Source organism: Lactuca virosa, chromosome 3, assembly GCF_052849685.1.
Source record: "Lactuca virosa cultivar CGN04683 chromosome 3, Lactuca_virosa_CGN04683_v6, whole genome shotgun sequence".
Lineage (NCBI taxonomy): Eukaryota > Viridiplantae > Streptophyta > Magnoliopsida > Asterales > Asteraceae > Lactuca > Lactuca virosa.
In genome coordinates, this window is record NC_136428.1 from 73,881,053 (window position 1) to 74,025,231 (window position 144,179).

At 38.9% G+C, this 144,179-nt stretch overlaps 2 protein-coding genes and 2 long non-coding RNA genes across 29 annotated transcripts; all 4 read left to right on the forward strand.

Annotated features, from left to right (window-relative positions):
* The first annotated feature begins 10,838 nt into the window (after window positions 1–10,838).
* LOC145163249 (uncharacterized) lies at window positions 10,839–12,406 on the forward strand. Its single transcript, XR_013739676.1, has 3 exons — window positions 10,839–10,919; window positions 11,758–11,823; window positions 12,340–12,406. It is a non-coding gene; the product is annotated as an uncharacterized LOC145163249 (long non-coding RNA).
* Window positions 12,407–13,041: 635 nt separating this feature from the next.
* Window positions 13,042–99,125, forward strand: LOC145165963 (uncharacterized). 26 transcript variants are annotated; one of them, XR_013740264.1, is made up of 7 exons: window positions 13,042–13,323; window positions 13,442–13,687; window positions 13,813–14,471; window positions 15,012–15,136; window positions 15,215–15,300; window positions 59,534–59,648; window positions 99,089–99,125. It is a non-coding gene; the product is annotated as an uncharacterized LOC145165963 (long non-coding RNA). The 26 variants fall into 26 exon arrangements; XR_013740263.1 differs by lacking the exon at window positions 99,089–99,125 and adding an exon at window positions 67,410–67,516; XR_013740262.1 differs by lacking the exon at window positions 99,089–99,125 and adding an exon at window positions 64,600–64,775.
* Window positions 99,126–99,196: 71 nt separating this feature from the next.
* LOC145165962 (small ribosomal subunit protein uS3z-like) lies at window positions 99,197–100,943 on the forward strand. Its single transcript, XM_079084884.1, has 6 exons — window positions 99,197–99,346; window positions 99,429–99,576; window positions 99,916–100,087; window positions 100,208–100,262; window positions 100,344–100,475; window positions 100,574–100,943. The coding sequence occupies exons 1-6, from the start codon at window positions 99,317–99,319 to the stop codon at window positions 100,775–100,777; spliced, it is 741 nt and encodes a 246-aa protein (XP_078941010.1). The 5' UTR covers window positions 99,197–99,316; the 3' UTR covers window positions 100,778–100,943.
* A 2,180-nt stretch (window positions 100,944–103,123) lies between these two features.
* On the forward strand, window positions 103,124–105,909 carry TAF15 (TBP-associated factor 15). The gene is made up of 8 exons (XM_079084887.1): window positions 103,124–103,254; window positions 103,754–103,923; window positions 104,043–104,419; window positions 104,543–104,734; window positions 104,977–105,060; window positions 105,135–105,216; window positions 105,313–105,439; window positions 105,588–105,909. The coding sequence occupies exons 2-8, from the start codon at window positions 103,804–103,806 to the stop codon at window positions 105,779–105,781; spliced, it is 1,176 nt and encodes a 391-aa protein (XP_078941013.1). The 5' UTR covers window positions 103,124–103,254; window positions 103,754–103,803; the 3' UTR covers window positions 105,782–105,909.
* The last annotated feature ends 38,270 nt before the right edge of the window (window positions 105,910–144,179 follow it).

A 144,179-nucleotide genomic window follows, 5' to 3' on the forward strand; every position in this document is an offset into this window, starting at 1 on the left:
AAAACCCTTACTTTCTAGACATGCATTTCCAATGCATGTCTTTGACTCTGTTAGGTAAAAATGAGGGTTTTTGGCCAAATCTCCCATTCATGATGCTAAAACTCGATATTACTCTAGATCTAAAGTATCAAAGGCCCAAAATGGCATGGAGATTCATATAGTTGCAAACTTTATTAGATTTCACCACCCAATAATCAAGAACATGAAGATTAATGGACAAAATAGCTAGATCTACTCACATAAAGCAAAAAGGGTCGATTTTTTAGGACTTACAAGAGTCCAAGAGGTTGCTAGAACAAGGGTGATAGCTTGCTTGCAGATTCTAGGCTCACTCTTATTCTTCTTCATTTCTTCAATGGCTTCAAAAAGCACCAAGACAATGCTCAAACAAATAAGGAAAAGATTAGGGTTTTAAAAATATCTTAAGGGATGATGAGGCCGAGGGTGAGAAAACCCTAGCCTCCTCCTTCCTTTAAATGAGGAGAAAAGCCTGTAAATAGGGTTTTTTCATTTGCCAGCTGCCATGTCGTGACCATATGCTGCCACGTCGCGATGACCTTAAATGAGCCCGTAATTTTCTTGAAGCACCACGTCGTGGCGCCTTCCCCCATGTTGTAACGACCTTAAATGCCTAATATTACTAAATTACCTCGGGATATGGATGTTACATAGCAGAAGAAAACCAAGGCGTTGATGCCCATTGGACTAGTGGAATCGGAAGTTGGAAGTACGCCACGCTTCTGAATTGGATAATAGATTGGCTAAGGGATCGGACCCCCCAGCTGGAACTTTGTTGATGAGTGACGCCGCCACTAGTACCTGGTGTTCCGCGACCACCACCTCTTCCATATCGACCTCCTTTGTTCGAGTTTTGAGAGCTACGTGCAAGGCTTGAAGATCAAGGCTGATGTTCAGTGTTGAGACGGTTGGCGAGGAGGAGGGAGTGAGATGAGAAGGTTGAATGAGTCGATTTTGTTCCTTGTTCATGGAGTTTTTTTCAAGTGTGAGCATGGACCTCATCTCCAATAATCTCGAGAATGGATTTTGATGTCGAATAGTGGTCACAATATGTGCATACTTTTTAGAGAAGCCATTAATTGTATATATGACAAGGTTTCATTCTGGAACCGATGACCCAATGTTGGCAATTAAATCTCCATCGGAGATGGACATAATCTGGTTGCAATATTCCATCATAGACGTATCCCCAATGGTTATGCTACATAACTCATCATTGAGTTCCATTGCTTTAGTCTCCTAAATTTCAAGGAAAAGGTCTTCAATGGTGTTCATACGTCGGTAACATTGGAGTCAGTTGTTAGGATGGATTGAAGAACTGATTGAGTGAGGGTTCCACAGAGCCACTATTTAACAATATTATCAACCATTTCCCATTCCTGGTCCTCAGATTCTGGTGCTTTACCTGTGAGATGATCATAAATGGAATATCCAAGACAATGAGTCTTGAACAATTCCTTCCAAGCATCATAGTTAATCCGTCGAGATCAAGCAGAAGGGGCACATACGATTTTATTTTGTGATCCCATAGATTTTGTCATTAGGTTTAGTTTTAGAAGAACCTACTTCACCTGTCATGATGATGATGATTATCGAACAAAATGAGAAGAAGAACAGAAAGCATCGATGAGTGTTGGATGTCGGGAATACAACAAAACAAGATAAGCACTTCGGACAAAACGATAAATGATTTCAGTAACACTCGCATAATAAAACTACTGAAAAAATGCAAATGAAACTTAACACAATATTTAATGTGGTTCGGTCTAATATGACCTACATCCACGGGCGAACGAGAGAAAGAGATGATTTTATTTAACTCTACAGAAATTACAATCATACAAGGCTAAACTGCACTTGTAATCTGATCACTCACTGTATGATATCACTCGTATTTTTTATTGCCAAAAATAAGGCTCTCCACAAAAATATACCTCACTCTTTCTTATTTGTGTATTACTCTATGTTTTCGTTGTGTTGCGCTCAGTGTTTCTACTTACAACACACATATATTTATACATATGGTGTAAGCCTTAACTATAATTCACTCTAATGTGAAAGTTAATAGCTACCATTTGACTTTTGTAAATTGTCTGCCAAAGGAAGAAAATTGCCTCCTCGAAAGTATGCGTAGGTTGAAATAATTCACATGCATTTAATTTTAGTTTTTCTTCGGTCGAAAAAAATTTTCTTCTTCACACAAGTGTTGGTGATAGTGATGTTCAACAATTCAATTGAATTGTTAATTGCCAAGTTACATTTATGGTCCTTTAGCTCTTAGGAACTTGTAAATTTGTTCATGAATCCATAAATGTTAACAATCTCCCACTTGGAGGCTTGAACAACTTATTCATTCTCTGCCATCCAAAACTTTGCAACATTCCTTAATCTCTCTCTCTCTCTCTCTCTCTCTCTCGTTCTCTGCCGTGCCCTTTTCTAAAACTTATGAAAGGCTAGTTGAATCCATTCAAAGCTTAAACTTCTCAGTGGTAACCACCTTGGTGAACATATTTGTTGGATTCTTCGTTCCAAGGATTGTATTTAGATTTAGAGTTCCAACATTAATTAACTCTCGAATGAAATGGTATCTCATCTGAATGTGTTTCGTTTTACAATAAAACATTGTATTCTTTGCCAAGTAAACTACACTTTGGTTGTCACACTGCAGTACACAATCCTCCTGCTGCATTCCAAGTTCCGATAAAAAGTTATTCAACCATATAAGCTCTTTGGCTGCTTCTACAATAGCCATATACTCTACTTATGTGATTTATAGAGCAACACTCTTTTGTAATATGGACATCCAACCGATTGATATACCTCCAATCGTGAACACATAACCTGTTGTGCTCTTTTCTTGAATCCACATATTCACCTAAATCAACATCGACAAACCTTCTAAGATCACACCCTTTCTTCTGAAACATAGGGCACCCTCACATGTTCCTTTCAAGTAGCGTAACAACCACTTTACTCCCTCACAATGCTCTCTTCCTGAATTTGACATGAACCTGCTCACAACTCCCACTACATGAGCAATGTCTGTTCTGGTAACTTTGTTTCTAGATATGCTCAAGCCTAATATATGCTTAGCAGCCCCTAGGTCCTTCATCTTGAACTCTCTGGACAACTTCTTTTTTAGATTGTTGATATCCTTCATGTCGGTCCCAACGATCAACATGTCATCAACATAGAATAATAGGATGATGTATGAGGAGTTGAATGTTTTCAAGTAACAATAGTGATCCATCTCACATCTGTTGTACCCACTCCTTTACATGAAGCTATCAAACTTCAAGTACCACTATCTCGGAGCTTGCTTCAATCCATACATATTTTTTTTAGTTTGCACGCCAGATTTTCCTTACCAACTAAGGGAAAACCCTCTAGTTGTGCCATGTAGCTGTCTTCTTTCAGGTCACCATGGAGAAAAGTTGTCTTTACATTTAGCTGCTCTAGATGGAAATCTTCAGAGGATAAAGTACCCAAGACCATTCTGATTGTATATATATATATATACAACTGGAGAGAATATCTCATTGTAATAAACTCCTTTCTTATGTTGAAACCCTTTGACCACTAACCTTGCCTTGTATTGTTTGGTGTCATCAATCTCATCTTTGACCCAAAACACTCATTTATTCTGCAATGCTTTCTTTCCTGCCAGGAGCTTGACCAAGGACCAAATATGGTTCTTGTCAAGTGAGTTGAACTCATCTTCCATAGCCTTCTTCCACTGTATGGAATCATTCATCATTATGACCTATGGATAAGAATTGGGTTCACCATTCTCAGTAAACAACAAGTAATTAGCTGAAGGAGAATACCTGACTGGAGGCTTCGTACTCTAGTGGATCTACGGATAATAGGAGTTTCAGTTTCTGCATCATCTATAATCTCATCCTCTGAACTATTATCCACTGTGCTCCCACTATCTCCATATACATCAGAGCTCCCACAGCTTCCTGAACTTTCACCTATCTTTAGAGTGCTGACAGTTTTTATGATGTCGTCATCTAAGATTTCTTCTAACTCAACTTGATCTTTCTTTTCTGGTTTCCTATCACTTATGGAGCTCTTTGCAAGTTCATCCGTGTATAGAGCACTCTCGTTGAACACCCCATTCGGGCTTCTGAGAACCTTCTTATTCTGGTTATTCCAGAAATGGTATCCCATGTCATCTAAACCGTAACCTATAATGTGCACTTCCTTTCCTTTGCCTCTAGCTTGTCTCTCTCCGAGTCTTTAACTTTGACATACGATACACAACCAAATACATTCAAGTGTTTGAGCGAAATCTCCCAAACTTGCCGTTCCTTTTTTGGAATCTTGAACCCTATGGGGACTGAGGGTCCTCTGTTGATTAAATATGCAGTTGTGTTGACTGAATATGCCCATAATATCTTAGGTAAACACGCATGAAACCTCATGCTTTTAGCCTTCTCGTTCAATGTTCGTTCATCCTCTTAGCTACCCCATTCTGATGAGGTGTCTCTAGAATCGTCTTCTGCATTCTGATTCCTTGGTCAGCACAGTAATCAACAAATTCTTTGCTACTGTATTCGCCCTCATTGTCTGTTCTGAAACACTTGATTTTCAAGTTCGTTTCATTCTCTACAATAGCTTTCCATTTCTTGAATGTGCTGAAAACTTCAGACTTATGCTTCAAGAAATAAACCCAAACCTTCCTTGTGCAGTCTTCAATCAAAGTAACAAAATATCGAGATCCTCCCACTGAAGAAATTGAAGTGGGACCATAAACATCTGAATGAATTAACTCCAAATTCCCGTACTTAGGAGGATGACATATCTTTGTGAAAGTAACCTTCTTCTGTGTACCAATAACACATGGCTCATAGAAATCAACGGTCATTGTCTTCAGACCAGGTATTCTTCCTTTGGAGACTAGCATCTTCATTCCTTTCTCACTCATATGCCCACTTCTTTGGTGCCACATAGTGGATGCCCCAACTTCTTCAACAGTGTGTGCTTCAGCGTCAGAAACTTCCACCATATAAAGTGTACCCCACTTCTAACCTCTAGCAACAACTAAATTTCCATTTGTCACCTTCCACTGATGATCACCAAATGTAACATGGTGACCTTCATCATCAAGCTGCCCAACTGATATTAACATCCTCTTCAAGTCTGGAATGAACTTGACATTCTTCAAAGTCCATTTCGTACCCAAATTTGTCTTGAGGACCACATCCCCAACACCAGTAGTATATAGACTCTTGTTTTATGCTAACCTCACATTCCCTTTGTATTTCCAAAAATTATGCATTACGTCTCTTGAATGACTAGCTTGGAACGACGCACCAGAATCCATGATCCATGATTTTGTTGAGTTTTCGACACAACAAGTAAGCGCATCATCTTTAGAATCTGCTGCCATATTTACTTCCTTCTTGAATTTATCTGCCAAAGGCTTTGGGCACTGATTTCTAAAATGACCTTTTTCTTTGCGGTTGTAACAGGTAATATCCTTCATGTTCTTCGACTGACCTCTTTTTCTTGACTTTGATCTTCCTCTGCCACCACCTCCTTTGTTGGAACCTCTTCCTCTATCTTCAGTACATAGAAGACTACTGGAAGTTTCGCCGACACTCCGTGTACGTATATCTTCGCTAATGATTAAATCGCGAATACATTCGAATGATAGCTTAGCACCTACGACTGAACTGCTAACTACCGTCACTGTACCAGACCAACTATCGGGTAACGATGATAATAGTAGCAACGCCATGACTTCATCTTCATATCCAATATCAACCAAAATCAACCTAGAGATGATTGAATTGAATTCGTTAACATGATCAGTCACCGAGCTACCCTCATTCAGATTCACCAACTGTCGGATCAAGAAAACCTGATTTTCCGCCAAAGGTTTTTCGTATATATTGGACAAAGCATTTATCAGATTATAGGTGGTCCTTACACTGACAATATTGTAAGCTACATTCTTTGCCAATGATAACCTTATCACTGCAAGTGCCTGCCAATCTAATAAGTCCCACTCCTCCTTCTTCATCGCTTCGGGTTTGTCTTTGGACAAACGTTGGTGTAACTTCTTTTGGTAGAGATAATCTTCAATTTTCATTCTCCAGAAACCGAAATCTTGACCATCGAATTTTTCGATCTTAACTTTCCCTTCTTTGGCCATAACTCTAATACTAGTTTGTTGGGAATACAATAAAACAAGTTAAGCACTTTGGACAAAACGATAAATGATTTCGGTAACACTCGCAGAATAAAACTACTGAAAAATTGCAAATGAAATTGAACACGATATTTAACGTGGTTCGATCTAATATGACCTACATCCATGGACGCACTAGAGAGAGAGAGAGGGAGAAAGAGAGATGATTTTATTTAACACTAAAGAAATTACAATCATACAAGGCTAAACTGCACTTGTAATCTGATAACTTACTGTAAGATATCACTCGTATTTTTGACTGCCAAAAATAAGGCTCTCCACAAAAATAATACCTCACTCTTTCTTATTTGTGTATTACTCTATGTTTCCATAGTGTTGCGCTCTGTGTTTCTACTTACAACACACATATATTTATACACATGTTGTGAGCCTTAACTGTAATTCACTCTAATGTGAAAATGAATAGCCACCATTTGACTTTTGTAAGTTGAAATAATTCACATGCATTTAATTTTACTTTTTCTTCGGCCGAAACCAATTTTCTTCTTCACAAGAGTGTTGGTAATAGTGACATTCAACAATCCAATTGAATTGTTAATTGCCAAGTTATTTTTATGGTCCTTTAGCTTTTAGGAACTTGTCAATGTGTTCATGACTCCATAAATCTAAACATTGGAGGGAAGGAAAGACTGACGAAGAAAATATGTCGTAGGTATTAGGATCGACTAGGGTTGTCAAGAGATCTCTGATACTGTAACGCCTGGTTCTTGGTATGCATTTAATTACAATTTATACACTTTTGTAGAGCTACCCGATGAGTTGGGAGCCCCAACCTCGTTGAGTAGAAACCAGAATGGACGCGGGATTTTAAGTCACCTACTCGACGAGTTGAGAGCCTTGACTCGACAAGTAGGGCTGCCAGGATGAAACCCTAATCTCGGGGTTTTGCACCCTATTTAAGCATCCTAATCCCCACTTGCTGGCCTCATTTTCAGCCTTCAAGTCCCAAACCCTAGTTTCAGAAACCCTAAAACTTTTGTGAGCTTGTGAGCCATTTTTTAGTGATCTTTGTGTGTTTTTGAAGCTTGTGGAAGAAGAAGAAGCTAGAGCATTCAAGGAGAAGATAGGGTAGCTCCCGAATCAAACAGTACCAAAGCTGATATACCGTTCACTAAGAACGATCCTATAACCAAAACACATGACATAAGCAATAATCAAAATAAGTAAAGAGATAAGGAGAAGATACATACCCGTCACCACATGGGGCAGTGATCGACTGCGAGCAACAACTAGTGAGGGTTCGGACTCCTAGAGGTGGAGGGTTAGTGATTCAGGGCGAGGGGCCGCAGGGTGGACTGACCCTATGTTCAGCAGGGAGAGCGAGGCGCTACCTTCAGCAGGGTTGTGCAGGTTATGTCGCTTATGTCATGGATACCCAAGATAAGGGTAAGGCGACAGTGGATGATGTACTGATCGTGCGAGAGTACCCGGACGTATTCCCGGAGGATTTACCTGGGATACCTCCGGAGAAACATGTCGAGTTCAGGATTGACCTAGTCCCTAGTGCGGCTCCGATACTCAAGGCACCTTATCGGTTTGCTCCTCCCGAGATGCAGGAGTTGTCTACGCAGCTGCAAGAGCTGCTAGACAAGGGATTTATCAGGCCGAGTAGTTCGCCTTGGGGAGCCCTGATCCTGTTTGTAAGGAAGAAGGACAGGTCACATCGGATGTGCATAGACTACCGGGAGCTAAATAAGGTAACGGTGAAGAACCGTTATCCTCTCCCGAGGATTGATGACTTGTTTGATCAGCTACAGGGTGCATCTTGGTTCTCCAAGATTAATCTGCGATCGGGTTATCACCAGATGCGAGTCAGAGACGAGGATGTGTATAAGACAACTTTTAGGACTCGTTATGGCCACTATGAGTTCGTGGTGATGCCGTTTGGGCTCACCAATGCTCCTGCCGCGTTCATGGATCTCATGAATCGCGTATGAAGACCGATGCTGGATCGGTCTGTGATAGTTTTCATAGATGATATCTTAGTTTACTCCAAGACTCGGGAGCAGCATGAGGAGCACCTGAGGGAGGTGTGGGAGACATTGAGGAGGGAGATACTTTTCGCAAATTTCTCCAAGTGTGAGTTTTGGTTGCGCGAGGTGCAGTTTCTGGGGCACCTTGTCAACCAGAAGGGTATTCTGGTCGATCCGGTCAAGATAGAGGCCGTGATGCAGTGGGAGGTTCCAAGGTCTCCAACTGAGATTTGGAGTTTTCTTGGTCTAGCGGGTTACTATCGGAGATTCATTCAGGATTTCTCCTCCGTTCCGTTAACCCGACTGACCAAGAAATCGGTGACATTCTGTTGGGGGCCTAAGCAGCAGGCAGCCTTCGAGACTCTCAGATAGCGGTTATGCAAGGCACCGATTCTGACTTTTCCAGAGGGCGTCGACGACTTCGTGGTTTACTGTGACGCTTCTATCACGGGCATGGGTGCGGTTTTGATGCAGCGAGGTCACGTGATAACTTACGCTTCGAGGCAGTTGAAGCCTCACGAGGCGAACTATCTGATGCATGATTTAGAGCTAGGGACTGTGGTTTTTGCCCTCAAGATTTGGCGACATTACCTCTATGGGGTTCGTTGTACCATTTACACGAACCACAAGAGCTTGAGGTATCTCATGGACCAGCTGAATCTGAACATGAGGCGGCATCGGTGGTTAGATGTGGTAAAGGACTATGACTGTGAGATCCTTTACCACTCGGGCAAGGCCAATGTGGTGGCCGATGCTCTGAGCCGCAAGGCAGTAGCGGCCCCGATTTGAGACAGATGTATGAGGATGACAGTGATTACTCCATTGCTAGAGCAGATCCGAGAGGCGCAGGTTGAGGGCCTGAAGGAGGAGCGCCGGAAGAGCGAGTGCATCATAGGCCTGGTGCCCTCATTTGATTATGACATTCGTGGGTTCTTGACCCTGCATGGGAGGGTTTGGGTTTTGTACTGGGGCGGAGTGCGACAGGTTCTGATGGATGAGGCCCACAAGTCGAGGTTCTCCATCCATCCCGGGGCAACGAAGATTTATCGGGATCTTCGCCCTGATTATTGGTGGCCCTGCATGAAGCGGGACGTAGCATGGTATGTGGAGCGGTGCTTACCTATAGGAAGGTCAAGGCCGAGCACCAGCGACCCCACGACAAGATGCAGCCGATGGATATTCCCGTGTGGAAATGGGAGGATATCACCATGGATTTTATCACCAAGCTTCCCAGGACCGCATGTGGAGTAGATTCGATATGGGTCATTGTGGATCAGTTGACCAAGAGCGCCCATTTTATCCTGATCCAAGAGAGTATATCGACTGAGAAGCTGGCCGAGATCTACGTACGTGAGGTAGTGGCATGTCATGGAGTGCCCGTTTCGGTGGTGTAAGACCAGGATGTCTGTTTCACTTCCAGATTTTGGAAGCGGTTTCATGACGAGATGGGTACTCGTCTCCACTTCAGTACCGTTTTCCACCCTCAGACGGATGGAAAGAGTGAGAGGAAGATTCAGACTCTCAAGGACATGCTATGCGCATGTGTTTTGGATTTCGGTGGCAGTTGGGATACGTATCTTCTGTTAGCGGAATTTTCGTATAACAACAGTTACCACGCCAGTATAGACCGACCTCCCTTCGAGATGATCTACGGGAGGAAGTGTAGGACCCCTATCTGTTGGGGTGAGGTCGGTCAGAAAGTCATGGGGAGTACTGAAGTAGTACTCAAGACTACTGAGAGGATCCAACAGGTTTGGAGCAGGCTCTAGACTGCGCAGAGTCGGCAGAAAAGCTATGCCGACAAGCGCCGTTCAGACTTGGAGTTTCAGGTGGGGGACATGGTCCTCCTGAAGGTGTCACCCTGGAAAGGTGTCATCCAGTTTAGGAAGCAGGGCAAGCTGGGCCCCAGATACATCGGTCCGTTCAGGGTGTTGGCTCGGGTAGGTCCGGTTGCTTACTGTTTAGATATTCCAGAAGAGCTCAGCCAGATCCACATCACTTTCCATGTTTCTCAGCTGCAGAAGTGCTTAGTGGATGACTCAGTGATCGTGTCTATTGAGGATATTCAGGTTGATGACAGCCTGAATTACATCAAGAGACCAGTAGCTATTCTCGACAAGAAGACGAAGGAGCTGAGGAACAAGAGGGTTAAGCTGGTGAAGGTGCAGTGGCAGCACCGCAAGGGTTCAGAATGGACTTAGGAGCCTGAGGAGGAGATGAGGGAGCACTACTCGGAGCTGTTTCCCGGCGCAGCAGACTTCGAGGACGAAGTCTAAGACAAGTGGGGGAGAATTGTAACGCCTGGTTCCTAGTACGCATTTAATTACAATTTATTCACTTTTATAGAGATACTCTACGAGTTGGGATCCCCAAACTCGTCGAGTAGAAACCAGAATGGACGCGGGATTTTACATCACCTACTCGACGAGTTGAGAGCCTCGACTCAACGAGTAGGGCTGCCAGGATGAAATCCTAATCTCAGAGTTTTGCACCCTATTTAACCATCCTAATCTCCACTTGTTGGCCTCATTTCCAGCCTCCAAGTCCCAAACCCTAGTTTCAAAAACCCTAACGCATTTGTGAGCCTGTGAGCCATTTTTGAGTGATCTTGGTGTGTTCTTGAAGCTCGTGGAAGAAGAAGAAGCTAAGGATTCAAGGAGAAGATAGCAGATCCAGAGATTTCCTTCCATTCCCATCATTTTCTGGTAATCAAGCCTCTAACTTTCCTAGTAGTTTCTTAGATCTCCTTATTTTCACTTTATTGGGTTTTTGGTCTAAGAAGCTTGATCCTTGGGATATGGATGTCCCAAGCAAGTACACCTTCAGATCTGGAATCATTAAGGGTTGTTATGGCATAAAGGTGCAAACTTTATGCCATTCGAGCCCCCATGCAAGCTCTAAGATGTCATCTTGGCCTTTTAAGCCCCAAAAGGCCATGCATGCATGGAGAAAAAGGCAGAAGCTTTACGTGTTCAAATGGTGTCTAAGGCCCAGATCTCTATTTGTATGCCTTAATATGGAGTGTGGATGACTTGTAGACCAAGATATAAGTTCTAGAGAGTTAGGGTTTGAACCAAACCCGTCAAATGAGGGTATTAACAGGTAAAGTTGGAAAGTTTATCCTTAAATGGACATTTTCAGTGGGTATGAAAAGCAAGAAGTTTATATCTGAAGTGTAAGGGCTCAATCCGTTATAATTGCCCAAATAGACAGGGGAACTCGACGAGTTGAGACAAGTTGTCCTGATTCTGGATTTGGTAGAACTCGATGGGTCTGAGGATGACTCGACGAGTTGACTCGCTTAATCGCAACTATGAATAGCCAGGGAACTCGGCGAGTCAGGGGGATGACTCGGCGAGCTGGATCGCGATTTCAGAGTTTTTGAGTTATAGAACTCGGCGAGTTGATAGGCCAACTCGGCAAGTTAAGTCAATCCCGAACGTTGACTTTGACCAGAATGTTGACCTTGACCAGGGGTAAAATGGTCATTTTACCCTAAGAAAGATTTTAGATATTGACCATGTGATATTGTGGTAATGATAGATGGAGAGTCGCAGAAGCAGCCGATAGAGATTTCCTCACCGAGAGATTCAGCACTCAGCTTGTGAGGTGAGTCTTCTCCTATAGGAACGGGTCTAAGGCACCAATGCCGCCCTGTTTATGTATATTAGTGTATGCCGGACTTCGGCCCGATGTCGGGGCTAGAGCGATGTAGATTATATATTTCCGGACTTCGGTCCGATGTCGGGGCAAGCTCGGGGAATGTTTGTATGCTTGATGTCTTCGTGATTTGTTTATATGTTTCGGGCTTCGGTTCGATGTCGGGGCAAGCCCGTGGAATGTTAGCTTATATGTTATGTGTTATGTGTTCCGGAATTCGGTCTGATGTCGGGGCAAGCCCGAAGAATGTTTATATGTTTATGATTATGTGTTTATGTTATATGCTTGTGATATGTTATATGTATACCGGACTTCGGCCCGATGCCAGATTCGCCCGATGTCGGGCGGGGCCCGATGTAGTGGGCAAGGCCCAATGTACGCTATTATGTGATTATATGTATGATATATGGTAGTTTGCGGAGACTCACTAAGCTTCGTGCTTACAGTTTTCAGTTTTGGTTTCAGGTACTTCCTGTAGCAAGGGGAAGAGCTCAGGATGATTGTTGTGCACACACTATTTATTTAGACTGGGATGTTTATACTCTGATATATTCAACTGATGTTATGATATTTTGAGATACATGACTTATGGTTTTTATATGATAAATGATATTATGGTTTTATTAATGATTTAAAAATGAAAATTCTGGACTGTAATTTTAAGATGTTTCAGATATCATGATTGGATCAATATTTTCCCATAACTTGGCTAGATGTCTTTCCATACATATAAATACATACAATGTACAAGTACGCTAAAGAGTAGATATAATCGGCTGCATAAGTACATACAATATACAATACATACATGGGCTGCATACATACATATGGGCTACTAGATATAATGAGCTAAACACTAATAAAACATTGCACTATATAAAATACAATATACAAGTATGCTAACACAAGAAAATGATGTTAATAAGTTTTATTTATATATAGGGCAAATTACACGGATGGTCCCTGTGGTTTAGGGTAATCTGCGTGTTTCGTCCCGAACAATTTTTTTTAATTCGGAACGTCCCTACTTTATATTTTTGTTGCACACTTGGTCCCTATCTGTCTAAAAATACTATTTTGCCCTTATAAGGATTTTTTAGTTTTTTCATTTATTAAAAAAAATAATAATTAAATTTATGGTCCACCCTATTTACATATTCACCTCGTTCCTATACCCCCTGTGAAAACCCCAATACTACGTCCCGCGAGATCTTCCTCATCTTCTTTTCTTCTCCGCCGGCAACTCTTCACCACCATAATACTCCCGGCATCGGTAAACTGATCCCCACCCAATCTCTTTCCTGCTCTAACATGACATCCTCATATCACATCCTTCTTTCCCTGGCAACCCTCCGCCTCTGACGATTCATGGTATGTAGAGCCAAAGAAAACAGAGATGATTGTTCCGGTGGAACAACAACTGTTGTCTCTCCAAATTACTAGTTTCAAGTGAGTAAACATTTTAACCCATAACCACCGATTAGATCATTAAAAGATTTAATTTACAGACCTGCAAATTAAAAAAACAAAGATTTAAAGGACTCAATTTGCTAATCTGAAGACTCAGTTTATGCACAGAGATGAATTACAGGTGATAACTATGTCGGCAATTTTGGGCATCAGGAAACATCTCTTTTAAGCATTTCATCAAACACCTTTTGTGCAACTCAAGTGGACTCCATTTTTTCAGCACCTTTCGTGTTTTGTCTACAACGCATTAATATGTTTCGAAGAAGAAAATATCGCTCAACGTTTGAAGGACAACGACGCTCTGGATCGACACACTTGTTTGGAAGACGCTCTGGTTTCTTAGGTATGAGTTTCCTAAATTTTTGGTTCTAATTTTGCTATACCAGTGTTCAATAAAACCTGCAAATCTTGGAGCCCACCTGGTTGTCTTTTTCCTAATTTCATTTTCATATTTATTGCATATTGCAGAGACATGTCTATGGTGCATTGCCGACTGGTGCTTTCCTTTAAAATATTGGAAGAGGCGATGTGCTTGGTTAAAACTTAAATATGGCAAAATCAGCATCACTTGCAGGAGAGGGAGCTTCCGTGAAGCTTCCTGTAGTACTATTATTGGTGTCTTACGTCCATTGCCACTTTTCTTGAAATTTACCAAAGGTTATCAACCTGTAAATCCATCACCATTCCTGTGAAAAAAGAATAATGGCTGTGCTATGTATGGTCCTCGTCCCAAGAACTGGTATCATCAAGAAGAAAAAGGCATAATACTTTGAAAAATTGGAGATTGGAGAAGAACAGGAGGCGTGACATAATAGAGAGGGCTTGATTTGGCTCTATTCATTCAGTGTAACAACTACAAGGTTCGATTATCATCAATTCTTTTGCACATCAAGTTTAAGTTCCTAATCAATTTTGTGTCTTCCCTTAGCCCATGCTTGGCTTGTAAACTCACCTAACTTTAACTTCTGTTTTCTTGCGAGATGGAGCTCTTTGTTAACGACTATGGCTGAACCTGTTGATGTTGTTAATTTAGTCGTCCATGACCTGTTCTACGAAAGTAATGAACGCCACAACTTTTTTCGAAGCTAATTCCACCCATGTCAAGTGATATCCCTGTATATCAACGAGTACGTGTTTGATGTTTCTTGTTGTTTTCCTCTTTATTTTTATAACTTGTTCATCTTTATCTCCATACGTGACTGGAATACTCTTTATTTTTATGTTTACTATTTCCCTTGAATCTGATCTTAGGCTAACTTTTCACCAACTTGGATGCAAATCCATAAAAAAACATCCATTTGAAGAGCCCTTTTATGGTTTTCTGTTTTCATCCAAGGATTAAGTGCAATAATCTTTAAAACTTATCTCTCTTATAACTGTTAGTAAATTTATTTAATAAACTGAAGTAGTGAAGTCATTTCTGGATAAGTGAAGTTACTCAATAGACATGCCTCTATATTTTTAGTGTTTTGTGAAAGGCTTGATTGACATCATTTGGAGTCATTTATAGCCAAAAGTTTAATATTGTGTTTAATTTGGTGCAAAAGCTTACTAGCATTCCATTTGTCAAGGTTTGTTGGCATAGCCTCACTCATTACAGTCATTGTTTTTGAACTTGTTAATATGAAGATATAAAACTTATTTTGTGTGTGTTAATAAATCAGCAGAAGCCCTACCTTAATGGTATTGAGAAGCTTATAGAGGATGTGATGTTGGTCTTTCCGGCTATTGATACTTTTGAGGAGTATATTAAGGACCTTATGGAGAGGGACAATCATATGTTTCCTTGAAAGTACTTCTGTATTTGTACTTTATTCTCTTTGAACTATCTTCAAAGTCTTTGACATGGATCTTAAAATTAATTGTGTAGGTACTCTATGATGCATTTTCCAAATATCAGACTTACCAACAGTCACATTACAAGGTGATATTTATCATGAAGGAGAAGAGTTTGAGGTAACACACCCTTTTATCTTCACCATTTACTAATGTTCTTAGAGAATGATGCCAACATATTGATATATATATATATATATATATATATATATATATATATATATATATATATATATATATATTATGTTCAAGGTGATCTATATAGCTAACTAAATCGCTAAGCTAAAACAAGATAAGGCAAAGCTAATTCATCTCTAAAGGTACTAATGCCAATTGCCAAGCAAAATACTACTGCACCAAAAAATTTAACAGACTAAATCGAAATTAAACCAACCCCCTGCACTATTGAACATAACATAGCAAAAACCCATAACAGCAGCCACTGCTACAGGTAATAAGAGCAAAATTAGTTAATTTGTTGTAATTAGTGTTGATAATAACCATTAGCAAAAGAAAATTTATGACTTATTAATTTTGACATGCACAAAATTTCTTTTAAATTGCAATATTACACCCTAATGGTGAATTACAGGGAGCACTCTTCCACTTACCAACGTAAATAAGAAGATGGTACACATATAGCTTTAAAAGACATATATTACCATTAATAGGCATACATTAATATATGTGATTCGTGTTTTACATATTGAAAATAATTTTGTAAAGGTATACGAATATTATGTCTACTAAAAAGTAATGTCATGGGTGGGAACAAAATCAGAAAACATCACAGATGGAAGAAAAAACCGAAAAAAAAGACAGTGTAATAATTGAACAAATGGGTTTGCAAGTCTGTACAAAAAAAGAAAAAAAAATGGTATGAAAGTGTAATTTAACATAGAGACAACATATGTAATTTAGTCTACTATGAACCGGGATGAATAGTGCCTTCACCATTCATCTCCTATTTATCCCACCTCATGCTGAAGCAAGAGGCCTGAGTCACCTCTCTTTTCTTTTAAATGTGACACCTGCAGTTCCATTCCAATCATCTGCTCTAATTTCTAATTACTGCTAACATTTCCATCTTTTCTTTATCAATTACCCCTTCTTCCTTTTTCTCTCTTTATCAATTCCTCTTTCTGAAACAATAATCACCATATGCAAAAACCAAACCCAACATAAAAATCGGTCTTTTTAAACACAAAAAAGCAAACTGGCGTTTTTTGAAAATGGTTCGGTTGTTAGGATTTTTAGTTTTTGGTTTGTCATAGGGTTTTTTTGCACAACCTAACCCAATTCATTTTTTGCAATATATATATATATATATTAAATTTAGTTAAATTTGACTGATTTTTGAATTTTGAAGGGTCTTGTTTTTTTTTTTTTTTTTGCTTTTTCCACGTTCGGTCTGTTTCATGTTAATGGGAATGTGGGACTACTTTTCACCAAAATACAATGTTCATATCTTTCTTAATTCAAAAACTCAATCAACCTCTTTCTTTTCCTTTTTTTTTCTTTTATATTTTTTTGATTAATTAATTACATAACTTGGTAGAAAGACAACCTTAGTTTTTTTTTTTATTATTAATTTTTTTTTTATTTTTTTTATGTCGGTTTCATATTCTAATTGTGAAGTTTTTTTGTATATTTATAATTTTATTTATTTATTTTAGCATTCTACAGAAATTAACAAATAAATAGATTTTTTCTTGCAGATTGCATATGCTTGGTAAAGTATTATTATTATTATTATTATTATTATTATTTTGTAAATATGGTCCGTAGATTGCCCACGTTTTACCTTTTAAAAAACATATAACACCTTAGTTACATTATTAGGTTAAATACATTTATAAACTTAGGTTAATCTAATAACACATCAACCCCTTTGATAGCTTATTGGCACCTACTAATATCACTTAATCTGATCGAGATAACGATAAAAAAATTATGTTGTTGTTTTATTTTGAAAAGTCTATTTTTGAAGACTAAATTGTAGCCATCTTTTGTAGTTTTTGATTCTACCATAAACAGTTTTAGCTGTTTGTTGGATCCGTACATAGTGAGAGGCAATGTTGTAAAACTCCCCGAGTTGGCCGATTACTCCTCCGAGTATTCGCTACTCGGTCCCTTACCGAGGCGAGTTACAGAATCCCGAGTACTCCCTGATCGACCCTTTACTGAACTGAACAATGTTGTAAAATTCGGTCAACTCGGTGATTAATATGTATAATATACTTAATGATTTATTATTTAACACACTCACATATGATTATTACTACATATATATCTTAAATTTTCAGTAATTATTCACGAAGTTAAACCATTATGTGTTTTTCAGTTTTTGTATATTCACATTTATCTAATTTTGTTATATATTTCAATCAACTTATGATTTTGACATATATAATATCCCTAAAAATATTTCTACATGAATTACCAAATCCGAGTACTCCACGAATACTCCCGAGTACTCGCTACTCGGTAGTCGGTCGAACAGGTACCGAATAACGAGTTCTACAACCTTGGTGAGAGGTCAAAAGCAAACATTCTTCCACCTTATATATGAAGTACAAACACACAATAATGCTTTCCACCAGCTTAGTTGATGTATCATTGCCAATAGTTAGGATAAGTATAGTAGTGCTAGCTAACCCTACAACTAAAGACTCCAACTATGAAAAGGAAAGTGAATAAAAACTGAATCTAAGGAAGGTGAGTCAAAGCTCAACACTTCAGCGAATGTAACAGTGTCTAAGAAGGTCTATTAAACCGTTATTTTTCTGATTTCGGCTTTTTGGATCGATTAACTCACATAGTTTACACTTCGTATCGTCGATCTTTCATTGATTTCCATTTGCGTAGGTTCGAGCAACAATACCGCTTAAAATTGAAATAAAAATATTCTTGACCCTTGGTAATTACAATCAGAACCGGTTTGAATATTTGACAAAAAAAGCTTCATGATTTGGGTCAAAATCCAAATAAATAAGTCTTTTGTTTTAAAGAGAAAATATGTTGATCTTCCACCTCCACCATTGGTTACTGGATTTTCCTGGCGCAATTGTTCGGTCCACTATTTTTCTACTTCGTAGGCACTCAATTTGTCGGACTTAAACCTTGAAAATGAATCAAAACTGAAAACCATCAAACATCGTGAAACTGGGATTATCAGACCAATGAAAATTCCAAGTGATTACAATATCATAATTTTTTTTAACCGGAAAATACAAATAAATAAGTTACTCCTAAACAAACACCTAATTCCACATATGTCCACAACGGGACTTGAACCCTCAAGCTCAAAGAGGGAGGACACCACCTGATACCTCAAAGAGGGATTACAATAACATAATCATTACCAATATCCAATAGTAATTTGACCATAAATCTGTGTTATTTTATTCAAATGCGGATTTACCAAAAGATTTCAAGTTATAAGTATGTAGCTTACAAAAGTAACTAAAGAAGCTAAACCCAAAAGTAATATTAGTGGATCGTTGGAAACGATAAATTGTGGATGACTAGATTTTACCATAATCCAATAGTTTGTTACAAGTTTCTGTAGATTATTTTTAGAAAATCTATCTTGTGGACGTCTACCCTTAAGGAGATTGTCATTTGACGGTTTATATTTTAACGCTTAAGGCTATGTTTGACGAGCCACAGCTAGCTGAAAAGCTAGCTTATTTTTCGAGTTTTTTTAAGTTGTCGTGTTTGGTAAGCCAAAAAGCTAGCTTTTAAAAAGCTACTTGGAGTAGCTTTTTAGGAGCTTTTTTTCAAACTTCCCAAATATACCCTTAATTAATTATAGAAAACTTATTTTGGAAAATGCCATTTTATGTAATTTTATATCTTCGAGCTAGCTTATCAGCTAGTTTTTACCAAACACTCTATTTTATCGGCTAGCTTATCAGCTAGCAGCTAGCTTATCAGCTAGCAGCTAGCTTTTTAACCATCAGCTAGCTTTTCAGCTACCAACTAGCTTTTCAGCTAGGGCGCCAAACGCAACCTAAGTTTTCTTAACAACAGAATCTTTATTGTGATAAAGTTAAAAGTTAATACATGCGATACTAAGATTCCTATAATGATGTATGATCCACTATTGACAAACCCACCACGAATTTGAGCAAAAATACTCACATTAACGTCGATAACGAAGAAGGCAAAACCAGAAATAGTGACCAAAGATGTTTGTACTCATAGGAAGCCAAACAAGGCAATATATTTGATAATATTATGCTTAGAAAGGCTGTGTTTACCAACTTTGCTACTTGATCAACTGGGTTGTACATAGGGACAGTCTTATCCAAGGAAAAGCACACTACATAATTTATAACCATTAGACCTCCTACATGGAAGTATTACTCGGTTGGCCACTAAAACCTTTTGCTTTTCCATCCAATCCAAATTTGAGCACAAATGATCATAATGGCCATTGATGTAAATACTTCAGTCGGGATCGTATTAGCATACCCCTTAGCTACTTCTTTAAGATTTATTATGAAGAAAAATTCCCCCAACTATGTTAACATATCATCAATGATCTTCTTAGAACATCCATCAGCTATGATCTTGAGTTGCTTGATCAAGGTGGTAACAAGTATCACAAAATATAGTGTTCATGATCTTGAGTTGCTTGATCAAGGACTGGTTGGCTATTTTGCCCACCATGACTGGGAGAGCCCTGTCAGCTGAACTTCCACCACTAACGTCGTAGAAGTCCCGACACATGCCGTAGGGAGGACGCAATCCTTGTTGTTGACTCCAATGGTGGAGGTGACTTCCCCAGACGGGAGTTGGTCCCTGAAAGTTTCTCCTAACTGCGGGAGGTTGAGCGACTGGTGGGTTGATTACTTCTGGTTCTGAGTCTGTCCCAGAGTCATCCTCTTCCTCCTCTTCCATGGGTTCCTCATCCTCTTCGGGGTCCTCTACTACCCATCCTCCATTGCCCTGATTTGGGTAGTAGGGATCCCATGGTGGGTGGAATCCAGCCATTGTGTCTGTACGAGAATAGAGTTAAGAATTGACTATTATCTAAAGCACATACGGAAGTATCAAAGTTTTAACTTGTTGCAATTACCAAATACTGCTATAGTATTCTAAATGTTACGTTTGATTCAAATAGATCATGTTTTTGGTAATTTTTGACTTGTTGCTCACTACGACTATTCCTCGACATACATTACTCCGATCTCGGATAAATATAGTTGATCAGGCTATATTCGTCCCAAATCCGATTACATATTCCGAGGCCTAGTCGTAGTGTCCAACTTGTCCTATTACTTCTTGTATAGTTCTAACTATGAAAATGACTCTTTGTATGCATGTATTTGTGCTTTTATGACCCAAATAATTTAAGCTCCATGAAACGCGGTGTAGGTGTAAAAATGTTTTGTCAGAGAGTTTTAGTCCCCATGCATTTATAGTTTGTATATCCTATGTGGTTCGATATATTTAGTTCACTATAAACAAAGCTCTGATACCAATCTGTCACACCCCCAAACCAGAACGGCGGAATCGTTCGAGGGCGGATGACTTCATGTAGTATCGTAACAGTTGAATACATAGTAAAGAAAGTAAACCAACCATCATATATATAATTTAAAAGTTACATCGTTGAATAGTACTTGTTTCAAAACAAATTACAATATGATGATAAAATGAGTTTTAAACTGACGCCTTAGCGTCACTTCTCCAAAAGCTGAAGTTACCTGTATTACTGAATTCCTGAGAAATACAAGTAGATTTGAAAGAGTAGATCAGCATTTAAGCTGGTGAGTTCATAAGTATTTAATGTAAATGTTTGTATAAATCTGAATGAATTGTTTGTATATGTTTGAAAACTCCTAGAAAATCCTATATTTCCTACTAGTATAAAAGTAGTCTTCTGCCAAGACCCAACTGATTTGAATGTTTGCTTTTAGAAATCCAATGTTTTTCCATAAATATGTGGTAGTTTAAAAGTTCCAAAACTGAAATGCAAAAGTGTTTTTCATGCCTAGGGTAGTAGATTTATGTATGTATAAAATCACTAAGGCATTTGATAACCCCGTAAATCAACGTGCTTTTAATACTCCATGTGAGTTTTATAACCATGCTATTGACACAGACTGCCTGTAACAACGTTCTTCAGGCGTTGGAATGTTATGACGATTGTCACCCCAGACTTGCCAGTCTAACTGCAGCTAACAGTTTAGGTGCGGGATTGTCAATCCCGTATAGATCTATACACAAGAATCACGCTCTCCCTACAAGAGATTATGACATATAATACAGGACTTTAACTGCATTCTTGAAAGTACGTGAAGTTAAATGTCTCACAAAACTTAGTATCAAATAGATTTACGTATGAAAAGTCCATTTGCTCTTGTATATGAAAGTATTCCCTTGATGTAGTATTTATAGTATGTGAAATCTCATGAATATCTAGTAAACTATACCTATTGTAGTTTTTCCAAAAGTGTGATTTGTTTGTATGATAAACCCTAGTGTAGTGTCGACTTTGTATGTAAAGTATAATGTTTGTAATAACATTATTTAACATTTATACTTGAAATATAAATGAAGTGTTTCATATTTACTTAACACCATGTTTTATTCCAAAAGACAAGCGTTATCGTGATATGTTGTATGAGAATATTGTCGTATGATAGTTATAAATCACATATGATTGATTATAACAAAAGTAATATGAAAGATTTATGTTATTCACACGAGGATAATCGTGCGTTTACTTGTATTCCCCCCCCCCCCCCCTTAAAAGTGTATAAAAGCATTTAAAAACGTAGTTATAGGGGTATGAACTCACTTGATTGAAGTGGTTGCTTTGAAGTAGTCGAGAGAAGAATCGAGCAGAACTTTGACTAGAGAGAGTTGAAATCTCAGGATTCTCGGGGATCTCGGGAGTGTAGAACTTCCTTCGGGACTCGAGTATGAAAACCAGGGCTTCGGGAAGGCTTCTCGAGGTAATCACGCAGAGTAACGACACTTAGATGGAAAGAGATGAGCACCAAACCCGGCACCCTTAAGCTTCTATTTATAGGGGCTGATTTGGGGTCTCACGTCGTGAGTTTTGGATTCTCACGTCGTGAGGCTTAGTCAGCATGATCCTCTTCGACGATTTGACGTGGCTGACACTCTGGAACCCATCAGTCACGAGCTCACGTCGTGACATGGTTCCCTCACGTCGTGAGGCTGAGTCAGCCTCGGGTTTTGTGTCTCGAACTTGTAAAATCCGTAACTTTCGCGTACGAGCTCCGATTTCGACGTTCTTTATATGCACGCGTAGGTGTGAAAAGGCTCTACAACTCTCGTTTAGACTCCGTCGGCTAATTTTGACTTTATTTTTATTATATTAATTTTAACAGGCCGGACCTGGAAAAGTTCGTTTAAATTCCTTAGCTCCTTCATCCGGTGTCCATTTTCGTAAGACTTTTTACTGTGGTATTCCTATTGTCGGGGTCTTCAACTTTCGTTTAGGTTGTTTCGGTCAAAAGTCTCTCGATCTCTAGTTCGAGTTTTTAGCTGTCTACTGCTATGTCCGAAACTTCGAAAAATCATAACTTCCTCATACGAAGTCCGATTTGGGCGTTCTTTTTATGTATGTTCACGGTTTAACGATATCTACGACTTTCATTTAGATACCTAAGGCTAAAAGTTATTGTATTGAAACTTCGCGTTTTACGTTTAACACTATTGACGGTTTTGCTGTGTATCTTAGGTTGGTCATAACTTCTTCGTTATAACCCGGATTTTAGTGTTCTTTATATTTCTGAAAACCTTGACATGATAACTATCTTTTTAGGCAACCCAATAGAGACTTTTGAACATTCTATTTTTGAAGCAAATTTCATTATATCAGAAGAGATTACAATTCTTGACTTTTTAGGTCATTAAATTGATTCGAGATATCGGGTTGTCACAAATATCGTTCTCGTTCCATATCGTTGATTGTGCTCGTTAACTGGGTGCTCGTGTTCGTTCCTTTTCGTTTATTGAAAAATAAGCCATTTTAGTCAAGAGAAAAAGTGTCAAGTTATAATTTGTATAAATTTATAACTGCAGGTTATGACACGCTTTTTCTGTTTTATGACATATATAACATTACTTATGTTCTTGGAGGTTTTACGACAGTAGTTTATGACATGCAAATATTTTTGTCATGAAAACTCTGCTTTCGTATATTTTCCTTGATAAAATTATTTACATTAAATATTTATAAATAATCACAAATAGTTTGTTAATCTGGTTAAAAGTCATGAGTAGGACATAGCATTCCAAGATAACCCTTGTATTTATGTTCGGCCAAAAATGATCTAAAATATTAATATTTCCATACTTTAATCATTTTCCAAAATATTTTGTCCAACAACTTGTTTAAGCAAATATTAAAATAAATCCTTATAGTTGTTGTTCTAAAATTTCGTGACTTATACTTGGTAACATACTAGTTCTTGACTCCAAACGTGATTTGTGAGATATAATCCAAACTCTTGAGACTTAACCAAAATCTTGAGTTTTTGGACTATTTACAAGAGTTTTCATACTTAAACACATGTAAGATGGCATGCATACACAATAAGCAACTAAATCATGATTTATACAAGACTTTGACTTGTATTCTCCCCCAAAAACAATATTAATCTCGAAAAAGTATGGGTATGAAGCTCGCCTTGAGTTAGTTTTGTGGGTGATTTGATGAAGTATTAAGGAGCTTCCAAGTTCCAACACTTGAAAGGTTCTTTGAACTTTAGAATATCCTAAGAATAACTTTATGTGTAAATATAATGAAATCTTAGGAATAATGTGGAGAATAATTAGTCAAAGAAGATGAAACACTTACAAAAATTTGGGAATTTTCCTTGAAGGAGTGGGACTTGAAGCTTGAAGGAGTTGAGAGTACTCTTAGAAGTTTACTGGATGTGAAAGTGAGAAGTAGAATTATGGGGAGGAAAGGAGGGAGTTCACGTATTCAAGAAGGAGGGGATAAGGGTGACATGACACTTGCTTGGAGGACTGGTGTACAATGCTTGGTTACCCATGGATATTTTGTGTTTAACTGGGATTGCATGGGAAATGAAGAATTTGCATCACATCATAAAGTCAACCCTTATCTTCTTAGAATCCCTTAAAAATCTTGGGTATTATTTTATATAAATATGTTTAAAATAATCAATTTTGGCATAAATTGGGGGTTTAAGGGGTCTAAAATATGAAAAACACGAGTTTGGAGGAATTCCCGACGTCAAAATGCCTCAAAATGAAGAAAAAGTCCGAAATGGACGAAAATCCGGAGTAGAGGCTTGTTCCTGCGAGGGTGCGAAGTACTTAGAGAAGTTCTGGAGCCTCTCAGCAAATATCCGGAGTCATTCCCAAGATTCCGGAGTCAACAGGCAAGTTCCGAAGCTGCAAGCGAAGTCCGGAGGTCCGGACCAGAGATGCGAAGGCTAGCTAGAACTTCCGAAGTAGTCTTAAGCGAGGTCTTCCGAAGCGAGGCTTATTCCGGAGTCACTCTTCCGGACTTGCGAGATTGTCCGAAGCAAGAGGAGTTCCGAAGTGACTAGGGTATTACGGCCAAGAGGGTTCCGGACCAAGAGGGTCCTTTTGGGTTTTCTCCTTCGATTTTGGGCTGTTTTCGACTGAGGAAGGTACATAGAGAGATTTGGGAGAGATTTCACATACTTGGAGAGATTTGGGAGAGATTTCACATACTTGGAGAGATTTGGAAGAGATTTCATATACTTGGAGAGATTTGGGAGAGATTTCACATACTTGGAGAGATTTGGGAGAGATTTCACATACTTGGAGAGATTTGGGAGATATTTCATATACTTGGAGAGATTTGAGAGAGATTTGAGATACATGGAGAGATTTGCATTATATCTTTTCATGGTCCATTAGGAACCATGAAGTATACTTCTAATGTGTTAGCATGAGTCTCACCATAGTTATTGCTTACATGAGGACGAAATTTCCTAGCCAAAATGCTAGTTGTGACATCATCCCCCGTTAGAAGGAATTTCGTCCCGAAATTCTTTCGATAGATAGGGTCCTGAATATGGGAATAGGTGAAGGTTCTTTTGATCTATCTGATCATTGCGTTCCAAAGTGAATACCGGCTCACGCCTAGCGTTCCCTTGAACCTTCACCATCGGGATGCAGCTTGTTTTGTGTGCTTAACTATTTTATCCATAGTCTCGATAGACTGATCAACTATTAGGAGGTTCTATCTCACCTTAATCTTGTCTAGTTAAACTGAGAGGGTTTTGTCCGATAGACACTTCCTAGGTTCGACACATGGAACACAAGGTGTACATCACTAAGCTTGGAGGGTAGTTGGAGTTTGTAGGCTACTGGACCGATCCGTGCGAGGATCTCAAATGGTCTGATGCATCGGGGATTTAGTTTACCTTTCCTTTCAAATCGTGTCATCCTTCCCCGAGGGAAAATCTTTAGTAATACCCTGATCCCTTACTTGGGATCCCAAGGCTTTAACCTGCTATCTGTATAGCTCTATTGTCGGCCTTACGATGTTTGGAGTCGTGTTCGAGTTTGACTATCCTTTTTGTGGTTTCTCGAATAGTCTTGGGTCTAGGGAGTGTGTTATTGGACGTTTGTCCTCTTGTCAGTTGGGTGTCTCTCACCTCAGCCCAACAGAGGATGATCTGCACTTCCGGCCACGCAGGGCCTCAAAGGATGCAACTTCTATGCTCGAGTGGTAGTTGTTGTTATATGAGTACTCAACTTCTATGAGTTATCGGGCCTATCTTGGCGAGGCCTTTTGAATATTCTTCCAGGGATCGAGATCTTGGTGTCCTAGAAGTAGAGTTTTCTGAGCCCTAAGAGTTGGTACTATGGTCACCAAGGTTGAGTTCGTGTGATGTAGTTGACCTTATGAGTCTTAGGTCATTTTGGGAGTTTTCTTTCTATGGTTTTCCGAGCTAATGGTAGGTTGGCCTCTGCAAGTTCTTTGATGTGGGTTGCACATGTCTCCGATTCGGGGTAGGGAGTATCGATCCTTGAGGATGGGTTTGTTTGGCTTATTCGGAGTCGGTGGTGCCTATGGTAGTTTCGTCTTTCTTCCTTATGAGTTAGATAGGTGCTTCCTGTTGTTAGGGACTGGGTCTTATGTTTCCTTTATCTATTGGGTCGATCTTGTGATCCGACACTATCTGTTCTTGTGACCGTGCTAAGTAGTATCGGGCGTTTGGTTATTGGGGTGGTTTCAGGAGTCGGGGTGACTCTATCTCCGCTTAGCACTTGGTTGAGGTTTCCAAAGGGATTCTTGGGAATCTCTGGAGGAAGGTTGGAAGCCTTTCGGATTCCCTTGATACCTTTTGCTTCTTGATTTTCCATCTTTATTGGGGCTAGGGAAGGGTGTGGTATTTCTTACACCAGGACTTAGGTGTCTGGTTGCGAGGGATTTGTCGTTACCGGCTGAAAGAGTTTCGTTACCCGGTGGAGTAGGACGAAAGTCTATTTGTAGTGCTCGGGGTTTGTAAGATGAGGATCAAGCCTGTCCGTGCCAATTAATGGCATTGGACTTCTTGTTGTTACGTCGGTTTGAGGAGTATTGGTTGCCAGGAACGACAGGGTGTTCTATGTTCATGTTCTTATTGTTGCTAGTTTTGTTTTCGTTGTTACCATTGGGTCTATCTTGTTTCTGCTTGTTAGGTGTTCCAATGCTCGTGTTCTTATCGTTGCCAGTTTCGTTTTCGTTGTTACCATTGAGTCTATCTCGTTTCTGCTTGTTAGGTGTTCTAATGTTCGTGTTCTTATCGTTGCCAGTTTCGTTTTCGTTGTTACCATTGAGTCTATCTCGTTTCTGCTTGCTAGGTGTTTCCGGCGACACGAGGGTGCTGTTATAAGGCAAGGGAATTCGTAATCTGAATTCTGCCAGGTCCTTCCACTATAGATGGATGTGACCTAACCGTACATACTTAGGATTTTTAGAGATGGTTGACTGCGGGGTTCTGTCCTAATCGCTATTCAGCCCAAGGACAGAAAAATAAGGCGGAATCGCACGCCCTTAGTTTGCGGAATCCTAACTATATATGATACTAACGCTCATATGGGACCATCATGGTCCATTCGTAAGGATCCCTAGCTTCCCGTGATTTATAGGATTTGTTCTAACGAGAAAATAGTTTTTGGATTATGTTTTTTTTTAATTGACAAAAACTTTTTGTGATAATTCGATGCCTAAAGTTTGTCGTGGAACGTACCAAAAACTGCAGTAGGGTTCCTTGTCGCCTCTTCCTGTCTAGTTGTCGACTCCTTCGTTAATCATCTCTGTTGGACATTCTCTCTTGAAATGTCCTGTTGCACCGCACTTGTGACAAACGGGACTTACTTCTGGGTTGAGGGTTGGAGTGACGCATGGGGCCGGGGCCTTACAGTAGGGGGAGGTGTGTCCCATCTTGTTGCATCTTCTGCAACGAAATTTCCGGCAGGCTCCCCAATGATGGTATTTGCACTTGTTGCAGGTTGGATTGTTCCCAAGATATGATTGTCTCGATGTGGAAGGAGTAGGGTTAGTAGGGGTAGGGACTGATCCCGCTTGTTGTCTTTTAGTAAGCCTCTGAGTCGAACTACCTCCCTTTTCGTTTCCGAACTTTCGTTTCTTGAGCTTAGGTTTAGGTTTTCGGGTGCATTGGCGAGTTGTTCTTCGTTGGTTTCCCCGATTGTAGTTACGGTTGGATTTATCGATACTGCTTCCATTTTCGTTCGCGCTGTTGGCGTTGAAGTATGCCATGGCGGCTGCTACGGTGGCTTGGAAAGTGGTGGAGTCTATTCGTAGGACCGGTGCACTGTCGAGGTACTAGTTATCTTCATGGGAAGACATGACTCTGTTGCACACGAAAAGTGAGCTCGTAAGTACCCGTAGTTGATTTCAAGTGAGTTTACTCATATAATCTTAACATACTGTTTTTAATTGTGTCAACCTACATCCCCATGATGCAGTTATGGTATTGAGTGGAAACATATATTGCATGACGTTAAGTCTGTCAAAATAGCACATAGTTAGCAGATTTGGTTGTATGGATTCTTGGAGGGCGTATTCCGCTTGGTTTACTACTACTGGTTGCGATTAAAGGCATTATGAACCTAAGGCGAGTGGTGCGGTGATTCTCTTTTATCGACATGGCGCACAAGGTGCTTGGCCTTTTTACTCCTATCCTGAGTGCTCTTTTTGTGTTCTTTACACTGCTAAGGCTGCCCTAGCCTTGATTACAATGAGTTGTGGTCTCTAAATGACCACCTCATCTTTCAAGGGGGTGTAGATGGTCTGCATAGTTTTCTGGTTCTACTTGTGGGTTTCGCAAAGCATTTGGAATGGTGTTCTTGTTACTTGTAGAGGATCGGATTTACATTGTTGCGTACTGTGTTTTGCTTACGGTTTCCATTATTCCATGACAGAGAGTTGGAAACCGGGAGTCAATTTGGGTTACTCGTGGCCCATACGGATGTCATGCTTGATTTGTGAGGGTGTTGGCTATCGGAGTTCGGTGCACGTCGATTGTGGATCGGGGTGTCTTTCGTGAAGGTGCGCCCTAAATTGGATAAGAGTCAATTTCTCAACTTGTTTTTGCGTGGGTATCGTTTTGTTTCTAGGTATGTCTATTCCAGGAGTACCTATATGGGGTGTTTATGTATTTAGGAAGAGAAAGGTGAAAGGGTCTTCTGCCAATAGGAATAAGCTTGCTATGAGTTCCCTCGGCGCTTTCATCATTGTTTGGCCCTTAGTCGAAATCCTCCCTTTCACAATTTATCTCTTGGTATTCCTTAGGATTCACTTCTGGGTTTTTCCTCATGGACTTCTTTTGGTCTCTCCTTGCCCCATCCGTAAATCATCATGACAGGGTAGTAGAAGTCTTGGCGAGGAATTTCAACTACATTGTTTGTGCGAGAATCGAGGTACGAGATATACGGGGAAAGATTTAGGTGTGGGAGGGGTTTATAGTATCCTAAAATACTCCTATAGTATTTTAAACTTGATGTTCGATTATAGTATTCTCTTGTACTCATAGTTGGTAGGTTTTAGGTTTGTTGCAACACCACCATCACTCCCAAGCACATGTTAGTCATATCTCAAATAACTATAGTTGATCAGGCTATATTTATCCCAGATATGATTACATACTGTCTAGGTTTGACTATAGCGTTCAACCTTTAGTTACTTTTGTTTTCTTCTCGTTATGATACTGTGTTAGTAGATATGCATACTTTTATAAAATACTTATCTTTTTAAAGTTTACTTTTAGGCAGAGGCGTTTTAGTCCCATTGTATTTATAGTTGTATATCTTGTATGGCTAGATATACCAGTTCACTATAAACAATGCTCTGATACTAATCTGTCACACCTCCGGACCAGACGGCGGAAACGTCCGAAGGCGGGTGACTACATTGTGCAGTATCATAACAATTGAATATAAATGAAACAGAGCAATCCAAACATCATACATTGAGATAACGAATTTACATTGTTTAAACATTGTATTTGTTCTTCGAGTTACACAAAAGAGACATAAGCAGAAAATTCAAAACTACAGCTAAATAGACCTGCATCCGCGTCCCTTGGTACCTGCTTACTAGATCCCTGAGAATACAAGTCGTTTTGAAAAGCGTCAACTAAAAAGTTGGTGAGTTCATGAGCATTTTTGTATAAAATCGTTTACACTTGTTTAGAATCGTTCTTATTGTACTTTCAGAAAATCCGACATTTTCTATGAAATCGTTTGAAGCCTTGCTTTGAAAATCATGGATATATGTGTGCATGTCGTTACTTTTGTTCATCCTTATAAGGAATGATTTTTGAAAAGTAGTTAAATTTATAAAGGCGAGCTGTGTTCGAGAATAGTTCTTTTGAATAGTAATAGTCAACCGTTTCCAGAAAATCCCTTATTTTCAAAAAGAGAATATGGTTGAAAATCTTGTTCTTCTTATCGAGTAAGATTGAGTGTGCGTTCTAGTTTATCGTTATCGAAATCGTAGAAAATCTTTTTCTCCAGAAAATCCTATATTTTCTGCTATAAAATATTCGTAAGTTCTATTTCCAACTGTGTACATGTGTGGGTTAGTTTATCGTTTTCAAAATCGTTTACAAACGTTTTCCATAAAGTCCTACGCTTTTTAATTTGTAAAATAGCAGTATTTAGACTCTATACTTGTTAGGTGAAAGAATCAACATGGCGATTGTGGACATTCTACGCAATGAAAAAGGACAATCAACGCAACAAATGCGGATCATCACTTATCATGTATAGTACAGTCAACACAACGTGCCAAAATTTATTTATGAGGTTTTTCCTTACATAAATTTCTAGATGACATAACATATTGTTGTGAGTCGTTATAACCATACTAATATGGCGGAAGCCTGTTTTGGCGTTTCTCAGGCACCCTCGTTTTGGAAAAGACATTTGTCACCCTAGACTGGCATGTCTAGCTGTAGCGAACATCGAAGTTGCGGGGTGTCAACCCCGTATAGATCTATACACATTTTCCCTCTTCCCCTCTAGGAGACTCTGACTATAACTCCTTACAGGACTTTAGACGTACACTAATATTTTTATATTTAGGTACTTTTGAAATTTGTCTGACTAGAATATTAACAACCTTTTGAGCAATCGTTAGAGATCCATTATTTGTTAGATAAATAATGAAATTCGTACTCATTGAATAGAAATATCGTTCTCGTTCCATATCGTTGATTATGCTCGTTAACTGGGTGCTCGTGTTCGTTCCTTTTCGTTTATTGAAAAATAAGCCATTTTAGTCAAGAGAAAAAGTGTCAAGTTATAAATTGTATAAATTTATAACTGCAGGTTATGACAAACATTTTCTGTTTTATGACATATAGAACATTACTTATGTTCTTGGAGGTTTTACGACAGCAGTTTATGACATGTAAATATTTTTGTCATGAAAACTCTGTTTTCGTATATTTTCCTTGTTAAAATTATTTATATTAAATATTTATAAATAATCACAAATAGTTTGTTAATCTGGTAAAAAGTCATGAATAGGACATAACATTCCAAGATAACCCTTGTATTTATGTTTGTCCAAAAATGATCTAAAATATTAATATTTCCATACTTTAATCATTTTCCAAAATATTTTGTCCAACAACTTGTTTAAGCAAATTTTAAAATAAATCCTTATAGTTGTTGTTCTAAAATTTCGTGACTTATACTTGGTAACATACTAGTTCTTGATTCCAAACGTGATTTGTGAGATATAATCCAAACTCTTGAGACTTAACCAAAATCTCGAGTTTTTGGACTATTTACAAGAGTTTTCATACTTAAACACATGTAAGATGGCATGCATACACAATAAGCAACTAAATCATGATTTATACAAAGACTTTGACTTGTATTCTCCCCCAAAAACAATATTAATCTCGAAAAAGTAGGGGTATGAAGCTCGTCTTGAGTTAGTTTTGTGGGTGATTTGATGAAGTGTTAAGGAGCTTCCAAATTCCAACACTTGAAAGGTTCTTTGAACTTTAGAATATCCTAAGAATAACTTTATTTGTAAATATAATGAAATCTTAGGAATAATGTGGAGAATAATTAGTCAAAGAAGATGAAACACTTACAAAAATTTGGCAATTTTCCTTGAAGGAGTGGGACTTGAAGCTTGAAGGAGTTGAGAGTACTCTTAGAAGTTTACTGGATGTGAAAGTGAGAAGTAGAATTATGGGGAGGAAATGAGGGAGTTCACGTATTCAAGAAGGAGGGGATAAGGGTGACATGACACTTGCTTGGAGGACTGGTGTACAATGCTTGGTTACCCATGGATATTTTGTGTTTAACTGGGATTGCATGGGAAATGAAGAATTTGCATCACATCATAAAGTCAACCCTTATCTTCTTAGAATCCCTTAAAAATCTTGGGTATTATTTTATATAAATATGTTTAAAATAATCAATTTTGGCATAAATTAGGGGTTTAAGGGGTCTAAAATATGAAAAACACGAGTTTGGAGGAATTCCCGACGTCAAAATGCCTCAAAATGAAGAAAAAGTTTGAAATGGACAAAAATCCGGAGTGGAGGCTTGTTCCTGCGAGGGTCCGAAGTACTTAGAGAAGTTCTGGAGCCTCTCAGCAAAAATCCGGAGTCATTCCCAAGATTCTGGAGTCAACAGGCAAGTTCCGAAGCTGCAAGCGAAGCCTGGAGGTCCGGACCGGAGATGCGAAGGCTGGCTAGAACTTCTGAAGTAGTCTTAAGCGATGTCTTCTGGAGCGAGGCTTATTCCGGAGTCACTCTTCCGGACTTGCGAGATTGACCAAAACAAGAGGAGTTCCGAAGTGACTAGGGTATTCTGGCCAAGAGGGTCCTTTTGGGTTTTCTCCTTCGATTTTGGGCTGTTTTCGACCGAGGAAGGTACATAGAGAGATTTGGAAGAGATTTCACATACTTGGAGAGATTTGGGAGAGATTTCACATACTTGGAGAGATTTGGGAGAGATTTCACATACTTGGAGAGATTTCACATACTTGGAGAGATTTGGGAGAGATTTCACATACTTGGAGAGATTTGGAAGAGATTTCATATACTTGGAGAGATTTCATATACTTGGAGAGATTTCACATACTTGGAGAGATTTGGGAGAGATTTCACATACTTGGAGAGATTTGGGAGAGATTTGAGATACATGGAGAGATTTGCATTTTATATTTTCATGGTCCATTAGGAACCATAAAGTATACTTCTAATGTGTTAGCACGAGTCTCACCATATTTATTGCTTAATGAGGACGGAATTTCCTAGCCAAAATGCTAGTTGTGACAGTAAGTCAGTCATACATGTCTTGGTCTTAGACCATTAACAAAACAATAATTTTAGAGATGGACTAACATTTCATTCAATTTGGTGAAATTTATGTATGACAAAGATCCAAACTATTTTATAAACTTGTTTCACATAATAGTAACACTAAGTTACAAATATGAGTTCATCAAATAACTCAGATTCATATTGTTACTATCATGTAAAACAAATTTACAATATTGTTGAATCCTCGTCAGGCATAAATTTCACCAAGTTGAATGAAAAGATGGTCAATCTCCACAATTGTTGCTTTGTAAAAGGTGTGGTTGAAAACCAAGACAGGTATGACCGATTGATGGTGTTCATATGATAACAATAACATCATTAGTTTGCATTTTCGTAGTAGCAGCTGATTTGGGGAGGTACATCTTTTATATTGGTTCTACAACATTGATATTGTTGTTGGACACTAGTATTGCAATGTACATACATTATACGAAGCAACTAAGTATGCAAACATTTCCCCTTTTGTAACATATAATGTCTTCTTTGGTGTCAAAGGGCATCAAAGAACATTGACAAGTCTTGTCGGCGTTGGTCTGCTCACTATGAATGTCATTTTTAATATTTACATGTAGTTTAAATTTGGCCTTATTGAGAGTATAGGAAATGTCTTTTTGCTTTTATACTTCTTAATTCCAATGGTTATCTATGATTACGTTGTTAATTTTTCATCTTGTACGTATCCTTCTCCACATGAAGAACAGTGCTCGGATCGACTCCACTTTTTAGTCTAGATCAAGATGATTTGTGTCACATCATGACTTGTTCGCTAGATCCGGCTCTCAGAGCGGTGTATCTGCTGAAGCAGAACTTTAGTTTGTCTTCTTTCGGTGACACGTAATTTGTCTGAGTGTTTGGGTGTGTCGAAGTTCTAGCAATTCTAATTAATGTACAAAGTTCTATGAAATGAAATACCAATTTTCAAAAAAAGAGTCAATCTGAACACCATTTTTTATGCGGAAGACACATACATGATGGAATTTTAACCGTGTAAGCATAAATAATCATTAGTATGAAGAAGTAAAACAACAAAAAAAAACCTTTGCTATACAATCAATAAGGTCGGATTTAAGCTCCAGATAAGTATTAAAAATGACATGTATAGTAAGCAAACCAACATCAGCAAAACTTGTCAATGTTGTTTTGTTGTCCTTTGACACCAAGGAATGCATTAGATATGCCAAAATGGGAACAAAAAGGGCTATGTTTGCATACTTAGCTGCTTCGTCCAATGTATTATACATTACAGTAGTAGTGTCCAATAACAATAACAATGTCGCGGGAACCAGTATAAGAGATATACTATTTAATGAGAAACATCTGGTCGAAACCGGTATCACTTTTGGCGGAAAGACCTCCCAAAATCAGTTGAATTTAGGAGAATGAAAACTAATGATGCTATTGCTATCATGTATCCCACGAACATGGTAAGTCGATCATACATGTCTTGGTCTTCAACAACATCATTAACAAAAAAATAGTTTAAGAGATGGACCGGTGTTTCATTCAATTTGGTGAAATTTATGTCTGACGAAGATCCAAACTATTTTGTAAACTTGTTTCACACTATAGTCACACTAACTTAAAAATATGAATTCATCAAATAACTGAAATTCAGATTGTTACTATCATGTGAAACAAGTTTACAAATTTTTTGAATAGTCGTCGGGCTGAAATTTCACCCAATTGAATGAAGCGATGGTCAATCTCTACAATTATTGTTTTGTAAAAGGTGTTGTTGAAACCAAGACAGGTATGACCGATTTATGGTGTTCGTAAGATTCACGATTACAATAACATCATGAGTTTGCATTTTACTAATAGCAGCTGATTTGTGGAGGTGTTTCCCTCAAAAGAGATACTTGTTTTGGACCACATAATTTCTCCTTCAATTGTACATTTTTATATTGGTTATGCGACATTGATATTGTTGTTGGAAACTAATATTGTAATGTACAATACATTGCACGAAGCAGCTAAGTATGCAAACATTTCCCCTTTTATCTCTATTTAAAAAACATATAATATCTTCTTTGGTGTCAAAGGGCATCAAAGAACATTGACAAGTCATGTCAGCGTTGGCCTGCTCATTATGAATGTCATTTTTAATATTTACATGGAGTTTAAATTCGGCCTTATTGAGAGTATAGGAAATGTCTTTTTGTTTTTATACTTCTTAATTCCAATGATTATCTATGCTTACGTTGTTAAAATTTCATCTTGTACGTATCCTTCTCCACATGAAGAACAGTGCTCAGATCGACTCCACTTTTTAGTCTAGATCAAGATGATTTGTGTCACATCATGACTTGTTCGCTAGATCCGGCTCTCAGAGCGGTGTATCTGCTGAAGCAGAACTTTAGTTTGTCTTCTTTCGGTGACACGTAATTTGTCTGAGTGTTTGGGTGTGTCGAAGTTCTAGCAATTCTAATTAATGTACAAAGTTCTATGAAATGAAATACCAATTTTCAAAAAAAGAGTCAATCTGAACACCATTTTTTATGCGGAAGACACATACATGATGGAATTTTAACCGTGTAAGCATAAATAATCATTAGTATGAAGAAGTAAAACAACAAAAAAAAACCTTTGCTATACAATCAATAAGGTCGGATTTAAGCTCCAGATAAGTATTAAAAATGACATGTATAGTAAGCAAACCAACGTCAGCAAAACTTGTCAATGTTGTTTTGTTGTCCTTTGACACCAAGGAATGCATTAGATATGCCAAAATGGGAACAAAAAGGGCTATGTTTGCATACTTAGCTGCTTCGTCCAATGTATTATACATTACAGTAGTAGTGTCCAATAACAATAACAATGTCGCGGGAACCAGTATAAGAGATATACTATTTAATGAGAAACATCTGGTCGAAACCGGTATCTCTTTTGGCGGAAAGACCACCCAAAATCAGTTGAATTTAGGAGAATGAAAACTAATGATGCTATTGCTATCATGTATCCCACGAACATGGTAAGTCGATCATACATGTCTTGGTCTTCAACAACATCATTAACAAAAAAATAGTTTAAGAGATGGACCGGTGTTTCATTCAATTTGGTGAAATTTATGTCTGACGAAGATCCAAACTATTTTGTAAACTTGTTTCACACTATAGAAACACTAAGTTAAAAATATGAATTCATCAAATAACTGAGATTCAGATTGTTACTATCATGTGAAACAAGTTTACAAATTTGTTGAATCATCATCGGGCATGAATTTCACCCAACTGAATGAAACGATGGTCAATCTATACATATATTGTTTTGTAAAATGTGTTGTTGAAACCAAGATAGGTATGACCGATTTATGGTGTTCATAAGATTCATGATTACAATTACATCATTAGTTTGCATTTTACTAATAGCAGCTGATTTGGGGAGGTGTTTCCCTCAAAAGAGATACTTGTTTTGGACCAGATAATTTCTCCTTCAATTGTACATTTTTATATTGGTTATGCGACATTGATATTGTTGTTGGAAACTAGTATTGTAATGTACAATATATTGCACGAAGCAGCTAAGTATGCAAACATTTCCCCTTTTATATCTATTTTAAAAACATATAATATCTTCTTTGGTGTCAAAGGGCATTAAAGAACATTGACAAGTCTTGTCAGTGTTGGTCTGCTCATTATGAATGTCATTTTTAATATTTACAAGGAGTTTAAATTCGGCCTTATTGAGAGTATAGGAAATGTCTTTTTGCTTTTAGACTTCTTAATTCCAATGATTATCTATGCTTACGTTCTTAAAATTTCATCTTGTACGTATCCTTCTCCACATGAAGAACAATGCTCGGATCGACTCCAATTTTTAGCCTAGATCAAGATTATTTGTGTCACATCATGACTTGTTCGCTAGATCCGGCTCCCAGAGCGGTGTATCTGCTGAAACAGAACTTTAGTTTGTCTTCTTTCGGTGATACGTAATTTGTCTGAGTGTTTGGGTGTGCCGAAGTTCTAGCAATTCTAATTAATGTACAAAGTTCTATGAAATGAAATACCAATTTTCAAAAATAGAGTCAATCCGAACACCATTTTTTATGCGGAAGACACATACATGATGGAATTTTAACCGTGTAAGCATAAATAATCATTAGTATGAAGAAGTAAAACAACAAAAAAAAAACCTTTGCTATATAATCAATAAGGTCGGATTTAAGCTCCAGATAAGTATTAAAAATGACATGTATAGTAATCAAACCAACGTCGGCAAAACTTGTCAATGTTGTTTTGTTGTCCTTTGACACCAAGGAATGCATTAGATATGCCAAAATGGGGACAAAAAGGTCTATGTTTGCATACTTAGCTGCTTCGTCCAATGTATTATACATTATAGTAGTAGTGTCCAATAACAATAACAATGTCGCGGGAACCAGTATAAGAGACGTACTATTTAATGAGAAACATCTGGTCGAAATCGGTATCTCTTTTGGCGGAAAGACCTCCCAAAATCAGTTGAATTTAGGAGAATGAAAACGAATGATGCTATTGCTATCATGCATCCCACGAACATGGTAAGTCGATCATACATGTCTTGGTCTTCAACAACATCATTAACAAGATAATAGTTTAAGAGATGGACCGGTGTTTCATTCAATTTGGTGAAATTTATGTTTGACGAAGATCCAAACTATTTTGTAAACTTGTTTCACACTATAGAAACACTAAGTTAAAAATATGAATTCATTAAATAACTGAGATTCAGATTGTTACTATCATGTGAAACAAGTTTACAAATTTGTTGAATTGTCGTCGGGCATGAATTTCACCCAACTGAATGAAACGATGGTCAATCTCTACATATATTGTTTTGTAAAATGTGTTGTTGAAACCAAGACAGGTATTACCGATTTATGGTGTTCGTAAGATTCATGATTACAATTACATCATTAGTTTGCATTTTACTAATAGCAGCTGATTTGGGGAGGTGTTACCCTAAAAAGAGATACTTGTTTTGGACCAGATAATTTCTCCTTCAATTGTAAATTTTTATATGGGTTATGCGACATTGATATTGTTGTTGGAAACTAGTATTGTAATGTACAATAGATTGTACGAAGCAGCTAAGTATGCAAACATTTCCCTTTTTGTCCCTATTTTAAAACATCTAATGTCTTCTTTGGTGTCAAAGGGCATCAAAGAACATTGAAAAGTCTTGCTGGCGTTCGTCTGCTCATTATGAATGTCATTTTTAATATTTACATGGAGTTTAAATCCGACCTTATTGAGAGTATAGTAAATGTCTTTTTGCTTTAATACTTCTTAATTCCAATGATTATCTATGCTTGCATTGTTAAAATTTCATCTTGTACTTATCCTTCTCCACATGAAGAACAGTGCTCGGATCGACTCCACTTTTTAGTCTAGATCTAGATGATTTGTGTCAGATCATGACTTGTTCGCAAGATCCGGCTCTCAGAGCGGTGTATATTATGAAGTAGAACTTTAGTTTGTCTTCTTTCGGTGATACATAGTTTGTCTGAGTGTTTGGGTGTGTTGAAGTTCTAGCGATTCTAATTAATGTAAAAAGTTATTTGAAATGAAATACCAATTTTCAAAAATAGAGTCAATCCGAGCACCATTTTTTATGCGGAGGACACATACATGATGTAATTTTAACCGTGTAAGCATAAATAAACATTAGTATGAAGAAGTAAAACAACAAAAAAAAAACCTTTGCTATACAATCAATAAGGTCGGATTTAAGCTTTAGATAAGTATTAAAAATGACATGTATAGTAAGCAAACCAACGCCGGAAAAACTTGTCAATGTTCTTTTGTTGTCCTTTGACACCAAGGAATACATTCGATATGCCAAAATGGGGACAAAAAGGGCTATGTTTGCATATTTAGCTGCTTCTTCTAATGTATTATACATTACAGTAGTAGTGTCCAATAGAAATAACAATGTCGCGGGAACCAGTATAAGAGATGTACTATTTAATGAGAAATATCTGGTCGAAATCGGTATCTCTTTTGGTGGAAAGACCTCCCCAAATCAGTTGAAATTAGGAGAATGAAAACTAATGATGCTACTGCTATCATGCATCCCAAGAACATGGTAATTCAACCATACATGTCTTGGTCTTCAACCACATCATTAACAAAACAATAGTTTTAGAGATGGACGTGTGTTTCATTCAATTTGGTGAAATTTATGTCTGACGAAGATCCAAACTATTTTGTAAACTTGTTTCACACATAGTAACACTAAGTTAAAAATATGAATTCATCAAATAACTGAGATTCAGATTGTTACTATCATGTGAAACTAGTTTACAAATTTGTTGAATCGTCGTCGAGCATAAATTTCACCCAATTGAATGAAACGATGGTCAATCTCTACAATTATTGTTTTGTAAAAGGGGTTGTTGAAACCAAGACATGTATGATCGATTTATGGTGTTAGTAAGATTCATGATTACAATAACATCATTAGTTTGCATTTTAATAATAGCATCTGATTCGGGGAGGCGTTTCCCTCAAAAGAGAAACTTGTTTTGGACCAGATAATTTCTCCTTCAATTGTACATTTTTATATTGGTTATGCGACATTGATACTGTTGTTAGAAACTAGTATTGTTATGTACAATACATTGTATGAAGAAGCTAAGTATGCAAACATTTCCCCTTTTGTCCCTATTTTAAAACATATAATGTCTTCTTTGGTGTCAAAGGTCATCAAAGAACATTGACAAGTCTTGTCGGCGTTGGTCTGCTCATTATGAATGTCATTTTTAATATTTACATGGAGTTTAAATCCGGCCTTATTGAGAGTAGAGGAAATGTCTTTTTTCTTTTATACTTCTTAATTCCAATGATTATCTATGCTTATGTTGTTAAAATTTCATCTTGTACGTATCATTCTCCACATGAAGAACAATGCTCGGATCGACTCCACTTTTTAGTCTAGATGTAGATGTTTTGTGTCAGATCATGACTTGTTCACTAGATCCGGCTCTCAGAGCGGTGTATGTGCTGAAGCATAACTTTAGTTTGTCTTCTTTCGGTGATACGCAATTTGTCTGAGTGTTTGGGTGTGTCGAAGTTCTAGATATTTTAATTAATGTACAAAGTTCTTTGAAATGAAATACCAATTTTCAAAAATTGAGTCAATCCGAGCACCATTTTTTATGCGGAAGAAACATACATGATGGGATTTTAACCATGTAAGCATAAATAATCGTTAGTATGAAGAAGTAAAACAACAACAAAAAAAACTTTGCTATACAATCAATAAGGTTGGATTTAAGCTCCAGATAAGTATGAAAAATGACATGTATAGTAATCAAACCAACGTCGGCAAAACTTGTCAATGTTTTTTTGTTGTCCTTTGATACCAAGGAATGCATTAGATATGCCAAAATGGGGACAAAAAGTGCTATGTTTTCATACTTAGCTTCTTCGTCCAATGTATTATACATTACAGTAGTAATGTCCAATAACAATAACAATGTTGCGGGAACCAGTATAAGAGACGTACTATTTAATGAGAAATATATGGTCGATATTAGTATCTCTTTTGGCGGAATAACCTCCCCAAATTAGTTGAATTTAGGAGAATGAAAACTAATGATGCTACTGCTATCATGCATCTCACGAACATGGTAAGTCAATCATACATGTCTTGGTCTTCAACCACATCATTAACAAAATAATAATTTTAGAGATGGACCGGTGTTTCATTCAATTTGGTGAAATTTATGTGTGAAGAAGATCGAAACTATTTTATAAACTTCTTTCACACTATATTAACACTAAATTAAAAATATGAATTCATCAAATAACTGAGATTCAGATTGTTACTATCATGTGAAACAAGTTTACAAAATTGTTGAATCGTCGTCGGGCATAAATTTCACCCAATTGAATGAAACGATGGCCAATCTCTACAATTATTTTTTTTTGTAAAAGGTGTTGTTGAAATTAAGACAGGTATGACCGATTTATTGTGTTCATAAGATTCAAGATTACAATAACATCATTAGTTTGCATTTTACTAATAGCAGATGATTTGGGGAGGTGTTTCCCTAAAAAGAGATGCTTGTTACGGACCATATAATTTCTCCTTCAATTATACATTTTCATATTGGTTCTGCGACATTGATATTGTTGGTGGAAACTAGTATTGTAATGTACAATACATTGTACGAAGCAGCTAAGTATGCAAACATTTCCCGTTTTCTCCTTATTTTAAAACATATAGTGTCTTCATTGGTGTCAATGGGCATAAAAGAACATTGACAAGTCTTGTCGGCGTTGATCTGCTCACTATGAATGTCATTGTTAATATTTATATGGATCTTAAATTGGGGCTTATTGAGAGTATAGCAAATGTGTTTTTGGTTTATACTTCTTAATTCTAATGATTATCTATGCTTACGTTGTTAAAATTTAATCTTGTAAGTATCCTTCTCCGCATGAAGAACAGTGCTCGAATCGACTCCTTTTTTAGTCAAGATCTAGACGATTTGTGTTAGATCATGACTTGTTCACTATATCCGGCTCTTAGAGTGGTGTATCTGCTGAAGCAGAACTTTAGTTTGTCTTCTTTCGGTGATACGTAGTTTGTCTGAGTGTTTGGGTGCGTCGAATTTCTAGCGATTCTAATTAATGTACAAAGTTCTTTGAAATGAAATACCAATTTTCAAAAATAGACTCGATCCGAGCACCATTTTTTATGCGGAGGACACATACATAGAATTGACAGTTGGAGCAACATTCTTTCTGCTATCTTTTCAGACAGTGAGGTGAGTTTTTCTTACTGTAACTGCGGGTCGAAGGCACCAATGTCGGCCCAGTAGATTGTTACTATGGTTTAGAATGTTGTTATGTTGTGGTGATCTGTTAAGATCTGCATGGTTATATATTACTGTTATATGTTTTATCTGTTGCATATGTCGACATAGTGTGGTTTGGGTTGAGGCTTTACTTCTATGTGCGTAAGCCGGCAGACTTGGGCATTCCAGTCCGATGGCTAATTGAGTCGAGGCAATCCAATCCGATGACTGTGGGTCGGGGGTAATCCAACCCGTTGGTTGTGGACCCGAGGGTAATTTAGTCCAATGATTGTGGACCCAACATGCATGTTTGTATATAATTTGTTACGTGGGGTATTTTGGGGAGACTCACTTAGCTTTAGCTTACAGTTTAAGTTTTATGTTTTAGGTACTTCAGATGATCGTGGGAAAGCAAATGTGTGATCGTCCACATTTGTTCTGATTTTATGATATTTGATTTTGGGATACTCAGATTCATTATTATTACTTTTGAGAATTATGTTTTGTAAAAAATTATGACTTTTGGTTAGATTTTAAAAATGAAAATTTTACCTTGATTTTTGGGATGTTACAGTATGATTGGAAGAATTGATTCCACACATTGAGATTAGAGAAATTGTCTGTAGGAGTGGAGAGGGAAGTTTGCAAGTGGTCATCATGAAGTGCACATCCCTGCAATACTCAGACTCAAGCCATCAGGCCACTTAGGTCTGCACCAAATCTAGAATCATCCTCATCCGGGCAACCATAGCTATAATATCGATAGAGATGAAATCATGCTACAAACAAACCATAGCATCATACCACACTATCTACTATCTACCAACTCCTCATAAACCTCTTCGACTCTTACTGATCCTGTACGGATCTTGTGCTTCCGATAGTATGGGCCCATACTACCTTCCGCATATATTTGTACTCGTTCCAAGAACTGTCTCAAAGTTTCCTAGTGAATACTTACTACCAAATGTTCTGACCACATAAAGGGGTGCTCACCTGAGCACACACTGCTAATCTTCTTAGACTCTCATTATAGGATCCTTATCACGTGTATTCCTACGCTAGCGTATTCTAACACTTTTCCCAGATCATTAGGAATCCCATTACATCCTGCTATCCCGTTGGGGGACAAAAACTTCTATCATTGTCAACTAACTATTTTATGAATACTAACTACATGCCACTAGAATTAAAAAGTACTTCGACTGAAAGATCTTGCACTACAAGGGTTGGACTTAAACATGAGTGTGCAATAGAGAAAAATCTAACAATATGAGACTATCTAATCCTAGGAGCATGCAATCCCAATGCATTTTCTTAACAATGAATTAATATCGATACATGTCTCAAGCAAATCAATAGTCAAGTAGCTAATCAAACATGCAGTTCTAGCACACTATCCCTGAAAAGATCCTTAGTCTATCCACTAGAATGTATAATCATGACAAGAGACCTACAAACTACCTATATAGAACTAATTAGATCTTTAAAATATAAGCATGTACTTATTTGCATATAATCATCAACTAAGGCATCTAATTTAGCTTCATCACATAAATCAGCACATAACATGCCATATAAAAATTCTAAAAAAACTCAAGAAATGATAATCATGATGATTCACATCCAAAAATGGAAGATTATATGACTACAAACTCTAAAAACTCAATATAAGCACATTGAAGACATAGTCACAACAGTGGCATAACTACAACATATGACTGAAGGTTCGTATTGATCGGATACACTCAAGTATGAATAATGAATGAAAAACAAACAAAACAAAGAGTACATAAAAGCAAAAGAACAAGGATCATCACAAAAATGTTTTCACTAAGAAAAGGTTCTCACAAAGAGAACATTCTCACAAAGTGAGGCACCAAGCTCTATTAGGGTTTAACCCTAATAGTATACTATATACGATTACAGAAACGGAGATCCCACTATTTTAGGGATATATTCTAATATATGTAAAGTCTGATACTGATCACTAGGATTACGGATCAGATATCTATTCTATAATCACATAGTATATTTACCTAATATACAAAGTATCAATCTAATATACAAAATGATCACTAAAATCATGAGGATCATGTTGTCATTGATGAAGTTGTTGATGGACAACGTGTTATGTGTATGACTCATCAGATCATAAGGTGTGGCTTTACAATCTCCCCTTATCTGATGATGTCAAAACTAATCTTCAAAGGAGTCATCAAAATCGTCATTGGAGAACTTTTCACCTTCTGTCAAAATCTCAGGTTTCAACTACTTAAATTCATCAAGATGATGATCAAGCAAATGTTTACTAAGTTCAAGAGAGATCATCACATGATAGACTCATTCTAGTTATTTATGATGCATGTCGTCCAAACAAAGATAAAACATATGCTCAGTGGGAGCAGCAGGAAGATCGTCAGTGTGTTGAAAGCGCATTTGATTTTGACTATCAAGGTAGAAGATACCATGATTTGGTTCCCAAATGAACATGTGTTGAACTGGATCAACACCCACTGGCAGTTTGTTTTTTATGTAGACATTACCATACGGAAGGAGGAACTTAGTTTACTTGGACATTCTGGGCTTGCTTGTTCTATCTGAGGTGGATGGTTGAGATTGATCAGCTGAAGGCACTAAGTTCAACTTCGTAACTTTGTTAACCAATTGTTGAATTGCCAATTTTACCTCTTGATCATGAACACCTTTATTTTTTGAAATTATCTATTAAATTTGGATCCACTCGTTGTAGCCGTATTTAACTAACTCACGATAAAAAACAATTTCAGTATATTCATACTCTGCCTTCTTCCTGACCATATGAATTTTGAGCGATTCATCCTTGGGTTTGGAGCACCTTACCTTGATGATGGGCTCAGGTTTATATCTTCGAGCTAGAACATCTCCTAATTTCTTCCTGTCAATTCGATCATTCAAATCGGAAACCCTGTTTCGTTTGGCAACATCGATATTGAAATGTTGAATATTTGTCTCTTGAACATTAATCTTTTCATCAGCTGATGCAAGGATTTGAACAAGTTTGATGGATTGATGTTTATCTCTTCTTTTTCAAACTGAAGCATTATCCTCGAGCATGATTTCTTTAACCTCCTCAATGGTCATTTGCCAGTTCTCATCCAATTCTTCCAAATCAGTCGTGAATTTGCTTTTCTTGGAAGAAGGAGGGGTTGAAGAACCACCAGCAGTTGAGGTACTTCATGCTTTAGCATCATTTTCTCCCTTGAGAAGGAAGCCTTTCTTTTTCTTGGATTAAGCTTATCATCATCAGACTCAATGTCACTGTGAGTTCCATGAGGAATCTCCCCCTTAGAAAATGCATCAAGATAAACAAGACTGAGAGGGATAGTCGGACTAGCAGTCTGTGTCATGAAGTCCATATCAAGAAACCCTTCATAATCATCATTATTAGTCTCAGACTGATCATTATCAGCTTCCGGCTTAGGTTAATCATCACTCACTGGTTCAGGGATAACAACCACTACTCCTTGATTGTCCTCCCTTTCCGATTCAGACAGTTCAGGCTGAAATGGAATTGCAGACATCATCACCAGTTCTTGATTCTCCTCCTTTTTGGCATCATCAGTTTGGGGATGGGATTTATAAGGTGGAGAGGGAGTGCGAGGAGGGGGGGTTAGATGGTGGCTATGGAGGATTATTACCAGATCGTGGTGGTGGATGTGGTTGATCATTGTCTGGAGAGCTAAGGGGAGTGTCTTCAACCATCTCATAATCATTATCAATCAGAGCCATTATACGTTTGATGTCAGCCAAATCACTCTCAACTTTGGTTAGTCTGTCTCCAAGTAACTGAGTTATTTGAACCAATAAGGAGAGCTGAGAGAGCACAATCGTTTGGAAGTCGGAACTAGACTCCCCCTGAAAGTTAGCAGTAGGTTGTAGAGGAGTTTGAAGTGGAAAGATAGTTGCAGCTTGAGGAGGAGGAAATACTAGACTTAAAGAAATTACAGCTTGAATCAGTGGATCAATGGTTTCCACTAGAGGTGGGGATGATTTGCACTGTGTGATATCTTCTGCAGAAGGAGTTATTGAAGAAGGAGACGACGAAGGAAAACAAATGTGCTGGTTTAATCTTGGGGGAGAGTTAATGGTCATTCCCTGAGCAGAAGCCTCTCCCATATCAGTGTCTGGTGTGTCAGCATCAACATCAGATTCATCTTTTTCATCATCAACATCATCCTTTTCATTAGAGTTAGGGGATTCAACTGTTGGATTAAGGTGTCTAAACCAATAGCTAAATTGGTATATTCTTGAATTAGAAGCAAAGTCATTTTTGGGTTGCCCTCAAAACTAGTAAACTAATTAGAATGACAGTGGGAGATATAGGATAATTTGTTAGTTTATTATATGAATAATAAACTAATTGGGGATTGAAATATATGATTTATTAATATGTAGTATATGATTAATATATTAATTAGAAATAGTAATGATTAATTGATTAATTAGAATTAATTTGGATTTAATTCTAGGATTAATCATTCAATGACTCTTTGGTTTCCATGAGAGTTTCCTTAAGCAAGTATAAATAGGAAACCATGGGTGCCTGTTTCGACATACCTTTACTTGCTTTCATAGAGCCAAATTTATGCTCTAGTCTCCTCTCTCCTCAAGTCTTCTTGCTACTAGAGTTTTGGGTACAAGCCATTGGAGGCATCCATTCATTTGGTGCTAGCTTTCCAAGATTTAGAAGGATTCTATTTTGATTATTTACAGTAATAATCAAAAGGTATGTAACCCTAATTTTATGTATGAATTTCGATTTCATAGCCTCTCTCCTAGGGTTTTCTTGATATTCATAGTTAGTTGCTATCAATAGAAAAAACATAGACCCATTCTAGGTTGCATGTGAACTTAAGGATTTAAGTGTTTTTTCCGCCACATGTAATTTCTGTTTATAACCTAGAAAACCCATCATCAACTTCATAAGGATTTGTGACCCAATCCTCCATCCACTGAGTAAGATGTGTATCTCCTTCAATGGGACTGACATTGATAATCTTTGATGAGAGAACTAGAAATTGTATGAAGACTCCATGGTTGACAATGTAACCCTCTCCAGTACGAGCTAGAATTAATGCAAGCTAATGAGGATATGGAAAGTAGGTTGGCTTTTTGTTCCCAGTGATGCATTCAACCAGTTGATCAAAAAAATTGAGCAAAGTCCAATCTTTTGTTGCAAGCCATGGCATACACAATCCATTGCTCAAACAGGTTCAACTCGTCAAAACTACCAGTCTTATGTCCAAGACACTTGCCAATCACCCCTATCAAATACTTCCACCCAACACAATAACATTGACGAAGGGTATATTTATTTGGATCGCTGTAACAACGTAAATTTTCAAAACAATTTTTCATTTTTAAAACATACTTTCAATCACACAATAATCACAAAAACATAATGTATCCATTGTGTCATAACAAAACTTGTCCCAGAATCTCAATAACATAAACTCCATAAGTGTGTACGGATCACGTCGGCGCCTTCCCGCGATCCTCGCTAGTACCTGAAACACATATCGTAACAATTGTAAGCATAAATGCTTAGTGAGTTCCCCAAAATACCACATACCACACATACGCCTTTCCAGGCCATAACTCTGTAGGATCTTCCGATCCATGTGTCTCAAGGGACTTCCGTCCCGAGTCCCGGTAGACCTTCCGGTCCTACCCGTATCGACCTTCCGGTCCGTAACCTCTTAACCTTCCGGTCCATATCATCCTGACCTTCCGGTCCTTACCATACGTAACATACATAGCACATACATATATATCATCCCGACCTTCCGGTCCTTACCATACATAACATACATAGCACATACATATCACATAACCGCATATAGCACATACATCATAGCATACAAGACCTTTCGGTCACACATAGGTACCCTTCCAGGTACAATATAGTGAGAAGACTCACCTCAATGAAGTCGGATAAACTCTCGTGCTCAACGTCCCGACCTAGCCTCCTCCTCAATAGTGTAGATCTGAACTTGAAAACCCTGGATCCACAGCTCCCTTGACCTCCTCTTGTTGGAAACTACTTCTCTTTTGCTAAAACACACAAGAAATAGTGATTTAGCCTTCCTCTTGCACCACAAACGTTCTCTCTCTCTCTCTAGGGTTTCTCAGGGGTGAAGTGGCCGCAATGGAGGCTATAAAGGCCTTTAAATAGGGCACAGGCCTCGAGAATTAGGGTTTCACTTAACAGCGCGGACTCGCCGAGTCCACGCATCGACTCGTCGAGTCCTTCATTAAATCAGACCAAAAATGCGCGATCCCACTCGGCGAGTCTGAGCACCTACTCGCCGAGTCCCTCTCTAAATTTCAATATAAATACTTAAAATAAGATACCTGGGAATCCGGATGTTACAATTCTCCCCCACTAGAATCAGACTTCGCCCTCGAAGTCCTGCTCGACAAACAACTCTGGATGTTGCTCCCGCATCTCCAACTCCGGCTCCCAGGTCAGCTCGGACCCTTTCCGATGTTGCCACTGGACCTGCACCAGGGGCACTTCCTTGTTCCTCAGAACCTTGATCTTCCGGTCCCGGATCGCGATTGGTCTCTCAGCATAATTCAGGCTCGCATCCACCTGAATATCCTCCAGCGGTACCACCGCCGACTCGTCGGCTATACACTTCCTCAACTGAGACACGTGGAAGGTATCGTGAATCTGGCTCAACTCCGCAGGTAGCTCCAACCGATATGCTACCTTGCCCACCCTCGCGATCACCCTAAATGGCCCGATATACCGGGGCCCCAGCTTGCCCCTCTTCCTGAATCGGATTACTCTTTTCCAAGGAGACACCTTCAGGAGTACGAAGTCTCCAACCTGGAACTCCAGCTCGGATCGTCGCCTATCTGCATAACTCTTCTGACGACTCTGAGCCGTTAATAACCTCTGTCTGACCTGCTGTATCTGCTCTGTCTTCTGAAGCACTATCTCAGTGCTACCCATCACACGCTGCCCTACCTCTCCCCAGCAAATGGGAGTCCGACACCTCCTCCCATACAACAACTCGAAGGGAGGCATACCAATACTCGAATGGTGGCTGTTGTTGTAGGAAAACTCAGCCAACGGCAGATACGTGTCCCAACTTCCCCCGAAGTCCAACACACATGCTCGGAGCATGTCCTCGAGCGTCTGAATCGTCCGCTCACTCTGTCCGTCCGTCTGGGGGTGGTAGGCGGTACTGAAATGCAACCTCGTACCCAACTCCTCGTGGAACTTCTTCCAGAACCTGGAAGTGAAACGTACATCTCGATCTGACACAATCGAGACCGGTACTCCATGACGCGATACCACCTCCCTCACATACAACTCTGCCAACCTCTCAGCAGAAGAGCTCTCCCTGATAGCAAGGAAGTGAGCGCTCTTAGTCAGCCGGTCGACTATCACCCAAATTGCATCGACGCCCCTCGCGGTCCTCGGCAACTTGGTGATAAAATCCATTGAAATATGTTCCCACTTCTACTGGGGAACCTCAAGTGGCTGCAACTTGCCATGCGGACGCTGGTGCTCGGCCTTAACCCTGCGACAGGTCAAACACCTCTCGACAAACCACGCGACATCCCTTTTCATACAGGGCCACCAATAATCTTTCTTCAGGTCCAAATACATCTTAGTGGCCCCGAGATGGATCGAGAACCTCGATCTATGAGCCACCTCCATCAGAATGGTACGTGCCCTGCCTGCATACGGCACCCAAATCCGACCTTGAAAGGTCATCAGCCCTCGACTATCGGTAACGAACTCGGACACATGCCCGATCACCCGCTCCCTCTTGCGGTTCTCCGGTATCACGGCCTCTGCTTGGGCCTCCCGAATGGTGTCCAACACCGGAGTCATCACTGTCAGTCGCATACAAATGTCTCGAATCGGGGCACTCTCCGCCCTACGGCTCAGGGCATCAGCTACAACATTAGCTTTGCCTGGGTGGTACAGGATCTCACAATCGTAATCCTTTACCACGTCCAACCATCTCCTCTGACGCATATTCAGATTGGGCTGATCCATCAAATACTTCAAGCTCTTGTGGTCCGTGTATATGGTACACCGAACCCCATACAAATAGTGACGCCAGATCTTGAGGGCGAACACCACTGCCCCCAACTCCAGATCGTGGGTGGGATACCTCGTCTCATGAGGCTTCAGCTGCCTCGATGCATATGTTATCACATGCCCCCTCTGCATAAGTATTACACCCAACCCTGATATCGATGCGTCACAATACACCACCAAATCCTCCATCCCTTCCGGGAGGGCTAACACAGGGGCTTCGCATAACTTCTGGCGAAGTGTCTCAAACGAGGTCTGCTGCTCCGGACCCCATGAAAAAGCAACACCCTTCCGGGTCAACCTGGTGAGGGGCACGACGATCTTGGAGAAATCTCCGATAGTAGCCGGCCAATCCCAAAAAACTCCTGATCTCGATGGGTGATCTCGGCACTTCCCACCTCATAACCACCTCAATCTTGGCCGGATCGACCAATATCCCATTCTGGTTGACGAGGTGCCCCAAGAACTGGACTTCCCGTAACCAGAACTCGCACTTGGAGAATTTTGCATAAAGCCTCTCCGTCCTCAATACCCTGAGGATCTCTCTCAGATGCTCCTCGTGCTGCTCTCTAGATCTCGAATACACCAGTATATCGTCGATGAACACGATCACTGAACGATCCAACATCGGTCTACACACCCTGTTCATGAGATCCATGAACGTTGCTGGTGCATTGGCGAGCCCAAAAGGCATCACCACGAACTCGTAAGGCCCATAACGAGTCCTGAACGCCGTCTTCTGGATATCCTCATCACGCACTCTCATATGATGATATCCAGACTTCAGATCAATCTTGGAGAACCAAGACGCTCCCTGCAACTGATCGAACAAATCGTCGATCCTCGGTAATGGATAACGGTTCTTGACCGTCAACTTGTTCAACTCCCGGTAATCTATACACATCCGGTGTGAACCATCCTTTTTCTTGACAAAAATTGATCGGTGCTCCCCAAGGGGAACTACTCGGTTTAATAAACCCCTTCCCCAGCAGCTCCTGAAGCTGCGAGGATAACTCCTGCATCTCTGGCGGCGCAAGGCGATAAGGCGCCTTGGCGATAGGCGCTGCCCCCGAAACCAAATCGATGCGGAACTCTACCTGCCTCTCGGGAGGCACACCCGGCAACTCCTCGGGAAAAACATCCGGGAACTCGCGCACTATCGGAACGTCATCTACCGAACTTGGCCTCTCGGCGGCCTCTCGGCGGCCTTTCGTGTGTCCATCACATAGGCTACAAATCCGCTGCAGCCCTGCTGTAAACTCTGTCTCGCTCTGGCAGCCGAACAAAACGCCGACCCACATCGGGTACCCTCGCCGTATACCGTAAGCACTCCCCCACTAGGGTCTCGTATCGTCACCAACTGTCGCTCGCATTCTATAACAGCCCTAAATCGGCTCAACCAATCCATGCCCACTATGACACACACGTCCCCTATCGCTATCGGGACCAGATCTATCGGGAACTCAACACCGAAGATCTCGAGTACACATCCTCGTATCACATCCGTAGCATACACCGCTCGCTCGTCTGCTATGGAAACTCGCAGAGGTCGACTCAACGCCTCTCGTCGGCTACTGATGTGCCGGCTAAACGCTATCGACACAAATGATCGACTCGCACCCGAGTCAAATAACACTAAGGCAGGTACAGAACTCACAAGAAAAGTACCTACGCATATCATAATATAAGCACAATATCTCAACTCTGCATAAATAAATAAGAATACATACCAGCCACTACATCAGGCGCTGCGCGGACCTCCTCCGCTGTCAACTGGAAAGCTCTCCCGCGAGCCTTCGGTGCCTCGGCCTTCGCTGGCCGAACCTCGGTAACCCTAGCAGCAGGGGCAGAATCCTGTGCTGATCCCTGATGTAACTGCGGGCACTCGGCCTTCCGATGGCCAGTCTGGTTGCAATGAAAGCAAACCATAAATCCCTTGGGGAAATCCTTGGTGATATGCCCCTCCTTGCCACATTTGTAGCAAGCACCCGATCGACAGACCCCATCATGTCCCTTGCCGCACTTCCCACAAGTGCGGCCCTTCTGGCCTCCAGACATCGTATCAGCGGACTTTGCCCGCTTGGCTGCCGGCTGAGACTGTGCCAGCCGCCGATCCATCCTCTGAGACTCGGCCTCCTTCCTGGCCTGAGTCTCCAACTCAATCTCCTTCTTCCGGGCATTTGCCTGGAGCTCAGCAAATGTCTGGTAAGTCGAGTTCGACACGAACTCCCGAATATCCCTCCTCAAAACGCCCAAATATCGGCTCATGCGTGCCTGCTCAGTAGACACCTGCTCATGGCAGAACATCGCCCTCTCATGAAACTTCCAAGTAACCATAGTAACCGAATCAGTACCCTGCTTGAGGGTCAAGAACTCCTGAACCAACCGTTCCCTCTCCACCGGGGGAACATACTCGTCTCTGAACATGGTGGTGAACCTCTCCCAGGTCACCGCTGAAATCTCTGCAAGAGTGAAGCTCGCCGTCACGAACTTCCACCAATCCTTCGCTCCCAAGCGAAGCTGGTTCAACGCGAACCGTACCCTCATATGCTCCGGACATGAACACGTGTAGAAGCATCCCTCGATATCAGAATTCCATCTCATCGCAGCGATTGGATCCTGCGTCCCGTCAAACTCTGGCGGCTTCATGTTGCTGAACTCTCGAAGCAACAACGAGTCACCTCCCTGAGGTCTGGCAGCAGCCACAGCTGCAGTAGCTGCAGCAGCCGCAGCCTCAGTCACCGCTGCGTAGCGCTCATCAAAAGTCTCAATCAATGTGGTCTTGATAGACCCAAACATCTCCGGAATCTCGGCTCGAATCGCCGCTGCCACCTCATCGTGGATCATCTGACGAAGCTCCTCGTCACTCACGCCACTCGGCTCAGGTCTGTGGCGTGTCCCAACCATGATATCTCTGAAATACAACATAATATTATCAGAGACTCGCTCGAGCATACTCGCACTCGATAACTCAACCCTACTTGTTCTCTAGTACCCAAAGGATTCTTACTTAGAGTGCGCACTGCTCCGGCGTCTTCAGTAGTACGGGCCCTATACTACCGTCCACACCGCATGAGTATTCACCCTAAGTCCTCTTCCTTGGATCCCAGATCACAAGTACTCTATGTCTTACTGGCATAGGCTACCCTTCGGTAGACCTCTCATCAGCTCCTCACTGCTACCTACTCGCTCTCAAGCATCACATAGCAGCAAAATCCTTCCTAGGCTAAGGCATCACAAAATTAGACCACTCTAGTCCTAATATGAATACCTAGCCAACTCTAGCATGTATATCATATCATAACATATCTCATAACACATAATGTAAGGGTATTTTGGGAAATCACCGTTCAGGCGCTGACTGATCGTACACACTGCTTCCTTCTGCCTTTCTCAAAATCTTTTACTCTTTTAGAAAAATCGTTTATTTTATGAAAACCTTCTCAAATCCTCAGTTTGAGTCCAGATTCATCCGAAGATGCATCCGAATCCCTCAAACCAAGGCTCTGATACCAACTTGTAACAACGTAAATTTTCAAAACAATTTTTCATTTTTAAAACATACTTTCAATCACACAATAATCACAAAAACATAATGTACCCATTGTGTCATAACAAAACTTGTCCCAGAATCTCAATAACATAAACTCCATAAGTGTGTACGGATCATGCCGACGCCTTCCCGCGATCCTCGCTAGTACCTGAAACACATATCGTAACAACTGTAAGCATAAATGCTTAGTGAGTTCCCCAAAATACCACATACCACACATACGCCTTTCCAGGCCATAACTCTGTAGCATCTTCCGATCCATGTGTCTCAAGGGACTTCCGTCCCGAGTCCCGGTAGACCTTCCGGTCCTACCCGTATCGACCTTCCGGTCCGTAACCTCTTGACCTTCCGGTTCATATCATCCTGACCTTCCGGTCCTTACCATACATAACATACATAGCACATACATATATATCATCCCGACCTTCCGGTCCTTACCATACGTAACATACATAGCACATACATATCACATAACCGCATATAGCACATACATCATAGCATACAAGACCTTCCGGTCACACATAGGTACCCTTCCAGGTACAGTATAGTGAGAAGACTCACCTCAATGAAGTCGGATAAACTCTAGTGCTCAACGTCCCGACCTAGCCTCCTCCTCAATAGTGTAGATCTGAACTTGAAAACCCTAGATCCACAGCTCCCTTGACCTCCTCTTGTTGGAAACTACTTCTCCTTTGCTAAAACACACAAGAAATGGTGATTTAGCCTTCCTCTTGCACCACAAACGTTCTCTTTCTCTCTCTAGGGTTTCTCAGGGGTGAAGTGGCCGCAATGGAGGCTATAAAGGCCTTTAAATAGGGCACATGCCCCGAGAATTAGGGTTTCACTTAACAGCGCGGACTCGCCGAGTCCACGCATCGACTCGTCGAGTCCTTCATTAAATCAGACCAAAAATGCGCGATCCCACTCGGCGAGTCTGAGCGCCTACTTGTCGAGTCCCTCTCTAAAATTCAATATAAATACTTAAAATAAGATACCTGGGAATCCGGATGTTACAATCGCAAGTAGTACCCTGGAGAGAGAATTTATACCCTAATTTGGGTCGAAGAGACCTTCATTTTTCCTTAGAAGGAGTTTTAGAGTAGTTTTATGATTGAGGGAGACGTAGAGCAAGTCGAAACGAAGTTGCATTGATAACAACCCTAAAATGGTCGTCTCTAATAGTTCCAGAGATAGTTTGAGCATTGGCATTGATAGTGCAAGAATAGTAAAACTCACATACTTGCTTAGGGTAGAATGGCTCCGGAAAATCACAGAATGCATAGTGAAGATGACAACTTGTGACGTAGTTAACAAAATCCTCAATCCTGAGTTCTTGTGTTGATTTAGGATGTTATCTAAGAATGCAATGTTGTTTGCTTGGACAACGATGAGAGTATCAGGAGCATGTGGCACTTTGACTACATTAGCATCAGGAGCAAAGACATATAGAACCGTTGACATGATGAAATCTTGAAGAACTTGAGATGGAGAAGATGATGATCGAGAGAGCCTTTGTGAGAGAACTTTGACTGCTTGGATTAGTCGTAAAAGTGACAAAGGAGAGAGAATTCTCCTACTTTATCCAAATATTTATACCTTTTGTGTAATCATTATTGGAAAGAAATGTGTCGTAAAAATCTCGTATTCAAGATGATGTTGCATATCTTGATCGTCATCCAAAAGTTACCATTGAGATCAGAAACTTATGTATCAGTGAGACATAGCATTAGTGGCATGGGTTATTAGTTGAAGTAGTCAGCGTATCAGAGTTGCATTATCAGTGGATCAAAGTTGTAGCTGTCAAACGAGTGAGATTATGATGTCTCCTGATAGCATGTGTTTGTATTATAATTCACTGACATAATACTCATTAGCGTATGGTTTAATATGTTGAATCAGAAACTTCTTTTATTAGAAGAAAAGGAATAAGAATGGTATGATGTGTGTAATACATTTTGGTGTTTAAATGTACCCATCGGAAAAGAATGTCGAAGTTTTATCAGTGTATGGTTGATACAGTGAATCATAAACTTTTTTAATAAATGATTTGTTGGGAGAGAATGGGTAACTGTATGTAATACATCATGGTATGTGATATACCCATCAGCACAGAGTTTTCAAATTCTCATCAGTGTATGGTTTCATACGTTGAATCATGAAATTCTAAAGAAGAATGTATGGTGAAAGTGGATTGGTGCGTGTGATAGACTACGATACATATCCTAACCATCGGCACAGAGTTTTTGAATTCTCATCAGCGTCTGGTTTCATATGTTGAATCATAAAATTCTAAAAAAGAATGGATGATGAGAATGGATTGGTGCGTGTGAATGTGTGATAGACTATGGTACTGTCACACCCCAGCCGTCGGCGGAAACACCGGGCAGTGTAACGTCATTTCTCGTATCATAGTTATCAACTTCCTGAAAACACATGCAATTTAAAATACGTCAACATAAAGTTGGTGAGTCCACAAGTTTTGACTCCATATAAAAATAATATATTTTCCAAGTTCAAAAGTATATTTTTGAAAGTATCATTTTGACTCTCCAACGTTTAGTATATATATCCTACGTATAAAAGTTTACTTACCAAATAAGTAGTTTACCTATAAGTCTCATATACTATGAACATAAGTGTTTGTAATTCCATACAAACGAAAGTTGCTAAGTAAAAATCTTATTTCAATTCTATACGAGTAAAACCGCTACGTATAAATCTATTTCAATTCTATACGAGTATGTGTGTTAGGTATAATTATCTACTTAATATACAAGTAGTATACCTACAAGTTTCTTGTACCTAGAGTATAAGTGTTTGGGAAACTTATACTTAACATTCATACTTGTATATCGACAAAGTATAATGCTTATAAAGTTGTGCTACCATGAGTCTGTATCTGCGACTGTATGACTTAGTTTTATACCTCTTATTATTATTACAACGATCACACCTTGCGGTAGTACAAGGATCACACCTTGCAGTACAAGGATCACATCTTGCGGTAGTACAATGATCACATCTTGCGGTAGTACAAGGATCACATCTTGCGGTAGTTTCTGCACGCTTCATCGACGTCGGAAAGTTGTAAATTAGGCAAGTTTGTCACCCGAATACCGTTGGGTTGGAGCTAGCAACCACGGGTGGGGTTGTCACGCTCACACGGGATTAACGGTTACAATTCAGAGGATTTCCACTAAGATTTCCAATCTTAGTTGATGAATACAATAGCTCATGTAAACTTTGACGGCGTTCTATAGTTCTAACAACAAAAGCATTTTCGTGTCTAAAACCCTAAGTTACTAGACTATGCGTTTAAACATTACTCCTAATTTCATAACATTTAGGCAGTATAACAGTTATAACTTGAAGTAAAACCAGGTTTTATCTTGACATAAAACCAACAATAATATATAACATATCAAGTTTTATCTTGTCAGAAAACCAACAATAACAACATATAGCATACCAAGTTTTATCTTGACATGAGACCAATAATAGCAACATACTTTTTAACATATAGAACTTCCGAATATAACTTCGGAACTATATCGCACACAACATATATGTAGAATCCTAAGTATAACTCAAGATCTACATTAGTTCAAGAACATGCTAACAAGTTGATAATAGTTGTATACATTCAAAATATTATATTTAGAACAAGTATATCCCGATTAATATAACTATCTACGTTGCTACTAATATACCATCATATAGACATAATAGTAATGTATATACAATATTTAGCATGTGTTTTCCCCCGAAAATATTAGAAAGTAGGGCCGTGAAACTCACCTTAATATCGTACTTTGACAGAATCTAACTGAAAACAGTCAGCGGTTCGCGATCACTGGGCTCGGGAAGCGAAACGGCTTCAGCAAACGAGAGAGAAAGAAAGTAGAAATGGTGTAAGGAATGAATGAGCTTTGATCGCTATTTATAGGCTGTTCTGGGCCATTTCACGTCGTGACATACCTTGGGTCACGTCGTGAACATCCATGAGTCACCCCGTAGCTTTAACACGTGTTTTCTAGCCCCGATTAGTGTCCCTGACACATTTCACGTCGTGAACTTCATGTTCACGTCGTGACTTAAGGCGGCTAGGGTTTCTGCCACGTGTCATGCTCTTAGATAGCTGTATCTTCGGAAGGTCATAACTTTTGCATACGAGCTCCGTTTTTGACGTTCTTTATATCCACGCGTAGGTATTTCCGAGTACTACAACTTTCTTTTAGATTCCAATAGCTAATTCTATGTCTATTTTAAATTCTTCTTATCATAGAGATTTATAGCATTAGGGTTTATCATAACTTCTTCACGCAAAGTCAGATTTAGACATTCTCTATATCTTTGGAATCGTATGGACATATACTTTGAGTTGTATTATAAAGAAAGTTCATATTTGTATTAGAATTTATCATGAACTACATAGTAATTTCATCACATTACTAATCACATTACATGATTGGCATAATCACATGTGATTGTTATTGACCTATTTTGACTGGTGTTACATTCTCCCCCCCTTAGAATAATTTCGTCCCGAAATTTATCTTGTGGATGGGGTTTTGTTAAATAGTTGGGGGTATTTTAGTTTCATCTGATCTTCACATTCCTAAGTAAATTCAGGTCCTCGTAAAGAGTTCCATCGAACTTTCACTATGGGAATACGACTTTGTTTTAATCGTTTGGTTTCTCGATCCATGATTTCGACAGGTTCTTCTACAAAGTTGAGTTTGGTATTGACTTGTATCTCATCGAGAGGTACAACAAGAGTGTCATCGGGTAGACATATTTTGAGATTTGACACGTGAAAAACATCGTGTACATTGCTTAGCTCTTGAGGTAACTTGAGTTGGTATGCGACAGAACCAATTCTTGCTAGAATTTCAAAAGGTCCTATATACCGTGGGTTTAGTTTGCCTTGTTTCCAGAATCGAATTACGGCTTTCCAAAGAGAGACCTTTAACATAACTCTATCTCGAACTTGGAATTCCAAAGGCTTACATCTTACGTCAGCATAGCTCTTTTGACGATCATGTGGAACCTTTAATCGATCCTTAATTTGCACGATCTTTTCAGTTGTCTCGTGGGTTATTTCTAGCTCGGCACATAAGGTATCACCTATATGTTATCTGGCCAATTGTGCGTCTCTCGAACTTCTCAGTGCAAAAACTACAGCTCCCAATTCAAGATCATTGGTAGTGTAATTATTCTCATGCACCTTAAGTTGTCGAGATGTGTAAGAAATAACTTTTCCTCTTTGCATTAACACACATCTCAATCCTTGATTTGATGTGTTGCAGTATACGACGAAATCTTATGTTGGCGTCTTTGGTGCTTCTCAATTCTTGATTGCTTCAATCTTGGAGGGTTCGATATGAATCCCTTTGTTACTAAACTACATATTCTAAAAATTTGTACTTCTCTAATCCAAAATTCACATTCGGAGAATTTGGCGTACAACTTTTCTTTCTTAGTAGTTCCAAGATTATTTGCAAGTGTTGACCGTGTTCTTCCTTGGTTCGTGAATATATCAATATATCATCGATAAATACTATCACGAATTTATCCAAGTACGGTTTTGCAAACACTATTCATGAGATCCATAAACACTGCTGGAGCGTTGGTCAATCCCAAAAGGCTTAACTAGGAACTCAGAATGACCATACCGAGTCCTAAATGTTGTCTTCGGAACATCGTCTTCTTGTATTCTGAGTTGATAGTATCTGAGATCTATCTTTAATCTTCTAGAATCTTCAGGTGTTTTAGTCTATCAACCACCGTATCCAAGTTTACTTGTGCATCAGTCTGACCATAATTAAACATAGGTGATCAGTCTACGTTTAGTTGTGGTTCGGCCCATGTACAATAAAACTCGACTAAGGAGTTTGACCTAAAACCTTGCGTTGATTTCTTATCGAGGGTTTGGGTTTTCTATATTTTTGGGTTATATACATGTGTTCTCATCGCGGGACTGAGTTCATACATAACTCTATATCTTTGTGTTTGTTGTATTCACGAGTATTATTAATTATTGTTTGTTACTTCAGGTCTAGCTGATAAGGCACCGGCCAGTCAGGACAGTCGGTGGGCAGGATCATTTTAGCATATAGTCATTCTGAAATCCAGCAACCCAAGCAACGTGTCTATCCTGTCACCGCTCCTGTAAGTAGTCCTTCAGTAGAATATTTAATAATACTTTATATTGTAGGCTAAGTGATATGACTAAACCTAACAGAGTAAGCCCTAAACTATAGTCGTGTTTTCCTAAGAAAGTTCTAATTCACTATAGTTAATAGCTCTGATACCAATCTGTCACACCCCGGCCGTCGGCGGAAACACCGGGCAGTGTAACATCATTTCTCGTATCATAGTTATCAACTTCCTGAAAACACATGCAATTTAAAATATGTCAACATAAAGTTGGTGAGTCCACAGGTTTTAACTCCATATAAAAATAATACATTTTCCAAGTTCAAAAGTATATTTTTGAAAGTATCATTTTGACTCTCCAACGTTTAGTATATATATCCTACGTATAAAAGTTTACTTACCAAATAAGTAGTTTACCTATAAGTCTCATATACTATGAACATAAGTGTTTGTAATTCCATACAAACGAAAGTTGCTACGTAAAAATCTTATTTCAATTCTATACGAGTAAAACCGCTACGTATAAGTCTATTTCAATTCTATACGAGTATGTGTGTTAGGTATAATTATCTACTTAATATACAAGTAGTATACCTACAAGTTTCTTGTACCTAGAGTATAAGTGTTTGGGAAACTTATACTTAACATTCATTCATGTATATCGACAAAGTATAATGCTTATAAAGTTGTGCTACCATGAGTCTGTAGCTGCGACTGTATGACTTAGTTTTATACATCTTATTATTATTACAAGGATCACACCTTGCGGTAGTACAAGGATCACACCTTGCAGTACAAGGATCACATCTTGCGGTAGTACAATGATCACATCTTGCGGTAGTACAAGGATCACATCTTGCGGTAGTTTCTGCACGCTTCATCGACGTCGGAAAGTTGTAAATTAGGCAAGTTTGTCACCCGAATACCGTTGGGTTGGAGCTAGCAACCACGGGTGGGGTTGTCACGCTCACACGGGATTAACGGTTACAGGTCAGAGGATTTCCACTAAGGTTTCCAATCTTAGTTGATGAATACAATAGCTCATGTAAACTTTGACGGCGTTCTATAGTTCTAACAACAAAAGCATTTTCGTGTCTAAAACCCTAAGTTACTAGACTATGCGTTTAAACATTACTCCTAATTTCATAACATTTAGGCAGTATAACAGTTATAACTTGAAGTAAAACCAGGTTTTATCTTGACATAAAACCAACAATAATATATAACATATCAAGTTTTATCTTGTCAGAAAACCAACAATAACAACATATAGCATACCAAGTTTTATCTTGACATGAGACCAATAATAGCAACATACTTTTTAACATATAGAACTTCCGAATATAACTTCGGAACTATATCGCACACAACATATATGTAGAATCCTAAGTATAACTCAAGATCTACATTAGTTCAAGAACATGCTAACAAGTTGATAATAGTTGTATACATTCAAAATATTATATTTAGAACAAGTATATCCCGATTAATATAACTATCTACGTTGTTACTAATATACCATCATATAGACATAATAGTAACGTATATACAATATTTAGCATGTGTTTTCCCCCGAAAATATTAGAAAGTGGGGCCGTGAAACTCACCTTAATATCGTACTTTGACAGAATCTAACTGAAAACAGTCAGCGGTTCGCGATCACTGGGCTCGGGAAGCGAAACGGCTTCAGCAAACGAGAGAGAAAGAAAGTAGAAATGGTGTAAGGAATGAATGAGCTTTGATCGCTATTTATAGGCTGTTCTGGGCCATTTCACGTCGTGACATACCTTGGGTCACGTCGTGAACATCCATGAGTCACCCCGTAGCTTTAACACGTGTTTTCTAGCCCCGATTAGTGTCCCTGACACATTTCACGTCGTGAACTTCATGTTCACGTCGTGACTTAAGGCGGCTAGGGTTTCTGCCACGTGTCATGCTCTTAGATAGCTGTATCTTCGGAAGGTCATAACTTTTGCATACGAGCTCCGTTTTTGACGTTCTTTATATCCACGCGTAGGTATTTCCGAGTACTACAACTTTCTTTTAGATTCCAATAGCTAATTCTATGTCTATTTTAAATTCTTCTTATCATAGAGATTTATAGCATTAGGGTTTATCATAACTTCTTCACGCAAAGTCAGATTTAGACATTCTCTATATCTTTGGAATCGTATGGACATATACTTTGAGTTGTATTATAAAGAAAGTTCATATTTGTATTAGAATTTATCATGAACTACATAGTAATTTCATCACATTACTAATCACATTACATGATTGGCATAATCACATGTGATTGTTATTGACCTATTTTGACTGGTGTTACAGGTACATAGCCTAACCATCGACATAGAGTTTCAAATATTCATCATTGTGTAGTTTTGCACAGTGAATTTTTAAGTTCTTAGAAGAAAAAGTTAAAGGAGAGAATGGGATGTTTCAATCATGATGAGGTGAAATCAGTGTGAATCATAAACAATATCAGCTCATCAGCAAGAAGTGGTTTAACTTCCGTATCATAGAGTTGAGTTTCAGCCTAGAATTTTAAAATTCACCATCATCAATTCATTTAATATGGTACAAAATAATAATAAATAATAGAATGAATAAAATAATAAGGGAATAATACAAAAGAATTAGTCAAACAATGAATTTTTTCTAAAAACGAAATATGGGCAACTTTTTTAGAAAAGTGATAAAGACCTAATCTAGCAAATCTTTTGAATTGAAAGGTCATAAATAAGTTTCCTTTCTCCTAGATATTTGCCACTCAACACTGTCTATAAAATAATACACAAACATGATCAAATGCATCAAAGCAAAATATAATTTACAACATATAAAGGGAGGAGATGTCCTTAATCGTTGAAGTATTGTAGATGAATGCCAAGATTCATGTTCACCAAGAACAAAAGAAGAGCAAAAACTAGTCTTTGTAACCAATGAGTTAATAGGATCCAATCTTTGTAAACTTCGAGTTATGAGATTCACCAAGACAAAACTCGAAGGTTCCATTCTTTGTGATCCATAATAGAAAAGATGAAGAGCATTGTTGTAACGCCTTGATTCAGATCGTTCCCATTGTGGGGAATGGTGATTAGGGATTGGGTATTAGCAGGCTTCAGATCCTTGAGGAATTGAGTTTTGTAATGAGTTGGAGTTGGACAATGTAATTTGGATGCTCAGGTATTCAGTTTGAGTTTTGGGGTCAAAGGGAATTTCAGTAAATTGCCAGCTCGGGCTTTTATGGAAAGTGGATGTTCGTTCGAGATATCTTATGGCTGGTATGAGTTGATAATAGTGTAGATCATCTCAATACCTTTTCATGGATATAGGGATGCTCGAAATCAGAGTCGTATCGAGAAATTTATGGTCTTCGGATGATTTAGGGTTTGGGGAAAACCCTAGTACACGGGGCGTACCGAGGCGAGGGAGGTTACGCGAGGTGTAGCTGGAGGGATGCGTAGCATAAGTGCAAAGTGGGTCGGGGTGCGAGACCTCGTATGATGGGTGTACGAGGAGGTACGCTGGGCGTATGAGGGTCAAGTTCAAAACCCTAATTTTTAGAGTTGTACCCTATATAAGCATAATGTTAGCCCTTTTCCTTCATTTCTAGGTCAACATCCACCCTCTCAAAACCCTAAATCGATCTTGTAGCCTCTTGATGGTGTTATTGAGATCTTAAAAGGTTTTTAGTGCACATTTTACCCTTGGGAAGGAAAGAAGAGAAACTTGAAGTTGTTTGGCTTGGTGGAAAGACCCTGGATCTAGAATCATCACCTTGTGGGGAAGCTTTTTGAGGTAATAGTTTGCATCTTGACTTATGTGTGATTAGATCTCTTCATGGCTAGTTTATTGTGGTGTTGGTCTTCTTTTTGGGTTTATGGATGAGTTAGTTTGCTTATGGGTTTGTCCATTCAGATCTAAGTTCATTTTGGTATCCTTAGGCATAAAGGTGCAAGCTTTATGTGTTTTACGGTGTCATGTATGCATTAAGTCAACCATTAAGTCCCTTTTTAGCTTAAGAGCTTCATTTAGCCATGTATGAACATAAAGTTGGCAACTTTATGTGTTAGTCCAACTCAAGAAGGCCAGATCTATGTTGTGGAGCTTTGTCTTAAAGGATTAAGTGGGAAAATCAAGTTGGGGCTGATTAAGTGAGTACGTTGGGTGTACAAGCAGGTATGCGCAATGTACAAGCATCCAAGTGAGTATGTTGCGCGTACATGATTGTACGCCCCTCGTACTCGGTCTGAGTGGGTTTGTGTATTTGGGTTTCGGTTTGGGCTACCTTTTTGGGCCTGGTTGCTTGGGGTTTGTTGGGCCATCTGAGAAGGTGTGTTTTGGATTAGGGATAAGTAATGGGCTTTAGGGTAAGGCCCAAGTAAGGGTTTGGGCCCAATTTGGAAAATTTACCATAAATGGGCTTTGGATAATTATTGGTTGGTGGGCCTTTATGTTAAGGAGTTTGGGCCTTAGTCTTGGACTAAACTAGGTGAGGGGTAAAATTGTCTTTTTACCCCATGAATGGATTATTGGATTAGATGTGGACCCCAATTGTTAATTGGGTGTTATTTGTTTAATAGCGCGGGGATTTTAGCGAATTTGTAGTCAGAGAGTATCCATGGGATTCAGCTGTCCAAGGTGAGTCTTCTCACTATATCCATTGGTCGAAGGCACCAATGTCGACCCATTACGTGTTATGTGGTATGCTAGTTGTCTCTGTGATACTTGCATTGATGACCCTAGGGGGAGCCTGTGGCAATTGGATATCAGACCATGGGGGGACCCCATGGCATTCTAGGTAAAGACCATGGGGGAGCCCATGGCATACCAGATAAAGACCATAGGGGAGCCCATGGCAACTATGTGTATGTTGCATGATAATCTGTGTTTGAATGTTGTATGGTATTTTGGGGAACTCACTAAGCTTTGTGCTTACGGTTTTCAGTTTATGTTTCAGGTACTTCGATTTTCAAATGGAAGGGCTCGGGGTGATTGCAGAGCACACACCGCATGTTTCCGTTTTATGTGAATTACTCTAATTTGTCAATGTTTTGCTAAAACTTAGTTACTCTGGTTTTATGGTAAATATATGTATTAACGATTTATAATCTAAAAACAAAAAAAATTATGTCATGATTTTTGGGATGTTACAATTGTATTGCTGAAAAGGCCTTTGGATCTCATATGGGAATCGATGTGGCTGTAAGAGTGTCTATAGAAGTTACATGTGTCACATTGCCTAGCTTCACTTCATCCCATCGCAACAGAGATAGGCTACAAGAGAAGGATAAAATCAGTGTCCAGAAAAACAAGTTCGGACACAGTTCTTTCTTATCTTGACTCATCAGTAAGAAGCTTCATGTCTTTCAGCATGATCATCAGCTTCAATGAAAGAGTAGTTGGTGCTAAAGAAAAGATGCAGAGCCAACACCAACCAGCTCTACTCAGAAGATCCTGCACCAAAGGATTGATACGTTGATCCTTTCCTAAAGGAAAAATCAATGATGGTCAATGTCAAGACGAGGGCAGAAGATCCTAAGGCTTAAAGAGTGAAAGAGAAGAAAACACACACGAAATATTCATAGTACAATACACAATGTATACTCCTTTGGTAAAATGAAGGCTAGAAAGGATTTCTAAAGCACAAATAGTTTTGTAATCAAAGCAATAAAGTAAAAGAAATTTATCTTCAGAGTTCAAAAAGAGAAAAATGAAAAAAAATAAAGCAGTATTGTCAAACATAAATAGAATCAAAGCATGTAAATGTTGTTGTTCCTGAATGCAGTGAGCACAATTACATTCCTTGAGTCCATTACTTTTCCTTCATTATAGTCGAAAAGAACTTTGTAGCCAACGTCACACAACTGACTGATTGAAATGAGATTGTTTTGAAGGCCCTTAACAGAGAACATATCCTTTATCTTGAGTGATTCACACCTTATTGTACCCTGGCCTATGACTGCTCCTTCACTGCTATCTTCGAAATTGACAATAGGACCATCTTTCTTCACAAAATTATTCAAAAGGAACTTGACACCTGTCATATGTCTAGAGCATCCACTTTTTAAGTACCATAAATGTAACATCCTAATTCCCAAGTATGGGATTTATTATTCAAGGCAAGTTTCCCTTGGAACTCGTCGAGTTGATGACCTCAACTCGAAGTGTTGAAAAGTTTTGGGCCGCACATCTTTTTGGACCAACTCGACGAGTTAGAGAATGAAAAATCGACGAGTTGGCGGCTGTTTATGAATCCCTAAATTTTAGGGTTTGCACCCTATATAACCTCCTTAAGTCCTTGAGGCTGATCTTTTATCAGCCTCCAAACCCTATATATTATCGGCTTTGTGAACCCTAATCTTCATTCCATCTCATATTAGGAGTTAGTATGGCATTTTGGAGCAAAAGAAGGAGAATATTGACAGAATGAGACAGGGATCTAGCAAGCTAAGCCCTCATCTTCAGTTTACACTCTTTTGGGTCGTTGTAAGTATTCAAGATCCGAATTAATATTTTATCTATCTATATATCTAGATCTTGAGTTTGGTCCCCTTTTCTCCTTATTCTTGGATGTTGCAATGGATGGGCTACATAAAGTTTGCAACTTTATGAATCTCCAGATCAAGGTGGCCTTATAGTGGGTTAAATCTGGTCTTTTGTCAAGCCTTGATGCCATGCATGGAGTTTAGGTCATATTTCCCCCTTTTGACCCATTTTGGGTTCAAGACATGCATTGGACATGCATGTCTATAAAGCACCAACCTTTGGGACGTTTTTGAGGCTAGAATCTCTTCTGGAAAAGTTGGGTTCCAGATATCAAGGACTTTGTGCTTAATGGTTAAGCCTTTGGACTTTCAAGCCTTGTGGAAGGGTGGTTTTTGAGCATTGGGAGTAGCCCCAAAGGATAAAGTTGGAAACTTAATCCTTTTAGACACATTTGGAGTTTATATCTGAGCCCTGGAGTCCTTAGAATCGAAGAATTAGATGTATGTGTTAAGTTGGGGAAAAGTCGGCGAGTTGTCCATTCAAATCGCCGAGTTGGCTAGGGTTTTCCCCGACTTTCTAAGTACTATAGAACTCGACGAGTTCAAGAGGTGCACTCGACGAGTTGGGTCAACATGGATTGTTGACCTTGACCGTTGAGTTTGACTTTGACCATGGTTGACCAAGTTGGACTTTTGAGGGCATTTTGGGTATTTTGGGACTTTGATGGGATTGGTCATGATGGTTGTAGGCTTTGAGCCAGGAGCTGAGATTTGGAGTCAGACCTTATCAGTTCTGCACTACTTGTGAGGTGAGTTTCCCTCATTGTACTTACGGGTCGAAGGCACCAAGGCCGACCCTTTGAATTGTTATCCTGATTATCATATGATTGAGTATCGTAGTGATCTGTTAGATCTAAATCCTGGTAGATAGGATGATGATATACTTATTGATCTGTATGATTTGTGCTTGACTGTTGATCGATTATATGTTTATGAGTATGTATATGTCAACATGTGTGTGGTTGGGTTGAGGCGGTCCTGCTTGGTGCTGAAGGCCAACAGACCCACGGCGGCCTGGATAGACTGAAGGCCTATGAGGAGAACCAGTCAGGACAAAGGCCCGGAGAACGGTCCAGACTTGTTGAAGGCCCGGTGTGGAGGTCCAGACATGCTGAAGGTTCTGTATGCGTGTTGTTGTTGTGATATTTATGATTATGTATTGTGGTGGTATTTTGGGGGAACTCACTAAGCTTTGGGATTACAGTTTTGGATTATGTTTCAGGTACCTCAGATGATCGCAGGAAGGCGAAAGCTTGATCGTGCACCTCCTCGTGTTTTATGTTATGATTTCTGGGAAAACTCTGATGTGAAACTTAATTTGAAAACAAATTGTAATAAATGATGGTTTTGTGATTATTTAAAAAGTTTAAAATTTTCAAGAATTTTTCGAATGTTACAATACATGCTCCTGACCCTGACGAGTAGAAGAGGGATTCCGACTTTTTATCTTTGACTCCCTGGCAGCTTGATAAGAACCAACGTCACACCTACTGAACTGCTATCAAGGGATTCATTGAAAAGAGCCATAAGACCTCTAACCTTTAGTCCTTCGTCTTTAGAGGATCCCGCTTCTTCAACCCATTCCTCATATTCCTCCCGCTTTGCGATAAAAGCTATTGGTAGGGAGATGTTCTCCTTCTTCATGTAGACCGACAACTTCTTGTACAAGATTTCTGTAACGACGTAAATTTTCAAACCAAATTTTCATTTTTAAAAACACATAAAACTCATATATTATATTTCATAAAACTCCAAGTGTCTCAAGTGTCAACATAAATCCATAAATAAAATTCAAATCCCAAAATTCTCAACAAGGTCTTGAACAGGTGTGTACAATCATGTCGGTGCCTTCCTGCGATCCTCAGAAGTACCCGAAACACATAACACAATAACACGGTAAGCACGAAGCTTAGTGAGTTCCCCAAAATACCACATACATCACATTAGCCACTCGAGGCTATATCACTGTAAGACCCTCCGGTCTATGTGTCTCAGTGGGACCCTCCGGTCCCACGGCTCGTTGGACCCTCCGGTCCGATCTGGTTGGGACCCTCCAGTCCCATGGCTCGTTGGACCCTTCGGTCCGGTCATAATATAGCATATATCACACAGACAATACATAACTCAAGTAATCACTTAAGACCTTCCGGTCACACATAAACACCACTCTAGGTAAAGTATAGTGAGAAGACTCACCTCGTAAGCTAGCAAGTAAAAGTCTCGTACTCGGAATCCTCGATCTAGCCTCCGCCTATCACAAGGATAATATTTCTAATTAATACTCTCATCACACTCAAATACACCAAACGTTGATCTCTCTTACACCCTAGCCTTATAAATGGATAAAAGACCATTTTACCCCTCCCTGACCTTCATCACTCATTTTGACCAACCTTAAAGTCAACAGAAGTTAATTCCAGTCAACAACCTAAATTGACCAGACTCGCCGAGTGCATTCGTGCGGCTCGTCGAGTCCCATCGATTCTCAGTAATCTCATGAAGGTCCAGCTCGTCGAGTTAACCCCTAACTCGTCGAGCTATCGCATGATACAGCCCATCGGGACAAACCCTAATCGACTCGTCGAGTAGGCTCATCAACTCGGCGAGTCCATTCAGACTCAATTGTATTCAGACGATTCCAAGGCAGAAAACTCTCTCACACTCTAGATCTAAGCTCTCCAGGCCTGAATATTACGTAAAGACTTGAGCTTTACGTTCATGCATGGCACAAAAGGGCTAGAAATGCCAAGAACAAACTTGAGAAGAAGTTTCTCATTCAAAGGGCTAATATGGCTGAATAAAGCAGGGGACTTTCGACTCTAGGGACCTCACAAGGTCTAGATCTGATGTCCATTCTAAGAAGGTGCTCAAAACCGTCAAGGTCCCCCATAAAAGATGGAAATGAAGCCCTAACTCTAAGACCATGAGATATATCCATACAAAAGAGAAAGGTCCGAACTTTATACCTTAAACAAAAGCTCCTAGACGTTTAAGCAGCAGATCTAATAGCCTCTTCACAATCCTTGCTTGGAATCCTCCTTTCATCTACCAAAATGCACCAAAGATCTCAAGTAATGGCTCAAATCTCTCTCAAAAGCTCAAGGGGGCGATTAGGGTTTCTTCTCAGTGAGGTGTGGCCGCAAATGAGGCTATAAGTGCCTTTATATAGGCCCCAAACCCGGGGATTTAGGATTTCCACTCACAGCGCCTACTCGACGAGTCTACTCTCGGACTCGTCGAGTAGATCATTAAACCCACGTGGCCACACCCGCCTCTACTCGGCGAGTTATAGCACCAACTCGTCGAGTAGATCAATGAACCTCAAAAATAAATAATTAAAATAATATACCTGGGAATCCGGATGTTACATTTCTCCCCCACTAGAATCAGACTTCGCTCTCGAAGTCATGCTCCGTAAATAATTCTGGATGCTGCTCTCGCATTTCTGACTCCGACTCCCAAGTCAAATCAGACCCTCTCCGATGTTGCCATTGGACCTGAACCAGGGGCACTTCCTTGTTCCTCAGAACCTTCACCTTTTGATCCAAAATTGCAATCGGCCTCTCGATATAGTTCAGGCTCGCATCCACCTGAATGTCCTCCAGTGTTACCACTGCCGTCTCATCGGCTACACACTTCCTCAACTGGGACACGTGGAAGGTGTTATGAATCTGACTCAACTCCACAGGTAGCTCCAACTGGTACGCTACTTTACCCACTCTGGCGGTCACTCTGAAAGGACAGATGTATCGGGGCCCCAGCTTACCCCGTTTCCTGAATCGGATCACCCATTTTCATGGGGATACCTTGAGGAGCACAAAATCTCTGACCTGAAATTCTAGCTCAGATCGTCGCCTGTCCGCATAACTCTTCTGGCGACTCTGAGCCGTCAGTAACCTCTGCCTGACTTGCTATATCTGCTCGGTCGTTTTCAGCACTATCTCTGTGCCACCCATCACTCTTTGTCCCACTTCTCCCCAGCAAATGGGAGTCCGACACCTCCTCCCATATAGAAGCTCGAAGGGGGGAATACCAATACTCGAATGATGGCTGTTGTTGTAGGAAAACTCAGCCAATGGTATGTAGGTGTCCCAACTTCCTCCGAAGTCCATGAAACATGCACGCAACATGTCCTCAAGCGACTGAATCGTCCGCTCGCTCTGCCCGTCTGTCTATGGGTGATACGCAGTATTGAAATGCAAGTGCGTGCCCAACTCCTCATGAAACTTCTTCCAAAACCTGGAAGTAAAACGCACGTCTCAATCTGACACTATCGATACCGGCACTCCATGCCGCGCTACCACTTCTCTCACATAGATCTCGGCCAATCTCTCCACACACGAGCTCTCACTAATAGCAAGGAAGTGAGCACTCTTCGTCAGTCGGTCCACAATCACCCAAATCGCGTCAACTCCTTGCGCAGTCCTTGGCAACTTGGTGATAAAGTCCATCGAGATCTGTTCCCACTTCCACTGGGGAATCTCTAGAGGCTGAAATGGACCATGTGGACGATGGTGCTCTGCCTTGACCCGACAGCAGGTCAAGCACCTCTCAACTACCCAAGCGACATCTCTCTTCATACAGGGCCACCAAGAATCTCTCTTCAGGTCTAAATACATCTTAGTGGCCCCGGGATGGATCGAGAACCTCGATCTATGCGCCTCCTCCGTCAATATACGCCGAGCTCCGCTCGTATAGGGCACCCAAATCCGCCCTCGGAAAGTCATAAGTCCTCGGCTATCCGCCACAAACTCGGACACCTGCCCCATCACCCGCTCCCTCTTGCGGTTCTCTGGTTTCACGGCCTCCGCCTGGGCCTCTTGAATGGTATCCAAGACTGGAGTCATCACTGTCATCCTCATACACACATCTCGAATCGGGGCATTCTCTGTCCTGCGACTCAGGGCGTCGGCTACCACGTTAGCCTTGCCTGGATGATACAGGATCTCACAGTCATAGTCTTTTACCACATCCAACCATCTCCTCTGACGCATATTCAGGTTGGGCCGATCCATGAGATACTTCAGGCTCTTGTGGTCCGTGTATACGGTACACCGAACCCCGTACAAATAGTGGCGCCAGATCTTGAAGGCGAACACCACCGCCCCCAACTCTAGGTCGTGGGTGGGATATCTCGTCTCATGAGGCTTCAACTGCCTCGATGCGTATGCTATCACGTGCCCTCTCTGCATTAGCACCGTACCCAACCCGGATATAGATGCATCACAATAAACCACAAAGCCCTCCATTCCCTCGGGAAGAGCTAACATCGGGGCTTCGCACAACCTCTGGCGAAGAGTCTCAAATGAAGTCTGCTGCTCGGGACCCCAAGAAAAAGTAACGCCCTTCCGGGTCAACCTGGTGAGGGGGACGACAATCTTGGAGAAATCTCGGATAAATCTCCGATAGTAGCCGCCCAACCCAAGAAAACTCCTGATCTCGGTGGGGGATCTCGGCACCTCCCATCTCATAACTGCCTCAATCTTGGCCGGATCGACCAAAATCTCATTCTGATTAACGAGGTGTCCCAGGAACTGGACCTCCCGTAACCAGAAATCACACTTGGAGAATTTGGCATAAAGCCTCTCCGATCTCAATACTCTAAGAATCTCTCTCAAATGCTCCTCATGTTGCTCTCTGGATCTCGAATACACCAAAATATCGTCGATGAACACGATCACCGATCGATCCAACATAGGCCTACACACCCGGTTCATGAGATCCATGAACGCTGTCGGTGCGTTGGTGAGTCCAAAAGGCATTACTACGAACTCGTAATGCCCATAACGAGTCCTAAAGGTCGTCTTTTGAATATCCTCCTCACGGACTCTCATCTGATGATATCCAGACCTCAAATCGATCTTGGAAAACCAGGACGCACCCTGCAACTGATCAAACAGATCGTCGATCCTCGGAAGTGGATAACGGTTCTTAACCGTCAGTTGTTAAACTCCTGGTAATCAATGCACGTCCGGTGTGAACCATCCTTTTTCTTGACAAAAATGATCGGCGCTCCCCACGGCGAGCTACTCGGTCGGATAAATCCCTTCCCCAACAGCTCCTGGAGCTGTGAGGATAAATCCTGCATCTCAGTTGGCGCAAGGCGACAATGTGCCTTGGCAATAGGCGCTGCTCCCGGAACCAAATCAATCCGGAACTCCACCTGCCTCTCGGGAGGCACACCCGGTAACTCCTCGGGAAAAACATCCGGAAACTTACTTACTATCGGAACCTCAGCGATAGAGCTCGGTCTCTCAGCAGCAACCCGCGTATCCATCACATACGCTACAAAACCCATGCAACCCTGCTGTAGACTCTGCCTCGCTCTGGCTGCCGAGCAGAATGCTGACCCAGATCGGGTACCCTCGCCATACACTGTAAGTACTCCCCCACTAGGGTCTCGTATGGTCACCAACTGACATTCGCAATCTATTACAGCTCCGAATCGACTCAACCAGTCCATGCCCACAATGACACAGACATCACCCATCGCGATCGGTACCAGGTCTATCGGGAACTCAACACCAAAAATCTCCAGCACAAATCCCCGGATCACGCCAGTCGCTAACACCGCATGCTCATCGGCTATGGAGACTCTCAGAGGTCCACTCAACACTTCTCGTCAGATACTGATGTGACGACTAAAAGCTAATGATACGAAAGATCGACTCGCACCCGAGTCAAATAACACCAAAGCAGGTACAGAACTCACAAGAAAAGTACCTAAGCATAACACAATATAAGCACAACATAGCTCGAAATAGAATAAGTAAAAGAACACATACCTGCCACGACATCAGGTGCTGCGGGGACCTCCTCCGCTGTCAGCTGAAAGGCTCTCCCGCGAACACTCGGTACCTCGGCCTTCACTGGCCGGCTCTCTGAAGCTCGTATAGCAGCAGGGGAAGATCCCTATGCTGATCCCTGTAGCAGCTGTGGGCACTCGGCCTTCCAATGGCCGGTCTGGTTGCAGTGGAAACAGACTGCAAACCCCTTGGGGAAATCCCTTGCAATATTCCCCTCTTTGCCACACTTGTTGCAAACACCCGATCGACACACCCCCTCATGACTCTATCCGCACTTCCTGCAAGTGCGGCCCTTCTGGCCTCCAGCTCTCGAATCAGCGGGCTTTGCCAGCTTGGCTGCTGGCTAAGACTGTGTCGATCGCCGATCCCTCCCCTGAGACTCTGCCTCCTCCCTGGCCTGAGTCTCCAGCTCAATCTCCCTCTTTCGGGCATTTGCCTGAAGCTTAGAAAATGACCGATAAGTCGAGTTCGCCACGAACTCTCGAATATCCCTCGTCAGAATGCTCGAATACCGGCTCATACGTGCCTGCTCGGTAGACACGTGCTCAGGGCAGAACATCGCCCTCTCATGGAACATCCTCGTAATCACTGTCACTGACTCTGTCCTCTACTTGAGGGACAGAAACTCCTGAGCCAACCGTTCCCTCTCCACCGGAGGAACGTACTCATCTCGGAACATCGCAGTAAACCTCTCACATGATACTGCAGTGAGCTATGCAGGGGTGTAACTGGTTGTCACAAACTTCCACCAGTCCTTCGCCCCTAAGCGAAGCTGGTTCAGCACGAACCGTACCCTCAAATGTTCTGGACAGGAACAAGTGTAGAAACACCCCTCGATATCAAGATTCATCTCATCGCGGCAATCGGATCCTGAGTCCCATCAAACTCTGGTGGCTTTGTGTTGCTGACCTCCCGGTACAGCAACGAGTCACCCCCCTGTGGTCTGGCAGCAGCGACAACTGCGGTGGCTGCAGCAGCAGCCGCCTCGGTAACAGCAGCATACCGCTCGTCAAACGTCTCAATCAAGGTGGTCTTAATAGACCCAAACATCTCCGGGATGGCCTCTCGGATAGCTGTGGCCACCTCCTCGTGAATCATCATGCGAATCTCATTATCGCTAGCTCCACTGCTCTCAGGGTTGTGGCGCGTACCCACCATGATGTCTCTGAAACACAACACAAATATAATCAGAGACTCGCTCGAGTATACTCATACTCGATTGCTCACTCCTACTTGTTCCTTGCCATCCTAAAGATTCTTACTTGGACTGCTCACCGATCTGGTGCTTCCAGTAGTACGGGCCTAATACTACCTTCCACACCGCATCTGTATTCACCCCAAGTCCTCCTCCTAGGATCCAAGATCGCAAGTACTCTATATCTCGCCGAACATAGACTACTCTCTTAGTAGACCTCTCACAAGCTCTTCACTGCTACATACTCGAACTCAAAGCAAACCATGGTAGCAGTAACTCCTAGGCTAAGGCATCACAAATCAGGCCACCCTAGTCCTAACATATGAAATACCTAGCCTACTCTCTAGCATGCATAACATATCTCATAAATATCTCATAACACGGAAAGTAAGGGTATTTTGGGAAAATCACCGTTCGGGCGCGGGCTGATTGTACACACTGCTCTCGTTTTTTTCTTAGAAACTCTTACTCATTTTAGAAAAATAGTTTCTCTTGAAAATTTTCTCAAATCCTCAGTTTGAGTCCAGACATACCCAAAGGTGCATCCGAATCCCTCAAACCAAGGCTCTGATACCAACTTGTAACGACGTAAATTTTCAAACCAAAATTTTCATTTTTAAAACACATAAAACTCATATATTATATTTCATAAAACTCCAAGTGTCTCAAGTGTCAACATAAATCCATAAATAAAAGTCAAATCCCGGAATTCTTAACAAGGTCTTGAACAGGTGTGTACAATCATGTCGATGTCTTCGCGCGATCCTCGGACGTACCTGAAACACATAACACAATAGCACGGTAAGCACGAAGCTTAGTGAGTTCCCCAAAATACCACATACATCACATTAGCCACTCGAGGCTATATCACTGTAAAACCCTCCGGTCTATGTGTCTTAGTGGGACCCTCCGGTCCCACGACTCGTTGGACCCTCCGGTCCGGTCAGGTTGGGACCCTCCAGTCTCATGGCTCGTTGGACCCTCCGTTCCGGTCATAATATAACATATATCACACTGACAATACATAACTCAAGTAAGCACTTAAGACCCCCTGGTCACACATAAATACCACTCTAGCTAAAGTATAGTGAGAAGACTCACCACGTAAGCTAGCAAGTAAAAGTCTCGTACTCGGAATCCTCGATCTAGCCTCCGCCTATCACAAGGATAATATTTCTAATTAATACTCTCCTCACACTCAAATACACCAAACGTTGATCTCTCTTACACCCTAGCCTTATAAATGGATAAAAGACCATTTTACCCCTCCCTGACCTTCATCACTCATTTTGACCAACCTTAAAGTCAACAGAAGTTAATTCCAGTCAACAACCTAAATTGACCAGACTCGCCGAGTGCATTCGTGCGGCTCGTCGAGTCCCATCGATTCTCAGTAATCTCATGAAGGTCCAGCTCGTCGAGTTAACCCCTAACTCGTCGAGCTATCGCATGATACAGCCCATCGGGACAAACCCTAATCGACTCGTCGAGTAGGCTCATCAACTCGGCGAGTCCATTCAGACTCAATTGTATTCAGACGATTCCAAGGCAGAAAACTCTCTCACACTCTAGATCTAAGCTCTCCAGGCCTGAATATTACGTAAAGACTTGAGCTTTACGTTCATGCATGGCACAAAAGGGCTAGAAATGCCAAGAACAAACTTGAGAAGAAGTTTCTCATTCAAAGGGCTAATATGGCTGAATAAAGCAGGGGACTTTCGACTCTAGGGACCTCACAAGGTCCAGATCTGATGTCCATTCTAAGAAGGTGCTCAAAACCGTCAAGGTCCCCCATAAAAGATGGAAATGAAGCCCTAACTCTAAGACCATGAGATATATCCATACAAAAGAGAAAGGTCCGAACTTTATACCTTAAACAAAAGCTCCTAGACGTTTAAGCAGCAGATCTAATAGCCTCTTCACAATCCTTGCTTGGAATCCTCCTTTCCTCTACCAAAATGCATCAAAGATCTCAAGTAATGGCTCAAAACTCTCTCAAAAGCTCAAGGGGCGATTAGGGTTTCTTCTCAGTGAGGTGTGGCCGCAAATGAGGCTATAAGTGCCTTTATATAGTCCCCAAACCTGGGGATTTAGGGTTTCCACTTACAGCGCCTACTCGGCGAGTCTACTCTCAGACTCGTCGAGTAGATCATTAAACCCACGTGGCCACACCCGCCTCTACTCGGCGAGTTATAGCACCAACTCGTCGAGTAAATCAATGAACCTCAAAAATAAATAATTAAAATAATATACCTAGGAATCCGGATGTTACAGTTTCATAGCTTTTGGGGCTTTAAGATTATCGCTTTTCTTTACAGTCCCTGGAAAAGTAGCCAGGGCTTCCACAATTGAAGCAATTACCTAGATTTCTTTTCTCAATGTTATGCTTTCTCGTTGAGTTATTTTCCTTGGGCTGAAATCTTCTTGCTCCATTAGATTTGCTTTCCTCATAGCGTTTAACAATGAGTGCAATACTAACAACCAGTTCATCAGGAATTTCATCATTATCTATTTCACCTGATCAGAATCATCAGAGTCGCTAATAAGACTGGCTACTTATTTTTTTGGAGTCCCTCATGATGTCTTTGCAAAGAGCTTTAGTTTCTTCGTAATTTTGTAGATTTCCAAACTAAGAGTTGAGATTCACGAGGTTTATTTTCTCTCTATTCTTGAGAACATCAGCGTGATGTTCCCAACTTTTCTTAAGAGAATCCAAGAACTTCAAGACCAACTGAGAGGAATGCTTGACAATCCCAAACCCGTGCATATCATTCACCAAATAGTTAAACTTGTTAAATTTTTGGGTCAGAGACTCACCTTGCTGAGCAAAGAAATGCATGTATTTCCGGTTGAGATTGTTGATGGTTGTTGCTTGAACTTCCACAATGCCTTCATAATCAACAATTAGTGTTTCCATCATCTCCTGATCATATTCACAGTTCTGAACCAGATGATACACATGATAAGGAAGAGAGTTTTCTATGGGTTCCCTTGCCTTAACATCAAGAATTATGAGTCTTGTTTCATCATCGTCATAGATAGTCTTTGGCTTTTGTTTTATGGGACCAGAAGGAGCATTGTTAACCATAGGTTGATACATGGGAACGTGTGGACCATTATCGATGATTTTGAGCATGTCAAAGTCCATGGTTTAAAGAAAAACCATAGCCTTTGATTTCCACATTGCGAAGTTGTGTTTATCGAAAGGAGGGATCCTGTTTACAACATACAACTTTAGATTATAGGAGGAAGACACAATAACTAGAATGTATCTAAAACCCGCTCTGATACCACTTGAAGGTTCGTATTGATCGGATACACTCAAGTATGAATAATGCATGACAAACAAACAAAACAAAGAGTAAACAAAAGCAGAATAATAAGGATGACCATAAAGATGTTTTCACTAAGAAAAGGTTCTCACAAAGAGAACAGTCGCACAAAGTGAGGCACCAAGCTCTATTAGGGTTTAACCCTAATAGTATACAATATACGATTACAGAAACGGAGATCCCATGTGACATCCCCAATTTCACAGCCAGAAAAGACTGATTTGTTTATGCTTATTTAAAAATCAGAGTATCCTTTTTGAGGATTAACATTGCAGAATTTGTTCCTAGAAAACATGATATCAAATCATTTCTGAAGAAATGTATTTTTTTATATTAAAACATCAGGATGTCATTGTCAATACAGAAATATAAGCATAACGAAATATTACAAGCCTTAGAGTAATTAAACTAGTGGCCTAACACTCCTTGAATCTCTCAGCAAAATATAACTTTAATATCGCTACCTGTGATACAATAAACTGAGTGGGTCAGGTTGGGAAACATGGTAAGTAAATAGGGTTTTCAACCCATAATATTATAATCAATATGTTCAATCATCAAACAATTAACCTAATTTCCCATTCCCCATTATCTTCTTTTATTCATAAGGATCTTCCCTAAGGATCAACTATACTGACAGTACCAGTTCAGGGATTCCTCCAAGATACGTGTCAATATGTTTTTCTTTTATATTAATTCCTAATGATTTCCCTAAGAAATAGGCACGAAGTCCATCTCTACCAGGGTTTATCTAATAAGCACTAAGTCCATAGCTGCCATTGTTATCTAGTAGGCACTAAGTCCATAATTGCAGTGTTTATCTAGTTGGCACTAAGTTCATAGTTGTCAGGGTTTATCTTCTTTATTAACAATATTATTTTAGGGAGTCCACCCACAATACATGTCAATGGGTTTTTAGAGTACTTCTGACGAACACTTAGTTCAAAAACACCTACAGGTTACGAGCGTGCCAGCGTTCCATTAGACTGTCTAGAATAGTCTATGGTTGTCATCTATACTCTGCTAAATGACGTCATCTTTAAATTTAAGGCCTCTCATCATCTATTTCATATTTCATCTCTCATCATCTATATCATCTTTCATATATCATCATCTATATCATATTTCAGCTACCCATCTTTACCCAATATATTTATAGGTATAAAAATACATATATAGTTTAAATCAAGTAAAACATGTATAAATAGTTCATTTAGCATTAATATCAAGAACACAGATAATAGGCACATATAACTTGTATTTATATTAAATATTTCATATCTATGTGTAAGATGAAAGTAACTATGCACTCACTTGTTAAAGTGATGACTCAAAATTCGGACAACGCTTCGCTTCTAGCAACTGTCTTTTCTTTTGACATAACCTAGTATCATTATCACTAAGTCTTAGTCTAATATTTATTGCATATAATTATCAGTCTAGATTCATCATTAATTCCAATGTATACGTCATGATCTATCAAGTAAGGATCAGCCAGGCAGGACAATTGGGAGGCGGGATCATTTCGACGTATAGCTTTTCTGAAATCCAACAACCAAGCCAACGCGACCATTCTAGACACCTCTCTCGTAAGTAGATCAATAAGTATAATGACTTGGAATTACTGATAAATCTTATTTATAGTTTCATAATAATGACTTCTGGCTATAAATATAAGTTACACTGAAAACAAAATAGTGTAGCTTAATTTACATGGCTTTTAACGAAAACCGGGAAATTGTGTGGGCAGAACTCCGACTCTAAAAACTTCTTTTCGTTGGCTTTTTGACGACTTAGAGTTTCTCTATTGCACCCAAAAACTAGGAGAAATCGAATAAGGAAGAAAGAAAAATTCTAGAGAGAGTTTAGAGGAATTGAGTAGGGAAACATGAAGAATTCATCCTCTGTTTATAGGGGTCTGATCATAGAGTAGGCCCTAAGTTTCGTCCGTATCTTTCGCATACGAGCTCAATTTTCGACGTTCTTTATATCCACGTGTTGGTATTTTCGAGTACTATATCTTTCATTCAGACTCCATCGGATAATTCTCATTCTATCTCAGATTTACAAATCTGTATCGAATTCATCGCGCTTGAAGAGTAGGGACTAAGTTTTGTCCATATCTTTAACATACGAGCTCTATTCTCAATGTTATTTATATCCATGTGGTGGTATTTCTGAGTGCTACAATTTTCGTTTAGACTCCATCGGGTAATTCTCATTCTATCATAGATTTACAAATCTGTATCGGATTCGCCACGCTCGAAGAGTAGGAACCAAGTTTCGTCCGTATCTTTCGCATACGAGCTCCGTTTTCGACTGTCTTTTTATCGTTGAACTCCTATTAATGAGATCTTCAATTCTAGTTTAGATCCTTTGGCTAAAATTCAACCAATCTAAAATTTTATTTCTGAGCTGTACACTGCTACACTGAATCTTAGAAAAATCATAACTTCCTCAAATGAAGTCAAATTTTGACGTTCTCCATATGAACGCTCTCGGTTTAATGACTACTATTACTTTTTTAGACTACTAAGGCTAAAAAGTAATTTATCAAAAATTTACTTTTTACGATACGCAGAGCCATGTCGATTTATTCGTGAAACTTCAACGGGTCATAACTTCTCCGTTATAAGTCGGATTTCATTGTTATTAATATGTATGAAATCCTTATGACATATAATATACAGTTTGTTTAGATTATTTATCGTAAATATTCTTCTATAAAAAATCATTTTTAACGCTTATTGTCTCTAAATTGACTAGCCCGAATCTGCGGGCGTTACATCCCACTATTTTAGGGATAGATTATAATCTATGTAAAGTCTGATCCTAATCACTAAGATTACGGATCAGATATCAAATCTATAATTATAGAGTATATCTACCTAATATACAAAGTATCAGTCTAATATACAAAAAGATCACTAAGATCATGACGATCACGCTGTCGTTGATGAAGCTGTTGTTGGCGCTTGCACTAATGGACAACGTGTTATGTGTTTGACTCATCAGATCATAAGGTGTGACCTTAAAATGACCAATGATTCTCAACTAGATGATACCAAGACAAGATAAATAACATTTTCACATAATCATTGGTTACTCATTAAGTCCTACACAATTAATGACAACATGTAAGTCAAAAATCCACCTAAAGCCCAATTGACACAGATGGAGTATAATTCACAATATGAAGAAAGATAATTGATACAATATCATTATTTAAGCTAGGAAACACTTTAGTAACATCAAAGGAAAAACAAATTCAGATTCCATGGAACTATGGCTAGGAAATCCTCAAAACAAGTCAACAGAAGCTTGAATTTCTTCAATGCTTAAGGAGCACCATGATAACCAACATAGAGCTTCAATAATGGTATAATGACTTGATTTAAATAACAACCACTTAGATCAATTTAATCAGAAAAAAATGAAACTTTGCAAGTTAGGGTTAGAAATTCCCAAAAACTCCTTCAAATCTCCAATCACACATTTATATGTAAGTTCTTGCTTAGAGATTGATTCTACTAAGGAATCAGAGTTTAGAAACTCCGTTAGAGCACGAAATGAAGCTTGAACTTCATACTAGAAATCTAATATCAAAAGCCTAGATTATTAAATGAATAGATTCAGAAAGGAAACTATCTTCCAAGTAAGGAGATAGAGTAATAGTCATTGATTGTTTAATACTTCAACAAACAAGCATCAATTTCACCATGGTAGGAGAGGTTCACCATATTTACAACTCAATACTTTGTACTAGGTTGTTTGGATGAAAAATGGAAGAAGATGTAATGTTATAAAATCGGGGTGTTTAGAACATCTGGATTACTGAGAGTTGTGAAACATCCCAAAAATACGGTCCAAAAATTTTGTTTTAAATCATTAGTAAAAACCACAAGTCATCAAACATCATGATAAAATCATAAGTCATGTGTCTCAAAAACATCATATCAGAGTACTGTAACAAAATCACTAGCTAAAATATCAGAGTATAAACATCCCAGGCTAAAAATTATGGTGTGTGCCATGCAGTCATCCCGAGCTCTTCCCCTTGCTAGTGGAAGTACCTGAAACCAAAACTGAAAACTATAACCACGAAGCTTAGTGAGTCCCCCCCCCCCACCCAAGCTACCACATACATACACATAAATCACATAACTTGGGTCTAGCCCACTGCATCGGGCCCCACCCGACATCGAACGAATCCGACATCGGGCCCCGCCTGGCATCGGACCGAAGTCCGGCATACTTGGGCCTAGCCCACTGCATCGGGCCTCGCCTGACATCAGACCGAAGTCCGGTATACATAGGAAATCAACAAGCATAACATAAAAACATAACATAAAAGCTAAACATTCCTCGGGCTTGCCCCGGCATCGGACCGAAGTCCGGAACACATAACACATAACATATAAGCTAAAAATTCCTCGGGTTTGCCCTGGCATCAGACCGAAGTCCGGAACATATAAACAAACACATACAAGAATCACGAATACATCAAGCATAATAACATTCCTTGGGCTTGCCCCGACATCGGACCGAAGTCTGGAAACATACAATCTACATCGGGATAACCCCGGCATATACTATCACACATAAACGGGCCGGCATTGGTGCCTTATACCCATTCCTATAGGAAAAGACTTACCTCATAAAGCTGACTGCAAAATCTCATGGTGAGGAATATCTGATAGCTGCTCCAACGACTCCCCGACTATCAATATCACAATAATACGTAGTCAAAATGTGATAATCCTTCTTAGAGTAAAAATAACCATTTTACCCCTGGTCAAAGTCAACGTTCTGGTCAAAGTCAAAGTCAAGGTCAACCCCCAGTTGACTCAACTCGTCGAGTTTACCCTTCAACTCATCGAGTTCTCATGAATCACAGCGTTGTGAACTCGCGATCTAACTCGTCGAGTTTTCCTTCAACTCGCCGAGTCTCTCCTGCTCAACAGTAACGGGGCTTCCTAGTACAACACGTCGAGTTCCTTGCCGACTCGCCGAGTTCTATGAACTAGATCGTGAATTTTCAACCGGCCTCGTCGATTTCCTCTATGAACTCGCTGAGTCCCTTGCATATCCAATCTACAGGGCCTTTTCCTCATATCTAAGGTTCTGTATTACAGATCCATATCGTTTCCATGACCCATTTCTGTAAAGTTGACAACTTGATGGCTTTGCATGCCTCAAATGGTCCCAAATTCAAGATATAACAACCTACTTCTATGAATATGGCCTTTTCTTGGACAAGAACGGGGTTGAGACCCTTTTTATGATTCTAAGGGCCAACATTACTCGAAAATGGGAATGCTTGACAAACAATCCATGAAGGGTAACATATTCCCCACAAAGGAGTCAAAAAGACCCATAAATCAAAACTAGAAGAGATCTAGGTTATGAATCATCAAGTTAGGGACTTTTTACCTCATAAGGCTGCCAAAAATGGATGAGATCCCAGATCTAAATCTTCTCTTCAAGCATGATGGCTTCTAGTTCTTCCAACTCCTTTACCAAGCACAAAAACACAGTCAAAACTTCAAGTTTCTCACAAAAGGGCTCACAAACGATTTAGGGTTTCAGGGAGGCTGAGGAGAGGCTGAGGGAAGGGATTAAGTCCTTTAAATAGGGTGCAAACCCTAAAAGTTAGGGTTTCATTTTCCAGCTCCTACTCGTCGAGTTAGGGCTCCCAACTCGTAAAGTAGATCTTTGAACCTGCGTCCCATAATATTCCCTACTCGACGAGTTTGGGCATCCAACTCGTCGAGTTCTCATATAAAATTGAATAAGTCTGAATTTAGATTACATACCATGGAACATGCGTTACAATTATCCCCCACTTGTCTTAGACTTCGTCCTCGGAGTCTGCTGCGCGGGGAAACAACTCCGGGTAGTGCTCCCTCATCTCCTCCTCGGGCTCCCAAGTCCACTATGAACCCTTGTGGTGCTGCCACTGCACCTTCACCAGCTCAACCCTCTTGTTCCTCAGCTACTTCGTCTTCTTATCGAGAATAGCTACCGGTCTCTCGATATAATTTAGGCTACCATCAACCTGAATGTCCTCTATAGGTACTACGACGGAGACATCTGCTAAGCACTTTCACAGCTTGAAGACATGGAAAGTGTTGTGGATCTGGCTAAACTCTGCTGGAAGATCCAAATGATAAGCAACCCGTCCCACCCGAGCCAAAACCCTGAACGGACCGATATACCTGGGGCCCAGCTTGCCCCGCTTCCTAAACCGGATGACACCTTTCCAAGGTGACACCTTCAGGAGGACCATATTCCCTACCTGAAACTCTAGGTCTGATCGACGCCTATCAGCATAACTCTTCTGCCGACTCTGAGCGGTCTGAAGCCTGCTCCGGACCTGCTGGATCATCTCTATGGTATTGAGTACCACTTCGGTACTCCCCATGACTCTCTGACCGACCTCGCCCTAACAGATTGGGGTCCTACACTTCTTCCCGTAGAGCATCTCGAAGGGAGGTCGGTCTATGTTGGCGTGGTAATTGTTGTTATACGAGAATTCCGCTAACGGAAGATACGTATCTCAACTGCCACCGAAACCTATGACACATGCGCGAAACATGTCCTCTAGAGTCTGAATCGTCCTCTCACTCTGTCCGTCTGTCTGGGGTGGAAAGCAGTGTTGAAGTGGAGACGAGTACCCATCTCGTCGTGGAACCGCTTCCAAAATCTGGAAGTGAAATGAACATCCCGGTCTGACACAACCGAAACAGGCACCCCATGACGTGCCACCACCTCGCGTACGTAGATCTCGGCCAGCTTCTCGGCCGATATACTCTCTTGGATCGGGACAAAGTGAGCACTCTTGGTCAACCGATCCATGATGACCCATATCGAATCTACTCCACGTGCGATCCTGGGAAGCTTGGTGATGAAATCCATGGTGATATCTTCCCATTTCCACACGGGAATGTCCAATGGCTGCATCTTGCCATGGGGGCGCTGGTGCTCGGCCTTGAACTTTCTGCAGGTCAAGCACCGCTCTACATACCATGCTACGTCCCGCTTCATGCAGGGCCACCAATAATCAGGGCGAAGATCCCGATACATCTTCGTCGCCCCTGGATGGATAGAGAACCTCGACTTATGGGCCTTATTCATCAGAACTTTTCGTACTCCGCCTCAGTACGGAACCCAGACCCTCCCATGCAGGGTCAGCAGTCCACAGCTATCATAATCGAATGAAGCCACATGGCCTACAATCCACTCGCTCTTCCGGCGCTCTTCCTTCATACCTTCACCTGCGCCTCTCGGAACTGCTCTAGCAATGGTGTGATCACTGTCATCCTCAGACAGATGTCCCGAATCGGGGCCGCTACTGCCTTGCGGCTCAGGGCATCGGCCACTACATTGGCCTTGCCCGGGTGGTAAAGGATCTCACAGTCATAATCCTTCACCACATCTAACCACCGACGTTTCCTCATGTTCAGATTTGGCTGATCCATGAGGTACCTCAAACTCTTGTGGTCCGTCTAAATGGTATAATGGACCCCATAGAGGTAATGCCGCCAAATATTGAAGGCAAAAACCACAACCCGCAACTCTAAATAATGCGTCGGATAGTTAGCCTTGTGAGGCTTCAACTGCCTCGAAGTGTAAGCTATCACGTAACCTCACTGCATCAAAACCACACCCATGCCTGTGATTGAAGCATCACAGTAAACTACAAAGTCGTCGACTCCCTCTGGCAAGGTCAGAACCGGTGCCTCGCATAACCGCTGTCTGAGAGTCTCGAAGGCTGCCTGCTGCTCAGGGCCCCAATGGAATGTCACCGACTTCTTGGTCAGTCGGGTCAAAGGCACGACGATCTTGGAGAAGTCCTGGATGAATCTCCGATAGTAACCCGCTAACCCTAGGAAACTCCGAATCTCAGTTGGAGACCTCGGAATCTTCCACTGCATCACGACCTCAATCTTGGCCGGATCGACCAGAATACCCTTCTGGTTGACAAGGTGCCCCAGAAACTACACCTCGCGCAACCAGAACTCATACTTGTAGAACTTTGCGAAAAGTCTCTCCCTCCTCAATGTCTCCACCACCTACCTCAGGTGCTCTGCATACTGCTCCTGAGTCTTAGAGTAAACCAAGATGTCATCGATAAAGACTATCACAGACCGATCCAACATCAGTTTGCACACGCGGTTCATGAGATCCATGAACGCGGAAGGAGCATTGGTGAGCCCAAACGGCATCACCACGAACTCGTAATGACCATAGTGAGTCCTAAAAGTTGTCTTCTGCACATCATCATCCCTGACTCGCATCTGGTGATAACCTGACCGTAAATCAATCTTGGAGAATCAAGATGCACCCTGCAGCTGATCAAACAGATCATCAATCATTGGGAGGGGATAACGGTTCTTCATCGTTACCTTATTCAGCTCCTGGTAGTCTATACACATGTGATGTGAACCGTCCTTCTTCTTTACAAATAGGATCGGGGCTCCCCAGGGCGAACTGCTCGGCCTGATAAATCCCTTGTCTAGCAGCTCCTGCCGCTGCGTAGACAACTCTCGCATCTCGGGAGGAGCCAACCGATATGGTGCCTTGGCTATCGGAGCCGCACGAGGGACTAGATCAATCCTAAACTCAACCTGTCTCTCCGGAGGTACTCCAGGTAAATCCTCCCGGAATACGTTCGGGTACTCTCGCACCACCGGTACGTCATTGACTGTCGCCTTACCCTTATCCCGGGTATCCATGACATAGGCGACATAACATGCGCAACCCTGCTGAAGGTAGCGCCTCGCCCTCGTTGCTGAACATAGAGTCGGTCCACCTTATGGCCTCTCGCCCTGAATCACTAACCCTCCTCCGCTAGGATTCCGAATCCTCACTAGCTGTTGCTCGCAGTCGATCACTGCCCCCATTGGGGCTCAACCAGTCCATACCGACTATCACCTTATTCCTTCGCATGAGAATAGGGACTAGGTCCACAAAAACTGCTCATCAAATAACTGAAGTGTACGTCCTCGGTGAACTCTCACAACCCTGACGGTCCTGTCATCTGATATCTCAACATCAAGTGGGCAATCCAACTCTCCGGGAACCCCGGTGAATCGCCTGCTGAGCGCGAGCGACACAAAAGATCGGGTGGCACCCGAATCAAACAGTACCAAAGCTGATATATCGTTCACTAAGAACGTTCCTATAACAAAACACATGAGCATAAGCAATAATCAGTATTAATAAAGAGATAAAGAAAAGGTACATACCTGTCACCACGTCAGGAGCTGCTCGTGCCTCCTCTACTGTCAACTGAAAGGCCCTGCTCTTCGCCCCAGGCGCCTCACCCTGTCCCTGACGGCCGTCTGTAATCCTCAACGTTGCAGGGGCGGGTGCTGCCACCTGCCCTGCTGCTGCTAAACTCGGACACTGGGACCGCTTGTGTCCCCTCTGATTGCACTGAAAGCAAATCAGATCTGATACCATCGTGGTGGTAATAGTAGCTGTACAATCCCTGCTCACATGTCCAGTTTGGCCGCACTTAAAGCAGCTTGAACTCCCTTCCTTATACTCCCCATCGTGCAACTTGCCGCATTTTCCACAACGGTTGCGGCTCTGCTGGCTCCTAAGTCTGTGATCTGACACCTTGGGCTTTTTGCCCACACTCCCTGACTGAACCCCCTCGGGTTTCCTCTTCTTCTCCATCTCCAAGTCTAGCTCCCTTTCCCGAGCTCTCGCAATCATATCGTCCAGCGTCTTGCAGCTGGATCGACTCACAAACTGGCGGATATCACTCCGCAACATCTCATGATATCGGTCATTTTTCATATCCTCATCTGTCACGTACTGCGGAACAATAAGGGCCCTCTCCCTGAATATAGCGGTGATCTCGGTCACCGTCTCAGTCGTCTGCTGGAGATCCTAGAACTCCCTAGCAAGCTGTTGCACCTCTATCGCAGGTGCAAACTCGGCCTTGATCCTAGCCGAGAAATCAGTCCATGTCATAGCATCAAGAGCAGCGTCACCCACAACATGATTTATCTCCTCCCACCAATCGCGTGCTCTGACCTTCAAGAGACAGGACGCAGGTCGGACCTTGTCCCCTTCTGGACACCTTCTCGTGCGGAATGCGTTGGCGACATCCGCCAACCATCTAGTGCTCGCAATGGGGTCCCGAGCCCCATGGTAGTCGGGAGCTCTACAAGCTCCGAACTCCTTGAATGTCAGTGTACGCGACCCCATCATGGCCGCCACCTCGGTGCGGAAATCACTCAATCTCTCATCTAGAATCTCCAAAATACCCTCCTTGATCGTGCCGAAGATCACAGGAGCCTGATCCATAATACTGCGCGTGATCTCAGATGAGATGAACTCCCTCATCTAGTCATCTAGCTGCCCGGCTCCTGAGCCCGAGCCTGATCCCTCACCGGCGCCTGAACTGTCAACTGGTCTAGCGCATAAAACCACCATTCTGAAAACACATCATAGCAAACATCATAATACTAATCATATCTCGAGGGATCACATATACTACAAGTTCCCTTAAATTCATCTCAGCCTTCCTTGACTCGAGTACGGATCCTCTGCTTTCAGTAGTACGGGCCCATACTACCTTCCACATCTATCCGTACTTTCCTCAAGAACTGCCTCACCAAGAGCCTTCTACTGCTACTGCTAATCTCATCCTAGGCTTGCCCTAGGGTAATCACCAAACCACTCTCCGCCATCAGCTGCATAAGGAATCCCTGTTATCTTCCCCTCACTAGCTCGTGAATACCATTACATATCACTAAGACTAGATAATTCTTCGAATGAGAGGTTCTACCCTACAACAGTTAGACTCAAACAAGTGCTGCGAAATAGAGCTAAACCTAACCTTCTGAAATTATTTATTCCTTGCAATATGTAACTTAACAATTTGTTTACTAGTTAGTAGAAGATAACTAAGACTCCTAAAAGCACAAAGCAAGCAGCATTCGAGCGTTGAGTACACACAATCAAGCATATCATATTCAAGCCATCATATCACTGTCTAATATGTACTAGCATGCAGTCCATAAAGTTGGTATACATACAACAGGCACATACGACATCCTCCCTAGATCCTTAGCCCTAATCTAGCATGCAGTTATCATAAACATATCATAACATAAACTTGTATGGGTAATTTGGGAGTACTTACTTCAGCTCGGCTGATTGCATGCACCACACCTTTTTCTCTTTCTCAAAATTCTTTTCTCTTTTCAAAGTTCTTTTCTTTTTCTCAAAATTCTTTTTATAAAAATGATTTTCTTTTAGAAAAAATTTCATACCAAGTCCTCAGTTTGAGTTCAGACACACGCGGGAGTATGCCCGAATCCCTCAAACCAAGGCTCTGATACCAACTTGAAACATCCCAAAAATACGGTCCAAAAATTTTGTTTTAAATCATTAGTAAAAACCACAAGTCATCAAACATCATGATAAAAACATAAGTCATGTGTCTCAAAAACATCATATCAGAGTACTGTAACAAAATCAGTAGCTAAAATATCATAGTATAAACATCCCATGCTAAAAATTATGGTGTGTGCCATGCAGTCATCCTAAGATCTTACCCTCGCTAGTGGAAGTACCTGAAACCAAAACTGAAAACTGTAAGCACGAAGCTTAGTGACCCCCCCCCCCCCAAAGCTACCACATACATACACATAAATCACATAACTTAGGCCTAGCCCACTGCATCGGGCCCCGCCCGTCATCAGACCGAAGTCCGGCATACTTGGGCCTAGCCCACTGCATCGGGCCCCGCCCGACATCAAACCGAAGTTCGGAACATATAAACAAACACATGCAAGAATCACGAATACATCAAGCATAATAACATTCCTTGGGCTTGCCCCGACATCGGACCGAAGTCCGGAAACATACAATCTACATCGGGCTAACCCCGGCATATACTATCACACATAAACGGGCCGGCCTTGGTGCCTTAGACCCGTTCCTATAGGAAAAGACTTACCTCGTAAAGCTGACTGCAAAATCTCATGGTGAGGAATATCTGATAGCTGCTCCAACGACTCCCCGACAATCAATATCACAATAATACGTAGTCAAAATGTGATAATCCTTCTTAGAGTAAAAATAACCATTTTACCCCTGGTCAAAGTCAACGTTTTGGTCAAAGTCAAAGTCAGGGTCAACCCCCAGTTGACTCAACTCGTCGAGTTTACCCTTCAACTCGTCGAGTTCTCATGAATCACAGCGTTGTGAACTCGCGATCTAACTCGTCGAGTTTTCCTTCAACTCGTCGAGTCTCTCCTGCTCAACAGTAACGGGGCTTCCTAGTACAACACGTCGAGTTCCTTGCCGACTCGCCGAGTTCTATGAACTAGATCGTGAATTTTCAGCCGGCCTCGTCGATTTCCTCTATGAACTCGCCGAGTCCCTTGCATATCCAATCTACAGGGCCTTTTCCTCAGATCTAAGGTTCCGTATTACAGATCCATATCGTTTCCATGACCCATTTCTGTAAAGTTGACAACTTGATGGCTTTGCATGCGTCAAATGGTCCCAAATTGAAGATATAGCAACCTACTTCTATGAATATGGCCTTTTCTTGGACAAGAACGGGGTTGAGACCCTTTTTATGATTCTAAGGGCCAACATTACTCGAAAATGGGAATGCTTGACAAACAATCCATGAAGGGTAACATATTCCCCACAAAGGGGTCAAAAAGACCCATAAATCAAAACTAGAAGAGATCTAGGATATGAATCATCAAGTTAGGGACTTTTTACCTCATAAGGCTGCCAAAAATGGATGAGATCCCAGATCTAAAGCTTCTCTTCAAGCATGATGGCTTCTAGTTCTTCCAACTCCTTTACCAAGCACAAAAACACAGGCTCATAAACGATTTAGGGTTTCAGGGAGGCTGAGGAGAGGCTGAGGGAAGGGATTAAGTCCTTTAAATAGGGTGCAAACCCTAAACGTTAGGGTTTCATTTTCCAGCTCCTACTCGTTGAGTAGATCCTTAAACCCACGTCCCATAATATTCCCTACTCGAAGAGTTTGGGCATCCAACTCGTCAAGTTCTCATATAAAATTGAATAAGTCTTAATTTAGATTACATACCAGGGAACAGGCGTTACAAGTTGTGAATTATACTTTCAGATTAAAGCATTTTAAGGGTACACTCGGAAATCTCTAATCGAAAGTGTTGAGCATCAACACTACCGGTTGATCTAAAACCAATTGGTGTTAGAAAAGGCACAACCTTACCCATATAGCGTATTCAGCCCTCCAGGACCAGGCATTCGATTGCGGCACTCCAGGTCATCGTGGGAGGACTTGGTCGATGCCATTTCTGTCCCCCAACAATCCCCCCCCCCCCCTCAAAAATTGCTCCCTGAGAGAATCGAACCCTCGCCACTGGCTCTGATACCACTTGTTGAGCATCAGCGCTACCGGTTGATCTAAAACCAATTGGTGTTAGGAAGGGCGCAACCTTACCTATATAGCGTATTCAACCCTCCAGGACCAGAAATTCGCTTGCGACACTCCAGGCCATCATGCGAGGACTTGGTCGATGCCATTTCTGACCCCCAACAATCCCCCCCCTCAGAAATTGCTCTCTGAGAGAATCGAAGGTTCGCCACTGGCTCTGATACCACTTGTTAAGCATCAGCGCTACTGGATCATCTAAAACCAATTGGTGTTAGAAAGGGCACAACCTTACCTATATAGCGCATTCAACCCTCCAGGACCAGGCATTCGATTGCGGTACTCCAGGCCATCGTGCGAGGACTTGGTCGATGCCATTTCTGACCCCCAACAAAAAATAACTTCATGTCTGAAAACTGTTACTAACTACCTTAAAACAAGGTTTAGAATTAGGATCACAAAATCGGGTTCATTTTCTCAAATTCAGACCCCAACTAGGGGCTCTGCCCCTTGGACCCTGCTTCCAAGGGTACTGCCCCCGGACCCCCTCGATTAAGGGGCTTCGCCCCTAAATAGCACTGTACTTTCAAACAAGACAAATTTAAACAAATGTGCACTCTACACCACCCTAACTTGTTTAATATTTATCAATGTAGTAGTGATCAACAAATTAATCCCATTACATTTAAATAATATTAGTGATAGAAATCACCAACATGGAAGAAAACACTAGCTTATATACTTTCACTATTTACACAATAAACCCTCAAGATTTACCTTTATACAACTAATTTGTTGACTAACGACTTATATATTTTCACCTTTATCCATTCCCCATCATTTAACTAGCATTTAAACTTAGTTAAATCAAGGTTAAATCCAACACTTGTCTAAATCCTCTAATTTAACCCAAATTTAAATCCATGCTTTTATAATAATTTTTATAAGCTTTTTAATTATTTTCGAACAGCATAATATTATTCATTATCTTTTCATCTATATTTTTTGTATTTAAATTAATTACACTATATTTTTTTAATTATTAGTTGTTTATTTATCCAAATAAAAGCCAAATACTTCTAAACCCCAAATAAGAGTGTTACAGTAAAGGATAGGAAGAACATAAACCCTATCACCTTTATATATTTTAGTCAGCTACTCTAATGGGCATAACACGTGTTATAAACTGTGGTGACATATGATAACTTTAACCGTAAAATTGTTTTGGTGGATTTACTTGCGAGGCGTTAGTAACTTTATCCACAACCATGGTAACGAAGTGTGTGGTGGTTGCTAGTGACTTGGAACATAGAGTGATAGAGGTAAATATATTGGTCTTCGGCTGCACACATAACACATCACAAGAATCTGCTAGGGTGCGTTTGATTGTAAAAAACTACTTTTATTTTCTAAGAAAATGTTTTCAGAAAATAGAGTTGAGTTTTCATTTTCAGTGTTCAATTAAAATTTTAAAAAACGCGTTTGGTTGGAAGCGGTGGAGTTTTCATTTCCATCTTAGAAATTTGGAAAATTTTGGAAAACTCGCTTTTATAACTTACATACAATTTGGAAAACTGAAAACTTTTATTTTCTTAGAAAACTTTGGAAAACTGAACGAACCAAACACGTTTCCAAAATTTTCATTTTTCTTGGAAAATTTTCCTAGAAATTATAAAATTTTCTACAACAAAACGCATCCCTAGCTTTTCACCATACGAAGATGCAAAAGTGGGAGTAAGTGGTTGAGGTGGGCGATCTTCACGCAGTTGGAAGCATATAGGGCATGCAAATCAAAATGATAGGTATGACAATTGTTTCTAAACTAACTTCCGTAATGGGTGTAAACATCAACTTTATTTTCTCTATGATATTTTTCATTGTAAATCATCAAACAGGTAAAAAATAGTGAAAAGAAGAAGATGATGGTACCCATTTTTATAATTCATTATTTAAATTACAAATTAATAAAAAAAGGAGAAAAAACTAAAATGGTAGTTAAGATATTAGGATATTTTTTATGGATAATCAAAACATATGAGTTGTCTCCGTAACAACACATAACTATAGGGTTATATACTTGGAAAAATAACTTAGACTAACAGTGCAACAAAAATACAACAAAAATATATCCTACTCTATTTTCTAGATCATGAGTATATTTTGACTACATTAAAAGTTTATTACCTTTTTATAACATTTTTTAGTTGTCATGTAGTTTTTGAACACTGTATATAATTCAATACCTGCACATAGGGTTGTAAATGAACCAAACGAACACAAACGAAGCTTATTTATGTTCGTTCGTTTAAGTTAGTTGTACAAACAAACGAACATGAACGGATAAACGAACGAGTTTTCTTGTTCATGTTCGTTCGTTTAACAACTTACATTGTTCATGTTTGTTCGTTTATATTCATGAATATGCTACACAAACACAAACGAAAGAACATAAAAAAACATAATGGAACATATATGAACATAAACATAACAAACATATAATGTAGTAATATAATCAAACACAATTGAATATGTATGAACATAAAATGAGCTTAAATAAACGAACATATATGAACATAAATGAACAACATAAATGAACAACATAAATAAGTGTCCACGAACATAACTAAATGAATGAGACAATTGTTCATGTTCGTTCGTTTAACTAAACGAACGAGAATTTATGTTCATGGCCGTTCATTTATTAAATAAACGAATGTAAAGCCCCATTCCCGGAATGCATTAAAACATTATTTTTCTTCTTATTTTAGAAGCTACTCGACGAGTCAGTGGCCCTAACTCGTCGAGTAGCAGCGGGTCAGCACGTGAAGTTGGCGTGGCGACTCGACGAGTCCATATTCCGGACTCGGCGAGGCCGCCAGTCTGGATGAAGCCCTAATTTTCAGGGAGTGTACCCTATTTAAACACCATTATAGCCTCAAACCAGCCTCCTTCGCCTCTCAGAGACTTATTCCCGAAACCCTATCCTCCTTGAAGTGTATGTGAGTGATCTTTGCCCTTGTGAAGGAATCTTGGTGCATTGTTGAGCAAGAAGAAGAAGGAGAAGGTAGAAGAACTCAAGGAAGAAGAAGTAGATCCAGATTATACTCCTCTTTGGCCATCCTTTCTGGTAATAAAGCTTTCATATTGGTTATTGTATTGCTAGATCTAGTTTGTCCCCAAATTGATGGTTTTGAGCTCAAAAACCCCAAATCCCTAGTGATGAAGCTTTGTAATCAAGCCATATCTCGGATCTAGTCTCTCTTGAGTTCCAGGAACTCAAGAAGGCCACCTTTTGGCAGCCATGGCTTTGTTCTAGACAAGTAACCCCCATAATAGCCAAGTTTGAGTGTTATTGCTTCATTGCATCATAGATACACGTAAAGTTAGCAACTTTACGTGTTCAGATAGTCCCAGAAACCTAGATCTATGAATTGGATGCACTAAAACTGATTAGAATCGACTGAATAGAAACTGAATGCAAAGGACTCGGCGAGTCGTTCTTCTGACTCGGCGAGTCAGGTCGCGAATCTTAGATTCCCTGTTCAGTAGTAGCGAGTATGTTTAGTGAGTGGAGTAAAGACTCAGTGAGTTAAGGCATGGATCTGAATGTAGAGGGACTCGGCGAGTCTACGCCCTGACTCGGCGAGTCCAAGGCAATCTCCTTACCCGCAAGAACAGACTCGACGAGTTGTTCATACAACTCGGCGAGTCGTAGTCCAGAAGTGTTCATATGATGAAGGAGAACTCAACGAGTTGTTCATACAACTCGGCGAGTCAAATGAAGGATGACTCGATGTTATCATAGAAGGAGAACTCGTCGAGTCTTTGCTAAACTCGACGAGTAGAGCCGGGAAAGGGAAGAAGGAAAGATAGGGACTCGACGAGTTGGCGGCCCAACTCGGCGAGTCAGGTCAACGGATTGTTGACTTTGGCCAGGGGGTAAATAGTCAGATGAAGGATGACTCGATGCAGTGGGCAAGACCCTAGTCAGTTCCGGACTTCGGTCCGATGCAGTTCCGGATTTCGGTCCGATGCAGTGGGCAAGGCCCTAGTCAGTTCCGGACTTCGGTCCGATGCAGTTCCGGACTTCGGTCCAATGCAGTGGGCAAGGCCCTAGTTAGTTCCGGACTTCGGTCCGATGTAGTGGGCAAGGCCCAGTATGTGCTTATATGTTATTGTATGGTATGTGGTAGTTTAGGGGAGCTCGCTAAGCTTCGTGCTTACAGTTTCAGTTTCGGTTTCAGGTACTTCAGCTAGCAAAGGGAAGGGCTCGGGATGATGGCATGACACACACCACAGTTTAGCCTGGGAGTTAGACTCTGATATTTTGATATGATATTGACACTAGTTTTGAATTGATAATTTATTATGACATTTGAGATACACGATTCATGGTTTTTATCTTTTGGTATTTGATATTATGGTTTAGTAATGTTTTCAAACAAAAATTTTTGGGTTGTATTTTTGGGATGTTACAACGAACTTCCCACCGAACGGTTCACGAACAGTTTGATGAACGTTCAGTTCCTTTACATACCTACCTGCCTATTGTGGCTTCCTCAATTTGCGACGATATGGGGAGGCTTGTCTAAGAAAATGTGCTATATATGCAGGGCCGGTCCATAGGTTTTTGCTACCCTAGGCCAAAAGGCTTAACAATGCCCCTATATATACATCACAACTATATAATGAAAATTCATAAAACAAAAATAAATACATCTTTTTATTTGTAAAATCATATTTATACAAACTAAAAACAATATTCAGACTAAAAACCAAAAATGTTAATTGTTCTATACAACTTTATTGCTATTTAAGGATCATAAAACCTAGCCATGCCTCATCATAGAAGTAAGCATGGAGTGCTTACCCTCCTACGATCTTCAAATGTACAAATTTGGTCAAGACTGAAATATCAAATTTGAAGGAAGGCATTGAACTATCAAAACAGAAACATTTTGTCCTGAAATGGAGGTTAATCAAAGTCATTATTCTAACTTCCTTTCCCTTGAAGGACAACAAATAGAATGCAATATCAAATAGATGGCTCATGTTTTTGTAATGAATATAAGATTGACAATATGAGGGTTTATATAACATAATTGCACTTATCAGACTCATCCATCCACAATAATTGTCAAAGATATACCATAAAAATAAGGGAAGCTGGCATTTGATATTAGAAATTCAAAGTAACTCTTCCATTTTGAAGTTAATATTTTGTAGCTAACCAACTAACCCATTGTTGTGGATTTAATACTTGATCAATTTCTAGATTTAAATCATCAATTTACAAAGTGTAATACATTAAATATTAATCTGAATCAATGAAGAAAGTCATTTCAGATGTTAAAAAGTATCATTTGAAAGGAAATATGTAGAGTACCTTTGGTAATATATTTGGGTTTTTAAAAACATTTTGTTGAAAAATCTCAAACTATAAACCAACCAAAGATCGCATCAAGCCCTATTCAAAAGTTTGAGTTTATCATACGCTTATATTTTTGTTTCAAAATAACCATTAAAACCAATACCTAATATCAATTATTCACCCAAGGATTAATAATTGTTTTTATATAGTAACAACTAGGTAATGAAAACACAAAGAGGATGTTTTAAAATGAGAAATTCTTGAGTTAGAGTGACTACCAACGTTTTTGCAAAAAAAGCAATTCCATCTCCAAAAATTAAAGAATATAAGGAAGATGATAGACGGGAACAAAAACCCCAATCACAAAAACGATGAAGGTATAGATTTAGCTACTAAGTCAGAAATCGACTCATAAACACTTTGGAGACCGATGAATGAGAAATTTGAAAGCTGAATATCAGATTTAGAGAGAAATTGCTTCTTACTTCTTATATTAGAGATGCGATCGACGATTAAGAAAAGTAGTATCGGCATTCGAAATCAATGGGTGTGCTTCGAGGCGTTGAGTTCTCCGATCGAACACCAAATGGGTGTGATTCTAGGTGTCGAATATTGATTGACGTTTCGTTTTTCTATGCGACGTTGATGATCACCGGTACACACGCTGCCCTTCTCACCACAGAAATTGGACTCAAAGGTTAGGTTACTAGGCTAATTTTTCTGGACCAATATTATATATACTATAGATGAATGGACTAAATTTATGCCCCTAAAATTTTGCTGCCCTGGGCTTCAAACCAACTCGCCCATGTATTGGGCCGGCCTTGTATATATGTGTCATATTCACAACTGTGTCACACCCCAAACTCCCGACTATTTTTATTTAAAACTTTCAGGATTCGAACTTGAGTCACATATGAGGAGGTGCTTGCCGCACCTTACCCACTTATGATATTAATTCTTTAATAAATTACAACATTTAAATATGCAGGTATATCGAACACATAGTATAACTTATCCTTAACGATTTTCCTTGCTAAATGTTATAACTTATACGAAGATAGGGAGAGACGAGAAAACTGGGATGAATGGTAAATTGAATGGAAAAGTTTTTTTTTTTTTTTTTGTTTTTTTTTTTGTGGATTTAGAAGAATATATTTTTTTTATGTAGGAAAAAGATGTATAGTTAGGACTAAAGGTTGTACCTCCTAAGGTTAAAGAGATTTATAAACACTTTATGCATGTCATTTTTTTTTGCCTATTTTATGTAACATTTTATAAGACGTTGACATGATAAAATCTAAACTGTTACTAATTAATTAAAACTAGAAAAAAAAACCATGCTACATAATGGGATCGTCGTTTTTGTATTATCAGCAGTATAGTGAAAATCATGGACTAGAAGTGATACCTCCACCAAATATGTTTTTGAGGAAAAAAACTTTATAGAGACTTTTTCTATAAGTTAAAAAATTACAAGGACTAAATATATCAAAATATAAAACTTTTGCTTTAGGGACTAAATCTATCAAAATATATAACCTTTGTTGCAGAGACTAAATCTACCATAAGATTTTGTAGAGACTAAATCTATCAAAATATAAAACCTTTGGGATTAAATATACCAAAGTATAAAAGTTTTATGGCAAAAGAAAAATCCTACTGTTCTAAAGGCCATGTGATTTAATAGTATTTATATCGACAACACAACTCAAGTTGAAAATATAAAAGTTTTGTGACAAAATTCTGAAAAAGAAAAACTATGTTGTTCTTAAAGGCTATATAATTTAATTAAATATATATAATGAAAACACAGCACAAGTTGAAAACATTATATATACTATTAATTGTTAAAAACTTGGTGAACATGAACCTTTGAGAATTCTCATTTCTGCCACAATTTTTTCCTTCGTTTACTACTTTAGCCACATTAAAAACCTCATTTGCTACTTTTGCCACACCGGTTGGTGTTTAATAATTTGGCCAACCGACTATTTTGCTTTGCCGTCTCTTTTTATTTTCAAACATTTTCTTTTTACAGATCGACTTAAAATTATTATTGTGATCGTTATCTTCTATTTTGCATTTAATTTTATTTTTTTTATAGACCGCCTTGAAAATTTTGTGATCATTATCTTCTATTTTGCATTTGCGATTGCCGCCTTCAGTGTCATCATCGTCAAAATCTGTTCGTCTCTTTCTGCCGATTATCTGTTCCTCTGTTCTCACGACTGTGTTTTTCTTCTTTAGGTATGTATGATTCCTCTTATACGGTTATTTGATGTCGGCAATTTTGTCTTGCAAGCGTTCCTTCTCTAGGCGTTTAGCTGCGATAATTCCTCCTCAGATACCCTGTTTGCCTGTTTCTAATAAATGTTTGCTTTTGCCTGCTTATGATGATGTTGGTGATTGTATTTTTATTTGTAAGTCGTGTTTGGCTCTTTTCTGGCTTGATGAAAGGGTTCGGTATTTGTCACGTCCAGATTCTCCTGCTTATACCCGTTGTTGTAGGTCTGGGTCTGTTGTCCTGCCGTATCCGCCTATACCTCATCGGTTGTTATTGGCTTTGTATGATTTCCCCCTTTTTTTTAAAAATATAAGGGGTTATAATAACATGTTCAGTATGACATCTTTTGGAGGTAAGGTAGACGAGGATATTAATAGGTCGGTTGGTCCTTATGTGTTCAAGGTCTCTGGTCAGGTTTGTCATTGGATAGGTGCTTTTGGTATAGTTGATGAAAAGGGACCTAGTTATTTATCAATGTGCAAAAATTTTACATATTTTTAAACAGAAAAACGTCTCAAAGATGGTCCAGAAAAGCCAACGGGTATGGGCTCAAAAGAGAGCAGGCCTGGTAAAGCCCACTTCAGTTCGATTTCAAGCCTGTCGCGTCCAATGCTATTAGAAACCCTAACTCTATTATCGTTTCTTCCCTATATTTTGCTTTCTCTATAGGATTTCGCTACGAGATAAGCAGCGGTTGTGGTCAGTCTTCGTCACCCGTACTCTACCTGCAAATATGGCGACTCAATTGAGCAAAAAACGAAAGGTTAGTCCCACCAATCACTGTTGCAAGTCGATGCGGTGTGTATTTGTCATACATCTTAGTCTAATTTGTTTTTGCGTATCAGTTTGTAGCAGATGGTGTGTTCTTCGCTGAGCTGAACGAGGTCCTTACCAGGGAACTCGCGGAGGACGGTTACTCCGGCGTCGAAGTTAGGGTTACGCCCATGCGTACCGAGATCATCATAAGAGCCACCCGTACCCAAAACGTTCTCGGTAAATTTTTCATCGCGTTATTAATAATGTAATTATTCATTCTAAAAGCAAATATCATAAAATAAGTTAATTAGCAAACGTGAAGTAGATTTGAATCGTCCATTTCTATTAGAAGATGTACATTAATTTCACGTTTACAGATCTTAAATGTTATCTGTTAGCATGTAATCCTGTTTCTGAATTGTGATCCTAAGGTTATTGACTGTTAAGTTAGAAATATAAAACGTTTCTGCCTTTTTGGGTTCTGAGCAATAGTTCTTAATGATTGTTACTTTAGAACAAAATGTCATTAGACATTCTTCCTCCATGGTTATTTGCTTATTGGATCTGGCTTTTCAGGTGAGAAGGGAAGGAGGATCAGGGAGTTGACATCTCTTGTTCAGAAACGATTCAAGTTCCCTGAAAACAGTGTTGAGCTTTATGCTGAAAGAGTCAACAACAGAGGGCTATGCGCCATTGCTCAAGCTGAGTCTTTGCGTTACAAGCTTCTTGGAGGACTTGCAGTCCGCAGGTTTGTAAACATTTTCTCTCTATTCAAACTGCCAATCCATCAATATTATGCTTTATTTCTATTTTATATCTCTAATCAACAAGAGTATGCCATCTGATACTCCATTTGTCCATATGTTAGGGCTTGCTATGGTGTTTTGAGGTTTGTTATGGAAAATGGAGCAAAAGGATGTGAGGTATATGAATGAATACAAAGATTCTATTTCTCTTTTCCATACAAGTTTTTTGCTTTCTCTAACATTGTTCATCACTCTCAGGTTATTGTTAGTGGAAAGCTTAGAGCCCAGCGTGCCAAGTCAATGAAGTTTAAGGATGGATACATGGTGTCATCTGGTCAACCCGTGAAGGAATACATTGACTCTGCTGTGAGACATGTGCTTCTTAGACAGGTAAACCCATCTGTTACCTTTTTTATTTGTTTTCACCAACAAGATAAGTTCTTTTCTGTTAAATGCAAGATTCATGATGTTATTTTGTGTACAAATAGGGTGTTCTTGGTATCAAGGTGAAGATCATGCTTGATTGGGATCCTACTGGGAAGCTTGGGCCTAAAACTCCTTTACCTGATAATGTTATAATTCATATGCCTAAAGATGATGTAATTGTTCATCCACCAAAAGAGGTTGAGGAATATAGGCCACCAATTGTTGCTGATGAGCCATTGCCTATGCCCATGTCAGTACCTGTTTAAGTCTTGATCAAAAACAAGATTAGATGATATCTTTGTATCCTTGTTGAGACTTCCTTAGTTGCGGAAGATAAATTTTCAGTCAGTATGTTGAGTTTGTTTGGACAAGTGTTTTTGTTTTTGGACTGCTGTTGAATTTGTTAAATTTATGGTTTTATTGTTGAAGTTATTTTTGATGAATAGGAATATTATGGCATAATAGTTATGGTGAAAAGTTATGTGTTAACGAGGTATATTCTTATTTTATAATGAGAACATGTATTTGTTATACTTTTGGTTTTGTTCAGTTTAATAAGACCTTAAACTGGCAATTCAAAATATAATAATTGGTTTTCTTATTTCCAAAGTACTGTCAACTGAAACGCATTTAAAGTAGCAAATGTTGGTGTTTCATAGAAGGGTTGACGTTTTTTAAATGGTTAAGGTTAAATCATTGTGATTGAAACTCAAGATTTGGAGAAGTTCTTGACTTGCAACTGGAAGGAAACACAAATCTGAGAAAAAAAGAAGAAAACTTAAAACATTTTGTCCAAGATATGGAAGTGCATCTCGATATGACGGCTCGGCAGAAAGCGGTTTTCCAGTGCTTACGTGAACCACATGCTCAAGATTTTCTTCTGGCTATCTCTATAGATGGGCTTGGCCAACACATGTCTCTCGTGGAGTATCGTACTATTCTCAAATATCGACTCATGATTTCCTATATTCCCAGCTGACGAGATATGTCATGTGTGTCGCAAGGCATGTTTGACCCCTTTGGAGAGCATGCAGTTCACTGTAAAGAACTCCCAGGGTTCAAATACAGGCACGATATGGTTATGGATGGTTTGTTTGACATATTTAAGCGTGCCGGGGTTTCCGCTAAGAAAGAAGCACCTGTTAATTTCTTGACTGACCCGACAGAAAGAAGGTCAATCCTCAGACCGGCTGACATTTTGATTTTTGGATGGGTCGGAGAGAAACACGCATGTGTGGATCTTACAGGGGTATCCCCTCTCGTGGGCCTGAGGGCTGAGGGTTTCACGGCGGGACATGCTGCTTAAAGCAGCTACATGCAAAGTCACCAAACATGAGAAATCGTGCATGGAAAATCAACACGTGTTCATACCATTTGCATTTGATACGTTTGGTTTCCTCGCACCGGATGCGATAGAGCTTCTTAAAAGAGTACAACGAATCATGCATAATAATGTTATATCCCCTAGATCTTCGGATGTAGTCTTTAAAAGAATTAGTTTTACCATTCAAAAAGGCTTAGCGGCATAGCTTGTTGTCCGTTTGCCATCTCACTCATTGTACGATAACAATTGAATGTTACTTAGATTTGTATGGAATAATTCCAACCTTTTAGTGGTTCTGTGAGGATAAAGTTATCTGTTTAGACTTGAGAGGTTTTTAATTCGAGAAAGTGGTGAGAAAATCACAAAATAACTAAATAAGTATACCTTAAAATAAACAAGACCAAATAAAAATACTTATTTTTTTTTCTTCAAACTTCTTCGGTTTGGTTTTGTAAATGTTCACCCAAGGGATTCAAAGTATCAAACTTTCAAAAGATATTCTTGACCATTTATGTCTGCCAGCGGGTGGACCTTTTGCTTGCAGACTGTATGTTTTTCGAAGATTGCAGACCTAAAAATATATTCACATCCTCTTCCAACCTAAAAAAAAATGAAATAATCATTTTTTTTCCTTCTTCAGTCGCCTCATTGGCTGAAATATGTATATGCATAATGAAATGCGAGGTATTCATTTGTTGAAATCTGATTTGTTGTTCATTTTTGTTGTTAAAATCTCTAAAATGCTTATTAGAAATGAGAGAGAAACAACTTTCAAACGAGCATCTGAAATGCTTATTAGAAACATGCACAGAAGAAGTAACTGTTGACAGAAAAAGATTAAACATCCATAAAGATTTATAGTAAGAATTGTTAAAGAAAATTTTGGCTTGAATTTAATGTTTTCTTACTGTGTATGTTTGGTCTATCTTTTACTCTGCATATGTGATGCATATGTGATCTGAAGTCTGTAAATCTTTTCCATTTTTTAAAAACAAAACATCTTATTTTTATTTAAAGGAAAATCTAATAAGTATTGATTTTTTATTTTTTATTTTTGATCAAATATTGCGAAATTAAAATCTCAATTTTTCTGTTTTGAGTTAGTTAACTTTGAAAAAAAAGAAAAAAAAAACATTTTTTTTGGATTGGACTAAGGTCACTAAACCGATATTTAATTTTTGTAAAAATATCTGTCTCATCTTAGACCCAGGCCCAGGCCCAGGCCCAATAGACAAGTAGTAATTTTTGATATCTCACGAGCAAAAAAGCCGAAAATGGCTCTGTTCTGGGCTCGTCTCTCATAATCAAACAATCAAACAAAGAAAAGAATCACTCTCTGTATAATACGGCGCCCTACACCCCTACTCATCGACATCGTTTCTCCGATCTCATCTTATCGACTCTCGCCGTTTGTCTCCGGTAAGCAGACATATTCTGGTCTATATCTCTCTCATCTTTCTTGCTCGAATTCTAGTCAATCTTCTTTTTTCCATCTTGGTATCCCGCAAAGACCGAAAACAAAATTAGGGTTTTAACATATTTAGTATATGAAATGTTTGATTTTTTTTGGTTTATCGTTGTCAATTTTATATCCGGTCATCCGAAAGATAGCTCATGCTGTATGCAAGGTAGGACTTAGGAGGGTTCCCACAGATGTTTTTCTTGATTGCTTAAATTAATCCAACTGCGTATGGGACCAACATTTGAGTTTTTCCTTGCTTAAGTACTCCTTTGGTTCAACTAAAAGGTGTATGACATATATTATGAAGGATGGAAGTGATGTAAAAAGTCTTGTCCCTGATTGCTGTAGACTTGCAACATGTAATACCTTTTCACAAGTAGAGGTCTAAGATTGATCACATATTCACATTGATACTTTTTTTAAAATAGCACCTTACACTGTTGTGTCTTTTTGTAGTGCTTGATGTTGGCTATATAGTTGAAGATTTTTCGTGAGATAGGAGCACAATGGCAAACTACTCAGCAAAGGGAGCCTCTTCAAATGGATCTGTATATGTTTGTAATTTGCCTCCTGGGACTGACGACGAAATGTTAGCCGAGTTCTTTGGCACTATTGGCTTGCTAAAGGTATGAGTTCTATAAAGGTATTTCTTTACCTGCATATTTTCTCCCATTGTCACATGATATCTTATTACATATTTCAAATTTCATCACTCCATTTTTCCTTTATCCTTTTCTTTTTATAGAAAGATAAAAGAACAGGTCGACCAAAAATATGGTTATATCGCGACAAAATAACAAACGAGCCTAAAGGAGATGCTACAGTGACATATGAAGATCCATACGCTGCACAAGCTGCTGTAGAATGGTTCAACAATAAAGAATTCCATGGAAGCATCATTGAAGTTTTAATGGCAGAATCAAAAAATTCCAATAACCTAGTCACACCAGTTATTGAACCAAGTTTGGTGGTTGGTGATGTTATTGGTCTGGATGAAAGTGGTGGAGACATGACTGAAGGTGGTGGAAGGGGTAGAGGTCGTGGTGGTGGTGGTGGTGATGGTTCAAATGCTCCGCCAAAGGCATGGCAACAAGATGGGGACTGGATGTGTCCGAATACAAGGTCTGTGATATGACATTGGTGAGCAGCTCTTTCTGGCTATATTTTTTAAATAATTCTGATATATTTTTAACAAGTTATGCTTTTTTTTAAACTCTTTTTTATGTGATATATTTTGGTAAACAGTTGTTCGAATGTGAACTTTGCATTTCGTGGTGTATGCAACCGTTGTGGTAGTGCAAGACCCGCCGGAGCTTCAGGCGGCGGTGGAGGGGCGGCAGGCCGGGGCAGGGGCCGTGGTGGTCCTGAAGCAGGTGGTGGTCGTGGTGTTGGTGGTCCCACCGGTCTTTTTGGTCCTAATGACTGGCCTTGTCCAATGTAAGTGCATAAGACGTAAACTGTTATCATTTTGGTCCCTGATTGATTATAGCTGATTTTTGCAAATTTGGTTCCAAATAGTCATTTTACACAGAACAGTGACCAAAAACCTCAAACAAGAACAATATTTGAAAAATCAGTTATACTGAAGGACCAAAAATGTAATTTACTCTTCTATTTTTTTTTTACCTTTGATTAACATTTCTGAGACAGCTTCTTATGGTTAAATTGTTTTTGTGCAGGTGTGGTAACATCAACTGGGCAAAGCGTTTGAAATGCAACATCTGCAACACAAACAAACCCGGTGTTAGTGAAGGGGGTGTGAGGTATTTTCATGGCTGTTTAATTTATATATTTTTAGTCACAAAAAATGTTGATGAAAATTATATGATGTATGCAGAGGAGGACGTGCTGGTGGGTACAAAGAACTTGATGAAGAAGAGCTAGAAGAAACAAAAAGGCGCAGGAGGGAAGCCGAAGAAGTAAGATGAGATCAATTCCTCCCTAAATTTACAAACATTAATTATTTAATATTTACTGTTTTTATTATATATATATATATATACACACAATTACAGGATGATGGTGAGATGTATGATGAATTTGGAAACCTGAAGAAGAAATTTCGTGTGAAAGCACATCAAGCTGAAGTTGGTCAGGTGCTGCCTGGAACTGGACGTGCAGGGTGGGAGGTTGAGGAGCTAGGTACTACTTTAGCCATTTCATACTTTCTTCTTGCTACCTATGTATATATATATATATATATATATATATACTTTATTATTATGGGTAAAGAAATAAAAGTAAAAAGAGTAAAGTAGGTTGGTATTAATTGTTTGTGTATTGCTTTCAGGAATGAGTGATAGAGAAAAGAGAGAAAGAAGCAGAGATAGAGGAAGGGAGAGGGAAAGGGAAAGGGAGGAAAGTATTAGGAGAAGGAGCAGAAGCCGAGAGAGGGATAGGGGAAGGGAAAGGGAAAGGGAAAGAGATTATGATAGAGACAGAGAATACAGTCAAAGGGACCAACGTCACAGGTATCATCATTGATTATTAATGTAAGTTTGTTTGTGTTTTTTAAGGTTGTTGGGATAATGTTAACTACACTCTTGTATCCTGCTACTCCTTCATTGGACAATGTCGATTGGATTGTTTTTAGCAAACGGTTATGACTTGAATCCTTTTGTGTTAAATTGCTATTCTGAATCCTTATTTGTTTATGGGTAAAATACACAAAATCTCATCCTTACAATGTGAAGAAGTAAGTGCTCTTCTTGTATCCCTTTAGTTTTGTTAATCACCAAAGGTGGTAAAATGGGTTTGTTAAAGGGATAAGTTGAGTATTTGGTGTATACAATGTTAAGTAAGTTCTGTTTTTAGGTAAAACATATTTTTAGTTTGTTATTTTAAATGACAAAAAGGTAGAGCTGACAATGGTCGACCTAGGTTGGGTTCAGGCTCAACCCATTTATTAATTGGGTTGAAGATTTCAACCCAGCCCTACATTTTTATTTAAATGTGTAGATATTTCCAATCCAATCCAACCTTTTAGATAAATGGGTTGTTATTAGGTTGACCTATTTATGTAAGTTCCACCCCAACCTATTAAATAAATTGGTTAAACTTGGGTTAACTCATTTAAAATAAAAAAGTAAATAAATTAACTAAAGATTACACCGCTTAAATTAGTTCAAAACTTAAATAAACTTTCAAAGTATAATGAAAGCACAATACCAATTCATAAAAACAAAGAAATTATTCAAATAATATTAAAGATGTGTAATTTCGAAATGATTTTGGAAAGTGATTAGTGTTGACGGTATAAAAAAAAAGGAATTAGGATTGCATTTTTTAAAACATAAATAATAATACAAAATTGTAATTTATAAATTGATACTTAGATTAATATGTGGTAATATTTAAATAATTATTAAATTAGATATATATTAAAGTTAAATGGGTTGGTGGGTTGAAAATGGGTTGGCAGCATTTATCCAACTCAACCTATTTTATTAAATAGGTTAGGTGGGTTGATCTATTTATCCTAAATGAGTTGAAAATCTCAACACAACCTACTAATTTTGGGTTAAGTTCGGTTGGGTTGGTGGGTTGGATCGATTTTTGTCAGTTCTACAAAAAGGTATCTCGTTGTCTGAATTGTGAGTATGTGAAAAGTTGATTATTATCCCAAGCGTTGGCATTGTATTCACAATGCAAACAACCATTGAGGGAGGAGGGAGTCGTTCCCACTGAACCCACTGCCACATCAGCTTTTCTCTTTCATTTTTCTTCATCTTTCCAAACTCACAACATACGAAAATCCTATCTTTCTCAACCCGCTCAATTAAAAAAAATACTAAACAACTAAGGTACAAATCTTAAAACACACGGTACATGAGAAAATGAGATAGAGAAAGTAGAGAGAGAATGAAGTGGGTTCGTGAAACCAATTAAACAACCGGCTAAAGAGGAAGTGGTACCGGCGATAACTCTATTGCTAATTAAGATTTTATCTTGATTATTTTGTATTTTTTTTAATTGAGTGGGTTGAGAAAGATAGAATTTCCGTATGTTGTGGGTTGACAAAGATGAAGAAAAATCAAAGAGAAAAGCTTATGTGTCAGTGGATTCATTGGGTTCAGTGGGTTGGGAGGGAACGACTCCCTCCTCCCTGAGGAAAAACCACAATAGGTTCTTATTTTGTACGTATTATAAAAAGTTATAAATTTATGATAACGTTAATAATATAAAATTGTAATTTATAAATTACTAAATTAATTATAATTTATGATAACGTTAATACTTAGATTAATACGTAGTAATATTTAAATAATTATTAAATTAAATATATATTAAAGTTAAATGGATTTGTGGGTTGAAAACGGGTTGATAACATTTATCCAACCCAACCTATTTAATTAAATGGGTTGGACGGGTTGATCTATTTATCTCCTAAATGGGTTTAAAATCTCAATCTAACCTACTAATTTTGGGTTAGCTTCGGTTGGTTGGATCGATTTTTGCCAGTTCTACAAAAATCCGTGAGTATGTGAAAAGTTGATTATTATCCCAAGGAGTGTCATTGTATTAATGCAAAAACCATTGTAGGAAAACCACAATAGGTTCTTATTTTGTACGTATTATAAAAAAGCTATAAATTTATGATAACTCTCTGTTGAGAATTATAGTATATCGGTAATAATTGTGTTTTTGTTCACCTATCATACTACTAAGTGAAAGGAGGTTTATAGGAATTTGTATCCACTATCAACCGTGGACTAACATGTATTTGATGACTGTAAAGATTAATTAGTTTGAAAAATATTTGGGAAATTGGAGGGATTGATACTAAAAAAAAACATTTTGGAGTTCTACTTAAATTTTCAATGAAACAAAGTTCGTAGAAATACAATTTGACTAGATTTCAAATAATGAGTGAACACAATCTCTCAATGATTAGTTTTTATTCGAGTGTAGACAACCTTTATTCAAAATTTCTAACAAAGTACAATGAAATATTCTCCAACATTTTTTTCTATTTATTCTCCTATTCATATAAGATAATGACGTATGGTTACCACTAATTTTTTTTCTTAATTTTGATATTTGTCTTAATCTAGTGAGTAAGTTTGAAGAAAATATAAGAGGATATTCGATTTTGTTTTACCTGACGATGAATTAAAAATGATGTTTAAATCTTAAATCTGTTTTGACAAAGGGTGAAAATATGATATTGATGAAATATAAAATGTAGTATATTTTGCGATATATATATATATATATATATATATATATATATATATATATATATATATATATATATATATATATATATATATAGGGAAGGGTTATATGGAAAACAAAAAAACCCTAAAAATCATAAAAATGCATAAAAAAAATATTTATACATCACAAATCTTTTTTTTGAATTTATATACCAAAAAATCGCAGGTTTTTTAGAAATTCGCTGAAAAAAAAAATCGATTTTTTTTTCAAAATTTTTTTCAACGAAAATACATAAAAAGCTGCGAAAATTCATAATATTAAATAAAAAAAAAGATTTATGATGTCTAAATATATATTTTATGCATTTTTATGATTTTTAGGGTTTCTTGTTTTCCATAGAACCTAAACCTATATATATATATATATATATATATATATATATATATATATATATATATATATATATATATATATATATATATATATATTGAGACCATGTTAATTTTGTGAGACTATGAGTCGCAATCTAAAAATAATTTTAAAATGCAAAATAAAACGAAAAATCTGAAAAAAAAATTTAATTATTATTTCGTCATTTTTTTATCTAAAAAATAAAAAATAAATAAACAAAAAGAAAAAAAATTACCATTTTTTTGAAAAATACGTGAAATATTCTAATAGAATATTACACTGTAAATATTCCAATGTGATTTTTAGAATGTTAGAATATTCTAGTATTCTAATAGATTTGTCAGATATGTAAAATATTCTACTAGAATATTTCACAGATATTTAAAAAAAAAACGGTAATTATTATTATTATTATTATTATTTTTTTTGGATAAAAAGTGACTAAAATAATATTAATTTTTTTTTCCGAAAATTTTCAATTATTTTGAATTTTAAAAATGTTTTTTTAATCTACAAAATCAGTGGCTAGGATTGCATCTCCCTGTCTTACAAAATATAGTGATCTCACATGAACCTAACCTTATATATATATATATATATATATATATATATATATATATATATATATATATATATATATATATATATATATATATATATATATATATATATATATATATATATATATATATATAGGTGGGTTCAATTGAGAAAAAAAATGTTGAGAATAGGGAAACCATTCTCAGACAATCATTTAATGAGCTTAAAACTAATAAACACGCGGTGACAAACTTGTAAATACTACAAACGATTAAACCATCCAGGGCACTTGTGTAATTTTATCCCGCATCAAATCTTGTCAGCAAAACCATCATTTCCCTCTTCGAACATAAACACGAAAACAATTTGCAGAACGATTCAATCACCGTTTTCGAACAAAAACCCTAAAATTAGTCTCGCGAAGAACAAATCGACGAAAATGTCTTCCGATGAAAATCTAAATGAAACTATTTCGTCACTGTTGACGATCAAAGGTAATCATCAGTGTTTTTTTCTTTGATTTTTAACGATTTGTCATCATTTCTTAACTTATCAGTTGATTATTTGAAATTTTCGTAATCGTCTTTCATTATTAGTTGATTTACAACTAAAAATTTTGTATTCAAACTGTTCTTTCTTCAAACTAGTTGGTTTATTTGAAATTTTGTAATCCTCATTCATTTCCGTAATCCTCGTTCATTATTAGTTGATTTACTTGAAGTTTTTGTAATACTAGTCCATTACTAGTTGATTTATAAATGATTTTACATTTTCTGTTCCTTTTTCATACTTATTCATGACTTTTCTGTTAAAATATAAACGTTGCTTCACATTTCGCTTATGTTGTCTTAATCTAGATGGCGGTAAAACTTGCAAGGGAAGATTAGCAGTCAAGGGAATACAACAGAAGGGAGAAGACGATTCCCCAGTTGTGATGATGACTACAATTACTTCTATGTTAAATGCAGCGGCCTCCGAAAATCTCTATCTAGAGCACGTAGATGTGAATACAACTGATCTCCTTTATGATAACTTCGAAGGAGACATCTTGAAGGCACAGCTAGAAAGTGCTCCTATAGCTGGTAAGAAAAAGTTGGTGTTCAAGAAGAAAGAAAACTTGTATGACATGAAGCAAACTTGTAAGTAGTGGTACTTAAAGTTTGATAACTTCATGAAGAGGAGTGGGTTTAGAAGACGTGAGGTTGATCACAGTTGTTACTTGAAGAAGTTAAGCTCCTCATACATCATCCTCGTATTAAATATTGATGACGTGTTGATTGCTGGTTCCAACACGCAGAAGATTAATGAGCTTAAGATGAGGCTGGCCAGAGAGTTCAAGACAATGAACCAAGGGGCTACTAAGCTGAAGAAAGTCCTTAGTATGGAGAAATCAGTAGATGAATGTACTAAGGTGTTTACCACTGAAAGTTGAATCCAGGCATGGCTTCAACTGCCCTTACAAGATTTTGAGGACGGGGGTTGACGTAGAGAGAGAGTGACAGGGAGTACTTTGAGGAATGGTGAAATTTGAAGGGAAAATGAAGTTGTTCAAGCCTTCAAGTGGGAGATTGTTGGGGTATGAAGTCTTGTCCAACATAGAGCACTTATATCACAATGGAGCACTTGGGGTTCATGGAGCATGTGACAAAGGAACATATCATCTGAGAAAGGAATGGATCGTCTGACAAAGGAATGAATCAAGTGCCAAAGGAACGGATCACACATAGTGGGGTTTGGAGCACCTGGAAGAGGTTTGGAGCACATGGGAGTGATATGGAGCAACAAATGGACCTTGTTGCGCCATCTGTTGAAGGGTTGGGCCAAGAAGGATGTTGTTGCGCCAAATGCACTCCTTATTGTACCAAACTACTCCCTCTTGCGCCATGGGGTACCTCTCTTGCGCCATGAGGTACACATGTTGCACCATGTAGTATGTTGTTGCGCCAAGCATGACCCTGTTGCACCATGCATTTTGTTGTTGCGCCAAGATGGTGATGTTGCTCCAACCTAGAAGTTATTGCGCCATACTTGAAGCCTGTTGCGGCATCCTTGCACATGTTGCGCCATCATGGTGCAAGATAGGCGATTTTGGTTCCTTGATGAGCCATGGTATCCCTGATGAGCCAAGTATGCTATGAAGTCCTTTATAATGATCAAGATCATTCAAGGATGCTCAAAAGTTGGTATTGCTAAAGTATTACACCATGTTGTGCCACCATGATTGATGTTGGACAATTAGTGTTCAAGATGCGCCACATGTGTATCATGTTGCTCCACTATGGTCAAGGTGCTCCATCATGCGTGTTGCTGATGCTCATGGGATGTATGATATGGAATAATGTTCCAGAATATGCTGCATGGCAGAATATGATTGGTTGTCACCATTCATGGGCCTATGGGCCAATGAGCTTGTCCCGTTAGGGTTTTAGGTCTGATCCCTCAAGTATAATTAGACTCATATCTCCATTATTGTATATGTGTAGAAATTTCAAGAGAGTGATCACTGTGAGGTTGAGAGCACTTCTTTGGAGCAGTTAATAAGCAAGAGAGATTTTTTTTGTTTTGAGAGCGCAAGTGAGGTGTAACCTTTGTATGTGATTGTATTTGTTTTTGGAAGTTTATAAATCCTCTCTCTCTCTCTCTCTCTCTCTCTCTCTCTCTCGTTCACCTGTGAATGTAGGTCACCTTGACCGAACCAAGTTAAATATTGTGTTCACTTGATTTACATTTTCAGAAGTTTTATTTCCGCAAGTTCACCGAAGTTTGTTTTGATATTTTTCTGAAATGTTTAACTTGTTTTGTTGCCACCCAAGAAATAGAACATAATTTAGTGTGCTATACATTATTCACATATGAATAAAACAAAAGTGAGTTATATATGTTCTATTCACAATATGAATATAACATAATTTAGTGTGAATATACCATAAATATAAGGTTAATATACAATTATTCATTTATGAATATAAAATAATTTCTTTGTAAATGTATATCAAATTCATTTATCTTCTACTCATTAATGTATAAAGGTAAGAAGATTGACGTTTCTGATAAAGAGCCACCCACAATGAGAGAAATACATTTGAAGCAGAAAAATGACAAAGATATAAAATTCCTATCATATCTGTTATATTCATTTATGAATAATTTGCATATCCCTGCTATATTTTTGTTCTATTCACATATGAATACTTCAATCTGGATATGTTTTATATTAACAAAAACTATTGAATACTTCTCTCTCTCTCTCTCTCTCTCTCTCTCTCGTTCACCTGTGAATGTAGGTCACCTTGACCGAACCACGTTAAATATTGTGTTCACTTGATTTACATTTTCAGAAGTTTTATTTCCGCAAGTTCACCGAAGTTTGTTTTGATATTTTTCTGAAGTGCTTAACTTGTTTTGTTGCCACCCAAGAAATAGAACATAATTTAGTGTGCTATACATTATTCACATATGAATAAAACAAAACTGAGTTATATATGTTCTATTCACAATATGAATATAACATAATTTAGTGTGAATATACCATAAATATAAGGTTAATATACAATTATTCATTTATGAATATAAAATAATTTCTTTGTAAATGTATATCAAATTCATTTATCTTCTACTCATTAATGTATAAAGGTAAGAAGATTGACGTTTCTGATAAAGAGCCACCCACAATGAGAGAAATACATTTGAAGCAGAAAAATGACAAAGATATAAAATTCCTATCATATATGTTATATTCATTTATGAATAATTTGCATATCCCTGCTATATTTTTGTTCTATTCACATATGAATACTTCAATCTGGATATGTTTTATATTAACAAAAACTATTGAATGTCTATATTCATATATGAATAACTATATATGGCTTATATATATATATATATATATATATATGTATATATATATATATATATATATATATATATATATATATATATATATATATATATGTAACGTCCCAAAAATAATGACATAAAATTTTCGTTTTTAGATTAATAAATCGTTAATACATATCATTTCCATAAAACCAAGGTAATCAAGATTTAACAAAACATCATCGAATCATAGTAAATCATAGAATGCAGAAACATGTGGTGTGTGCTCTGCAATCATCCCGAGCTCTTCCATTTGAAAACCAAAGTACCTGAAACATAAACTGAAAACCGTAAGCACAAAACTTAGTGAGTTCCCCCACCATACCACATACAAAACAATCATACTGCCAAGCATATTCGGGTGCTGCCCTACCCCTTCGGTCTATTTCAACCAGATACTGCCGAGCATATCTGGGTGCTCGACATGCCCCTCCGGTCTATTCCAACCGGATAATGCCGAACATATCTGGGTGCTCGACCTGCCCCTTCGGTCTATTGCAACCGGATACCGAGTCTATTTCACCCCTACCACTACCACATAATACCATACATAATTCACATAATCATCAAACAATACATGCACAACCAATAATTATCACAAAGACAAACATCATACTGTATCATAACTAGTGGGCCGACCTTGGTGCCTTCGACCCACGAATTCTACGAAGGGAGATTCACCTCACACTGCCGAATCGCATAGGAAATCCCTGGCTGCTGGCTGACCGATCCCCGAACTATCAATATCGAAACAACACCCAATTAACATTTGGGTTCCAATCCATAACCATAAATCCATTACTAGGATAAATGACCAATTTACCCCTTACCAAGTTTGGACAAAGACTTAGGCCCAAACCTATTAATCCAAAAGACCCAAATACCAAAAACCACCCAAGGCCCAATCCATGGCCCAATTTTCCAAATTTGGCCGAAACCCATCTGATCAGACGTACGCACGACGTACATGGATTGTACGCACGACGTATGTCGCCGGTCCAAAAACGGGCATCATAGCCGGAACGCGCCGTATTCCCCAGTGATACGCACGATGTTCTCGACGGCCACCCAAAAGTCATTCCTATGACTTAATCCTTTAAGCCAAACGTCCAAAACCTCAGAATAGATAAATATAAGTGACTTGATCCATAAAGTCGAAGGCTTTAAGCCTTTGAATGGCTTAATGAAGTCCAACACCAAAGATGAACTCCAAAGGTCAAAATCACCCCAAAATATCATAAAAACTTCTTAGTACCTTAAGACCTCCGTCCAAACTTCTAGATATGATTCAAAAGGACTTCTTAAGTCATAAAATTCCTGACTTTACGACTTAACATGACTCAATGGGACCCAAATCAAAACCCTAAGTCCCAAATTTCACCAAAAGACTACCAAATCATGCATGGAAGGTTTATACTCATCAAGATCTAAACTTTATGACTCCACAACCCCAACAATGACCAGATATGAAGCTCAAAGGTTCTTGAGTAACTTCTACTCACAAGAACCACCTCAAAGGGACCAAAACCATAACAAAATACCACTTAGCTAGATCTACATGAAAAAGTTTTCAAGGTTGAGACTTTATACCTCCAGAAGATAGATCTAGGTGCACAAGGCCTGGATCCAAAACCTCTAAATCAAACAATGACTCTTCAAGAAGTTCCTTCTTCCTCCTCAAGCACCACTAACACACAAAATCACAATAAAGCTCAATAAATACTCAAATGGAGGCTAGGGTTTCGTTCTTAGGGTTAGAGAGGATGGAGGCTGAAGGAAATGAGGGTTGGAGGTGAGTTAAGGTCTTTAAATAGGGTCCAAGACCCTAAATTAGGGTTTTCATATGTACTACAAACGCCCAACATTCCCAATGAAAGCCAGACGTTCCCCAAAAGTGTCCGCGTCCATTTCTCCCATGAACGCCCCACGTTCCCTCCTAGTACGCCCCGCTTACCCGGTTTGGTCCAAAACCCTTCTAACTTCAAATGATCATAACTTTTGCATCCCTTATCCGTTTTCGACGTTCTTTATATCCACAGAAAGGTAAAGAGAAGCCCTACACTCCTGTTAACTTACTTTTTCCTGAAAATCAATCGAGCTCAAATCCAAAGTTCATAAAAGGCCCGAACCAACACCTTTACTGATACTCTTGGGCTCTAAAACACAAACCGAATACCCGGATCATCCAAATTACATCATCCACCTCCAAATAAGCCCAAACCTCAATTCTTCAAGGGTTCTAAGTCTGCTAATACCCACTCCTTAATCACCACCCCACAATAGGAAACGATTCGAAACATGGCGTTACAACTCTCCCCCACTTAAATTAGATTTCATCCTCGAAATCATTCCTTACCATCCCCGGCATGCCTAACAACCTGAGCAACACGACCACGGCCCCGAGCATACCATAGCCTTCCCAAGTCAACCGAAACCAATCCTAGCATGGCTCTCTAACCCGAAGACGGACAAATCCTTTCACAGCCGACAATAATCCCTTGAAAAATAACCACAACTACTCAATCTGAAATCTGAAGTCTCGAGATGGTCTGACTCCCTGACAGGCCACTCATATTAAAATCATTGTTGAATCTATTCCACTTATCTCCCAACTGACCACTCAACTTCTGATAACTTGAGGTTCCCACTAGGAAATAGAATCACAGACCAATTATTGTTGCACAATGCTTATACTTGACAAAAAGCTCAGATAATCGTTCGAGTAAGAGACTCATCCCTGCAACGGTTAGACTCAAACGAGAGCTGCGCAACAGGGTCAAATCATTTACTCTGAGATTATTTAATCCAAACTGCAAGTGACCTAACATATCCTCCGAAAAACAAACGTCTCCACACACGAGTTCCAAATCAATAATACCGCCATGACTTATCTTGATGCCCTTCACTAATAGAACCAATCCAAGACACAATCATAAGAGCTTGATATATGTTAACACGTTGTCGCGCACATATTAAACAAATGCATTTATCACTGCTGGTTGCACTAAAAATATAGCATAGGGAAGCATGGTCGAATCCTCAGGGACACAGCCTAAAAGTCAATGCCTTTTTGCATCAGGCACATCTAGTCAAAACAGAAATTATAAAAGGGGGGTTTTTAAATTAAACTAAAAACTAAAAATGCAGTGATATTGAAATTAAATGAAAATTAATATTAAAAACGGTTTCAGCTCTGCTGTGACTTTCCTAATCATGCAACTAACCCAGATCTGATTATTTGAAATGTGTTGTATCTAAGCTGGTACTGAGAAAAACTAACAAGCTCTAGTAATTTCTCTTTTACCTAAATTAGTTAATCAAAACAAGCTCTTCAATTAACCCTAACTTTTTACTGTTAAATTAAACAAGCTCTTAATTAAATCATAAAAGCAGCTTTATGATCTGTGTAAAATTCCCAGCAATACCCAATACTTCTCACAAGCTCGGAAGCGTAAATATGTGATTTTTACAGTTTATAATAAAGTCAAATCCCAAACACGAAACCGATTTATTACTTGTTACTTATTGCCAGTGGACAAGAACAATTACGTATTCTATAACTGATTAACTGGAATGATAAAACCCTAATTAGGTGATCAGACTAACAAGAATTCAAATCAAACATTCATTAAGAACAAAACTGAAGAATCTAGATAGAAGCACAAATCAAAAACCAGATCTAATGATCAATCACATGAAAAGTACTTGTCTTTGCAGAACTGAAAACTAAGGTTTAGCCAGACATCGCTAAAATCTGATAAAAACAAATGAAAAGAGACATCAAACAAATAATCTTACTAATCTACTTGAAGGAGATGACCCACAGTCTTCAGATCTTCAGAAATCGTTGAAATCGGAGAAGAAACACCTCCAAAATCGTATTTTCGTCGTCTGGTACCTCTGAAATCGCCAACTTAGGTTACTGGAATGCTATCAGGGTCTATTTATACATCCAGCATCAAAAAATGACGCGCATGCGATCATATGTAGACAACCTGCGATCGCATGTATTACCGAAAACGCGTCACAGGCCTTTTAAATGAGGTACAATACCATTTCGAGAAATTTTGGCCAACCTGCGAATGCATGGGCACAACCTGCGATCGCATGTTTTGAATTTTCACTCCCGGATGAATTTTTGGCACAAAAAAACCTCGAAGACAAGCTGCGACCAAACCTGCGATCGCATAGAGAGAACATGCGGTCTCATGTTTTAGCTATGACGTCCGAAATTTCGTCTACTTTTCAGATCATTTTGAATCGCGTTAATCGGAGTTACAGTTCATGAGATATGGTCAAAATACTGACAGGGGGTCAAAGCTGTCAGCAACATCCTTTAACTTTAAATTGCAGATTCTATCTTCGTGTGATCAATTCGATCGAATGTTTCTTGACTAGAGCATCTTCCAATCATTCCTCAACATACTCCATAAGTTCCAAGCTCCATTTTAAGCTCCAAACATGCATCCAATTGCTCCCAAAGCACTGCTCCACTTGAACTATCTGAAATTGACATAAAAACGTGAGTAGTACGGGAATTCTAACGAAATACATGAGCTGGACATTATTTAAATAAATGACATGCAAATGTACGAAATATGATGCTAAAATGATAATAAAAAATACCATATAAGATGCAAAAATGGCATCTAACAATATATCACCAAAACTGAATCCATTCATTACCCTTTAACCCTTCGACTGATGCCCTCGACATATAGATACCCCGATTCTTATCCCACGGAAAAGAAAATCCTGCACAAAACACTCGCGATACCTGACTCGAGATCTTACCGAAAAACCAACCCGATACTCAACTCATAACCCGAGATCCACAAATCTGCACTTGCACTTCACCCAAAACCTTTTGATTCCCGAAAACCCCTCACTAGACCGAGATATAAAGATTCCCAACCATCACTGAGACTACCAGTCTCGCACCTGATCCAACCACTAGGTTCTCATGAGTCCAAATAATAAGGCTACCCAACCTATAAACCCCTCTGCGTCACACACTGACCACCCACTTGATCTTGTAACTCAAAATCCAATACCTTGACCCAACGGTCTCCACTAGGTCCCACCTGTATTGTCATAATCATATGGGCCTCGCCCATGGGTCCCACCCAACTATACCACAGAGTGGCCTCGCCCATGGGTCCCACCCATCTAGAGCTACACATGCCCGAATCCGCCTCGGACCCCAATGGTCCTCAACCTAAAACATAGAAATACTCCCCGACAATCCTGACCGGCATGCCCAAGGCACGAACTGGTTCCCCCTTTGCGCTCATGACCACCTCCAATGATAATCTACCTCGAACCGGTGAATGCTACGATCCCATCGCAGTCTTACAACACTTCTAACCAACCATGGTTACCACCCATGGCCTTACCACACTCAAACCATCAAAACCCCACTCATCCTGAGATGAAACCTACATCCCACTGCATCCAATCAGGTGTTCGGATCATACCTTGAATTCCAAAGCCCTCAACTTAGACTCAACCACAAGCCTGCTATACATAATAAATAAGGCGCCGACCAACAGTAGGAAGTTTCCTGAACTCCCACTTACACAACCTCAATCTAACAGCCACTTGGTTCGTCTCCCTCCTGATTAGGTTGTGAAACTTGCCCTAGTTCCACACTCGATCCAACTCCTGGAATTCTGATCGATTCTCCCCCACTTGGATTTGACGAAGCTCTCTCTCATCCCATAAATCCGATGGATTCCCAACTCGACAAACATCAACCTTATATAGCATGAGCCACCTATGACCTGTGCTAATCAATACTAACGTTCTATTGTTAGCCAAACTCAATGATCGCCCAAATCCTGAAATCCCAAAGAATAGTATTAAAATCTTAACCTATATGATAATCCAAATCACTTCCCATGATACCATATCAATTCCTTGAGTTCTTATGCCGACGACAAAAAAAAACCATAACCCTTGCCCTGAACTGACGAATCTTCACCCCAACTTCCATTGTCAAAGAATCACTAAACTCTAACCGTCTTCAACCCATGCGAACATACCACTCCCCTTACATTTCCAATGATCAAACAACTCATGCAACTGACACCACCATCTTCCTGCTACCATTCCTCACCTAGCAACGGTAGTGTTTGAACCCTAAAAGTTCTTCCATAGACGACTGCCGATCCCACCAGATCAAAGATAAAACAACTAAACTCTGACTTTATCGGAGAACTAACCCATTAACCCTGATCAAAGATCCTCCAATCAGTACTCCTAAATTGACCCCGACAAAGGCCCGGAACAACAACTGAACACGCTGAAACCCGTTCAACAAGATACAACCCACTAATGATTCATTGAAGACTCTCGACATGCAAAATGGTATATCACAATCCTTGATAATATAACCCAGACAATAGCAGAAAATCAACCCGAGATATAACTTACCCAAACCCAAGAAAAGTTCCAACGCAAGCAAAAGAACCTGAAGGAATCCTGACCTCCTCCTCTTGGGTTACTCCGACCATCCTGAGGACATGGTGCTAAACTCCCCTCTGATCCCAATGAAAAGAATTAACAATAGGATCCTCCTTCCTGAAGGATTATAGGGACCCGAAAAGCCCCAAGACGACCATCCAAAAGTTCCAAAATCCCTTCCTTCCTTCCTTGACTAAACGAAAGATCACCGAGGTCCACTCCAAAATACCGCGAGTAATCTCCGATAAGATGAACTCCCACGTCTGCACATCAATCGGCCCAGTACCTGCTCTTGAGCCGAAACTAGAATCTGAACTCCATTCCTGAGTGCTCAACACCATACCGAAACAACATGCACAAGATCCGAATATACCCAAGAATCCTCATCCCACAGGCTTCCTAGATTCTCCAAGACTCTCCCCGATTCGAGTATGGATCCTGTGCTTTCAGTAGTATGGGCCCAATACTACCATCCACACCTATCCATACTTTCCTCAAGAATCCTCTCGAATCCTCTAGGTCACCTTCTCAAATCCATACACCAGCACTCGCTAACTAGCGCAACAAATTCCACTGAAGCAATCCCTAGGCTTCCTAGGTTCTCGACCTCACCCTGCCATTGGTTGTTATAGAACTCCCCATAATGCCAGTCACCCACCTCATGAATACAATCATATGCAACAAAGCTTTGATAATCCTTCGAGTAATAGACTCATCCCTACAACGGTTGGACTCAGACAAGAGCTGTGCAAAAGGGTCAAATCCATCACTTTGAGATTATTCAACATTTGTCACATATTATTTGAAATATTCACTTAGTAGCTAACTCCTATCACCTAAGAGTTCCACAAAGCACAAAGCAAGCAACATTCGTACAGTAGCACTCCAATCCATAGAATAATAACAAACATCCAATCACCCATACTACAACCTATACTAGGGGTTCTCACTCCCGCTACTGATTGCCTTACGCATACAAATCATACCCAAACTAGCATCCCATGCTTCCTAGGCTACCATGCATCACATATCAGGCCAACCTATCACTGGCTAATCATAACGGGCATGCAAGTCTACAAGCTCATACAATAGGCATACAAGGCATCTCTCCTAGCATTCTATCATGCAAAAACTGAGCAGATCCTAAGCCCTAACTAGCATGCAATTCACATATTCATAGATCAAATCATACTAGATAACATGTATGGGTATTTTGGGAGAAACTTACTTGAGCACGGATGATTGCATGCACCACACCCTTCTTCTTTTTGAAAAATCCTTTTTTAAAAATATATTTCTTTTTGAAAAACTTTACAAAATCCTCAGTTTGAGTTCAGACACACCAGAGAGTGTGCCCGAATCCCTCAAACCAAGGCTCTGATACCAACTTGTAACGTCCCAAAAATAATGACCTAAAATTTTCGTCTTTAGATTATTAAATCGTTAATACATATCATTTCCATAAAACCAAGGTAATCAAGATTTAACAAAACATCATTGAATCAGAGTAAATCATAGAATGCGGAAACATGTGGTGTGTGCTCTGCAATCATCCCGAGCTTTTCCATTTAAAAACCAAAGTACCTGAAACATAAACTGAAAACCGTAAGCACAAAGCTTAGTGAGTTCCCCCCACCATACCACATACAAAACAATCATATTGCCAAGTATATCCAGGTGCTGGCCTACCCCTTCGGTCTATTTCAACCGGATACTGCCGAGCATATCTGGGTGCTCGACATGCCCCTTCGGTCTATTCCAACCAGATACAGTCGAGCATATCTGGGTGCTCGACCTGACCCTTCGGTCTATTCTAACCGGATAACGGGTCTATTTCACCCCTACCCCTACCACTACCACATAATATCATACATAATTCACAGAATCATCAAACAATACATGAACAACCGATAATTACCACAAAGACAATCATCATACTGTATCATAACTAGTGGGCCGACCTTGGTGCCTCCGACCCAAGAATTCTACGAAGGGAGACTCACCTCGCACTGCTGAATCACACAGGAAATCCCTGGATGCTGGCTGACCGATCCCCGAACTATCAATATCGAAAACCACACCCAATTAATATTTGGGTTCCAATGCATAACCATAAATCCATTACTAAGGTAAATGACCAATTTACCCCTTACCAAGTTTGGACCAAGACTTAGGCCCAAACCTAATAATCCAAAACGCCCAAATACCAAAAACCACCCAAGGCCCAATCCATTGCCCAATTTTCCAAATTACCCGTCTGATCAGACGTACACACGACGTACATGGCTCGTACGCACGACATATGTTGCCGGTCCAAAAACGGGCATCATAGCCGGAACGCGCCGAGTTCCCCAGTGATACGCACGACGTTCTCGGCGGCCACCCAAAAGTCATTCCTATGACTTAATACTTTAAGCCAAACGTCCAAAACCTCAGAATATATAAATATAAGTGAATTGATCCATAAAGTCGAAGGCTTTAATGTGACATCCCCTAATTTCTCGGCCAGAAAAGACCGATTTAATTTATGCTTTTTAAAATAAAATCAGAGAAATCTTTTCAAAAGATGTTTCGGAATAGGTCCCCAAAACAAAACATGATAAAAGTTTATCAAAACCTTTTTTTAAGAAATGTATAGTTTCATTTCATATCAAAACCTCGGGATATCATGTTCCGATACAGATCAAAAGCATAAACAAGACATTATAAGCCTTTCAACAGTTATTTACAACTACTGGCCTATAATCCAAAAATCTCTCATCGTCCTCCGACTATGCTCGGGGTCCACTACCTGTAACATAAAAAGCAGAGTGGGCCAGGCTTGGGAGCCTGGTGAGCATATAGGGTTTTCAACCCACAATAATAATAACTTATTAAGTTCACCAATCAAAAATAACCCTGATTACCCATTCCCGTTGTCCTCACTTTACGTCCCTAAACACCTAACACAAGGGACTTAGCCTAAGGAATATCATCGGGTTGGACACTACTGCTAAGGGGACTCCTCAGCCATACATGTCCTAAAGGCAACCATGAGGGGGATTGGAGTACGCCAGCGAACATTTAGTTCACCAACACCTACAAGTTGCGAACCTGCTAGTGTGCCACTGGACTGTCTAGAAAAGTCTGTCGTCGTCATCTATACTCCGTTAGACGACTTCGCCAAGAACAACAACAACAACACCAACACCGACACCGACACCGACACCGAGGCCTCTCATCATTTTAACACCCACCGACTATTTTGTCTACCCATGTTCTACCCAACATATTTGTAGATAAAATACATATACAGTTTAAAACTTGTATAAAACATCTATTCAACAGTCACCTCAAATAAACAATTAACATATTTACACATAGCACGTATTTTAAGCTAAATACTTCATATCTATGTGTAAAGTGAAAGTAACTATACACTCACATGTTTTGATGAAAATCGGGCAGCAATTCGTTTCCTAAAACGATCGTTTCTAATAAAACCGGGAGTTTTATTGAGAAACCGGGCTCTGCGAAGGTCGGGCTTCGAAACCGAAAAGATAAATTTTACGGGCTTCTCGGGCACTTCGTGGCGTATTCCGGGGCTTATAGATGATACCGGGGCTTTGGGGGAAGTTAGAATGAAAGAAATATGGGTTTAGGGGCTAAAATTGACAAGTTTTCAAAATACCCCCGGGAGGTCTCGCACCCTCCTATTTATAGGGGCCGAAGCTCCTGATCCGACTGTTGAGAAGCCTCCAGGTGGCGAAGATCCGAGGCTCGCAGGGGAGGGCTCGCACGTGGGCTGCGCGTGCGAAGGCTTGCTGGCAGCTTCTTACTGGACCGAGGTCTAGGTCCGAAGTAGAGGGTGTCCGTGGCTTCATGCGATGGCTCGGTCACGTGAAAGAGGGTACGTGTCGCCTTCTCAGTGGACCACTTCGGATCAGCTCACGAGATCGGATGACTCAGCAGCTCGGACACATGGCTCGCATGACTCACCAATTTCGGACACGTGGCACGTTCTAAGCGAAGGTGACGTGGCCGAAGCCACCTATGCAAAATTTCTCGGTTTTCGTGCCAAAACTTCTAAAATCCACAACTTTCGCATACGAGCTCCGTTTTTGACGTTCTTTATATGCACACGTAGGTAAAATTACGCTCTACAACTTTCGTTTAGACTTCGTCGGCTAATTTTGACTTTAATTTTTATATTATTACTTTTAACAGACTGGGACAAGAAATCAGTTAAAAATTCATAACTTCTTCATCCGACGTCCGTTTTCGTCAGACTTTTTACCGTTGTGCTACTATTTACGAGACCTTCGATTCTCGTTTAGGTCGTGTCGGCTAAAAATCACTCGATCTAAAATTCGAGTTTTTAGCTGTCTACTGCTAAGCTGAAACTTTGAAAAATCATAACTTCCTCATACGAAGTCAGATTTGGGTGTTCTTTTTATACCTACTCTCGGTTTAACGAACACTACAAGTTTCGTTTAGATCACTAAGGCTAAAAAGTAGTTTATCAAAAACTCACTTTTTACGACATTCAACACCGTGCCGGTTTGTCGTGAAACTTCGACAGGTGATAACTTCTTCGTTATAACTCGGATTTCGGCATTCTTTATATATCCGTAATCCTTGTCACGACCACTACAACTTTCTTAATAGATATCGGCTTTATCTAATATTTATTTTCGACGCTCATTTTTATTCTTAATTAATTAACTCCTAGTAATTAAGCATAAAACACATAAAACACATAGAATTCACATAATTCCTTTTTCATTTCTTCAAAATGAGTTACAAAGGTTAACCTAGACTATCATCTTAATATTAATGCCTAGGCTAGAAACACGAGTGTTACAATTCTCTCCCCCCTTAGGATGATTCCGTCCCCGGAATCACATATCACCAAACAACTGCGGGTAGCGACTCATCATGTCACTCTCCGTTTCCCAGGTGAGATTTGGCCCATTCGTATGTTTCCAACGCACAAGCACTAAATCAACCATCTTACGTTACAACTTCTTAGTCTTACGGTCAACGATTGCCTCAGGTTCTCCAATTAACCTCTTGCTCTCATCCAACCTTAATTCAAAAATGGGAATTATGTCGGGCACACCTCCCGTGAACTTCCTCAAATAACACACATGAAAGGTATTGTTAATACCCTCTAGTTCTTCCGGTAATTCTAGCTTGTAAGCTTGATTCCCGATCCTCTGAAGAACTTTTAAATGGTCCAATAAACCTTGGACTCAACTTTCCCCTTCTACCAAACCTTATAAGTCCCTTCCACGACGAGACTTTAAGTAAAACCGAATCTCCAACTTCGAATGATATCAGTTGTCTTTTCTTGTCAGCATAGCTCTTTTGAGCAGCTAACATCCTTTCCCTAATCACTTTCAACTTTTCAGCAGTCTAATGGACTATTTCAAGTCCCACAAACTGCTTTTCCTCAGCTTCCAGCCAACATGACGGCATTCAACACTTTTCCCCATACAAAGCGTGATAAGGTGCCATCTTGATGCTTGAGTGGAAACTATTACCCTAGAAAAATTCTACTAAAGGTAAATGTTCATCCCAGTTACCTTGGAATTCCAGGGTACATGCTCTCAGCATATCCTTCAACGTTTGAATCGTTTATTCGCTCTGACCATCGGTTTGCGGATGGTAAGCCGTATTCAAACACAACTTGGTACCCAATTCCTCTTACAGATTCCTCCAACACCTTGAGGTAAAACGGCTGTCATGATCGGATACAATCGTTAACGGAACACCGTGAAGCCTCACAATTTCCTTCACGTAAGAATTCGCAAGTTTATCCATATGCCATTTCTCTTTGGCTGCTATGAAATGCGCACTCTTAGTGAAGCGATCAACGACCACCCAAATCATGTCGTGACCGTTCTTTGTTCGGGGCAGTCTAGTCACAAAATCCATGGTAATATCTTCCCATTTACCCATGGGTACAGGAAAAGGTTCTAAACTCCCATACGGTTTCTGATGTTGTGCCTTAACCCTAGCACAAGTTACACACTTGGCCACATACTTAGCAACATCGAGCTTCATCGTCGGCCACCAGTAATAGGGTTTTAGGTCCCTATACATTTTCGTACTGCCGGGATGAATCGAGTACATGGTCTTGTGAGCTTCTTCCATCAGAAGATCTCTTACTCCTCCCATCTTAGGTACCCAAATCCTACCTTTGAATACCTTCAGTCCTTGACCGTTTGTATCAAACACCAACGTTTTACCCAAACGTTCCTCCTTCTGGTCATTTTTCTCTAAAGCTTCCTCCTGAGCTTTCTTTATACTTTCCACAATTGTAGAGACAACTTCAATTCTCAACACTCTTGGCCGTTTCTTTTCAAGATTCACCTTCCGACTGAGAGCATCAGCAACAACATTTGCTTTACCAGGGTGGTAAAGTATCTCACAGTCGTAGTCCTTAAGTAACTCTAGCCATTGCCGTTGCCTCATGTTCAATTCTTTCAAATTAAAGAGATATTGGAGACTTATGATCAGTGAAAAGTTTACATTTAGTACCATAAAGATAGTGCCTCCATATCTTTAAGGCGAATACTACCACTGCCAACTCTAGATCATGAGTGGGGTAGTTCTTTTCATGCTCTTTCAATTGCCTCGATGCATACGCGATCACTTTATCCCTTTGGGTCAGAACACAACCTAACCCAACTCCAGAGGCATTACTATAAAATGTGAAGTCATCAACTCTTTCAGGTAACGAAAGAATTGGTGCTTCGCACAACGTCTTTTTTTAACTTCTCAAAACATCCTTATGCTTCTCATTCCAAGTATAAACAGCTCCTTTGTGGGTCAAAGCTGTCAATGGATTCGCGATCGAAGAAAAGCCTTGGATAAACCTTCGGTAATATCCGACGGATCCTAAAAAGCTTCAGATCTCCGTTGGACTTTCAATCGTAACCTTCGAGTTACTAAATAAATCCTTATTGAAGAATCCTTCTTCTTCTTGGAATAAGTACTTTCCTTCATTTATTGTAACAGACCGATGGGTCATGTTCTAATGATCTCTCATTATATATTGCACTACTTAGACTCAGATCTCCTAGGGACAAATTTCGGAGCAAACTATACCTTCCTTCATGTTCTAATGTGATACAATCACAGTTCAACATGTATCATTTCTAACTACCAACTTCTTTAACAATGAGTGCGATACTTCTATTGATCGCTTTGATCATCTTTCACTTCAATCTTCTGGCTTATGTCAAATTCTACATCGAACTTGGTTCTCTGAACCACATAATAAACTCATCTTAGTCGGACTCGATTCGATATGACCCCTAAGGTCGGAATAACAATCATCTTCTTAGTCATTACCGAAACGATGGTAACGACAGACTAGAATAAGACGGAATCAATTACTAGTTCCTTGGTAACCTTGTGACTTACCCTGATCCAAGTGTGAGTCCTGTGCTTCCAATAGTATAGATCTCTACTACTATTCACACCTACTCATACTCGTCCCAAGTACTGTCTCGCAGTCCCCAAGTCCTAAAATCACAAAACAATTTAACACATACGAATGTGTCCAAGTAATCATAAAATTTTCCTAGACTCTACTAGGACTTCTTCCATGCGTATCTTCAATCATCAATTCTACTTCAACTTGGTTGGTGATGGAAATTCCAGACGATGGGACAACTTCAAGAATTACACCAATCATTCCATCATCCTGCCAATCGGAGGTGTACTTCAGACGTACCGTACCCCTCTAAACGTTCCATTACTTTATTAGACATATTCTAAAGACAAGATACCACTCTTACGATATCTTCCGATATCTTCCGATAGGTGTCATTCACTATCATAAGCCTTTCATTTCCTCCATTTACTCAATTCTCTACGAGTCTTCACCATAACGTTTTGTACACCCAAGCAGGCGTTCGGTGTACCGGGCGAGAATTTAAGATAAGAAAGCTTTATTTACGATAGACGTATAAATCTCCTTATCACTTCGAAACGTTTACATGTTAGTTCTAATCTCGTAATCATACGCTTAGAATCCTACACACATAAGGTTTCCAGATCCGGTCGGCAACAGACCATAGATCCGAACAAATAATAGCATCATTATAGCTATAACACAGAACATTTAGCACATAAAAGCATTTTAGGCATCCTTCCTAAAATAAACTAGTGCTCGTGTCAATTTAGGTGTACTACCTAAAATATAATAGACACACTCAACTCACAATCATCGCTTAGCATTCTAAGTTTAAGTCTAGAAATCCTACAAATTTCCTAGTTCGCTTAAACTAATGCTCTGATACCAACTGTGACATCCCCTAATTTCTCGGCCAGAAAAGACGATTTAATTTATGCTTTTTAAAATAAAATCAGAGAAATATTTTCAAAATATGTTGCAGAATAGGTCCCCAAAACAAAACATGATAAAAGTTTATCAAAACCTTTTTTTAAGAAATGTATAGTTTCATTTCATATCAAAACCTCGGGATGTCATGTTCCGATACAGATCAAAAGCATAAACAAGACATTATAAGCCTTTCAACAGTTATCTACAACTACTGGCCTATAATCCAAAAATCTCTCATCGTCCTCCGACTATGCTCGGGGTCCACTACCTGTAACATAAAAAGCTGAGTGGTTCAGGCTTGGGAGCCTGGTGAGCATATAGGGTTTTCAACCCACAATAATAATAACTTATTAAGTTCACCAATCAACAATAACCCTGATTACCCATTCCCGTTGTCCTTACTTTACGTCCCTAAACACCTAACACAAGGGACTTAGCCTAAGGAATATCATCGGGTTGGACACTACTGCTAAGGGGACTCCTCAGCCATACATGTCCTAAAGGCAACCATGAGGGGGATTGGAGTACGCCAGCGAACATTTAGTTCACCAACACCTACAAGTTGCGAACCTGCTAGTGTGCCACTGGACTGTCTAGAAAAGTCTGTGGTCGTCATCTATACTCCGTTAGACGACTTCGCCAAGAACAACAACAACAACACCAACACCGACACCGACACCGACACCGAGGCCTCTCATCATTTTAACACCCACCGACTATTTTGTCTACCCATGTTCTACCCAACATATTTGTAGATAAAATACATATACAGTTTAAAACTTGTATAAAACATCTATTCAACAGTCACCTCAAATAAACAATTAACATATTTACACATAGCACGTATTTTAAGCTAAATATTTCATATTTATGTGTAAAGTGAAAGTAACTACACACTCACATGTTTTGATGAAAATCGGGTAGCAATTCGTTTCCTAAAACGATCGTTTCTAATAAAACCGGGAGTTTTATTGAGAAACCGGGCTCTGCGAAGGTCGGGCTTCGAAACCGAAAAGATAAATTTTTCGGGCTTCTCTGGCACTTCGTGGCGTATTCCGGGGCTTATAATTGATACCGGAGCTTTGGGGGAAGTTAGAATGAAAGAAATATGGGTTTAGGGGCTAAAATTGACAAGTTTTCAAAATACCCCCGGGAGGTCTCGCACCCTCCTATTTATAGGGGCCGAAGCTCCTGATCCGACGGTTGAGAAGCCTCCAGGTGGCGAAGATCCGAGGCTCGCAGGGGAGGGCTCGCACGTGGGCTGCGCGTGCGAAGGCTTGCTGGCAGCTTCTTACTGGACCGAGGTCTAGGTCCGAAGTAGAGGGTGTCCGTGGCTTCATGCGAGGGCTCGGTCACGTGAAAGAGGGTACGTGTCGCCTTCTCAGTGGACCACTTCAGATCAGCTCACGAGATCGGATGACTCAGCAGCTCGGACACGTGGCTCGCATGACTCACCAATTTCGGACACGTGGCACGTTCTAAGCGAAGGTGACGTGGCCGAAGCCACCTATGCGAAATTTCTCGGTTTTCGCGCCAAAACTTCTAAAACTCATAACTTTCGCATACGAGCTCCGTTTTTGACGTTCTTTATATGCACACGTAGTTAAATTTACGCTCTACAACTTTCGTTTAGACTTCGATGGCTAATTTTTACTTTAATTTTTATATTATTATTTTTAACAGACTGGGACATGAAATCAGTTAAAAATTCATAACTTCTTCATCCGACATCCGTTTTCGTCAGACTTTTTACCGTTGTGCTACTATTTACGAGACCTTCGATTCTCGTTTAGGTCGTGTCGGCTAAAAATCACTCGATCTAAAATTCGAGTTTTTAGCTGTCTACTGCTAAGCTGAAACTTCGAAAAATCATAACTTCCTCATACGAAGTCAGATTTGGGTGTTCTTTTTATACCTACTCTCGGTTTAACGAACACTACAAGTTTCGTTTAGATCACTAAGGCTAAAAAGTAGTTTATCAAAAACTCACTTTTTGCGACATTCAACACCGTGCCGGTTTGTCGTGAAACTTCGACAGGTCATAACTTCTTCGTTATAACTCGGATTTCGGCATTCTTTATATATCTGTAATCCTTGTCACGACCAATACAACTTTCTTAATAAATATCGGCTTTATCTAATATTTATTTTCGACGCTCATTTTTATTCTTAATTAATTAACTCCTAGTAATTAAGCATAAAACACATAAAACACATAGAATTCACATAATTCCTTTTTCATTTCTTCAAAATGAGTTACAAAGGTTAACCTAGACTATCACCTTAATATTAATGCCTAGGCTAGAAACAGGAGTGTTACATTTAAGCCTTTGCATGTCTTAATGAAGTCCAACACCAAAGATGAACTCCAAAGGTCAAAATCACCACAAAATATCTTAAAAACTTCTTAATACCTTAAGACCTCCGTCCAAACTTCCATATATGATTCAAAGGGACTTCTTAAGTCATAAAGTTCCTGACTTTATGACTTAGCATGACTCAATGGGACCCAAATCAAAACCCTAAGTCCCAAATTTCACCAAAAGACTACCAAATCATGCATGGAAGGTTTATACTCATCAAGATCCAAACTTTATGACTCCACAACCCCAACAAGGACCAAATATGAAGCTCAAAGGTTCTTGAGTAACTTCTACTCATGAGAACCACCTCAAAGGGACCAAAACCATAACAAAATACTACTTAGCTAGATCTACATGAAAGAGTTGTCAAGGTTGAGACTTTATACCTCCCGAAGATAGATCTAAGTGCATAAGGCCTGGATCCAAAGGCTCTAAATCAAACAATGACTCTTCAAGAAGTTCATTCTTCCTCCTCAAACACCAAAAAACAAACAAAATCATAATAAATCTCAAGAAATACTCAAATGGAGGCTAGGGTTTCGTTCTTAGGGTTAGAGAGAATGGAGGCTGAAGGAAATGAGGGTTGGAGGTGAGTTAAGGTCTTTAAAGAGGGTCCAAGACTCTACGTTGGGGTTTTCATCTGACCTACCAATGCCCAATGTTCCCAATGAAATCCCAACGTTCTCCAAAAGTGTCTGCGTTCATTTCGCCCATGAACGCCCTGCGTTCCCTCCTGATACGCCCCGCGTACCCAGTTTGGTCTAAAACTCTTCTAACATTAAATGATCATAATTTTTGCATCCCTTATCCGTTTTCGACGTTCTTTATATCCACAGAAAGGTACGAGAAGCCCTACACTCCTATCAACTTACTTTTTCCTGAAAACCAATCGAGCTCAAATCCAAAATTCATAAAAGGCCCGAACCAACGCCTTTACCGATACTCTTGGGCTCTAAAACACAAACCGAATACCCGGATCATCCAAATTACATCATCCACCTCCAAATGAGCCCAAACCTCAATTCTTCAAGGGTTCTAAGTCTGCTAATACCCACTCATTTATCACCACCCCACAATGGGAAACGATTCGAAACCGGGCGTTACAATATATATATATATATATATATATATATATATATATATATATATATATATATATATATATATATATATATATATATATATCATGTTCATATACAAATAACAGAAAATGAAGATACTGAAGATGGATCATCAATTTTAAAAGAAAAACGTTCCAAGGCAAAACAAGATAAAGGTATGAATAAACGTTTCCATTCACATATGAATAAATTTTGATATGTTTTATTTCCTAGTTAATACAAACAAAACTAAGTTATATATGTTTAATTCACATATGAATAGAACAAAACTGAGTTATATATCTTCTATTCACATATGGATATAACATAATTTAGTGTGAATATACCATAAATATAAGTTTAATATACAATTATTTATTTATGAATGTAAAATAGTTTCTTTGTAAATGTATATCAAATTCATTTATCTTCTACTTACTAATGAATAAAGATAAGAAGATTGACGTTTCTGATAAAGAGCCAACCACAATGAGAGAAACACGTTTGAAGCGAAAAAATGTCAAAGGTATAAAATTCATGTCATATATGTTATATTCATATATGAATAACTAGTATATCCATACTATATTTTTGTTCTATTCACATATGAATACTTCAATCTTGATATGTATTATATTAATAAAAACTATTGAATACCTATATTCGTATATGAATAACTATATGTGGCTTATATATATATATATATATATATATATATATATATATATATATATATATATATATATCATATTCATATATGAATAATTTGTATATCCCTGTTATATTTTTGTACTATTCACATATGAATACTTTAATCTGGATTTTCATATATGAATAACTATATATGGCTTATATATATATATATATATATATATATATATATATATATATATATATATATATCATATCCATATATTAATAACTTGTATATCCCTGTTATACTTCAATCTGGATATTCATATATGAATAACTATGTATTGCTTAACTTCTATATCCCTACTATATTTATGTTCTATTCCCATATGAATACTTCTATCTGGATATGTGTTATATTAATAAAAACTATTGAATACCTATATTCATATATGAATAACTATATATATATATATATATATATATATATATATATATATATATATATATATATATATATATATATAGGAAGGATCATTTGAGAACCTATAGTTTCCCGAGAACCCGAGAACCAAATAAGGACCGTTAGATGAAAATAATAGAGAGTCAAGATGATCTATGGCATTTTTGTAAATAGTTAGAGAAAATAAGACACGTCTCTCTCTCTCTCTTTCTCTCTATCTCTCTCGCATCTTTCACGTCATCTTCTTCACAATATCTCTTTCCTCTTCGTCCCTCCTCTATTGATCGACCACCTCTACCTCTGCAGACTACTACAAATCCACTGTCATTCATCTCCAAAGCATCGATGAATAATCCACGATCCAAGAGATTGATGCCGGTCGTGTTCATCTATCTAGGTTTTATATTCAATCAAGTCGAAAGTGCTTTTTATTCTTTACTGAAATCAGAAATTCATCATCTCAACCTGATAATCGAGATTTTTACAGGTTCTGATTTGCGTTGACTTCAAGCTCTCTGCAAGCTCAACAAAATCCCTGCTAATGCCACCAACATTGCCATGGTCGATGCTCTCAAATCTCTTGAGATTGTAAGTTAATTCATTCCAATCCAATTTGATTATGTATCTTCTTAGTGTATTAGTATTTAGTATTGAAAAACCCAATCTCAGATTCCCGCTATTGGCGAAGCGTTGTTTTTGTGTACAGATGTTAAATTAAAACTATAAAGCTATGTGATTTGTCAACTATCACTGATCTCGCCATATTGCTCTTATGGTTGATTTATGTTTTTCTCCATTTTTATGAGCTATCGTATCTTTTGTGAGAAAGAGTTATTCATTTTAATCCAATTTTTTTTATGCATCTTTGTATGTTCGCAATGAGAAAGATGCATCCGATTTAAAATCTGTTTGATTGCGCCTTGTTTCTATTACCCAACTGTGAAGAAGATCGTTAACTGTGTAATTCAGAATGTTTTTACCATGATTTCTTTCTGCAACTATATACATATAAAATTTTGGTATATTGATTTAGAAACTGTTGTTGCTTCCTATATTCAATCAGGTGGAAGGGATTGAAGAGTTTTTGAATTCTTCAAGGTCTGAAACTATTGGATTGTCAATTGAATCGCCTGAAAGAATTCAGGCTACATCAGTCAGGGTTCCTCGCACAACCTGTAGGACTTCCACTAGGCAAAAGGCTAATAATTCTGAAACCGAGTCTCTCTATGCGACTGTGAGCATGGCAACTTCTCGTGGAGTAAGGAGGTAATTGGATGGAGAGGTCAACGAATTCCTGAAAACTCCAATGGTTTCCAGCACCAGAAAGAAAGGGACTACAACATCAACTCATCAAGAAACTTTGAAAAAGGAGACTACTACTACTACTACCACTACTGTACAGAAAGCTTACAACACAAGAAGATCCACAAGGTTGACTGCAAAGAAATCTGAAGGGCTAGAAGTGATAGAGAGGGAAAGAAGTGAACCCATAAAGCTTGATTCGTTTTTGGATGAAGTGAAGGATTTGGGTAATCAAAGTGATGAAAATTCAAATAATGAGAAGTAGGTTGTGCATGTAGACACTACTACACTTGAAAGTGGAGAAAGAAAGTAGATTGTTGTGGTGAGGTAGACGATTTAAAGGTGAAATCAGATGAAGTCATTGAACAACATGAAAACGTGGATTTAGAAGATCTAAAACCAGATTCAGAATCATGTGAAGATGATGATTCAGAAGATAAATGGGTGATCATAGATGAGAAAATTGATCTCAATGAAGCACTGAATGTTTAAGTTAAGGAACAGGATGCTTTTATGGTTCCATAGGAACATATAGTCAAAGATGATGATATTGACGATAATGCCCTTTCCTTTAACACCAAAAACCCAAGTGATCCTTCAATATTGAAACCTAAAAGCATGCACTGTGCTGTTTCAGAGATGAAGAATAAAGAATCAGAGTACAATGGTAAGTTCCATATCTCTTATATGATATAACTCCGCATTTGCTTACATGAATTGAATTATATAATCATTTTGTTTGCATTGCCAAACATAATCCAGAAACAGATGGGCGTATCATCCTGGGAAAGGTGGACTGCACTAAAGAATCTCAACTTTGTAGAAGGTAACAACATAACAATTGGCATTTTTTTCCCTTAAAGGTTAAAAGTTATAAACAATAATTGATCTTTCGACTGGTGATTTTCAGCCATCACATATAAGGTTATCAAATGTGGCTTTTGTGATTGATAGATGGGATCTTAAAATTGCACTCAATTATTACCGGAAAGCATTCACATAGTTGGAAATATTATCACAGACAACTATATGATGTTGGATTACACCATCCCGGAAGGCACAGGTACAACTAGCTACACTTTGTTTATTTTGTGATTGCAAATTACAGACCAAATATGTATGTCTAAAGTATCTTTACGTCTTTAACTATTAGCTATTTATGATTTAAAGCCAAAATGCATGTAATTTTCAAGTTGAGTAAAAAATTTCATTTCTTAAAAAAGAATTAAAAAAAAAAGTTACTAAAAATTGTACCTTTTTTACTGATTAGTTATTGTTCTTGAATCACATGTAATTCCTTTACATTAACCTAGATAGTTAGTTACATTACATGTTCGATCGATACAAATCACATGTAATTCAAATATGAATCACAAAAAAAAAACGTATGAATTACATGTAATTCACATATGAATCACATGTTTAAAGAACCTGAAAGAACCCCTTTCTATACTTTCATATTTCTGTAAGACGCAAACTTTCATACTTGACAATATAGTTATTCCAAAACATGCTACATGCATATTTATAAAATAATATTTTTACATTGATAAAGTCATTACAAAAGATTGGATACAAACCGACTATGTTTTAAGATTTTACATAACTACCCATGATATTGTAAATCTATACAAACCTAAACCAAAATACAAAAATAATATTACAACTATTCTAAGTCTTCCAACTATACTGGGTGCTTATTGCCTGCATAATGTTAAAACATTGGGAGGGGTAAGCGATAACGCTTAGTGAGTTCAATAATAGATACAATATAACGTTATGCCATATATATATATATATATATATATATATATATATATATATATATATATATATATATATATATATACTAATATGGCAGAAGCAAATAGGAGCAAGGAACAACAAAGGCATAATGTGATAAGCTTTCCATAACAATCATTGATTTGATTCAAAGATATACAATCATTGAGACATAACAATTTCCATACTTGATATACATCAATAACGCTTTGGCCCAAATGGCACAGAAGACATACAACTTCGGATTAACCTTTTGGTAGATTTCAGGTTTTCACGCCCTGTCTAACCCTTTTTGCCAATACCATAGAATAGAAATCATTCTCTTACGGAGACATGTTCTACATGGCCAGAGGCTACATACCAGTACCAATATGAATCTAAGTCCTTTCACTGATCACATGGTCAAAGGTATTACTTTGCTATTAAACGTAGCGAATAAAAATTAACACGTGAAAATACTCAGGAATATCATTCTACCGAAGCCAAAGTGATGCCTATGTCATACACTTCATGGTCAACGGTTCATACCAATACCCAAGTGATGCCTATGTCATACACTTCAAGTCAGAGGTACAACCTTGCTATAAAAATAGCAAAAACAACAACTCGAGATGATAACATGGAAAAGCACATAGCACATATAACATATAACATACAATTGTTCCTATATATTAAACTCACCTTGAATTAACCGGGGAACAAAATAATAATTTGTGCAGCATTTCGGCTCTAAATATGACTTTCGTCGTTGAAAACCGGGAGTTTTCTTGAAAACTGGGCTCTGCGAAGGTAGAGCTTCGAAACCGAAAAGATAAATTTTTCCGGCTTCTCAGGAACTTCGGGGGGTGTTTCGGGCATTGGAATTTATCCCGGGGCTTCGGGGAATGTCAAAATAATAGAAATATGGAAAAAGGGGGTGAAAATGGCAATTTTCTCATTTTCCCCGAGTAATCTCGCAAGTGATCTATTTATAGGGGAGGAGATCCGGAGCTTCGGATCCGAGGCTAGGAGGGTCAGCAGCTGCGAAGGCCACGCGGCAGCAGGAGCTCGGTTCGGAGGCCAGAAGTCGCGCATGCGAGGCGGCCAGGTGCGAGGCTCGGAAGGGTGACACGGGGCGAGCTTGCGAGGCACCAGCTCATCAGACGCGTCATCGACTTCGGACAGATGGAAGCCTCTTAGTGGACCGGACTTCGGTCCAATGGGGAAAGGGGGTGACGACTTCGGACCAATCAGAGGGTGCCACGCGAGGCTGCGGTCCAATCAGAAGATGCCACATGGATCAACACTATTCATGCGGAAATTAAATGAAAAATGTGCCCAATCTTGTAAAATCCATAACTTTCTCATACGGGCTTCGTTTTTGACGTTCTTTATATGCACGCGTAGAGAAAATTATGCTCTACAACTTTCGTTTAGACTTCGTCGGAAAATTTTGACTTTATTTTTATATAATTATTTTTAACAGACCGGGACTGGTAAATCCGTTAAAATTTCATAACTTCTTCATCCGACGTCCGTTTTGGTCAGACTTTTTACCGTTGTACTCCTAATAACGAGACCTTCGATTCTCGTTTAGGTTGTGTTGGCTAAAAATCACTCGATCTAAAATTCGAGTTTTTAGCTGTCTACCGTTAAGCTGAAACTTAGAAAAATCATAACTTCCTCATACGAAGTCAGATTTTGGCGTTCTTTTTATCAAAATTCTCGGTTTAATGAATACTACGACTTTCATTTAGATCACTAAGGCTAAAAAGTAGTTTATCAAAAACTCACTTTTTACGTCATTCGGCACCGTGTCGGTTTTATCGCGAATCTTCGATTGGTCATAACTTCTTCGTTATAACTCGGATTTCGACGAGGTTTTCGCATACATGTTTCTAACGAGATTATCTACAACTTTCAATAATAAAATTTTACTTATTTCAAATTTTATATTTTCGCTAAATTTCACTATTTGGCTTTTAATTGGAATCTCATAAGACTTCCAATAATTTATGAGTGATTCTAAACATAGTTTTACCTTATTTCTAGTAAAAACTATCTGTTAGAACTCAACACTCAATTTCACATAATATTTCATAATATTTTTAACTTTTTGAATTACATAACACGATTTCAAAACGTGTACGTTACAACATGTGATACACATATAAATCACATGTGATTCACATATAAATCGCATGTAATTCACAAGTGAATCACATATGAATTATATGTGATTCACATATAAATCACATGTGATTCACATATAAATCACATGTAATTCACATATGAATAACATGTAATTCACAAGCGAATCACATATGAATTACATGTGATTCACATATAAATCACATATGATTCACATATAATCACAAGTGAATCACATATGAATAACATGTGATTCACATATAAATCACATGTGATTCACATATAAATAACATGTAATTCACATATAAATCATATGTAATTCACAAGTGAATCACATATGAAATATGAATTACATGTGATTCATATATAAATCACATGTGATTCACATATAAATCACATGTAATTCACATATGAATCACATGTAATTCACAAGTGAGTCAAATATGAATTACATGTGATTCACATATAAATCACATGTGATTCACATATAAATCGCATGTGATTCACATATAAATCACATGTAATTCATATGCAAGTCACGAGTGAATCACATATGAATTACGTCTATATGCACACATACATTTTGTGTAAGTGTTTTTCGTTTTTATTTTCTTCTAAATTTCACATTTGAATCTTAAAAGATACAATCACATGTGAATATTGCATTATATAATCGCATATGAAGCTTACATGATATATACATATGCATTTTTGTGAGTGTTCTTGCATTAATCATTTTTTTTCTTGTAGATTTGAAAGAATTTGTGGACAATTTTGAAGATGTAAAAAGTGAAATTGAAGAAAATATGAAAATCTTGATATGAAGAAATGATAACACTATGAATCTTTGTAGTTTTTTTTAATTTTTTTAATTTTATTTTGTATCGAATTAAATACTTGTACTATTATGTTTATAGATTGATTAATAAAAATAAGATTTTTTATGATTTACGTACGAATATTATAGCATAAGAAATATGCATATATGCATTTGAAAAAAATATGCATATATGCACCTAAAACGTTGATTTTTTTTTTGTTAAAAAAATTAGGGTTTTTTTTGTTTTTTTTTTTAAGTGTTCTAGTTTTTTTTTTGGAAAAAAGTGCAGTTTTTTATAAAAAATTGCAGTTTTTTTGAAAAAAATGCATTTTTTTAAAAAAAAATTTGCAGTTTTTTTTTTGAAAAAATTGCAGTTTTTTTGAAAAAAATGCATTTTTTTAAAAAAAAATTTGCAGTTTTTTTTTTTGAAAAAATTGCAGTTTTTTTTTTGAAAAAATTGCAGTTTTTTTAAATAAACGCAGTTAAAAAAATAGTTTTTTCAAAAGAATTGCAGTTTTTTTAAAAAATTACTTTTTTTTCAATTCTTTTTAAAAAAATTAATGTTTTTTGAAAAAAACTAAAAAATCTCCATTTTTTTTAAAAAAATCCGAAATTTAATTGATTATGTTAATTTTGTTCAATAATACAAAAAAATAACATTACATGAGATCGGTAAGATTACGATCATACCCTTAATGAGTTAATTTTGATCTAACGCTCCACCTTTAGTTCTCAGATTTTCGGGAAACTATGAGTTCTCAACCGATCTCACCCTTATATATATATATATATATATATATATATATATATATATATATATATATATATATATATATCATATTCATATATATATATTCATATATATATATCATATTCATATATATATATATATATATATATATATATATATATATATATATATATCAATGATATATATATATATATATATATATATATATATATATATATATATATATATATATATATGAATATGATATATATAACTTGTATATCTTTGTTATATTTTTGTACTATTGACATATGAATACTTCAATATGGATATTCATATATGAATAACTGTATATGGCTTTTGTGTATATATATATATATATATATATATATATATATATATATATATATATATATATATATATTGTATATGCATATTATATTTTCGTACTATTTACATATGAATAGTTCAATCTGGATATTCATATAAGAATAAGTATATATATATATATATATATATATATATATATATATATATATATATATATATATATCTATATCATGTTCGTATATAAATAACTTGCATATCCTTGTTATGTATTTGTACTATTCATTTACGAATACTTCCATCTTATTCAAGTGTTGTATGTTTTCATTTACCAGAAGAAAAAAAAGAAACAAACACAACAAAGAAAACAAAGCATCAAAGTAATAAAAGTCCAAGAAAAACAAAATTCCTGAAAAGCGACAACTACACGATTCAGATTCTGATTTTGAAAGTAGTCGTCCATCAAAGAAGCCAAAGAAAAAGGAGTCACGAATTAAGAAATAAAAGAAAAAACCCATGGTAAAGGAATTTTATTCAATCAATAAAAGATGATCACTAGAGTCATTACTCGCTATAATCCTTGGGTTGAGCACACAACAAAAAGAATGTGTAAGATCTATGGGTTTTGGAAGTCTGTTAAAAATGAAAATGAACGATATACCACTGAAGATGGAATTTTATATTCTTCAAAAATTTGATTATGAAGGAATGGTCATAGATGTTGAAGGAAAGGAATTGAAAGTAACAACACAGTCTGTTCATGACATGTTGGGGATTCCAATTGGTGGAACCATACTTACACAACTGGATCGATGGCCTAAAGATGATACATGTTATGATGAATGGAAGCAACAATTTCAAGAATGAGCAATCATCAGACTGAATGCAATAAAAAAAAGTTATTGTTCGCACCACTGAAGCTGATTTTAATTTCAAATTGAACTTCTTAGTTCTTTTTGTTAACACATTTTGTAAGTCAACATCATGGGAAGATGCAACCTGTTCCCTTTGAGTTATATTTCAAGAAAAACAGATATCAGCTACATAGACTGGTGTAGCTATGTTTTGGATTGTCTCGTTAGAACAAAGAACTCGTACATACCATACTCGGATACCATCTACTTTGTTGGACCTTCAGCTTTCTTGGTGATAAGTTATTCATAAGTGAATATATTATAATGTTTATATTCACTTTTTAATAAGATTAATTATTCATAAGTGAATAACACATATTCATATATGAATAAGTAAAAGATAGTATTACTTGTTCACATGTAATGTTTTGCATTACTTTTTCATAAATAAATATAAATAAATAATACTATATTTTGTAAAAATTCATTTATTAATAGGAATTAATTATCATTTATCTGTAGTTGTTCTAAGCTGATAAAATCCACTTTGAAGCTCTAACGGCACCACGTAAACATCCAACAATTTGTTATTGGAGTTCAGAGAAGATCAGATATTGGGAGAAATGTGAACACGAAATAGGTAGATTTGGTCTTGGAGAATTAAATGAAGAATTTGTTAATGAACAAGTTGAAGGAGATACAAATCTGGAAGACAGTGATTGTGATAAAGATGAAGATGATTCTATTGAGGTAATTATTTTGAATATGTTAATCATATATGAGTACTAATTTATTATATTAATTTATAATTATATTTCTTTTTATTACATAGACATATGAATCGAAATTATCTAAAATGCTTAATATTTTTGAGAGGATGAAGGAAAAGCTGAATTCAAAACTCAATGATGCAATAACAAAGTTTCCTGAAAAGGAAAGTTTCAAGATTTTGAAAGAAAAGATCACAAATGTAATCGTTGAAGACAAAACTAAAAGCACAATTTTCTTTGAAATTCCAAGTAATAAAACTGGACTTGACGGTATCAATTTGACACCAGTTATGGGTGAAAAAAGAAATAATGAAAAAGAGAATGAAGATAAAGAGGGAAATGGTGAAGAAGACAATGATAATGATAGACCTGAACCTGAAGTAGTTTATTTTCTTGATGGAAACGATGCGGAGAATAAAGGAACAGAGAATGATAGAGATACCAATAAAAAAGAAAGTGATGAAAAGAAAAAGGAAAGTGAAACTGAAGCAAAACAGAATGATGGAGAGATCAATGAAAATGAGAATGATGAAGAGAAAAACGATGAGGAGACTGAAGAAACAAATAATGATGGAGAGACTAGTCGAATAAACGAAACAAATCAAAATCTTTTGGATAAAGTTGTTGAAAACATTGTGGATAATGTCCTTGACATTGGATTTTCAAGTTTAAATAGTTAAGAAGATGAAATCTGGAATGAGTATGAAATGGAAACTATTTTGGATAATATTGATATAGGTAAATTTTGACTTACTTTTTTTTATAAAAATATTAATACACAATAAAAATTATTTTTTATTAAATTTTGACTAGGGTCAGCAATGACTGGAAGTAAAACTAATACTCTGATCAGTCAAGTTATTCAAGGTATGTATTTGTTATTCATATATGAATGAATATAAAAAATGTTACTATTAACTTATAAAATGGTACTATTAACTTATTTGTAATGTCCCAAAATTTAAGACCAAAATTTTTATTTTATAAATGATAAAACCATCGCCCAAAATGTGTTTATAAAACCATAAGGAAAATATTAGGATCTCAAGACGCAGCAACACCTATGATCAGAGTATGTCAATAATCATCCAAGTACATCAAATCAACAAAATGCGAAACAACGTGGTGTCTGCGATGCGATCATCCTGAGCCCTTCCCCTTCGATCCAGAAGTACCTGAAACGTAGACTGAAAACCGCAAGCATGAAGCTTAGTGAGTTCCCCAAAATACCTCATACCATACATATCAAACATACAATGGGCCATGCCCAACAACCATCGGGCCCCGCCCGGCATCGAACCCTGCTCAGAAGAGATTTGTCAATAATATGAGATGGGACCTGCCTCATCACATTCACCAGGCCCCGTCTGACATTCATACAGGCACGAAAACACATGAAAGAATCATTAAGACAAATAACATACAATGCACTCATCAGGCCCCGCCCGGTATACATATTTCATACTACACATGCAAGAGTCACACAGACAACTAGCATCCTAATCATATTAAATCATGGGCCGACATTGGTGCCTTCGACCCGCTAAACACTATGAGGAGACTCACCTCAAACTGCTAAAAATCAGATAAATGCTCGGACTACTGATCCGGAAATATCCCCGTGCTAATCAATCAAACAAAACCCCAATTAATAATTGGGTCATAAAACATAACTATGAATCTCATTCATTTGTCCAATTCCCAGGGTAAAAGATCATTTTACCCCTTCTTCACTTGGCCCAATAACCGAGGCACAACCCAATGGCACCAAAAGCTCAATATGGACCAAATTCCTAAATGAGGCCCAAAGCCCATTATGTGCCTAAATCCAAGAAGGACCAAATCCTAATAATGTCCCCAAGTTAGAAATACTATCGGCCCAACAACGCCCAAAACCCTACTGATCCACAAATGGCCCAAATAAAAAAAGTCAACAAAAGTCAAGCTGCTGAGTACGCCCGACATACTCAGACTTACGCCCAACGTACTCCCTCCATGGCTAGTACGAGCTGGGTATGCCCAACGTACTCCGCAATCATCCCAACTCTCCATTAAGTGCTTAATCGGTTAAGACACTAAGCCAAAATTATCAGATCTGATCCTAAATGATGTCTTAACACGTAAATTTGACAACTTTACACCCTTTCATGTATTAATGGGACCCAAAACTCAAAAAGATCCACAATAATAACCCTAACTCATGCATGGTCCAAAATCACTCATCAAGATTGCATTTTTATGAACAAGGTACCTAAAAAATGCCAAGCTCTATCATCCCTAGCTTCTGGAGTAGCTCATACTATCAAGCATGGCTTAAAGGAGCATAAAAACAAGCCCTAAATAGATATAACCAAATGATCCATCAAGTTAAGAGCTTTATACCTTAAATAGCTTGCAAAGTTGATGAAGATTCTGGATCTTCAAGCTCCAGGTCCACCAAAGCTTCACCACCAAGCTTCACCTCCTTCAAAGGATCCAAAAACACCACAAGATCACAATAATGGCTCATAAACACTCAAATACATGCTAGGGTTTCGTTCTTAGGGTTTGGAGAGGTGGAGGCTGGTCATAAGGAACTCCCAAAGCAACTTAAGGTGTTTAAATAGGGAACAAACCCTAAAAATTAGGGTTTGTCCCAGCCGAGGGTACGCCCCGCATACTCCCATGTACGCCCAATATACGTGGGTGCCTCCACGATCATGCATCGAGCCAGTACGCCCAACGTACTCGGCTAGGGGCTAAAACCACCAATCTTCCGAAGGCCATAACTTCTTCGTTCTAAGTCCGATTTCGACGTTCTTTATATCCACGGAAA

Bases quoted from the DNA above. Each gene is read 5' to 3' on its own strand.
- LOC145165962 (XM_079084884.1), top strand. From the start codon at position 99,317: ATGGCGACTCAATTGAGCAAAAAACGAAAG. The intron at 99,347-99,428 runs GTTAGTCCCACC...TTTGCGTATCAG, and splicing joins AATTGAGCAAAAAACGAAAG to TTTGTAGCAGATGGTGTGTT. The intron at 100,088-100,207 runs GTTTGTAAACAT...TCCATATGTTAG, and splicing joins GGAGGACTTGCAGTCCGCAG to GGCTTGCTATGGTGTTTTGA.
- TAF15 (XM_079084887.1), top strand. From the start codon at position 103,804: ATGGCAAACTACTCAGCAAAGGGAGCCTCTTCAAATGGATCTGTATAT. The intron at 103,924-104,042 runs GTATGAGTTCTA...TTCTTTTTATAG, and splicing joins GCACTATTGGCTTGCTAAAG to AAAGATAAAAGAACAGGTCG. The intron at 105,440-105,587 runs GTACTACTTTAG...TATTGCTTTCAG, and splicing joins GTGGGAGGTTGAGGAGCTAG to GAATGAGTGATAGAGAAAAG.